At 40.0% G+C, this 126,163-nt stretch overlaps 3 protein-coding genes and 1 long non-coding RNA gene across 20 annotated transcripts; 2 read left to right on the forward strand and 2 right to left on the reverse strand.

Moving 5' to 3' along the window:
• The first annotated feature begins 3,167 nt into the window (after window positions 1-3,167).
• On the forward strand, window positions 3,168-78,103 carry PPP4R4 (protein phosphatase 4 regulatory subunit 4). Of its 3 annotated transcripts, XM_075426307.1 has the most exons (25): window positions 3,168-3,349; window positions 3,856-3,929; window positions 28,739-28,841; window positions 37,830-37,977; window positions 38,673-38,746; window positions 40,881-40,987; window positions 43,510-43,617; window positions 46,350-46,471; window positions 48,960-49,082; window positions 50,394-50,563; window positions 51,630-51,749; window positions 53,557-53,634; window positions 55,115-55,198; window positions 56,509-56,691; window positions 57,458-57,563; window positions 58,352-58,499; window positions 62,777-62,921; window positions 63,796-63,837; window positions 63,929-64,003; window positions 66,642-66,717; window positions 67,113-67,193; window positions 67,543-67,636; window positions 68,062-68,132; window positions 68,930-69,068; window positions 74,577-78,103. In XM_075426307.1, exons 1-25 carry the CDS (start codon window positions 3,260-3,262, stop codon window positions 74,599-74,601), a joined length of 2,586 nt encoding a protein of 861 aa, XP_075282422.1. In that variant the 5' UTR covers window positions 3,168-3,259; the 3' UTR covers window positions 74,602-78,103. The 3 variants fall into 3 exon arrangements, with proteins under 3 accessions (XP_075282422.1, XP_075282423.1, XP_075282424.1); XM_075426308.1 differs by lacking the exon at window positions 63,929-64,003; XM_075426309.1 differs by lacking the exons at window positions 3,168-3,349; window positions 28,739-28,841 and having other exon boundaries at window positions 3,854-3,929.
• SERPINA10 (serpin family A member 10) lies at window positions 78,103-91,194 on the reverse strand. 8 transcript variants are annotated; one of them, XM_075426314.1, is made up of 6 exons: window positions 91,109-91,194; window positions 87,070-87,158; window positions 85,688-86,427; window positions 83,919-84,192; window positions 82,594-82,741; window positions 78,103-78,384 (listed from the first exon to the last, which is right to left on the reverse strand). In XM_075426314.1, the coding sequence occupies exons 3-6, from the start codon at window positions 86,394-86,396 to the stop codon at window positions 78,193-78,195; spliced, it is 1,323 nt and encodes a 440-aa protein (XP_075282429.1). In that variant the 5' UTR covers window positions 86,397-86,427; window positions 87,070-87,158; window positions 91,109-91,194; the 3' UTR covers window positions 78,103-78,192. The 8 variants fall into 8 exon arrangements, with proteins under 8 accessions (XP_075282429.1, XP_075282430.1, XP_075282428.1 ...); XM_075426315.1 differs by lacking the exon at window positions 87,070-87,158 and adding an exon at window positions 90,229-90,370 and having other exon boundaries at window positions 91,109-91,188; XM_075426313.1 differs by lacking the exon at window positions 87,070-87,158 and adding an exon at window positions 90,229-90,388 and having other exon boundaries at window positions 91,109-91,181.
• An 11,404-nt stretch (window positions 91,195-102,598) lies between these two features.
• On the forward strand, window positions 102,599-105,666 carry LOC142362098 (uncharacterized). Its single transcript, XR_012764668.1, has 3 exons — window positions 102,599-102,692; window positions 103,774-103,889; window positions 105,580-105,666. It is a non-coding gene; the product is annotated as an uncharacterized LOC142362098 (long non-coding RNA).
• Window positions 105,667-107,546: 1,880 nt separating this feature from the next.
• Window positions 107,547-119,707, reverse strand: LOC104331501 (alpha-1-antiproteinase 2). 8 transcript variants are annotated; one of them, XM_075426319.1, is made up of 8 exons: window positions 119,631-119,705; window positions 118,713-118,812; window positions 116,793-116,862; window positions 114,727-114,855; window positions 113,265-113,930; window positions 111,643-111,913; window positions 109,609-109,756; window positions 107,547-108,992 (listed from the first exon to the last, which is right to left on the reverse strand). In XM_075426319.1, exons 5-8 carry the CDS (start codon window positions 113,911-113,913, stop codon window positions 108,798-108,800), a joined length of 1,263 nt encoding a protein of 420 aa, XP_075282434.1. In that variant the 5' UTR covers window positions 113,914-113,930; window positions 114,727-114,855; window positions 116,793-116,862; window positions 118,713-118,812; window positions 119,631-119,705; the 3' UTR covers window positions 107,547-108,797. The 8 variants fall into 8 exon arrangements, with proteins under 8 accessions (XP_075282434.1, XP_075282435.1, XP_075282432.1 ...); XM_075426320.1 differs by lacking the exon at window positions 114,727-114,855 and having other exon boundaries at window positions 116,821-116,862; XM_075426317.1 differs by lacking the exon at window positions 114,727-114,855.
• Between the last annotated feature and the right edge of the window lie 6,456 nt (window positions 119,708-126,163).

Raw genomic sequence — 126,163 nt, forward strand, 5'->3', positions numbered from 1 at the left:
AGGTACGAGTGCAATTTTCCCAGGTGCTCTGCAGTCGTCTCCAACTTACTTATTATTTAAAATCAGCCCTGTTCTCGCTTCGCAAGCTTACACAGCTTCTGTGTTAAAATGGAGGTTCCAATTCATTCTGGGTTTCACAAAAGCAGTATGAAATAGCTCTTCATTCCATTACAATAGCTATATCAAGGCTAGAATGAAGCTGAAAGTAGAGCTTTATTTGGGAGAGTAGTGGAAAAGGGAGGAGCTGAAAGCAGCAGCAGTGGAAGGGAAGTCATGCGTGACTCCCATCACAGATGAGAATGACAGACCACTTGGGGCGAATATGCCTGCAGATTTACTATCAGATGCAATTAATTTTTATATATGTGGGTTTGGAACAAAATACTCAAGATTTTATTTTCTATCTGGCAAATGAATGGGTCAAAAGGAGGTATGTTTATTTTAAATCTGGGCAAGCTAGTTCCTTCTGTGATCTTTACTCTAATCTAGTATTCAATTTACAGAAAAAAGAAAATCTTATTTTTATTCTGCTTTTCGCATTTTCAGGGTATTTGTAGATCTCTTTGACATATCTACTGATTTTAAAATTAATGGGAGTCATGCCTGCACAGTGTTTTCCTGGACTAAGTTACAAGGACAGACTTTTAAAGGCATTAAGGGAGCTGTTTACATGTTTATAAAAAACCCTCTTCTTTAGTGGCTTACAACATTTTTGTAAAACATAATATGATAAATCAGCCTAATTGTATATCTAAACTCCACATTCTTCAGCCTTTAGAACTGGGTTATGAAATACCTGATTTGAAACTGCAATGAGTTCCCAATTCAAGGCACGCAAAAGAAAATGTCTTTGGTCTTGCAACATCTTGACGATTCATGAGAGCTATCTGAAAGGTGAAATAACACAATTTGGCTGTGAAAGCACTTGTGAAAGGATTTTCCTAACTAATTGAGGCTGGGATTTCAGTATGTTTTCCTAATACTTATCATTGTCAGAAGCCTGAATGTCAGGATTCTGAATATGAGACCATTTTATGAAACTCTTCCGCCCTCCACCCCTTGTGGAGCTAGTTAGTGAACTGCTCTGAGAGGACTTAGGGTCAGTTAGAACTATTATATTTGCTGTCTGATGATGTTCCCTGGTTAAAAGGATAATGCAAAGGCGATGTTCAAAATAGTGGTTCTCAATTTAATTCATCATCACGCCTTGAAAACTCCAAATGGTTTTGGTTTTGTGTTACATGCAGTTTAATTATTTATACATACTTTGGATTAGATTTTTCTGCTAGTAATTCTGTTGCACATTTGAAATGAATGGAGATGCTTTAATTTTTTGCTGCTTGGATGGCTTAACTGAGCACAAGATTTGGCCTAACTAGTACACAGAGAAGTAACAAAGGACTGTGCTTATTTTTTGCTAAATAAAAGCTGAGGTACTTACTTAGCAATCATAAAATACAAGTCAATCACATTCTGGCCAATATACTACATAGTATTCTCTAATCCTTACAATTTCTGGAATTATTTTTATACTTTATCAACAAAACTTACTGGGTCATGCAGGCATTTCCCAGCAGTAGTGAAACGCTGCACCATTTAAATAGGCCCTTGTAAAATATTTGCAGGGTTTTTCTAACTCCTGGTCCAAGAGTGTGATTGTCTAGTTGTGTTCCATGTAATTGCAAAGGCCACTGCCTTGCGGCCTGGAGAATTACTTAGCTCAGTAAATGCTGAGCGTAACTCCGTGTGTTGATTCTTGTCCCGCACGCATTTTGCATCACTAACCCACCTCGAAAGAAGGTGTCCTACTAGGTTTTTAAAAAAGATAGCATTTTCCATGGCTATTTGTCCATCAGTCAGGGGTAGAAATGGCATATCTTTATGTTGAAATAAGTATTCTCCCTTGTACCCCCAATGTACTCTGAGGCAGAAGGAGAAATCCCGCAGCATCCGAGGCCTGTCGGGAGGAATATCAGCGCCGAGGCCTGCGCTCGGTGTGAGCGGTGTGCGGCCCGAGCCGGGGAAAGGACTGCAAAGGTGAAGAAAAAGAAGATATAAAGAGTGGAAGCGATGCCTTCATTGCAGATTCACAATTCACTGCCAAGGACACCAAAGGTTTTTCTTTGCTTCTCCCCCCCCCCCCCCCCCCCCCCCCCCCCCTTTTGATCAGTATAAAAGCATTAATTGGGATAGGAACCTGCTTTGGACATTTCATTAAAATCCGCCCGTTTACTACAGGTTTCCCCTGTGTAATTCTGCTACGGAATCGCGGTGACAGCGGGGCAGGGCGCTGGCCGGGTGCCCTCGCACCGCTGGAACGGGGGCGGCCCGCAGGGGGGGGGCCGCAGCAGTGGCAGGGGAGCTTCGGGGAGGCTCCAGCGGCGGAGGGGAAGCCCACGGAGGCCCCAGCGGCGGAAGAGGAGCCCGGCGGGCAGCCACAGCCGGCCGGGGGAGCCCGGCGGGGAGGCGGCGGGCTGGGGGGAGGGCGGCTGGCAGCGCCCCGGGGGCGAGGCGAGGCGCGGCGCCCGGGTAACGGCCGCTGAGGGGGCGTGACGGCCGCTGAGGGGGCGGTGCCCCCCGCGCGTTCGGATATTGCCGCGCTCGGGAGCTGCTCCGCCCCGCCGAGGCCGCCGCAGCGCCGCGTTGCCCCGGCGACCGGCTCGGCGGTGCTGGGGCGGCCCCACCGCGGGGGCCGGGGAGGGCGCCTGGAGGGGGCCGCGCCGCGGGAGCGGGACGGGGGCGTCACTGCACCACCGCGGCCGTCACGCCTCCCGGGGCGGGGGGCAGAGGCGGCTCCGCTCCGTGCCCTGCCCCGGCGGTGAGGGGCGAGCCCCGCAGCCCGGGCGCTGCGCTGAGAAGCCCGCCGTCCCCTCCCCGCGCCCGGAGGCAGCCTGTTCCCCTCGCTCCCCCCCAACCCAGGCCACGAAGAGGGGAAACTTAGCTCGAAACTGCCCCCCCCGCGCCGAATTGCTCAGCGGCTGCCGGGGGCTGCAGGCGCCGGCCCCGCTCCCCGCCCGCCCGGGCCAGGCGGAGAAAGTTTCCCGTCAGGAGGGCGGGCGGGGGCGGCGGGCGGCGCGGGCCGCTGCCGCAGTGTGTGCGCTGAGGCGCGGCCGGCGGCGGGAGCCCGCCCGCCCGCGCGCGGGGGGGGTGTCGTTGCGCGGCGCCGGTCCGGCCCCCGCCCGCCCGATGTGAGAGCCGGGGGCGCGGCGGCCGCCGGGGGCTGTGGTTGGTACGGGCGGCCGGCAGTCCGCGGCTCGAAATGGAGTTCAGTCAAAGCAATCTGTTCGGATACATAGAAGACCTGCAGGAACTAACTATTATAGAGAGGCCGGTGCGCAGGAGCCTGAAGGTACATGCTTCGAGACAGAACGGTGCTTTAAAATCCACGGGAAATTATGTCTGTTCTATGTATGCACAGCTAACGAAACGGGCAGTTTGTTATTATTTTTCTTTTTTTTAACGGCACTGGGATGCTAAAAATTGTTTTTAGTCATTTTGGAAGAAGCAATCTCGAATTCTATGTAGCAGGGACTTCCTATTTTCAGTATAAGAATGTTAAGCTGGAAGAAAATAGACTAACTTAGGTCTTTAATTTATATGTGACTTGTTTATACTTGCAGCGATGGATAGTGGTAGTGTCTTACGTGGAGCTGTGCTTCTGTTGCATCCCGTCTTTTCCTGGTGGAAGATTTATTTGAGTGAATTTGCAACGTTGGCTAGAGATGTCAAGGATTAAATTCACATTGCTCATGGAACTGTCCCTGGATGTGGGGAGGAAGGGGTTGTTTTAAGAAGATTAAAATGAGGAAATAGTAAGGCGTTGTAAACTCATAATCTCTATTTCATGCTTGACAGACACCAGAAGAAATAGAAAGATTGACAGTTGATGAAGAACTCAGTGATATTGAAAGGGCTGTTTATCTACTCAGGTATTTCTTAAAATAGTACTGTGAAACTTTGCTGACAATCATGCTTGCATACAGCTTTTTTAGTGCTTTGATCCTTTTATTTTCTTTCAGTAGTAGTTTTTTAGTTTCTGCTACGTTAAATGTATAGACAAGATAAAAATAAGTACTGTTAATTTTTTTCTTAAAAATGTATAACATAGGATGCCTGTGTACATGTTTAAATACTTATTTTCTGAGTTTCTAATATGACCCTCACCAACACTGAGTTGTACTTCATCTTCTTTTCCCCTGCAGTTGCTTTTGCAAGATTCCCTGAGTGTTAACATTAATAACACCAATCATTCAGTGACTGCATATTCACTCCAAGGCATGAGCAGTTACATGGACTGATAACAGAGCTGTTCGAGCATATTGTATAAGCCTGGGCTTTCAGTAGAGAAAGCTTGAGAGATTAGTTTTATAGTCCTGAGGAAATACTGTAGAAGATGCTACGTTAATATGTCCCTGTGTTCTGGTGTTTCATTTTTACCTCCTCATTCTTGTTCTTTAAAGTATTTGCAGCTACTTGAATAACTTAAATTTTGATAGTTTAAAATGCAGATCTTTCAACTACTAAGTCGTCTTTCAGAGTATAAATGTTCTGAGGGATTTTGATTTGCAAATGCATTTTTAAACAATACCTAGTAATTGGAGAACCAGCTGCAGCTCCCTCTTGGTTTGCTTATTCTGCTATTTTAAGTGCTTTTCTAGTCTATGCCTGTCCTCAGTGTTTAAAATACATATTATCAGTGCCTTAATTTTCTCTTTTTTTGGGCACGTGGCAATGTTTGTAGGTAAGCATTTTTGTCTACTGATACTACTTTTGATACTGAATTTTGCTTTTTAATGCTGAACTTTATTAAATAGTGGACTTAAAAACTTGTGTTGCGAACAGTTCCTGTAATCAAAGCAGTCGGTTGACTCTAGGGACATTCAGAGGCAGCAGTTTGCATGTGGTGCATCTCAGTGCAAAGGATGCATATTGGTTTTGGTTTTTACCTCACAGCAGTCAGCATAGTAGAGTTTTTTCTTCTTTCCCTTTGTGGCAGAAAATTTCTTTGCTCTTTTCCCAGTTAAAGATCATGTTTCCTGCAATGTGTCTTTACTAGATCATTGCTTTGTTAAAGGGTAAAGGTTCCACTTCATATCTTTCATCTTACTAATTGCTTTTCAACCCGGCCTTGGACTTCTGGCATCTTCATCTGCTTTCTCTCTACTGAGCAGCTCTTCTGGGGACATAATATTTTTTCTATGTGATGAAGTTTTCAGTTTTGTCTCTGCATTGCTCTCATTGCTGAAAGGTAGCTTCATCTCCGCTTCATAAGCTTTTTGTAAGGCAATCACTTGCTGTGATTGTCCAGGTATGTTAATAGAATAATCCAGTGGAAGCTTTTGCTGTTCAGTAGTATATTGCCTTCCCTGTACCGAGGGGAGTATAAGCAGACTTGAAAAGCTGCCTGTAACCGTGGTAGTATCCTTTATGGAATATACAAAAGTATATATTTTTGGCTTGTCTGGAGTTTTTTAATCTATTATAATACGGTAGCCCTGCCTGTTCCTGTTTGACAACAATGTCAGTCAGGTCTTTTCATTCCTCACTTTCTCACACAGGTGCATTATTTGCTGTCCTTCAGGTTGTCCGTTATGTGGGACTCTCCTTGATGTCTTCCATAAAGACACTGCCTTTTCTGAAAATCCCACTACAAAAATTGCTTTGCTGAAATTGAAATGAATTGTTAACGATGTCTGTGTTGTGCTCCATTTGGAAAGGATGATGCTGTCTCCATATACACTAAGAAAATATGCAAGAACAATAATATAAAGCAAATCTCTTAGCTTAAATATCTACAAATAGTATCAAAATACTTAATGTTGTGTCACGTTGTCTTTTATATCGTCACTTATTTATGTAACCCTAATCTGCAAGTTGGAGATTTTTAATTTTCTGAGGGGGGTATCTTTAGTGATGCTTGTACAGTACAATGGAGCTGACTAATACTGAGTGAAACCTTTGTATGATACAGCAAAGCTAAAGTTTAGTAATTGATTTTTGTGAGAGTACAAAAAGAGGACTTACATTTTAACGGCTTTCATTCTGAACAAAAAAGCCCAACCACTTTCTTCTCCTTTTTGCATTCTACTTTTCTTCCCAAACCTGCCCCCAACTCTTCTCCCCACCTTTGAACTTGGATACTCTGGTCAGCTTGCATGCGGAGTTGCTGTACGTTTAGTAGATACTTGCTTTTTCTGGATTTCTGCTTCTGAAGTCTTTTGTAGTCTGAAAACAGGTATCCTGTGACATTGACATCCTAGTTGGAGAGAACAGGACAGCCTTTTACTGTCTGACATTTATGGTACCTGAATAGTGTTTTTTGTTTGTTTTGGGTTTGTTTTGGTTTTGTGGGTTTTATCCTTTTTTTTTTTTTTTTTTTTTTCTGTGATTCTTGCTATATTGTGTATATGAGGAGGTATTAATTTCTCAGCTTTCATCAGTTCATTCTTCTTTTTTCACCTCTTGTATTATTTCTCATTTGCCAGTAGTACTATGGGGCTTCTGGCATGCTTTTTTACTTCTTGATATTTTAAATTTATTTGTTTTGCTCATCTAGCATGTATTTCTACCCATCTAATAATTATTTTGTATTTCCACAATATCTTGTCTGTCTGTATCTTGCTGTTATGTATTGTCATAGATTTCGTAAATTTCTGTTTATTGTTGTCTTGTAAGTATGACATAAATGTATGTCTGCAAATGTTCTTAGCACAGGGTGAGTACATTGACACATATGTCCTATTTGAAACCTCACTTTCACAGGAATATGTCTTCATTTTAATTGGTTTTCTGTTGTTACCTATCATAGTTTGGATTTACATTCTAAAGTGCTAATTGTAATTTTGATAATCCTAACAAGGTCTTATATATATTTAATTGTTGTATAAAAATATGTATATTCAATTGTTATAGATACTAAAATTGTTATTTTAATTTATATATGTATGTATCTATCTCAAGGGCATCACTTGGCTTTCAGTCTCCCCTTTTCTGCCAGTGCTATTCTTCAAATAACTATGTAACAAGGTAGATTGACAAGATGATCTAGCTAAAGCTGATCATTTTTAGTCAGATTAGTTTTCAGCTAAATCAACTCCTTGACTTGGCTCATTGTGTGGATATCAAAACAGTTGTGCAAGCAAAAGGAAGGGACTCAGTTGCTCTGCTGGTGGCCAGAGTCTCTTTAATATGACATAAGCATGAGTGAACTTCAGCTTTAGATCATTGTTCTGCAGAGTACTCAGTTTTAATTAGGTAAGATTCTGCAATTAGACTGAGCAAGTTCTAATTTAATAAGAATGCAGTGGCAAATTGGACTGTCATTTGTTGTAATCTCAGTTAACCTCGATTGTGGTTGAGGAACTGGGCTTCCTTAGACCAGGTCAGGGATTTTTATGAACTTGCCATGGAAATCAAATAGATTTAGGTACCTGAAAAGGGAGAGGCATCTGAGTGCCTAGGGTCTATGTTTTAGAGCTTCAGCCTCAGTGCTTAGGGGTTTCTGGAGGGTCTAACTGGAATCACTGAAGAGTTGTATTCTGACTCTGTTTTGGATGTTGCTGGCCAAACAGAAGAACAAGGAGAGCAAAACAGCTATGTGCACATCAACCATGTTGGTGTCAGGATTGGTGGCTTGTCTTAATCTGCTGATGGTTTTACGACAAGCTTCCTGACCTTGTGCCAAAGTGACCGAATAGTTTGCATTCGGCTTCAGGGCATGATGACCTCTACCAGGACAGTGGCAATAAGCAGCTCAGGGACAGTAATTTTTATTCCTGCTATGGAGTTTTGTCTGTAGTCTTAGTTTCCACGTTTGCTGATGTTTGATTATGTTATTACTTATTTTTATTTGTCTTATTGTAGCTCACCCTTTTGGTTTGTTTTCTGAGGACTTTCTGATAGATTTCCTTAGGGGTTTTACATTGTTGTGTGTACTGTATTATTTTGTATTCAGCTACTTTTTGTTTATTTGTGCCTGCTTAGTGTTAAAGCTTCCAGGCCTTGACATTTCTGTCATACTCAAAATAACAGGGTAATAATGAGTTATCAAGGTGGAAGACTGAATTATTCACCCTTTTGGGAACATACTGTACTTTGGTTTTGGAGTGATCCTATCTCAGTTTAGCGAACAACACAACCCCCTTCCAAAACATCTAGCACAGTTTTTGAAGACACAATAGATACTTCATCTAGATTGGAAAGAATTCAATGCCTGTAAACTTAGCATGTTTAAAAAAAAAAAAGTTGTACTTGATTGTAGCCATCTTTGATTAGCTATTCTCAAATTCTGAACATCTTTTTATACAGTATATGTTAATTGTATTGAAATCAGTACTATTTAAAATATTTTATATTTTATTTTCCTTTTAGTTTTTAGTCTTCATCATGTTAGTTGTGGAGATTTTCTTTTCTCTTAGGTGCAGGCAACTGACCTTTGAATTTAAATGAAAGCTTTCATTTAAATGAAACTTTAGGAGCTTATTTTCTAATATGAACATTGTGTCTTTTTTCTTTGTTACACAATCATGAGACCTAGCTACTCTATTCAGACTATACAGCTTCTGAATTTGTGATGCTGATGCATACAGAGTATACTGAAAGATCCAGCTGTCATGCTAAGCATGTTGGAAAGTAATTCTTCCAACTGTACTGGCAAGCTGTAAATACTAACATAAGAAGTATTTCTTCAGTCTTTTTTTCTTTTTTTTCCTGGGCATAATTTATTAGTGTCTTGATGGATAAATTAGTTGCTTGACCTTGACTCTTGTGCAAATAAATTAATGATATGAAATTGATTCTTTCACCTTAAATTGAAAGGTGTACCTGTAATCTTCTGAAATAATGCCAAGCCACATAGTTTTATTAAAATTTAGATTTGTGCAAATACTTCTGTTAATTATATTTGCTGAGTTGAAACTACAACTGAGGAACCAGCTGTAAATATGCAGAGCAGAGTTAATGTAGTGCTCCCAGAAACCTCAACAAAAAAAAAAGAGAGAAGAACCTTGATTTTCATTCTTTCTCAGGCCACAGTCAGCACTTGAAGATGGCGGTGACAGTCCTCTCCCTGTTCTAGCGTTTGTGCTACGTTTGTCCTTGGGCCTGCACAGCACATTGGGGAATTTATCTGAGGCAAACCATGAAAATAACGTTCAGTTGTTAAACAGATTAACGGTGTGATCCACGACTTTGTGCACCTGAAAAAAGCCCTGCGCCAGCAGGAGAGAAGTGTGCTGCAGCATGGGAACAGGGCTTGGGGGTGGGCCAAATGGCTCTGAGATTTAGCACTACGTCTGGCTGGCTCACGGTATTCATGAAGCTGAGGTTTCCTGCTGTATAGTTTCACAGTCAAATTAAGCTGAATGAAGCTCTTCCTATATCAGAAAGAGTAGCTCTTCTCTCCTTTCCTAATGTATCTGCCTGTTTCTTACATGTTTTGTGCGCCAGCACTAATGCTGTTGCAGCCATGTAGTCTCGGTCAGATTAGGGAACTGAAACTAATTCTAACAAAGTTTTCAGGTACTTGCTTCCACCAAAATGTGCAACTGCATGACTCCTTGTATTGCTGCAAGCAGGAGCATGAGCAGAGATGATGTCACAGCTGGTAGATCACTCTCCCATCAATAGCAGAACAGATTTAGTTCAGTTATGCTGATCTTGAATCTATACTTTGAATCTGTGAAGTCAAGTACTGATTGAAATGATGAGAGAGTACAAAGTATCAGCTGTAGCGTATTTAATGAGCCCTGTGGCATTAAGGGGACTTCTGGAAGTCTATGTGAGAGCTGCAGTGAGTGAGATCAGTGGTAGCTCTTGCTTCTGCATTGTCAAATTCTTCTCTGGAGATATCAATTACATTTATGTTTCAGAGCATCTTTGTCCATGACATAAAAAGTAGAAACTAGGTAGCTGTGTGAATGCCTTTTAAATAGTAAACACAGTTGAAGTAACTGTGGGCTTTCTTAACTTCTAAAAATTGTTCTGTTGCCCTGGGAAAACCTCATCTTGCTTTCCTGGAAAAGATCCACAAAGGAATATCCAGCTAAATATTTACAATGTTTCTTTCTTTCTACATGACAAATCCCATACAGGAGTAGCATGTTGCCCAGCAGGAGACTGGGTTTGTTTTGTTTTTGTTTAGATGAATGTTGGCATTTAATAAATAACTTTAACAGCTGCATGGTTCATTTTGAGATGGCTCATAATTAATGTGTAAGTATAATAATTCTCCTTTGTATCACCTTCCTTAGAAAGCTCAAAGTGTTTATAACAACATTTTGTGCTTGTAAGGAGCTTTTATCCTCATGCTTGCTCAATATTAGTAATTTATGTTTGTATCCTTTGCCTGATTTGGCAAGATATAATAGTATTGCACTAGTTTACATCAGGACCTAGAGAAGCATCCAGTGGAAACTGCTCGAGGATGTAGATGGGAAAATGCAATGGGAAAATGTGATGTTTTGTATTACAATATATCGAAACTACAAACTCCTCAAAGAGTAGGTCGAGCTGTCCATTTATGGCAGGTCTGAGAACACTTTCACATGATGGTGCCCTGTAATATAATGACTGTCATACACTAGTGACTGAAACAGGTATGTAGCGGATTTTCTTGCAAACTCCTGGTGTTTTGAGAACTTCATGTGTCAGGTGTGATGCTTCCATGGCGCTGTGCTCTGACTCTACTTCATTTGTTGCTGACACAGAAGCAGCAGCAGCAGTTAGTACTGTTCCAGCTGCTCTTCCCCAAAAAGCAGCAGCAGACGTTTCAGTTCTGTGAGTATCAGGATGCACCATTACCTGTCCTAAAAATCTGACTACTCTGAGACTATTCAGAATAATGATTCTTAGTGCTGATATACCATATATTTTTACATTCAGAGCTCTTTAAGATACTCCTTTGAATCTCCACAAAGTGAAGCGGATAACACTCCATTGTATATTGGTTCACGTTGCTGCACTTTGTAAAACACGTGTGAAGAGAAGTTTTACTGAGGTGAAATTCTGATTATAATTTAGGGACTTCAGGAACTAGGACTGTAGGCTTGGGCCTGTGTCTGTGCTTTGGCTGATATGCCATGACAGGAATAATTTGGACTAGAAATAGCTTCACTGAGATGGAATGTTAATCCTGATCTCTGGGGTATACTTGTAGAACTGTTTTATTTAGCTATTTTTAGAGTTAACTTTAGTAATATTAATGTTTTTGTCTTTATTCCACCAGCTGGTAGTCTAAATACCAGCCAACACTGTGCTGAAGTTACGCTGGATCTTTGTCAAGCCTCAGAGCCCCAAGCTTTGTGTCACAGGAAAGAAATCAGAATTATTTCAGCCCTTTAACAGAAATTTTTACACCAGAAAAACTGAATGGGAATGTAGACAGTTCTTGAGACTGAGCAATTCAAGGAGGTCTCCATTATTCACAGAATCACAGAATAGTAGGGGTTGGAAGGGACCTCTGTGGGTCATCTAGTCCAACCCCCCTGCCGAAGCAGGGTCACCTACAGCAGGCTGCACAGGACCTTGTCCAGGCGGGTCTTGAATATCTCCAGAGAAGGAGACTCCACAACCTCCCTGGGCAGCCTGTTCCAGTGCTCCGTCACCCTCAGAGGGAAGAAGTTCTTCCTCATGTTCAGATGGAACTTCCTGTGCCTCAGTTTGTGCCCATTGCCCCTTGTCCTGTCACTGGGCACCACTGAAAAGAGCTTGGCCCCATCCTCCTGACACCCACCCTTCAGATATTTGTAAGTATATATTAGGTCCCCTCTCAGCCTTCTCTTCTTCAGGCTGAACAAGCCCAGCTCCCTCAGCCTCTCCTCATAGGGGAGATGTTCCTGTCCCCTCACCATCCTCGTAGCCCTCCGCTGGACTCTCTCCAGTAGCTCTTCATCTTTCTTGAACTGGGGAGCCCAGAACTGGACAGAGTACTCCAGATGGGGCCTCACCAGGGCAGTGTAGAGGGGAAGGAGAACCTGCCTCGTCCTGCTGGCCACACTCTTCTTGATGCACCCCAGGATCCCATTGGCCTTCTTGGCAGCCAGGGCACACTGCTGGCTCATGGTTAACCTGTCATCCACCAGGACACCCAGGTCCCTCTCCACAGAGCTGCTCTCCAGCAGGTCTGTCCCAAGCCTGTACTGGTGCATGGGGTTGTTCCTCCCCAGGTGCAGGACCCTGCCTTTGCCTTTATTGAACCTCATCAGGTTCCTCTCTGCCCAGCTTTCCAGCCTATCCAGGTCACGCTGAATGGCAGCACAGCCTTCCGGTGTGTCTACCACTCCTCCCAGTTTGGTGTCATCAGCAAACTTGCTGAGGGTACATTCTAACTCTTCATCCAGGTCGTTGATGAAGTTAAACAAGACTGGGCCCAGTACTGACCCCTGAGGGACACCACTAGTTACCAGCCTCCAAGTAGACTCAGCGCCGCTGATGACAACCCTCTGAGTTCTGCCATTCAGCCAGTTCTCTATCCACTTCACTGACCACTCATCCAGCCCACACTTCCTGAGCTTCCCTAGGAGGATATCATGGGAGACTGTGTCGAAAGCTTTGCTGAAGTCGAGGTAGACAACGTCCACAGCTCTCCCTTCGTCTACCCAGCCAGTCATGTCATCGTAGAAAGCTATCAGATTGGTCAGGCATGATTTCCCCTTGGTGAATCCATGCTGACTACTCCTGATAACCTTCTTTTCTTCCACTTGCTTCATGATGGCCTCCAGGATGAGCTCCTCCATCACCTTTCCCGGGATGGAGGTGAGGGTGACCGGCCTGTAGATCCCTGGGTCCTCCTTCTTGCCCTTTTTGAAGATTGGAGTGTCATTGGCCTTTCTCCAGTCCTTGGGCACCTCTCCTGTCCTCCAGGACCTCTCAAAGATGATGGAGAGTGGCTCAGCGATGACATCCGCCAGCTCTCTCAGCACTCGTGGGTGCATTCCATCGGGGTCCATGGAGTTGTGGACGTCCAGATCGCTTAAGCGATCCCTCACACAGTCCTCCTCGACCAAGGGAAAGTCATCCTCTCTGTAGGCTTCTTCTCTTACCTCTGGGGCCTGGGATTCCTGAGGGCCAGTCTTAGCACTGAAGACTGAAGCAAAGAAGGCATTCAGTAGCTCTGCCTTCTCTGTATCCTTCGTCACCAGGACACCCGCCTCATTCAGCAGCGGCCCCACATTGTCCCTAGCCTTCCTTTTGCTGCTGATGTAGTTGAAGAAGCCCTTCATGTTGTTTTTGACATCCCTTGCCAGCTTCAATTCCAGGTGGGCCTTGGCCTTCCTCGTCGCATCCCTGCACGCTCTGACCACGTTCCTGTACTCTTCCCAAGTGGCCTGCCCCTCTTTCCACATTCCATGGACCTTTCTCCAGGTTGTGTGTGGGTCTGTCCGGTCTGAACAGTAACAGTATCCTTTGCAGGCTTTGAAAATAAGGGCTCTCTAACTCTTACACCTCAGTCTGTTAAAACTAGTTTTACATGGCTGTCATATTCACTGCAGTGCTTGAAGTCACTCCTCTCTCCGTGAATAACCTTGCTGGTCTCGTGGAGACACTTTTTGACAAGATGGAGTCTTTCCCATTGAATGTTAATTCCGTATAGCCTATCAGATGAACACCCTTGTCTATGGAAGAAAAATGCCTTTCTGCTTTGAGTCATAATAAAACAAAATGAGAAAAGACACAAAGAACCACTTGGAAACTTCTGCTAAATCTCTTGGATGCATCTGTGTCAGGCATGTTTATTGCCTCTGGCTGATAGTTTTATACAAGCAGGAAAATGGACCAGACATTTCATATCCATGTTATTCTTTGAATGGACTCTTGGTGGTGCAGGTATTCTGGTTTAAAATCTACCTTTTACCTTCTTTTGCATTCAGAGAAATGTTTCTATGTTTGTTTTTGCAAAGCATTACCTTATGAGGGGTTAATGTTAAGGAATAAAAATACCAGGCTCTGGATATATTCCTCCGTATCTTGGTAGCATTTTTTTTTCAGGAGCAGTTTTCTTTATTCCATGTTGTTGCGTGGCTGTGGGTTCTGCTAATGTGTACAACTCCCATGTGCAGATTTGCCGAGTCATTCCTTGTCAGTCCCATCAATTCACAGCAGGATGAAGGGGAATTGTGATGCTTTCTTGAACTTGGTTAACTACTGTGGGAAATGTCTTGCCCATCTACCCCTTGCATACTAATGAATTTTAGATATCTACCTGTTTCCGAACAGGCTCTACGGATAGACAATGCTTCTTAGTCTTTGTATAATTCCAAAATTACACACTCTTTGTCTACAGAAACATGCTACAGTGTGATTTTTAGTCCCAGTGTTTCTTCATAATTCCTACTTTCCTGTTCTTCCACTGTTCTTGAATTTACTATAGCATAAGGCTGTGTGTAAGCAGGGATAGATGAACTGATATGAATGGAATTGCATCACTTTAGGTGTGTACGAATCCAAGCTGAGCCTAGTAACTAGGGGTCTTTCTTTATTGATTATATGTACTTACAGTAGCCAGGAAGGTATTTGTAGATCTTCAGACATTTTTTAAAGCTTACATTTTCTGTAATATTCACCAAATAATGTACAATGATGAGGAAAGACTGAAGCCTCAAAGAACAGTCTTAGATTCTTTCTAATGGGCAAAAGAAGATCATTTATCCATTCTTCTTATCCATTTTTCAATGATCATCCAGTTTTAAGAGAATTCTCCTGGCTTTGCAAAGAGATAAATAAAGATGTTTTTTCCTAAGCATTTTTCTCACAGGTTTTTAAATGTTCCACTTGATTGTGAAAACCCATAGGATATTTTTTTTTTCTTTTCCCAGCATAGCTTAAATCAGAATGATATTGTTTTTGGTTTTTTTTAATGGCAATGCACTGTAACTGAAGAAAATTACAAAAGTTGCCACAGGGTCTTCTGTGGCAGTCCAGAAGCATGGCGAAGGGTATGAAAGTGTTGGAGCCCCCGTTTTTTTTTGCTTCTGAGAATAACTTTGCGTACAAATTGTCAATTATGTCCTTATTTTTTTGCTTATGAGAATAGCTTTGCGTAAAAGTTGTCAATTATGCCCCTAGTGAAAAGCTTTGAGTCCACAGTTCTTGAAGTTAAAAGAGTGAATTAATTTCAGTAGATGTCAGTTAGCTCTCCCCCCCATGACTATGGCTGAACAGCATTAAGCCATGGAGCATCAGTTTATGCTAAGAATAAATAGTTGTTCAAAGTTGCCTGCATAACTCCAGCATGCTTCTCTTTACCTGTTGGAGAAGAGCAAGAAAGCTCTGGATTCAAGCTGGGTCAAAGCATTGATAGCTCCATTGATGTAAACAGAGCTGCGCGATAGGAGAAGCACTGCTACACTCAGTAATACCAATACATTTTGCTTGCAAGGGGTTATGTCTGCAAAGTGGGATGATTTACTGTTTGCCTGTGCTGCATGAGAAGTGCACCTGACCAGCCTGTGGTCTGACTTTCCAAAGTAGTATATACTCTCTTTTATTTCTTTCTGTTTTTTTCTTTTTTTTTCCCCCTGGTGAAATTGCTTGGTAACTTTGGTTACCACGAGTGTATTGAGAAGGCTAGACTAGAGACAGTAAAGAAATGCTTTAAAAATGCTAGCTATGTTTTTGTTGTGAACATGAACTGATTGTATTGCCTCTGACAGAATAAACATATGTAAAAGGAAATGTGAAGGGCATCTGCTTTAATGTACATATTTACATGGTAATATTACTTACATTGTTATGCAGGCCTAGAGATAAAAATGCTGGCTTTAAAGGGAGAAACAGAAAAGATGCCATTTTCACTGCTGAAATTGTAACTGAGCTCTTTGAGGAGGAGGATTTATGTTCATATTAAATAGCAAAACATGAGTCACAGCCTCATTGCTGCTTGCACCAAAATTTTTCTGTTATAAACAGTTAATCTCCTTTATGTAGTTTCATTTAAAAGCTCAGGATTAGGACAATTTGGGAACTAGAAGTTATTTAGGGTATAGTCTTCAGGGCAAGGTTTATTTTTATTTTTGCTTTTTACAACTACATCAAGTGCTAATCTCTAAATCAGTGGAGAGAAGAATAACAACTACTTAAAATTAACCTGCTTCATTACTACAGGTTTTAACCCAAGAGTATGTCTATTTTCTCTTATTCTTATCTCCATGTAAGGCCAACTGTAAGTGCTTTTTAAGGGTTACTTGTAACTTCTTTTGAACCTTGCATGCCTGTTGTATTACACATGAAGAAAATACTTGTATCAATGAGTTTGTAATAAATGATTAGGTGCATACTGGTATGGAAAAATCAGTTATTAACGGCACATAAATACACTTGTGCTTTGATCTCTTAAACTGTCCCAGCTATTTGAAAGTGGTGTTGTAGAGTAGATAGATCAATAAAGTGAATTTCCATGTCTTTGTATCTTATTTATTGCCAGTTCTGAAGCCTTTAAGTACTTACTTTCAATGTTCTGATTAAATGGAGAGAATGAATTTTTTTTTTTTTTTTTAAATTAAAGTAACAGTTGGAAAGTGGCAGCTTTTGGGTCTGTTGTGTGTCATGCCTCACACTTATAAGACCCATGAGTGGAAGAAGATTCTACATGTTAGGTCATTTGAGGTGTTCGTGACTTGCCTTGCATGTTTTTTGGTGAAGGATGCAAGTACTAGGTTTTTTATTTTGTTCTGTTGCTCGCCCTTTTTCAGTCCAACATAGAAGACTGATTTTATTTTTCCCCAAATGCTATTCCTTCCCTTTTAAGTGTATATATCTTATTTTCCTTTTCTTTGCCATCATCCCTATGACTGAAGGCTTGCCTTAAGCTCATTATCTTCAGGAGACTACACACTGAATACCATTTGAGATGGTTTGTGTGACACCTGTAACGACTATGTTGGCTCTGTGATATTCGTACAGAACGTTGGAGTTCTAGGTGCACTGAAATAACGTTGATACTGTAAGCACTGTGTGCTGTTTTTAAGGCACATTCTACCTATAGATATCCAGTTGCATGGATGCCATATCAGATACGTAATGTAAGTATTGTTAATGAAAATAATACCTTGTGTTAATACTCCACAGTGAGTTTAGACTAAAAATTTACTGTCCCACACCTTCTAGTGGTCAGTTAATTCTGTTCATTTTCAGTGACAAACCAACCAAAGTGTAGGGGGGGGGAGGCGGTGTGCACATGTTATTGTATCAATGGTTGCCTTTTACTGTAGTTTTTCTTTTTCCATATTACCTTTTTTCCATAGAAGGATATTAATACTAACATAGTAAATAGATAAGCCATATATTCTGGTGGTTAACATTGGTATGCTGTGAAGGATCTATGCAGTTGAGCATATTTGACACGCATTCAAAGGAAAGAGATATTCTTTTCTTCCAGAGATGATTCTGGACTAATTTTAGGAAGTGTGGGTGGAATTACTGGTAAATGCTTTATTTATTCTTTCCATTGCAGAATGTCAGACTCTTTTTGGGATAATTGTACCATTAGAAATAAGTTAAAATATGAGTATGCGAGGGAGAAAATAGTCTTAACAAAAGGCTGTTTAAGATCATTGTAGTGGTTCTGAAGGTAGGGAATGTTGTGTGGTTTATAATTACCTAAACCTAGTTGGGTAGGCGGGAGAATTCTGATGGTGTGCTGGTAATGATTTTAACAGGAATGTAAATACAGATGAATTATCTGTGTATATATAATACTAATTTTTATCTACTGTTTGAAATCATTCTGCCAGAGAGCTAGAAATTTGCAAGACTTGTCATCACTTCAGTTTGCTTATTATGTTAATTGTATCATCTGGTTTGATTATCTGTCCACTCCAAGCTGTGTGCCATCAATGGAACAAATATCGTGTATTTCTGAGAGACATGACTCTGACTATTTATTTATTTTAATTAAGTAGCTGAATTTCATCCTACTTTCCAAAGTGAACATGAATCAAGTAAATCACTTTTTTGTTTGACAGCATGTGAATCAGCAACAGCTTGGAATTGAAGTAATTTTTAGTTATTTGCATGTTTACCTCAGAAAGCTGCCTTTGATCAATGGTTGCATCTGATGGATGAGAAAACAACACCAGAGTTAGCTGTTTGACACTGTACTGCTGATGCACGTAACTCCATCAGTCTGAAGTAGATGTCCAATACTACTTGAATATATTTGAATAATGAACGGAGGTTGAGAAAGCAAAGCTTTCCTCTTCTGAGCTGTCTAAAAGCTAGCTTGCATGAGGAGTAAGTTCAGTTTTGTGTTCGTTTCCTAATTACTTTTTTCTTGTGAGTCACCAAGCCCTTTGAGTATGACAGCAATGATTTCATAGAAATGTACTGTTAACTGTTTGAAGTAGTTCTGAGGTCACAGTCAGGTTTCCTTGGTTGGGGAACTGCTTCTACAGCTGAAGCTTGAAAAGAGCTTCTAAAATTTCAGACATATTTTTCAGTGCTTACAATTTTACTCCCGTATTTTTCAATTTGAAAAGTGAGTTTAGCATATATATGATATCTGTCTAATTAGAATATGTCTATAGATATATTTCTGTTGCATGTGGGGGAAAATGTTGTGCTAAATAGCTTCAAACTGTTGGGTTCAGTCTCTTTACCCTTTTTTGTTTCTCTCTTCCTGTGGCTTTTCATTCATTCACTCTCATTCTGTACTCAGCGTTCTTTACAATGTCTCTACTCATCTTCTGCATTTGCATTTTCTTTTGATCCAATCCGTGTGATTTTGAAAATGGTCAACTCATGTACAAAGTGTTTTATGTACTATTTGTCCATGTTATAGTGGTTGATGCAGCAACTTAGATTTTGTTGTTCTGGATCTTCTAAGCCTATTCTAAAAAGTTTTAATTTTTTTGAAGATTGCTCAGAAGTCCTGCTTGTGTTTTTAATCTTAGAAGGTTATGGTTATTTGAGGCTTTTACCATGGTCTTCAATATGAAACAAACTCTTGCTCATACAGAAAAAGGTTTTTTTTGTGAAGCAGTGCAGATATAGACAAAAAGACCAGTAATAGTTGCTTTCCTAACCTTTGATGTGCTTTTCCTAGTAGTAAGCAGAGGAATTACTAATGAAATTAGTATACCATAGTTCAGTTTTAAATGATTTAAGAGACTCAAAGCAAGGGTTGAGGTGAAGGGAAGTGTTATCTTCTGTTAGAGCAGTCAATAAATCTTGAAAAAGCAGATTTTTATTTAGACTTGTGAGCCCATTTTCTAAAGGAGAGATTGAAATGTATGAATACTGCTTTCTAGATCAAGAACCTCTAAGTATTTCTGAGAAGATTCTCATCAACTTCCACAACTATTAGATTAGAGTTGCTATGAAAAAAATATAGAATTGATACAAGGTGGAATATGTTATGATCAGAAAGGATGAGAATGAATGCATGATTCAAAGACACAGATAAGTAATAAAGTGAGAGCTTTTGGATGTATTGTGTATAATGCCCCACTCTTACAAGACCCATGAGTTAAGTAAGACCCTTAAGTAGATTTTAGTACTTGTTAGGTAATTTGAAGCGTTCATCTCTTCCATGCCACAAATGAACTAACTCTGTGGATGAAATATACTGATACAAAAAATAAGACTGAAGAATAAAAAGAGATTTTGTGTCTAAATTGCCCTATAAGATAAATTTAGGTCAGCAGAAGTAATTTACCCTTCTAGAATTTGGTTAACATCTGTGATTGATTTTTTTTTTTTCCTGTCACTTTCTGTGTAGAAAAATTACAGGTCTTGTACTTTTTCAGAAGACTTCTTATATCATATAATGCATGCTGTGAAATGACAAGTCTTGTTGAAAGTGAAAATTATAAATTCTGAGTCAGTGAATGAGGACAGGGCAGAGGGAAAAATAATATGAGCTACTGGCTCATTTTTGTTCTGTTGCTTAGGAAATTGCATTATCTTGATCTTGGAGTGAAAAGACTAGTTTCACTTTTCAAATTTAGACTCAAAATAAAAAACACCAAGATGAATTATACCCAGAGACCATACAAAATGCAATATGTGTTGGAATTCATCTGAGGAGGAGGGAACGCTTATCTTCTGGAAGATAGTAGTGTAGATACTAGGGTGATATTTGAGAGGAAAAATGCGTTCCTTTTGAGGCACATTTATATTCCTGAAACTTTTCTTAAAATACAAGGGAGAAAAGCTTAGTATTTCCTCATGGTAATTAGTGTCTAAACTTACAGAAACTGCTGGTACTAGGAAGAATGAAGTTATTCTGTCATTATAGTATATTTGTTTTGGCTCAGGAACAGAAAGGAGTATTTGTATAAATTAGAAATCCTTTGTCTCTTTGACAATTGTTCAGCAAGCAAACAGAAATAAGAGACTTCAGTTGACCTGACTGATCCTGGTAAACAAGGTTACTATGAATACAAACCTACTGTGTGGCTAAATCTGGGTTTTCCATTCTTATTTTAATTGCACTAGAAGTTTCATGTGTAGTGGCGCATGTTCAGATATGTACTAATATCAGATTAATTTCTTCTTTGTTTAGTGTATAGGTCATGTAGTTTATTCAGATGTGCTGTAAAATGGCTGTGGGCACGTGTATCTAAAGGAGAAGGTCAGGATGACAAAGTGGTTTGAAAATGAGATTTCAATATAAAAGGGTTACAATGTCAATTGCAAGAAGATGTTCATATTGTCACATTATCAGGACTTCTGACTTCTTGAAAATGGATATTAATCAGATGTGACATTTTCAAATTCTTTTTATTCTATTTTCAGAAAAATTATAGAAGCCTGAAAATAAAGTTTCTTCTTTTTATTTGCTCCAGCTAGATGGGTGATGGAGGGAGAGAGAGAGGGAAGGGTTAAAGGACAAAACTGCTTAATTCTTCTTTGGCCCCATCACAGTTTTGGACTTATTTACAGTCTGGTTTATATCTGTGTTCTAGAATCTTGGAAATTATCATAATTTCATGTCTATGAAAGCTTGCATATATAAATGTTACAGTGTATTAGTACCTACAGAAAAAGGCCACTGGCTTCTAGGACAATTTAAATTTAGTTTTGAGGTAGTTACATATGGTGCCCAGCTAACTGTGGTCTTCAGAAGGTGTTCTGACAGTGAACAATGTGCAGCATACAGCTTAGGAGCCCCAGTATTGTATTTTAATAAGAAGATGGGGTTATAACATACAAAATAGTTAATATGACTAGTTAATATAACCGTACAGTGCTAGAAATGTAAGCAGTTTGAGACATCAGCTGTCTGATTTTAAAAAATATATCCCAAATATCTCGTGTGTCTTTGCAGTTTCAAATCCTCAGGAAAATTACCAGATAAAACATAATTTTGACTCCAGATAGTTTTATTTGACATTTGCAACATGGTAGAGATAATGTACAAACAATTTTGTACAGCATTTATGGTTTATAAAATCTCCCTTGTAATACATAGTTTCAAGACTGTTAATATTTGTACAGCTCATATATCTCAGTCTTTGTTCAACTGAGGCTCTTAAAGGAGGAAGTTATTTTAATGAAAGGATAGATCCTCCTATGGGGCTGGATCTGTTTATAATATGCTTGTTACAATATGTGTCAAATAGATGTTCAGACATTCCTGTTGTATAATTTATGTTTACAGAAGTATACTTAACACGTGAGCATACATAACATGAAATAAAAGGAAAGTTACTGCTTTACACCAGTGTTAAGAAAGGATTGTACTTTTACAGATAATACCAGATTGTGTTTTATCGAAGTTGTATGCACCTTGAAATAAAATTAAAATTAGTCTTAAAACTGGTCATCAATATTTGTGATTTCAAGACATTTTACTACTTTCTAGAATTTCTTCCCCTTTTTGTTACCAAAACCCTGACATTATACAATCAAAGACAAAATTAAAAATAAAACTTGTAAAAGTGTTACATTTTACTTGCAAGAGTGGTATGTAGAAAGCAGTTTAATAAATTTTAACTCTGTGTCTCCTTGTCTGCATAGGAAAGATTGCTATATAAAAATATTCACAATAAAATTAAAACAGATTCTCTAAAGAAATCTTATGGGACAAGCACTTTAATGTATTGACAGAAATATTTATCTGGATTTCTGCCTTGGGAACCAGTATATTGTACAGAGAACAGAAATCCTGGAAACAGAATTGATATTGAATCATTCTGAACAGGCTAAATCCTGTCAGATACTGAGCTTTAGTATAAATAGGAAATTAGGTTTAGAATTTACAAATCACAGTCACGGAATAGTTTAGGTGGTTGGGGACCTCTGGAGGTCATTTGGTCCAGTGCCCTGCTCAAAGCAGGGCCAACTGCCAAGTCTAATGTAATTTGTTGCTAGATCAGGTTGCTCAAGACATTGTCCAGATGAGTTTTGAATGTCTCTAAGGATCCCCCAAGCTGTGGGCACCATTTTTCAATGTTTGTCAATGTTCTTTGTTAATTTCTTCTTCCTGATACCTAATCTAGTTATTGAATACTTTATTCACTTTTTTTATCATGTTATTCTAATCCCTCATGTGTTGCAGTTGGTAAATTTTTACTTCTGTTTTCAAGAAATACAGATTAAGGTCAACACAAAGCCTTTTGGAATCTTGCACTGAAAATAGTGTCACTTATGGGGTGTTAACACTCTTAATTTCCTGGAGCCATCCATCAGAGCTTCTAGCTTTGTAAAACAAAGTTACACAAAGCACAGACTTGAGTGGTTGATTCAACAATGACTAGCAAATCATTTTTGCTGAACTGATACAATTAGTCACAGTGTTAAAGAGAAGTCAGTTAATAAACAGAGTGCTTTAGTTAGAGCATGGGTAAACATTGCACTTCCATCTTCTTTACAATGCTGTATTCTGCTCCTGTCATTGTGTTTGGCAGGCTAGTGCAAATGAAGGAGAGAGAGAGATATATGTAAATCTATCTTCTCTTTTTCAAACTCCTTTGTGGTAATACTCTCTTGGGAACATTCAGTGACTAATCTTCTTCATGCTGTAGAAGGAGCTGTAGTCCTTCATTCCATTTACAGATACAGATGTTCCTAATTGAGTACCCAGGGACTTTTTAAACTTTTTTGTTATTCTATTGCAGAATCTGTTTTTAAAAATGCTTTTAAAATTAAATTAAAATTGATTTTTTTAAGCATCCATTTTAAGTGGTTCATTATTTTAAATGCAAGAGTTCTTATTGTCTGCCCTGAGCTTGCTGAAATTCTGTGAACCTGGAAACACCTATTCTTTATATAATCATAGAATCATAGTATAGTTGTGGTTGGAAGGGACCTTGGAGATCATCTAGTCCAGCTCTGTGCTCAGAGCAGTGTAAATTAGAACTATATAGTCAAGGTCTTATCCTGAACTCTGGATTCTGAATCCTAAGGATGAAGACTGTACCACCTGTCTGGGAAATTCATTCCAGTGTTTGAGTGCCCTGACACAGAATAACATTTTTAAGATTTAAGTGCAATTTCCTGTGTATTGAATTTTTCCCCGTTGCCTCTCATGCTGTCACGGGGCAGCAGTGGGAAGAATCTGTCTCAGTCTTCTCTACTGCCTCACATCAGATTTTATACATGTTAAATAAGGACCCCAAACCTTCTCTTCTTGAGACTAAAAATTCCTGTTGTCTGAGGTTCTGCTCAAATACTAGATGCTGTGATCCCTTAATCATTTTATTGGCCCTTCAGTGGACTTGCCACCATCTGTCTATGAGTTTCTTGTGCTGAATAGAAAAGAGCAATCACCTCACCAGAGCTGCTGGTGATGCTTTTCCCAGTGCAGCCCAGGGTGCTGTCAGCTGCCTGTGCCACAAGGATCCATTGCTGACTCCTGGTCAGCTTGGTGTCCACTGGAACCTCCAGGTCTTTTCCTGCCAAGTTACTTTCCAGCTGGCTGGCCCCCAGCCTGTACTGGTGCACAGTGTGGAGGTTATTCCTCCATAGCTGCAGGGCTTGCAGTTCCCGTTGCTGAACATCCTGAGATCCCTGGTGGTTCAACCCCTCCTCCCGGTTTTGTGTCAGCTGCATGCTAGCCGAGGGTGTGCTCTGTCCCATCATCCACCTCATTACTGACGAAGTTAAACAGTGCACATGACTTGTGGCTGGCTTCCAGCTGGCTGCCTTGCCACTGATCACAACCCTTTAAGCTCAGCCAGTTTTCAGGCCATGTCACTCTCCATTTATCTAGCTCGTACTTCATCAATTTATCTATGAGGATATTGATGTAAAAAGCCTTGCTAAAATAAGATAAACAGCTTCCACCATCCAACCAGTCATCTCGTTGTAGAAGGCTGTCAGGTTCTTTGGTCAGGCATGATTTCACCTTCAGAAATCCAGGCAGCCCCAGATGTAATGTAGACTTAGATTTATGAGCGTAGAAAAAAACAATTAAAATATGCAGGGGCTAGAGGGAGAGGGTTAGTGCTACGCTTGTGCTGGAGAAGTACCAGCTCTTCCGTGAGCCTTGTAGCTAGACCAGCCCTGGTACCGCTGGCTGGCAGGGAGCAGCTGGTGTTGCCGAGGCAGGGAGTATTAGGACAGAAGTGTTTAGATGTGAGAGGGTTGAGGATTCCCAGTATTGTAAAGTCTCTGGGAACTCCTGTAGGACGAACTCAGAAGACGAGTCGTGAAATTTTATATTTAAATGATGTTATCTATGTGGATTTTGCTAGCACAAAAGAGGTTGAGCTGAATCGCTTCTAAGTATAGGGCTCGGTTGAGTTCTTCTATAGTTAGCACTGTTAACAATGGAGTAGCGCCCTTGACTTGTGTGGTTATACTGAAACATTGAGCTTACTGTGACTCTGAAGAAATGATTTAGCAATTATTTTAATGTATTTATTAGTACAAAAAGTCTAAATCTGAGCATTTAGCAATAATTCACTGTAAACCTGAAGGCTTTAATATTTAAAGAGAATCTATTGTGCAGCTTCGTTGGTAGAAATAGAAGAAAAATCATCTGCAGTTGGAAAATTACAGGCTGTGTAGGTGTTGAAATGCCTCCTGCTTCACATTCTTAACTGGCAGCAAGCCAGATACTAAGCATTTCTGGTTTAAAGGGGAATAGTCCCCTTTTCTTTAAATTTCTGATGGATAAAGGTTGTGTTTGGGTTGCATCTTTTAGCAGTTAGGATTTCTCCCATCTTGGTACAACATGAATAAAATTTTCAGTTAAATCTTCAAGTTACCTTGAGGTTTTGCATTATTGCTGGATAATGCAAAGGTATGCATCTTTCATTGCAAGTTGTACTGTAAGAAGTTGTGGGCCTCATGCACCCTGTGACTCTTTTCCACTCTGGGAGCTCTAGATGTCTCGGTTCTGCTTTAAAGCTTTGTTGGAATTAGTATATGATACTCAGAGAAACCTGCCATAAACATGAAAGGCTTTAATATTCATAGCTTTAAATTAGGTAAAGAATGGTTTTGAATAATGCAAAAATATTGGAAGCTGTAAATAGATCAGTTACTAATCATTAATTAAAGTCAATTTTCAGCACTTGACAGAATACTGTCCTTTCATTGAGCTTAGATGTTACTGGGAGGCGTGTTTTTATTGAGAGACCTCATACACGTTTACCAAATAAGATTGCACGGATGCTAATATTCAGATCAGTCTGAAAATCTGTACTCATCCATTCTTGCTGGTTTGGGATGGCATTAAAAAGGTGTAGCTTTGCCCTGTCAAAACTTGTCAACATTCTTGTGTTTACAGACAACAGTTAAAAATACAGTGGTGTATATGGTAACTAGCCAGAGAATTGGTTCCTAATACTTTTTAAGAAAATCACATTAGCTTAATTTTACATCAGTAGTAGTCTTAACAGAGGATTAAAAAAGCACAAAAATACTGATACATTTTCTCAGTTGGAATACACACTGTATTTAAAAAAAAATATGCAATATTGGATTAGTAATTTCCCGTATTCCTAAAGTAAGGTAGATACCAAGAGAGAAAGATAACCCATATTAAAAGAATAGGGGAAATGGTGATTGTTTTACACTCTGTCAAGCCTTTTCTTCTTGACCTTAGAATTATGTATCTTAAGTTTGTCCTGTTTTCAGCTTGTTTAAATTCTGTTTATAAATATTTTTGTTATTACACTCCAGTATTCTGAATTTCAGTGTTTGGGGTTTTTTTTTTCATCTGTGTTGACCTCCATCCCCAGCTGTGATTTTTGTTCACTCTTTATTATTGTAAATGTATAGGTGCAATGAAGCTGAAGTCTCGCTCTGGGAATGATTCCCAAATTTTGCTCATTGGGTCTGAACGTTGCAGCCCTGATGGCAGCAATGTGTGATAACCTCAGTACAGTGCTCACAGCTTTCTGCTCACTTCTTACTCATCTTAGAATTTATGATAACTCTTCTATTTAGGTCCTTATCTTTGTAGCGTGTAAGGTCTATATGGTCCATTTAAATAAAAGACAAAAATACTGTTTCCTGACATTCATGGTGTGTAGCACCTATTTAGAACAGTTATTGCCATGTCTAAGTTTGTGATGGATCCTTCTTGATTGCCCCGGAACTCAGGGAAGATGGAATTTTTTATTTTGTCCCAAATTAGTTATATTAGTTAGGTGCTATAATCACACGAGCATTTCTAAAGATGTTAGTATGTTACTAGATGAGAGATCAATGGGATTACTTGCAATGGTGAAGTTCTGCATAAACATGAATACCTTTAGGACTAAGACTCATGGTATGTTTCTGTGGGCAGGAGCTATCGCTTAATTACAGCACAGGTACATGCAGGAGAGCTGGTCGTTGCGTCTGCCTGTATAGGCGGTAAAGGGAAACAGACACTTCAATGGCACTGCTCATCTCAACTGTTTAAGCTGAGATAAATTGCTCTTCATTGAGTCCAGTTTCTCTCCATTGATTTTTAAAGGGAAGTTTTCTTAGAGGCAGACACACGCAATCTAAGATTAGATTAATTCCGTCATATATGCTTTAGACACATGCTTTCAAAGTACAGGCACTTTGTGTTATACTGTACAAAAAATGAGACATATATGCCGTAGCAAGATTTACACTTTCTGGAAGGGGAAGGTTTTGTTGTGGCAGAGGTTTCCCATGGTAAGACCTTTATAGAGAGTGATAGTTTGTAGTTGGTGAATTAGGTAGCTACACCCGTCTGCAGAATGGAAACCTAGCACAGAAGTGAACTGGGGTGTGGGTGACTCTCCACCTTGCAAAGAGGATTTGGATGCCTGAATTCCTGCCTGCCAGCCTGTACTTAATCTTTGAGAATGCACTTCCTGCTAACATGGACAATTATCTTTGCAAGGATGGTGAAGAATATTTTATTTCAAAAAATACACTGAAATTGCAGTTTGCTAAACGTGTTTCAGTTGATGTCGGTGACACCTAATTGTTGTTTGAATATTTTCACTAGGAAATTATAGAATGCAAAGAAAAAAAAAATCTTTCCAGTAGGATATTACAGTATTTGTGTTGGGGTAGTTCACTCTCTGATTTTATCCAAAGCTTTTACTTTTGCTTCTTGCTTATTATATGAACATGTCCTTGTTTTTGAAAGCATGTATGAATTTAACAAAATAGATCTAAATTGGCCTGCTTGACTGTACCTATAATTTCATTTGATCTTTTGAAAGACACGAATGTTGAAGATGATACAGAGGACTAATGGAATATGTAAAGATCTTTCCTGCTCTAAATGCAGGAAGGCTTTGCATCTTAACTGTGAATTCCCTAATGTACTTCAGAGGCAGAACAAAACTGCAAGGTGGTTGTGCAAATTAACTCTCCTATGATCAGTTCATGTACCTAGTCCCCTTTCTGAGCTCATGTGTTTCACCAAGAAAACTTGGAATGATAATGGGATAGGGAGTGGCATATGGAAGCATTTAAAAGTAGCTTTACCATGAATTTCTTTTAAAATTATGTTTATAATCGTAATGTACATTTAATTGTAATGCCACACTAAGAAAAATGGTTGCATGTGTACAGTTGAGCTTTGTGTGCTTATTTGAAAATGAGCTGCTTAGCTGTTGGAACAAATCTGAATTTGTTTGCCAAAATCAATTTTATGCATTTAAACAGGAAAAACGTGTTGATGTTTAGTTTTATTTTTAATTTTGGCATCCAGACCCTTTCTAATTCTGTTCTAAAAGTTGATCAACTTAGGTAGCTTTGTTTTCATGTCATACCTTTTCTTCATTGCTGCCTACTCTTTCCCTCCATCATGCTATTTTTTTTTTTCTTTTTCAATTGTACGATACCATTGAGAGATGAGGAGAAAGGTACAAGATCTGTAATCTGACCAAGTTTTTGCTTCTGTCTTTAATCGTGTTTGTCAATATACATCTGATTATCCATCTGACTGTTTTCCCTATAAAAAGGAAAAAAAATTAGATTTCTGTTTAAATATTGTATGTTGAGTGTAATTTTAATTTGTGTCTTCTGCTTGTCCCCATCCTGTGCTTTTAAAAGCTTCCACAAAACCACTGCCTTGATCATCCAGCTGTAAAGATCTTTCGAACACTTTATATTTTTTTCCAAAGCTACACTAAAAATTAGAACATTCCGTACTAGAAATGGTACATAACAGCTTTTATGGTTGAAATTGTTTTAATGTTATTTTCTCCTACATGTTGTATAAAAGAAGTAATGCTTCTTTTGACTTATATAAATAACCTAGATAGCCTGGGTTTGTTGTGGTGTTTGTTTTTGTTTTTTTTTTTTTCTTTTATGAAAGATATGAGCTTGTAACCATTGTAGAGTGTAATGTATTGTATGTATATATTTTTGTAAGTTCTGGCCAGGATATCCAAGGAACAAGTGTGGTGGCAAATCTTCCAGTTCTGATGCGACAGAATCCTGCAGAAACACTTCGTCGAGTTTTACCAAAAATCAGAGTAAGTTGTGTGTAATGAGGTTTGAATGTACTTTTTTTCTGCCAGTATAAGTATTTTAACAAAGGTAAAAAGATTCCACTTTTATTGCAAACTCACTCTCTTGGAGAAGTATGTTCAGTAGATCTTCCACATTAATTCACTGAATTTACGGAAGTGTTGCAGGTATTGTATTTTTTGAAAAATGTTACAGCAGAAAAGAAAGCAGAATTAACACTGTTTACATATTCTAAATATTTACCAGTGTTTTGACAGCTCTTTGAGAACTCTTTTTGAGGACCAGCCAGTCATAATGGTTCATTTTGGTGTTCTCAATCTCCTTCTATCCAAACACTAAGATTTTCATGCTGCTATCCAGAAAAGTGTACTTTGCTCTTAGCTGTCTGAAGTTTCATGCACTGCCCTCCGCACTTTTAGTAAGCCACTGCTAACTCTGGTAGATGCATGCTGACCACATAATGTTACATAGTAATTTTATATATAGATATGTTTGTATAAAGGATATTTGAGTTGTTCAGCCTGGAGAAGAGAAGGCTCTGGGGAGACCTTATTGTGGCCTTTCAATACTTAACAGGCACTTATTAAGAAGGATGGGAACAGACTTTTTTGTAGGGCTAGACTAGATATAAGGAGGAAATGTTTTACAATGAGGGTGGTGAAACACTGGCACAGGTTGCCCAGAGAGGTGGTGGGTGCTCCATCCCTGGAAACATTCCGGGCCGGGTTGGACGAGGCTCTGAGCCACCTGATCTAGTTGAAGATGTCCCATTGAAGATGTCCCTGCTCATTGCAGGGGGGTTGGGCTAATGACTTCTAAAGATCCCTTCCAACCCAAACTGTTATGATTCTATGATTTTGAGGAAGATAAATATCCCCATATTTCCACTCTGGCCCAGGCATGACCCCTTGCCTAGAAGAAATTAAGAAGTTCATTTGAGGTATGGTTCAAGCAGCAGCTTCAGCCAAATAGACGCAAATGCAAAGCCTAATAACTCTAAAGCTAAAGAACTGTAAATAACTCTAATAGCTGCAACAGGAATTAAGACTTTGTTAGCCTTCTTGTTAGAGTGATTTTCAGTGATTTTAAGGCTACCAGCTGAGTGGAAAAATACATTGGTTTTGGCTATCAAAAGTATCTGAAAGTTTATTTTGATAACAGCAAATTTCTGAGTGTGGGTTTTTATTTTTTCGTTGAATCAGTTTATTGTCAGTCTTCTACTGATACTATTGACAATTTTTATGTGATTGAATAAAGGTGTTGATTTAGAAGAGTCTCTGACCTGTTCGCATGCAATTGTTCACTTTGATATAAAGCTGGTTCTTATTTATACAATTATCAGCTAAAGGAACATTGTGTTTGTTAGTAGCAGTTTGGCTGTAGTAGTTGTTCGATTGTGTATGCTCTCTATGGGAAAAGAGGTAAAAATGACAAGGATTGCTTGTAGAAATTTTATTTTCAAAGCATTGAGTTGTGTTCGTGATTTTATGGAGAGACTCAGTTTCCCCATACACTTTTAGTGATACATTTGATAGTTTCAGTAATGTGATTCAGTCATGATTTTATCAGGACATTTTGTGGAATTTAGGGTTTTTTTCCCCCATATAATTTAAAATTATTTTCCTTTTTAACACAATGTGTGGGAATGTTATTTCCTTGTTGCAAACAACTAATGCTTAAGAAAAGTATTTACATCACTTCAGAAAGACGGAAAGAGTTTAACTAGTTACTGATTCAGGCTAAATATGAATTTGATGATCTAAAATACATTGAACTGCAAGTTTCGGTTATGTTAAGAATCTCCTCAGCTGCCTTGTCCTCTATATCTCAAGGACTTTAGGGACAAGAAGAAGTAGTCTTCTGTAGCAGCTGCTGTGAGTTTTCTTGCTATTTCTGTATTGGATTCTCATTGCCAGGTCTATGAAAGTATATAATGATATTAGTAACAAAGGTGAGATGCCTGCGTCGCATGCTTACATTGTACAGTTTTCTATTTACTGAGGAGATTATTATTAAATAGCAAAGTGGGACCAGGTGAAAATTATACTTGCTTGTTCCAGTAAATTCTCATTTGTATTTCATTGTTTTCCTTTGCTGAAGTTTTGAAGAAATTTCTTCTTTTATTGAAAAGCTATGTGGATATATACCTCTCAGCTTTTTTTTTTTTTAATGACCACTACCTTACCATTATATTAATAAAGGAATTTGAGAAAAAATATCATTATGAAAAATTACTTGGTGTATTTCTTACTGCCTGTGCAATTGGTCTTAAATTGATGCTCTCTCTGTCTCCTAATCCTAAGAAAGAGGCTGCTCAAGGGAAAATTCAATGTTTGTTGAAAACTAATTTAATGAGTTATATACTGCTCATTTATTATGAATCGATTGACTGAAAGCTGAGGAACAAATATGTATGTAGTCCTCAACATCATTACTTAAGAAATGTTCTTCTGTAGGATAAGTAAGTGTAAGCTGTACTGCAGAGGAGTCTTAGATTCTGTGTGGTAGATGTGCTCAGTAATGTTCCATGCACCAGTAAATGCTGGGGGCCACCCAGCTGGAAAGCAGCTTGGCGGAAGAAAGGACGTGGAGGACCCGGTGGACACCAGCTTGAGCAGGAGCCAGTGGTGTGCACCTGCCGCAGAGCGTCCTGCACTGTTTGACAAAACACTGCCAGCATTTTGAGGAAGGTGATCCTTCCCCTTTACTCTACCCTCTGCTCTGCTCCACCCGTAGCACTGTGTCCAGTTCTGGGCTCCCACATACAAGAAAGGGACAGAGTGAAGAGTGTACAGTGGAGGGCCAGGAAGAGGATTAAGGGACTGGAGCATCTCATAGAATCATAGAAAGTTTTGGGTCAGAAGGGACCCCTAGAGGTCATCTAGTCCACCCCCGCCCCGCAGCGAGCAGGGACACCACTAACTAGATCAGGTTGCTCAGAGCCCTGTCCAACCTGGTCTTGAATGTTTCCAGGGATGGGGCCTCCACTGCCTCTCTGGGCAACCTGTGCCAGTGTTTCACCACCCTCATTGTAAAGAATTTCTTCCTTATATCTAGCCTAAACCTACCCTGTTTTAGTTTAAAACCGTTACCCCTCATCTTGTCACTGCTGTCCCTACTAGCAGTAGAGATAAAATATTTTGTTTTCCTCCACTTGGAGGAAAGACTGAGAGGGCTGAGACTGTTCAGTCTGGAGAAGAGAAAGCTTGGAGCGGGATCTTACCAATGTATGTAAATACCTGAAGGAGGATGCAAAGAGGACAGAGCCAGGCTCTTTTCAGTGGTGTGCAGTGACAGGGCAAGAGGCAGTGGCACAAACCAAAACACAGGAGGTTCCCTCTGAACATCAGGAAACACTTTTTCACTGTGAGGGTGAAGGAGCATTGGCACAGGTTGCCCAGAGAGGTTGTGGTCTCCCTCCTTGGAGGCCTTCAGAAGCCATCTGGACGCGTTCTGGCTCTAGGTGACCCTGCTTGAGCAGGGGGATTGGACAAATTGACCTTCAGAGGACCCTTCCAGCCTCAATCATTCTGTGATTATGTGAATATCAGACATCATGTTTCAACTCATGTTATCTCCTGAAACTTCTGTGATGCCGGGAGACTCCTGTTTCTTAAGAAGAGCTGTTCCAACTTTTGTCTGATTTTAAAATTCAGCAAATGGCCAAGAAATAGCTGTCCTCAGAACTGAGGACTAGTATAGACTGACAGATTGTTTAGAAAACATTTAAGTGGTTCTAGTTATCATGTTCTGTGCTGTAAGATGCAGGTCAGTAGGCATTTTGTTTATATATATATGTGTGTGCGTATAAAAAACAAGCTTTGAGAAAAAGAATGACTTGAAGTTGCAAAGTAATTGAAAACCCTTTAACTTACACCAAGTTTCTGCACTTACTACCACGTGTTGGTAATGAGTTCTTTCCTAAACCAACCTACTGGCTTCAAGAAAAGGTGTTGTTGTTTTGTTTTTATTTTATTTTATTTTCCATTTAACATACTGGATCCTTTTTTGTCTCTGATGGTTGTGCTTTGAGAGCAGAGTTCTTCCTGAAATGCAGGAGTAATAAGAAGCGCTGGGGTTTTTTTACCCTTAGTTGTCAGATTGTGGATAGACTTTGCCTCTCTGTCTTTAATAAAAAGTCTTATATTAGGAATACAGTTTTTTATTCTAGTCTTAGCTTTTTATATAGGGATGGAGAAAAAAAGTAAAAGTATGATCATTAGCATGATCAGGGCCTAGGGCCTGGAAAATACTTGTACGGTGGGAGCTGGAGCTCAATGTGTATAGATCAGGCGGTACTTAATTACTTTGTAAAAGTATCTTCCTGCATAATGTTAAAGGACATTCAACTGAAGACAATATATGAAGAAAGAAGAGTTAGGAATTGAAGGCAGAAATATTAGAAATTAAGCAGACAATTTTAATAATAAACCTAATTAATTTTTGAGCAAGTAACTGAGAAAAGTAGTGTCTTTTTAATCTTGCAGTGTCATTTAAATCCAAACTGAAAGCCTTCCTAGATTATAAATTAAATGAAACTTAAGTTCATGGGCTCAAGGCAGAGGTAAGAGTGAAATATAATGAAGTCAGTCTAAATCTTTGTGTTCCTTTCAGATTTAAGCCTTATAAATTAAAGTTTTCTGGAGTGTATGAGGGTTAAAATTCTTTCTGTGGCTATATTCTTATAAAGCAGGCTCTTCAATGGTGCTCTGATATCTAATATTTATTTAATCTGCAATAGAATAACAGTTCTGTTGTACCCATGTTCATTGCACTTTTAACTGCAAAACAGTATTTGGCATCATTAACCACTTGACCTTTTTTTTTTCCCCCTTATCCTTGTTTTTGTTAGAGGAGTAGTCCTGACCATTAAGTGGAAACTGTCATACTCTATAATGACGTAATCGAACTCAACTGCAATTAGAGTTTTGCAAATGTAGTCTGGCATTTAGTGCAGGGAAATAAACTGACTTAAATTGCTGCAGTTCGTTTCAATTCTGTAGAATGGGAAAAATCTTTTGTGAATTCAAATTTGCACATGAAAAAGGAGTTAAATAGTAGTTTCAGGGTGCTATTTGTCTGAAAGTATTGCCGCTGTATAACTGGGTAGGGAAACCAGTGCACTTATTTAGCATACTTGCAGAAAGCAAAAATAAATACTGTTTTTATTACAGCTGAGGATAAAACAGATACAGGAAGAAATAAATGCAAGGAATATTCAGCTGGATACATTACAAATTATTATTTCCCTTGTGAGAAATTGGTAAACCTGGTTACTTTTATAAATAAATGTAGAAATTGATAGATGCAAATTGCTTATAAATCATTACTGCCTAATTAAATTAAAAATATATCAAAGACTTTTTATGTATTTAACATACGTGTTTTAGGTCTGAGATGAGCAAAATCAAACATACAATGCTACAATAAATATGCCATATCTAAATAATGATTGGATTGGGTGTCAGTATTTTTGTTATGCTGATAAAACAAATACGTTGTATATCGTTTGGAAGTTAATGTAGGCGTGAAATTATGAAATATTTTTTAAAAATTCTACAGTTAAAATGAAGTGATACGCTTGCATAGGTTCTTCTGCATAGAGATCACCTGTCTGGATTTCTGCATGCACCTCCTCGTGAACCATGAAAGACACTGAAGTACAGTTTTATGGAAAGCTTAGATACTCTTCACGGCGTTTCTTGTTGTGCACCCAAATGGCTCCTTTCACATGGTGTTAGCAGTATTTTCCCTCTTTTCCATCCTTGGGCACTGCCACCAGAAGCAGTGGAGGGGGATTGCAGGTGTCTATCTGATTGACTAATAAGAGATTTTTCCAGATGCTGTGATTGCAGAATACTATGGATACTCTTGTTGAAGTGTATGCATCAGGCCTTACTCGGTGCTGTCTGATCAGTTCCAAACTCATTTTCAGTTACTTATTTTCCTAAAATATCAGTCTCCGCTTCAAAGCTTTTCTTTATTTCCTAGTTGATTTTATAGTTTAAGAAGAGGTGGGGTGACTTTCACCCTGTCTTTTACCTAGCATTGATTTTAAGGTCTGTCCTTACTGTATCTTTGAACTTCTATAATCTCCATTATTTCTGTGTCTTTCTAGTCCCGAGTGAAGATTTCCGTTGCATCAATGCAGTTACTAAAATGATTGACTATGTTTCTGCTTGCAGCATTCTTTCAAAAGAATGCTGTCGCTGCAGGACAAGAAGTTCATTAAACTAGAGGTGTTTTTTCTGTTTTCCAATTAATGGAATGAGCCAGGCTTTTAAAATTTTGAAGGTTTTCATGCCTGAGTTTAACTTGTAGACATTAGGATAGTTCAAGAACGTGCTTATACTCCCAAATTCCAGTAAATACGTTTGCCTGAATAAGATGGGCAGGAAAAGCTGAGAACCTGCGGAGGATCCATGTATAGAAAAATGCATTACTTTCTAAATAAAGAATTTTATATGAAGTAAATTTAAGTCACTCATCTTGAGTTCAGTGAAATTGGAATGAGAAGGAGAGACCCATACATTTTCATATGTGGAACTTTACACTTTTGAGTGCAAACATCAGTACAGGCAGGTGTTTAAGCAACCTAGAAATTTACGTTTCAGTGTCTCCCGAGGTCCGTGAGGAGGCACATCCAGAGAATCTGTTTTCACACATGATTGTCCAGAGCTGTATGGATCTGTGGAGGAGACTATTTGGAAAATTTTTTTGGTGGTAAATAACCCTGTTTGCATTGCTTACAAAGTGAATACGTAGATAAAATGGAGTTCAGCTCCATGATGTTCTGGTCTGCAGTGGCGTCTTAGCATCTACAGTGTGTAGATAGTTCTTTTGATGCTTTTGGGGATGTTGTTTTGAACAAGTGTAAGCTAAAATCCCAGAATGGTATCCACAGGTATTCTGACCCCGGAAACATTCAAATCACAAAATTGGTAGGTGTCCTTATTCTTGGCTGTGGCTGTTGTAAGACCAGTGGAGGAACAAGGATAGAGGTGGAGATAACAAGAGGGTAGTTTCCATGGCTGTTGAATGCAAATATTTTATCACACTTGGATTGGTAAAGTACGCAATGCTGTTTCTTTTCTTCATTTGGGGGAGCCAGGGGCACAGAGAATGTCTTTACAAATATAAAGGGCTGTAAACGGAGACAGTTGTTGAGAGATAAGTAATGGTTATCTTTGAAATCACATAAACTGAAAACATTTGCACACACAAACTGCTTGACATTTGTGTAATGAAAACTTCTTGTTGTTTTCCTTTGAAGTAAGCAAAGTCTACTGAATAATTTCTCAGACGTTCTCTGCAAACTGAATTTTCTCGGCAAAATTCCTCGGCTGTATAATACTTAGGTGCATAATGGACATTTTCTTAATCTGATCTAGGCTGATTTTTTAAAATAGTTCAAATACCATCTTATTGTTGATTTTTGATACGTGATCTGAGAAAACACTGTTCATCTCAAGCACTTTAAAAAAAGGAGCAAAATCACATATTAAAAGGTTGTGTAGGAAGTATGAGCTTTAAACTCTTACTGAGCTTGGAATCACTTGTAAAATGAGTATAATGCTTTAGTAGTAATGCATTTTATTTTTTCGTGAGATAGATATGTTTAGAGAAGTAAATGAATGGAATGTTCACTGAGCTGATAGGTATGTACTTACAGTGAATGCTATATCATAGATTGAATCCTGCAAGCTCTTAGTCATGTGCATAAATCTCTGAAATTTAAATTTCTTTTTTGTTTCATTCAAAAACCTTAGTAATTATTCCTGTATTATCATTTCTTAACTTTTGAAATGATGCTTTTGAAGACAGCCTAATTAATTATATTCTTATATGTTAAAGCTGAGCACTAGTAAGTGCTGAGTTACCTAGATAAATATTCTAGTACAAGTTGCTTTATTGTTAAGACTCTTTCTACAGTTATACATATATATATATATATATATACATTTTTGTTTGTGTTCTGTGTCAGTTGGCAGGGGATGACATTTAAATTACCTTTTGTTACTTTAGCGTCTCTTACTGCATGAATGAAAGACTTCTTTTTAATTCATGTGCATAAACAGCAGAAGTGCACTTGTTGGCTGGTCTGGTTTTACCTCTTATTTTGTAAAGTAGGAAAATCCACACATATGTGATATTGGGCAGAAATATTTAGGACATAGTAATGCATAGGTCATGCTGATATAGGGCAGAAATGCTTAGGTTGTAGTGACATTTTTTAATTTAGGCCTGTCTACTTTGTATAAGCAATGCGTGCCTAACTAACAATTATGCCTTTGAAGAGGAGCTAAAAGACTGATAAAAAGGGGAACATCCAGCCCAGAAGACGCAGAAAGCTGGGTGACAGCTGACAAAGCATGAAGTTAAAAAAAATCTAGGGTAACTAGGAAAAAGGTAGAGGCAGCAAGGGCAGACCGCGACCACCGACTCAATTGAGAACGGGAAAGACTGCACCCCCAGGTGCGAGCATGCATAGTTAAGTGAGGAAGGAGTATACCTTGAAGATAAGTGTATAATGCGATGAACCAGTCGGAATGTAATGTGTAATTTCTTTGTTTTTACAAGAGTGTATAGTCCTTGTAACTCTGCTAAGTGGGATGCTAGCTTTGTGGAATTATCACCTAGCACCCATATCTGTGCAAATACCCAATAAAGACAATACTTCTGCTCTGTGTGTATATTGGCATACTGCACACGGGGTAAACAATCCCACTTTTGGGACAACAGATGTATCGATGAAACTGAAAGTCACAAAAAATATTATAATGAACTTTATTTATCTTAAAAGTTTCATGACATAATATGAGACTTGAATATCTCCAAGTAATTGCTGTTGAGAGGAAATAATTTTACAGCCAATTTCGTAGTTTACCCAGGTTGGTGCATATTCACTCTTAAAAGTGAATGTAAAAGTTTGAATGCTCCTTCAGTACATTTCTGGCCCATGCTCTAAATGGATATAATTTGTAATTATACAGGAGGTGCTGCATGTAGCCGGAGTGGAAATGCAGTTAACAGCTGCTGTTTCGTTTTTGACTGTTCTGCAAGAGGAGTCTGTGTCCATTCATACGTACTCCCACTCTTTCCTACACATCATTCTCCAGAACCTGGAACACAGAGATGCAGGTCAGGGCTGTACAACTATGCTGATGACTGGTTACTTCTATGTGTTTTGTTTCCTTAGTGATGGTACAGTACTGTGTAAAGCAGTGAGTGCAATCACTGTGACTTTGTATCTAGACTTGCATGAATGAAAAGATTCTTGCATGCTGACCAGTTGCATACCGATATTTAAATGTAATTCTGATTGAAGCAAACAAAACCACTGTGTCTGAAGGACGAAATCCCGAAGTTGTTACTGAGTCTGAGCTTCTGCTGAAATACCAGAATTCTGTGGCTGACAAAATGGAGGGAGGATGGTTGATGTTTCTTCTGTGACGATTAGTTTTTCTCAACCGATTTAACACTGTTTTTAGGGTACAAAGAAATAAAAAAAGACTTCATGTAAGACTAGAAAGTTTCAGTGGGCATAAGAAAAGAATGTGTTTCTAAATAAGAGAAACTTGTCTTTTCAAAACAAACAGGATCATTAATGTTTTTGTGCAGAAATTAAAAAGGTAAAAGAAATGGGGACAGAATTTGCATCTCACCTATCCTACTTCTTAGGTTAAAGTCTTGGATGTTAATTTAGTGGCTTTTAGATACATAGCTTCTTGGAGAGGTGCATGTAAAAAGTGAGAACAAATTTTGTAAAACTGACGTGTGTTGCATTATACTTGTTGTATGTACAACATAATGTATAACCCATTTCTTTCTAACAGGTGTCAGCAACGCGTGGCTAGAAACTCTTCTTGCTGTAATAGAAGCTTTACCAAAAGAGACTATCAGACATGAGGTAATAATATTCTCCCACTTAGGCTAGCGACAAATTAACAATAGTTTGTCAGATTTTATTTCCCTGCAAGTCTCATTCACTTCAGTAAGATTTGTGGCAGTTACTGTGAAAGTGGTAATGGTTGTGGAACATACTGTAAGAGAGGAATGCGCTAAAAGGCAAGACAGGAAGATCACCTTAAAAAAATTTAGTGTTCTTCAGCAAATAAAGGGTATTTACTGTAACACTTCTACTACACTTAGTATTCTCAGTAACATGTTTACATGTACCCTGTTTTGGTTTACAGGATACTATCTCATTCTGTGTCTTCATGAAGAAACTACACTTTGTTTGCTACTGGACTAAAATTCTGATTTCCGCTAAATGCGACTGAATGCTAGAGATCTATTCATTCTGTTCTGGATGTGCCAGAAACTTAACACCCTGCAAACACTCCTGATTTTTCACTGTGTAGCTCAAGAAAGAGGAAGGAAATCTGTCACTAAGTCATAATGTCACTCCTCTTTACTCAGCTAGTGTATTCAGTTTCGTTTTGAGTGTTCATATTTCACTGTTAAGTGTAAAAGCTTTGCAACAGGCATATTTTACTGTGTTTATAATTTAAAACAATACAGAGATTTAAATATATGCTTGTGTAGTATAAAAATACACATTAAAATTAGTGGGTAATTGAAATCCAGCACTGTTTAAAAAAATAAACTTATAAAGGGTGAAAGGTTGGGAAAAAAACCAGAAATTATTCTAGTCGCCTCCAAAATCTAATTGTTGTGTAATTTTAAAGATGCCATTTAAACAAGATGGAGTTTCTCCCCTGATTTTTCTCTAGGAACACATTTGTTTCCACAAAAAGTTGCTTTGGTGAGATCACAGCTGATAAAGCAGTGTTGATTCAGCAGCTATACAGAAACCTGACTCTGAAAACGGGCCTTTTGTGTTACTTGAAGGATCTTTGTATTGGAAAACTTGGAATATTCTAGTTGTTATGATTTTTACATACAAAAACAAATTAAATAATCATAGATTCCAAGGACATGAGGAAAGGTGTGTGTATCAGACCAAAGGTCAGCCTAACCCAGTATCCTGTCTCTGACAGTGGCCACTTCATGGGAGAGACTGTGTCTAGGACAGTAACTGGAGTTAGTATTACTAGACATGGTGTGTTTGCTGTCATAGTTCAAAGACCAAATAAGGTAACTTAATGGTAGATTTCTTTATGCAGTGTTGTAGTTAGAAGCATACTTCATATGCTAATTCTAGTCTGGGTGATCTGTGTGTCCTTAGAGTGGTAAAATTCTCTCACCTCAGAGTTTTAGGATATTGTTGAACTCTCCTGCCCTGTATGTTATCCTTTGGTGGAGCTCTGTGAAAGAGATTGAGTGAGGAACTGTGGCAGACCACAGCATGGCAGATTACAGATACCTCTCTGTAATGTTCCTCTTGGCCTGGCACTTGGATTTCTGGGATTATTTCTCGTTAAAAAATAATATATTTAAAGATGGTGTTCTGCAGGCCTTTCTTAGTTTGTTTCTGGCACCATAGAGGTGATCCAACAAATGGCAGCGGAGCTCCGATAAAGATGTAGGTTTTCTGCATCTGTATGGAAATGAAACCTCTTCCCCACAGATCCCCAACTGTGCATAACTGAGAGGGATCATTGCCTCAAAACTTTACATCAAAAGTGCTGTTTCGTGGGAAAACTTATGGGAAAGAACCTCAGAGAGGCTTCCTTCTCCTTTCTCTGCATTTTTATTTTTTTGTCTCGTGCAGGAACATACTTAACAACTTTTGTGAAAATTACCAGCTAATAGCTATAAATATGCATATACAACTTAGTCTCAAAATAAAGTCACAAGTAGACAGATGTAAAACTGTGGCTGTGATTTGAATCATAAACTGCTATTTGGGCTAAGATACGGGTTTGATATGCTATAATTAGCACTGAATATCAAATACGGGTTTCCAATAGAATATTAATAATGTACAAAGACATCGTTGTTGTTAGTACTGATTAATTCCTTGAAATGTGTAGATGACATTTGGGATATGTTTTCTAGATTTTTCTTTTTTAAGAAGGGGAGAACATTATTTACTGCTCACATTTTATCTGTTCATATTTCTTTTTTCTTTCATGTAGATCCTGAATCCACTTGTTTCCAAAGCACAGCTTTCTCAAACGCTTCAGTCCCGCTTAGTTAGTTGTAAAATCATGGGAAAATTAGCTAACAAATTTGAAGCTCATATGTAAGTAGACTGTACATGTATTTTCATTCCACAGTATATACCAGTATTTCTTTATTAGTGGGCAAAAATTACTACAAGAAAAGTAGACTTTATTGCAAAAATTACATGCTTTGTTTTTACAGATCCCTTTATCTGGATATTAGTAATTAAAAAATGTTCATTATGTAACTAGCATATTCAGACTTGCTAATATTCATCAGTTTATAACTTTAGTTTGTATGTTCTTCCGTAGGTTTGAGTGGGTATGATTTTCATGCCATTTTTCCATATTGTTTTTCTTACTGGGAAATAAGCCAAACAGTGTGTTTCTGTGCAACTTAGAGACAAAACACAATTTCATCACCTTAGAGTTTGTTGTCATAAAGAGAAGAATCCTGTTCTTAATTTTTTATTTGTCTAACCAAGTTTAATGTGTAGATATAATTTTTTTTTCTGTCTCTAATTGTATGGAAATGTGTCGGGAGCCACTATTGTTGCCTGACATTGTCCAGCATTTAGATTCAGTGTCTGTGGGTTTGGACAGGGGTGTAGAAGAGGAACGCAATGATGAAAGTAAATCTGAACAACTTATCTGCCCAAAGCAGTTGGTACAGTACATTCTTTGGACAGTTTATCCAGTCTTATGATGGTAGGACCATTTCACCAGGTGTGTTTCCTATCCAGGCAATTAACCATGTGTGATTTTGCATTACAAAATGAATCCACTGCGGGCTACTAAATGCACGGAAAGCATGTCTAGCTGAGGAAGTCCGCTCTAATAATGGTTTTGATCTGCCCCAAAATGCAAGAATTTAGCATAGCAAAAAAGATGACCAACAGGACCATATGACAAGACATTTAGGAATAAATTTCTTTAAATTATTATTTTTTTCTTCAATAAAAAAGAATTAGAAGCAACCGTAAGGAAGCTCTCTATACAATTGTTGGCTAAGTAGACTACACTTGTTGGGCATACAAAAGTTAATGAGTGTGGTAAAGTAGGTTTTTTTGAGAATGTTACCAAAGCCTTAAAATCTTCAAAATCTGTAGAATTGTGGCAGAATCACAATTGCTTTTATTTATTTGAGGTTACATTCTCATGAAAATAAAGTGAATTTCCAGATTACTTTGAGTCATATAGAGTTAGCTATAATAAGTTAAAATAATCATACCTTCTTTTGCTGGGTTTCTTTAATATGATTCCTTGCTGTTCGGAAGTGGGAAGACCCTCATTTCAGTGAACAGATAGTGGCACCATTTCTGTATAGAAGCTACATGTTAAGAAGACGGCTGAGAATTTTCTGGCATGTACTGATCCTCTGGTAGAGAGCTCTGAATGCATTTCAGAGGGCTGAAAACAGACCTGGATCCACAGGTTTAGGATGTGTCAGGCTGGGTAAGATTCGTGACACACCCTCATTCGCTTTGCAAGAGGGGTCTTGGTATAGGCTCTGGAGACGTGTCTGGCTTCAGGAGCAGGTAGTACATAAGCATATCTTCACATTCTTCTTCACAATGGCACCGTTTTTCCTCATAAAATTTCTGCTATGATTAAAAAACTTTCTTTCATATTTCACATGACTCCCAGGTTATTTTATAGAGTATTGAAAAAATCTTGAGCTTGTAATAGAACATTAATTTTTCTACCCTCTGTTCCAACAGCTAGTTAAAAACAAGTCTTTTTTTTTTTAAGTAGTCTCTACTTCAGAGTATTCTAAAATGCCAAACTCCCAAGATTTTGTACAATTGTTGAAACTTAAGGCCAAATTTTGCTGTAAGAAGTAAGTTTTCAGTAGGATGCATGGAGGCTGTGCAAGCTGGCTTGAAAATTTGCTTGTCTGTGGCTCCATATTATTTCTTTTGAATTTTGCAACAACATAAGGATTTGGATAGAGATATTTTATGAATATTCATGACAGAATCTTGGGCAGTGAAAGGAAACACAACGGCTGATTCTGCCAAGATGTAGTATGTGTTTTTATTTAAATAGAATTCAGAGTAGTTATTTCGTGTCTGCTTTTGATTTAACATGAATACTTGGGTCTACAAGCTACAGTACTGCAATGCCTTTATGCAAGTAATCTAAAATTATTTTTCTGCTTTCTTCCCAAATATCTCTTTGGTGCTACATGCATACCAGAGATGTAATATTAGAGACAACTAAATGGGATTTGCACTTCCATTTATGTAATTCTTTGTGTTCTTACAGTGGCTGTTCAAGAAGTGTACTGAAGATGGTTATTAAATTAGGACAGCATCTCTAAGCCTACCTACTATTTTCATGGTTAAAAACCAAATAGATTAAATCTGAGCAAATTATAATGACCGTAAATAGTTATTTTTCTGTTTCTATATCAAATATATCTCTGTCTGATGTACAGTATTCTTTTATAATTGCAAATTTTCAGAAAAATCATTTGCCATGTGATAAATTAGTTTAAAAAAATTGCCATTAGAAGTAATATATGGTTAAAATTTGGTACTACAGAATGGTTTTTATATGTTCTTGTTCTTTATATTAATAAAAATATTTACATTTTTAGTATTAAAAGAGAGATTCTTCCATTGGTAAAATCACTGTGCCAGGATGTGGAATATGAGGTGAGAACTTGCATGTGTCGGCAACTGGAACATATAGCTCAAGGAACAGGGTGAGTACAGTTTGCATAACTGCTTCTAAATGCAAAATCTTTCTCTAAAATATTTAATGGTAACCTAAAAACTGCTTCTAAGATTTCTGACTTAATTCATGTGTACTCAATAATGAATATGGAGTGTACAGATGTGTTCTTCGTCTCTTTTCCTTTTCCAGATTTTTGTTTCTCTCTGATAATAAAATTGCTGAACCATGCAAACAACTGTTTTGTGTAAATCATGAGTTCATCTATAGCTTCTTGAAATCATTTCCATTATCCACTGATGTCATTAGGCTTATTTAAAAATGGGAGAGGATTATGGCAAATATTAGCAGTTTCTAATGATTACTGTGTAGTTTTTTGTGAAAGGATGCTAAACGTGTTTTGTAAGCAAATTTCAGTTCAGTATCGACTTTTAAGCTTGAAGACCTTCAATTTTGCACATATAGGAATAGAAGAAGCCTGAAATTTATATTTTAATAACTAGAACATGTTAACTACCCATACAGGATTGGTTTCTGAGTGAACAAATATTCTAAAATTCCAGGTCTGTCCACCTGTTATAGTGTCAGGAAGAAAAAAAAGGCAGTAACTTCTCTTAGAGACTTTAAGAAGTTTTCAAGTAAGGTTCCCTGCCCTCTATTGTCTCCATTGAGAACAAAAAAATGGTTTTAGTGCTAGCTTTTAGGAGCACTCACAGTTTGTGGAATCTGATTTCACTGGTTTTGTTAACTAAATGGAACGCGTTGTACCTGGAAGCTGAAAGTCTGAAAGCAAGATATGCAGTGTCAAATGACAATAGTACTAGCAATTTGCCCAGACTTAGAATACTGGTTTAATAGGGCTAAATACACAGTTGTCAATTAATGGTCCATTCTGTGTATTCTCCCGAATGTTTATGTTCAGCATTTATGTATTCATATACATTGCTCTCTCTCTCAGGTTTTTGTCTAGTCCTTTCCCAATGATTTAGATACTTTAATCTCATAACAAATGGTGAGCTGTCAGTATATTTCATGTGTAAACTGAAATGTGTAAATTTCATGTGGTGTTTTGTTGCCTTAGTCAATAGGTAGTAGGAAAATAAAGATAATTAAATAAACAGAAATAAGCACATTTTTAGGTAAATGTTGAAGGCATAAAGTGACAACAGTCCCAATGCTTATTTTTACTATTTAGTGATGTTACCATATCATGTCATTTTCTCATAATTTTATATGAGTGATTGATCATCTGTTTGGAAGAACACTAAGTTGCTTGTGATTTGCTGGTAACAATAATGAACTCTGTAAGCTGCAAATCCCTTTGCAGATTATAAACATTTGAAAGTCTTATTTTTCATACTGACTTACAAAAGGGACAGCTGTTAGTTGCTAGCCGTATTGAAGGGGGTAGTTTTGGGCATTTTTCTTTCAGTAAGAATCTGTCATCCTGGAGGTTGTGATCAGTTCTGTATTAAAAACTGTGGTTGAAAGGACAGAGTCCAAACTCTTCATACACAGTTGCTCGGAGCGTCGAATGTAGTTTTGATTTTTGTCACCTTCATTAACGCTCATATAGTGTAATTTTATCAGAGTGTTTCCCTGCAGTTTTATGTTCTGAGCAGGGTAAATGCTGAGGGCCAGATCTCTGGTTACTATAAATGTTGAGGTTCCATTCTCGAGATGCGGTGCTCACACCAGTTTTTACTAATTGATGGGCAGACCAAGAGCTCATTCATGAGAATGGGACAAAATGGGCTGCTTAACTCAGATGCAGACAAATTCAAACGCTAGAAATTTTGACTACTACAAACAAAATAATGAGCGTGACGGGGAAAAAAAAGGTGGAAATATTTGGTGTGTCTTCCCAGTTCTTGCTGATAGTAGGGCTGCACAGAAGATCTTTCTAATCTCTTAAAGCAGTCAAGAATCAGTTATACACTGGGATATGGGAAATTGGGCTGGTTGGTAGCTTCTGCAGAAGCTATACTTTTGCTCCAAGAAACGAATCTCTTTTCATCTTACTTATGCCCGTCATCTTACTGTGCAAGTGTTTCTGTGTCAAGAATACTTCACTCCTCCTTAGTCACATCTCTGATTAAACTCTGCTTTACAAGTCAGTCCCTAATGCAGCGATCTGCTGCCAGTGTGTAGATTCGAGTTACCAGGACCGTCACGTTTGCAGACAGTGCTAGTAATTACCACAGCAAGAAGAGAGAAGCAGAACCCTTTGTTTACTACTTTAAAACAAACCTAAAAGCTAGTGTTTGGACTAGTTGGGAAACCGAGTTTTCTCTGAGCAGTAGTTACTTATCCTTTGTAAGTCATCTTTGAAGCCTAAGATTTCCAGACACTTCAATACAACATGACTCATATTTAATAATTTTTGGCTCTGGACCGTCTCATTGAGCAGTTTCTGTGTATTTGATCATAAGAATTTTCGTAGTGACACAGTGTGGTAGCTGGACTCCTTTGAGTTTCTTCAGACTGCATTTTCTCTGATTGATTTCGAGCTAATTTGAACACTTTCTTTAGTGATAAATTTTTGCATTTTAAACTTGCATGTTTCTTTGGCTGACAAAGATAGAAGTCTTGAGATTCACTGGAGGTTTTTATCTAATTTTCATTTCCTTACAACTTTGTCAATTTATCCTTCTTGACTACTGCAAAAGTACCTAAATGACTATTTCAAGGAAGAATTCTGCTTTGCTGTGGCAATATCATTTCATTATATGTTTTCTCTTGACTACTTGCCTCACTTTGCAGGACAGAACTAACAAAAACTGTGGTGCTTCCTGAGTTGGTTGAACTGGCAAGAGATGAGGGCAGCAGTGTACGCCTCGCAGCTTTTGAGACATTAGTGAATCTGCTCGATATGTTTGATGCAGGTAAGGATTTAATTTAGGCTTACTAGCCCAGTTCTTAACGCTTTAATGCATCTTATTTAAATGCTTTTTGTTCTGTCTGCATTCTTCAGACATTTCTGATTTGATTTTGTTTGTTTAATAATTTATGTATTTCATGTCTTGCAGTGCTTTATACACAGTAAGTTTTAAGGAAGGTGAACCACTTGTCCATGAAATCAGTTATCTTATTCCAAGTTCATAATGTAATGTGGTTGAGTGAATTGAGTAAAATTACTGTAATAAATGATAGGAATATTGGGTTGTTAGTATTTACTTCATGCTGTCAATGCACAGAATACAAAATGTTAGCTCAGCAGATACCATTGTTTGTGCTTTTTTGGCTGTTAGTTTTTGCCTCTTAACTGAAATAAAGTTGGTCCTAGCTACAGACTGCAGCCTGCCTTCTGAGCTGAAGCACCCAGCCTGGGGCAATGATATGGTATTAGTGTGTATATCAGTAAACCTTGCAGGCTTTCACATCTAGTGGTATGTTTCAAATACATTTGTAAATTTTGGAACAGAAAATATTCCTTCATGTCCCATAAACTACAGTGTGCACAATGGATCGGTTTTGGAGGTACTAAGCATCAGCAATTACTATTTAAATCCCTTTTAAAAAGTGTATTTTTATAAAGCTTTTCTGTATCTGAAACAGAAGATGTAAATGCTTGTATTTTTCTCAGCGCTCTGTATCTTTCCTCTGATCAGCACGCATATTTCATGCTCTTCCAGGTGTAGGGGTGAGTGTCTGTGTCTTTGGGTGAGGAAGGAGAAATTCTCTGTTTTTTCTGGTTCTTTTGGCATGGTGGTGGTGGGTTATCTACGCGCATGGCTCCGGGTTCTCATCACAAGTTCAGTTCAGTATTGATCGGGGCAAACTTTAAGGAGAGCTACTGTGACTGCTCCAGTATAGGGGAGCATTCCGGGTAACTGCTGTGCCTTGTCCTCCAGTTAGCTGCTCTGTCTGGATTTTTTCAGAGAGATGCAGAAGACAGTAACAGCCAGCTTTTCTGGCTATCAGTTGGACTCTCTGCTGGGTTTCTTTCACACCTAGAAATGTACAAAGCAGCAAAGCACATGATAGATCATTGCTATAGTGCATATGAAAAGAATATTTTATATTGTTGATCACTACTCATTATTTGCCACTTTGCTCTTTATACTGTCATTTCACAAGCTCTTCAGTTGTTTGTCTTCATTAGCAACTCTATTTTGCACCACATTTCCCACTCCCACTCCCATCTTACTGACTCTACTATTCCTTCCTGATACAGAAGTGAGGAGCAAATATTTACTGTACAGGAACTTGGTGATGAATTACTAAAGTACATGATTGCATATAAGCCATATGGAGGAGTACATAAAGAAATAAGAGTTTTGGGGAGAATACCATGAACGCACTTTTTAGCAGTTAGTGCTTATATCAGTAACTGTCGTAGTAGGTTATTTTTCAAATTATTGAGCCTCTTCATTGATGGTCTTAAATCTGTGCTTCTTTTTGCACCTCCTAGTCTTCACTCCTCCCCCCCGCCCCGATTGCTGTAACCACTGCTTTTAGCTATTGAAAAAACCTTTGATAAAGCAATCGGGGATTATTTACAGGCTTGTAATGAATGTGTTTCTAGAAACTTGGTTCGTGTAGTTTTTGGTTTCATGACTGAAGTAGAAAATGAACATTCTGAAGGTAGGTGACCCAAAATTATATCCTGGAGTTTTTCCCACAATATCAAAATATTTCTTCAGGTCAACCTAAATATTTCGTTCAATCACAATTATTTGCTGAATTTTGGTGTTGATTTGCCATTAACAAATCCTAATTCCTTTAAAACATGAACATTTTAAAATACAATGAATTTATTTAAAACAAGTCAAAACATAAATTTATTTGAACATTTACTCCTTTACTTTATAAGGAGGCAAAGTGCTTGGAGTTGACTTTAATTTCTAAATTTCTGTCCGCTGCCAGTAATAATTTTGTTTCTCTGTGAATTTATTGTTTACCAGAAGACTTTCAACCTCCTCTTCTCAACAGGTTGAAAATATTCACTTCCAGCGTCCTCAGATTTTTCTTTTTACTGTCATGGTCATGTTCAGTCTTGATCTCCCTGTATTCCTACTACTGTAGGAAACTTACTGTAGGGGTATTGCAGTATTCTCTCTCTCCCTGTATTCTTGGTGAATGGAGAAGTTAATGACTGTTCCTTTATTCGTTGTCTCATCCTTTACTGGGGGATGCTTCTCCCTAAAAGCAAACAAAACAGGTAAGATGCTAAAATTTAGGACCTGTATTATGGTAATATGTTTGTCATTCTCTGTACCTCTTGCTTTCTACTTCCAGTGAGTGCCTGCCAAAAATACTCCTGAGCATGTTAAATTATATTTTTCGTAATTTATTATGGAAGTCCCCTCTCTGTGCTCTTTTTTAGATGTTGACAAATGGCTAACTTCAAAAATTTATTTTGTTTTTCAGATGATAGGAGTCAAACTGTGCTCCCCTTAGTGAAGTCATTCTGTGAAAAATCTTTCAAAGCAGATGAATCTATCCTAGTTTCTTTATCTTTCCATTTAGGGAAACTGTGTAATGGATTGTATGGTATGTTTTAATGTTCTTTTAAAAACAAGTCTTAAAAATGAGGGAAAGTTGGAGAATTTGAGGCCCTTGGAAAATATCCAGATTTGAATGTATCAAATGAAATGATAGTTAGGAAAGGAAATATGGAAGTAAAAGTCTGAAATAATTTATTGCATAAATATTGGATTTTGTGAATTTCCTCTTTGGGTGTCCATCTGTTTATTGGGTTTTTTTATGTTTAGACAGGGACAGAGTTGTTTAGACAGGGTCAGAGATGCAAATGTAGTGATTTGTGTTTATTGGTTTGAGTGATTTATTTTGATTCCTTCTTTGAATATTCTGCAGCTTGTGAATTGGATGACTGAATTTTTGGGACTGGAAACTTCTGAAAAAACAATATGATGTTAACTCTGTATGTTCACTTCTGTGCTTGATATCCTTTTTGAGGCACAGTACAGAGCGTGGACCGTAAGGAACTTAGGGGAGAAAGGAAATCTAATGGCATGTGGATTCCCAGCTGCAGCTAAGGCCAAATCTGTACCCCTAACTTTTGTGGTTTTCACTTGAGCACAACAGATATTTCCTTGATTATTCTGCCCTACATATATGTGCTACACAGAGCTTACCTGGGGAGGGACAGCACAGAGTCACAGTTTGATGTTATAGAAAATTTCCCACTAGACTCTTAAACCCTTTGATCTTTCTTACAGATCTTTAAAAAGATCCTTGATGATTGTGTTGGAGACTATCGAAGTGCCCGTTGCTTCAACACAAATAACTTGAAAGGGCTGTTCCACAGTGTCAAATTGTTATTTACAAAAAGATAGAGCTAGGACAGTTCATCCTGTTTTTATCATGTCTTCCCAGTTGTCTTTTCTCTAGGTTGAATGACTTTAATTGCTGATCTCTCTTTACCTCTGAACTCTGGGAAGTTCATATTTTTCTTGAAGTGTTAGGCCTTAGGAGAGCTGAACAAAGTGAAAGGAGAAATTCGTGTGTCTTGCAAGCTATTGCTGTTTACATTTTCCAGTGTGAATAACTGCCTTTTTTTTTTTTTTGTGCAACAGTTTGCAGTAGTTTGTCATTATTTGTTCAAGTGCAGCCTGTGTAGCCCCCCCCCTTTTCTTTTTTAAATAAATCTGACAGCTAGTTAGTCTTTCTCTTTCCTGGCCTTGTGCAGGTGATGTGGATCTGACTAATGATGCTAGACTCAAGGTGAGGGGGGAGAAGGGATAAAAATCAACATATTTGATGGATATGTAAATGAGATTTGTTTTGGGACATTATTAATAGAATTTGTAATGAAGAAAGTAAACTTTTTTTTTTTTTGAGGCATTTTTACTCCTGAACAGCACTTACGGTTTTTGGAATTTTATAAGAAGCTTTCCACGCTGGGTTTACAGCAGGAAAATGGACACAATGATAATCAACTACAACTTCAAACTCTGGAACAGGAGAAGAAGTACACTTCAGTGCGGAAGAACTGTGCTTACAATTTTCCAGTAAGTAACATTAATTTAAGGTTAAATAATTTGTGTCATGCATATAGTTCACTAAATAGCACTGCATGAGTGATAGAGAAATTATTCCCAAATTGTGCATTGTTAGCTAGATTCTAGTTCTCTCCTGGAAAGGTCAAGTTAATGGCTTGAAGTAGAGGTTGTCCAAAGGAGTTACAAGGAAAAATTCCTCTTTGCAGGGCCTCAGAAAACTATTGGCAAGTTTTGACTGAAAGTGCTGTTCTAAGATGTTATTGGTCATACTCTTTCCTGCTGATTTTTTCTAAACCCTTAGCACAAAGGCATTGGGAAAATGATTGTGAAACAGAGTCCCCAGTTTCAAAACACTCAAAGCTAGGTTTTTGCCTTTGCTGTGTGTCGTGGCATTCTGGGGAGTTGAAGATTGAATCTGAATGGTCAGATTCACGCTTTAGTCATGTTCCTGCCAGAATACAGAAAGTCTTTTCAAGTTTACATGAGGTCTTTAAACTTAACACTCATGTTTCTGTAAATATGCTTCATTTTTCGACACTCTGCATTTATATTTAAAGAAAACATGTTTGTACCATAAGCCAGTAGACAGTTATTTTTATTCTACCTTTAAAAGACAGGCACCCTGTATGTAGGTAGACATCTGTTAGTTTATTTGAGCAAAACCAAGGTACATACACACACAGTTATGTTGAAATTCAGATACTTGCTTTGCTGCTTGCTAAAATATTCTTTGTTTTTGAAGTCTACAGTTGCAGCTTCCACTAGTGTACAGAAACATGAACAGTATTTATAAAACTAAGGTTTTAGATCTTGTGGTTTTAATCTATATCTACAGAAAAAAAAGCCTGCAGCATGTCTGGAGGATATGTAAATCCAGTTTAGTTCTCAACTCTAGAATTTGTCTGGTGCATGTGTTTTGACATTGCCATCATCATGACCACACTGCCTCTTTAAAATCAAAACCAGTTATCTTCCAAGTATCTTGCTTGTTGTAACTCAATATTTTAATCTGATAATCTCTGATAGTGTGGTTCTTTTAGCTGTACCGTTAATAAAAGACTTTATCTTTCCACAGGCCATGATTGTTTTTGTGGATCCAAAGAACTTCCATTTAGAACTATATTCTATATTCTTCTGCCTTTGTCATGACCCTGAAATTCCTGTCAGATATACTATGGCCATAAGCTTCTATGAAGTAAGTCTACAACGGTTCTTTGTCAGTACCTCCATGTTTTTATTTTATGCTGTTTTCTTAAAGCTTACATCTGTGACTGTTCAACCAAAATAAAAAGACTTCAGAAAACTTGTTGAAATTACTTAATTTGTCAAAGTTGTTCAATCACTTCTGACCTGTAAATGTAGGCTATATACACACATTAGTTTATGTAAGTTATGTGACATTTGGCTACGAGAGCCTGCTGCTAGGGGAGCTTTTAAAGAGCAAAGGCTAGAAGAAACTTATAATGGTCTAGTACCACAAACATAAGCAATTGTAGTCATTGCAATATTTGAAGGCTTTGAATGCTATGAGAAAATGAGACAAATGTGAGAAAGGAAAGTGCCACTTCTGGTCCTGAAAATTTTCTTTGGAACTGTACGGTTTGCTACTATGCTGGCATTCTGACAAGAGTATTTGTAAGGATTAAATCTAAGTCAAATGCTCAATTTAATATGAAACTGCTTGGAAATTAATGCAAATGTGAAAGCATATGTATTCTTATCATTCCGTTTAGTTTACAGAAGTTCCAATGTGTTGTTTTCAGAAAAATTAAAAAATGTACAACTGCGTAGATATCATTAGCTATATGAAGTGAATTCCAGAAATTAAAATATACTCTCTCCTGATTTTAGTAGCCCATGTAGGGAGATCTTAAAGGTTTTCATAATGTTTTACTGAGAATCCTTCTGTTTCAGTCCTCGAGCTAGCCTTTTATCCCGTTTTGTTGCCGGGGAAACTGGTAAGCTAAGCAGCTTGCTGAAAGCATTTAAGTCACTAGTAGAGGCATAAATGAAGCTAAGGTGGCTTTATTTCCGTTGCAACAAAGATGGACAGATTTCCAGTTCTCGTTACCTATTGATGCCTTGTCTTAACAGGTGATAATCTAACACAGTTAGATTTCAACGCATTGTTGAAATTGTTAAAATGGCATCTGATTCTACATAGTATTTTGTGTTAGATGTGTAACACTTTTAAGATACTGCCTGAATATAGGGAACAGCATAACTAGGCAACCATGTGACAACCAAAAATGAGTAATTTATGGCATTCACTGCTAGGTGGATTATATATTTTTTTAAAAATAAGCTCCCTGTAGCCATTTCCTTAAAGCTTCATCTTGATTGGAAGTAAGTTCTTATTTTCACTTGGTTTATATAAACAAAGCAAGCCATTAAAAAGCATCATCTGAACATTCTGTATGGCAAAAATCCGATTCCTCAAGTTTTCTCATATTTGCTATAAAATCTTTTTAACAGTGTGGAGATGGACTTCTGGTGTTCTTTAGAAATTTATATGTGACTTACGAATCACAGTAAAAAGCGCTGAAGTAGTAGGGAGTGAAAAATTCAGATGGAAAGGTTGGGTTAACTTAAAATCCAGCACAGGCTAAGCCAATTTTTATAATTTGTCTTCTGTAAAATATATAGCAGACTGACTGTTAACTCTCCTAAGGAGCATGAAGTGCAACATTTGAATATTCCAGAAGGATTTTTTCTAGCCTTGCAGTGCAGTCTTAAAAATTTTTGGTAAGTGTGAAGTAGAGTTAATTCTAAAAGCATGTTTCACAGTTAGGTAATAGGCCTGTTTCTTGACTCATATTCTTTATGTAAGCCTATTTTTAATGTGATCAAAGGGAAGGTCCACAACTTTAGAAGGCTGATATTAAACAATTGTTCTGCATCCCTTCTTCATGCTTACTGTAAAGTAAGCACGTGTAGTATAGCTGTTGTAGTGCCATGGAACTAAGGAATGTTTCACCTTGCTGTCTTACTGTCATTTTTAGGTTGCTAAGCTTTTAAATTCTGGTGTGTATACAATACATAAAGAACTGGTTACACTATTACAGGATGAGTCACTGGAGGTAATATACTTTTACTGGAACTTTCTTTTGCTTGTTACATTGAGGCAGATTATCTTGATGTTTAATAACTCTGCAATAAGACAGTACAGTAACTGTTTGAAAAGATCAACAGCTTTCACTTCTGTTTCACAGATGCTTCATAAAGATGCCAGCCTTCTGTGAATAAAAAGGAGAAAAATAGGAAGATGTTTGAATTTAGTAAACCCACACTGAATTTATTAACTTTTAAAAATATCCATTCTAAATTGTTTTAATTGCTGTATTATTTATTACCTTACAAATTCTGTGGAAAGATTTGGTTTTGATACTGTATTAAAATACTTATTGATAGTGTTCAGAGTTCTTGCTTTGTTTTATTTGAATTTCTCCATTTGAAGAGGAGATGAAGAGGTGGTGTGTGGCTCAAAGATCAAGATTTATAGAAAGAGTTTCAGTCCAAAATCTGGTACAGGATATGCAAGTGTTTATGAGATAGTTCAGTGTACCTCAGTTTCAGCCTGTGTAAAACATGAATCACTTAGCTATATTACAGACAATATAGTGAAAATTTTTGATTGAAAAAAGGCAAATGCTTATTTTTGAGACAAAATTACCATTTCCTCTGATACCAGTTATTCCAGTAGTTGATCTTTTTTGTTTTCTGTGTAGGATCTTTGGATATAGGGTGGAAAAATGAGTTACTCTTTCAGGTGTTCCTTTTTGGTTTGGTACACTTTGTTAGGCATTATCAAGGAAATGTAAGGTGTTCATAAAACTTCTGCTTATAGTTTATGAAATTCTGACCTGAACTAAAAGATTTTTCCAGTTGAACGCCTGAAAGATGAGACTCAGAAGCAGCTGGTGATTTTAAAAAATTCCTTGGTTTGATCACTATACATTTTTCTAAATCAAGCACCAAATATTTTTTATGATCTTATGTACCACCAGAATTGGTGCCAAAAAAATATCTATTATGTACTTTTCTAGTCCAGTTTGAAGTATTACAGCATTTGAAAGTAGGGTTATTCTGTTAATATAGGCTATATATTCTATTTTAATTTATCAACTACAGTTCTTCTTAAAGTAGGAAAAATTGCTTTTAAGATTCAGCTGACAAATATAAAAAAGCAGTCTTTTCAAGGCTCTTACTTAACTGCCTATGAAATACAGATCTTTCTTAAGAATGAATGTTAGTTTTCAAGTATTGTATGCTGTGAATAGTTTAGAATGCATGGACTGTAATATTCACATAAATCGGAACTGTAGTTTATTGTCCTAAACTGAAACCTGTAATACTTTAATCACTTACTACATTAAAACAACAATTTAAAATACCAGTCCTCATCAATACAAATATGTTGCATCTCATTCATCTTTTTCTTTTAACATGGATGTGAGAGAACAGTAACATAAGAGATGTTAGCAGGGGTACGTTGGCGAGAAATAAAAATTGAGTAAAGTTAATTTGCAGACTTCATTCATTCAGCCTTTCTTTAAATAGGTGTTAGATGCCCTAGTAGGTCACCTTCCTGAAATCCTCGAACTAATGACTAATGGAGGAGAAAACAGTGGATCAGAGAACAAGGTGGGTATTCTCATAGTTTTTTAATTTGCTTTCTAAATGAAGGTGGCAGCAGAATTTTTCAGACATATATTGTATGAAAAATCTTTCATGATTAGTTTCTGTTTTGGAGAGATACAAAGTTTTTGTGGTTTTTTGATTGTTGACTTTATAAACTTTTTTAAAAAAAAAGGTTTTGAAAGATTAGACTTAATCTAAAAATGAACAGTTTATCCATGTTCTTTTTCTAATCAACCACAGATTTGCTGAAATAAATAAAATTTTGAAATACAGTCATTAAGACAAAACTTGGTTTCATGCTAAAGGAGTGATAACTAATACCAAATTTATGGGTTTTTTTTTTATATTGATGTGGCAGCTGCCCATGTTTGCCATTTTCATACACAGTTTCTGCTAGAAGGAAGCCTATTTCCTGAAGTAATGGCACTGAATTAGCATTTAGGAGATCTGTATTCAGCTCCCAACTTTGCTAATTAGTTGTACATGGCTCTGTATGATGGTTTATTCAGTGACTCCTCACATGTAAAATGGAACATAGAAGATAATTTCATGCTTCAGGATGCTGTTTTGAGCATACTTGCTAAAAGTATAGAGAAATTGAGATATTCCAACAATAGAAGAACTGAATAAATTTATTTTCTTATATGGACAAAAGTGGAGAGTGTAATTTAAAATGTGAATTTGTCAGATGTTTACAGCTGTAAATGTATATAACATTTAACAAGTGCAATGTCAAATGTGGCTGTCTCTTTCATTTTACTAAGTTCTAAAGAGAATTTAGCTTGGCTACTGTAAAGTCTGTGGTTCCTTCTGAGAAAAGGTGTATAATCCCTACTAAAATGAATTATTGAGCAGAGAAGAATAACTGCAAAGATTAAGAGGCTATCAGGAAAATGGGATTTATTTGATTTGAGAAAGAGAAGATAGGGAAAGGTTGTTGTAATGGTATTCATATCTGTAAAAGGGTATTAGAAAGAGAACAGTAATTAGTTTGTCAGGAAGAGGGGTTGGAAATGAAAGTGTATTTAGTTAGGTACTGGAATAGCTTTTTGACTAGTTAAGTGGAATTTACTGCTGAGGGGAGATTGTTTAATCCCAATCATTTTTTATTTTTTGTTTTTTTAAGAACAAGTTAGAATACTGTCTACTGGAAATAGTCACAGTGTAGCTGATGCTGTCTGAGGAGAGGAATTAACTGACCCCTTAAAATCTCTTCCCTTCTTGCATTGTTGTGATATGCTTTTTAAGCATAGTAACATGACATACAGTTAGAAGATGTAAAATTATTTTAATGTTTATATTTTTATTTCTAGTTATTGTCTATTCCTGACTTGATTCCTGCATTAACAACAGCAGAACAAAGAGCAGCAACTTCTTTAAAATGGAGAACTCATGAGAAGTTACTACAAAAATATGCATGTCTCCCTCATATCATATCAAGTGATCAGATTTATTACCGTTTTCTTCACAGAATGTTGACAATCATTTTGACAAATGTGAGCCCACCTGTCTCTTTTCCGTTGGTTTTTATTTGTTTATGCTATTTAGAACAATGACCACCAGATATTTTCTATGTGTAGTCCTTTGATATAATATATAATCTTAAAGTACTATTTCTCATTGCATATGGTATATCAGGATGTGGGTATTTTAATGTAAGACTGAGAAATTGCTCTGAGAAACACCTCCCATTTGATGAGCAAAATTTGGGTTGACAGTTTGTCATATTTTTCCTCCCACCTAAGACTTCTTTCCGTTCCTTGTGCTCATCATCAGTTTGTTTCTAGGTAAATCGAAACTTTTTCCTTTGAGATATGCCTTCTTTTTCCTGATTCCATACATGACTTTGCATTGTGTTCCATTCTTCATGAAAGAACACTTTATTTTGAAAATGAATGATGTTTAGTACTACTAGTCTGAAACTTTATTGAATTAATTCAAGAGTAAAAATATCTGTTGTAGGAGAAGATAGTGTAAGTTTTATTTTCAAACACCTACGATATAGAAGGTGCCTTCCAAACATGGAATACTTCAAGGTGTTTATGGAATAGCTGAATAAACAAGTTAGGCAGAAGGGACAGGGAAGTAGGTGTCTCATGAATTGGCCAGACTTCCTTATTCTTCCTTATGTTATGCCATTTATTTCAAAATTTATAAAGTTTGGGTAATTTTTAGCTATTTTTTCTAATTCTAGAATTTTTAGACCTTTTTAGTCATATTCCTTCAGGTATGTTTAATTGTGTACCCTTTATTTCTTTCAAGAATGTCCTGCCAGTCCAAAAAGCAGCTGCTCGAACTCTCTGTGTTTATTTACGTTATAATCGCAAACAAGAACAGAGGCATGAGGTTATTCAGAAACTGATTGAACGTAAGATAATTTTTCCTTGATTACTTAGAGATGCAAGTTTGTTTTGACTGAAGAACTATGTATGGTTATATTTATTCAGTGTAACTTCCTACTGTCATTGGTGGGATTACACTTAGAAGTCATTCAGTTGCTCATGTTATTACCAGGCAAAACATATTGCGCTTATGTGAAGAATATATCTGAAGCTTATGCAGAGGAAGTGGGAAGGAGGCAATGTGTGTATTGATAAAATGCCAAGACCCCTCCAACCCTACTTTTTGAATCCAAAGTTGCTTAGCTGTAGGTGTTGCAACATACAAAGCAGGCTTCCTCTACAGAAGTAGAGGCTTCAGCATAAGAAATGCTGAATAAATCTTCTCAGAAATTGATTTATGAATTAGTCATCTAAGGTGACTTTCTGGTGTATGCTATGTGTTCTAAAGATAGGTTAGAAGTTTGACTAGTTCCCATTAGCAATCCTTAATGTTTACACAGTAATTTAGATACATGTGACATGGTTTGAAAGGCATAAGGGGCTTTGTTCAACACAATGGCTAGTTCACCGCTATTTTTGCGTTTTCAAGTGGTTGAAGGGACAGGGTGTGTTTCGGAAAAGAATGCCCACTGGCAGAAATGGTCATTGAATTCAGAAGATTAGATTTTCACTGAAAGAAAGAGTTGATGGGCTGAGAAGGTGTGCCTTATGATGAGCGTGATTATCATCTTTGAGGCAAAGGTTAACCTTTTACATGTTTTCTAGCTGACATTGAAAACTTAAAAGATAATATATGTGGATTGTTATTTTTCAGAACTGGGCCAAGGAAAAAGTTATTGGAACAGACTTCGGTTTTTAGATACTTGTGAATTCATTATGGAACTGTTTTCAAAATCATTCTTCTGTAAATACTTCTTTCTACCTGTTCTTGAACTTACACATGATCCAGTGGCAAATGTGAGGTACTGTATGAAGAGTATGTAGCAGTGTACATGAAATAAGCTTTGAATAATATATTAAGAAATACTGTTACAGGTGTTATGTCTAGTTTAAATAATGGGACTTGAGTAAAAAGGTACAGAGCCTTCAGGGTGACCAGTATTACAGGTGTACGGGACTGTGGGAATGTTAGAAAACCAAGGAAGCAGGTCAGTCTGAGTGTATGGGGGACTGATCAAAAGTGTCAGATTTTGGGAGTGAAAGGGACACTGGGGCAGAGGAGCCAACAATAGATGAGAAGAAAGTAATATGCCGTTTCATGGGTGTTGAGAGAGAAACATAACTTCACAGTCTGAAACTATTTTCATCCATTTCAATGTCACTATATGTAAAGTAAAACACACAAACAATTCTTTCAGTGGTCTGAGCTTAATAGGTTTTACCTTATGTAAAAGTTTTCTACTTCGTTGTTAAAGTAAATTGAAAATAGAAAAATATAAGGGAATTTGGTATGTTATTCATTTTTATACAGTGTTTTTTCTATTTTTTTGTAGCCAGTTTTTTTTCTTCACTAAACAGATAGGGACCAGGCAGTTATTACCAATAAGAAAATAGTTCCTTTTTTTTTGTCATGTATTTTGTGTGATTTTATACCATTTTATTTTATGTCATCTTATTTCCGATGTGTGTAATTCATGTTGTCATCATTAACGTCTGGACATCTAATACTAATGCTGCATAGAGATGGACATAAGCATAATTTGCACATACATGTGTTTATTACCAAGTGAAACTGTTTAAATAGACCTTATGTTTAGTATAACTCCAGCATCTTGATTCAGCAGGATCCCAAACCTAATAACTGAGCAATTTTGTGCGTATAGGTTAACATTCATGTCTCATGTCCTTATGCTAAGAGGATTTTATTAAAACAATAAACTAAATTTGTATATAATTTCAAGTAGCTTATTGCTTTTAACAAACATTTTAATTAAAAGCTCTATTGATATTCCATTAACATTTAATGGAAACTTGAAATAACTTGCAATGCCTTAACTGACATAAAAATTAGTTTTGTCATATTTCTTTTTTGGATTGTTCCCTAACACAGTGCTGGAATGCACTGTCTGTAGTGGACTGAAGTTTAGGAGTCAGACATAGCTGTTAGCTCATGCTTTTAAAACAAGTCTAGGGAGATATTATTCTAGATTTTTAAAGAGTGGTGTAACTCTTTCTAATGGCAAGTTGTGAAGATTAAAATGTTTTGCAGGTATAAAAACAGTAGGTGAATTCATATAAGAAAATTTTTTTGAATGTTATTAATAACAAAGTTGCCATCTCTGGCACAGGATTATCTCTAATCACAAGCCAGTGGATTCTGAGAACAGCAGAGAATATCACCATGTATTGTTCTTGAGGTTTTTTTAATCTATTCCGGCAGATTAAAACCATTCACTATTATATGCTATTACAGTCTGATCAAATGCAGTAATTTTAAATTTTTTTACATGTATGAAATATTTTTCATTTACTCTGCAGAGTATTTTGGTGTTAATATAAATAGCAGTGAACAAATTTTTAGTATAACCAGTTTAGAAACAATATCTAGGAATCAAGGCAAATCAATTATTACAGAATCATAGAATCATCTAGGTTGGAAAAGACCTTTAAAGTCAATGAGAAGGACCATGAACCTGACATTACAAAGTCCATCACTAAGTCATGTCCATGAGCGCCCCATCTACACATCTTTTAAATACCTCCAGGGATGATGACTTAGTCGCTTCCCTGGGGCAGCCTGTTCCGATGCTTGATAACCCTTTCAGTGAAGACATTTTTCCTGATATCCAATCCAGACCTCCCCTGATGCAACTTGAGGCCATTGCCTCTCATCCCATCACTAGTTTCTTGGGAGAAGAGACCAACACCCACCTCACTACAGCCTCCTTTCAGGTAGTTGTGGAGAGTGATAAGGTCTCCCCTCAGCCTCCTCTTCCCCAGACTAAACAAGCCCAATTCCCTCAGCTGCTCCTCATAAGTTTTGCTCTCTAGACCCTTCACCAGCTTCATTGCCCTGCTCTGAACATGCTCCAGCACCTCAGTGTCTTTCTTGGAGCGAGAGGCCCAAAACTGAAGTATTTGAGGCGCGGCCTCACCGATATTGAGTACAGGGGCACGATCACTTCCCTACTCCTGCTGGCCACACTATTCCTGCTGCAGCCAGGATGCCGTTGGCCGCCTTGGCCAGCTGGGCACACTGCTGGCTCATGTTCAACCGGCTGTTGACCAGCACCCCCAGGTCCTTTTCTGTCAGGCAGCTTTCCAGCCACTCTTGCCCAAGCCTGTAGCGTTGCATGGGGTTGTTGTGACCCAAGTGCAGGACCCAGCACGCAGCCATGTGGAATCTCCTACAGTTGACCTCAGCTCTTTGATCCAGTCCGTCCATATCCCTCTGCAGAGCCTTCTTGCCCTCAAGCACATCAACACTCCTGCCCAACTTGGTGTCGTCTGTGAACTAACTGAGTGTGCACTCATCCAGAGCACTCAACTGAGTGTGCACTCATCCAGAGCATTGATAAAGACATTAAACATAACTGCCCCCAACACTGAGCCCTGTGGAGCATCACCTGTGACAGGCCACCAACTGGATTTAACTCCATTCACCACCACTCTGGGCTCGGTCATCCAGCTGGTTTTTTACCCCGCAGAGAATACACCCGTCCAAGCCATGAGCAGCCAGTTTCTCCAGGAGAATGCTGTGGGAAACAGTGTCAAAGGCTTTACTGAAGTCTAGGTAAACAACATCCGCAGCCTTTCTTTCATCCACTAAGCAGGTCATCTTGTCATAGAAGGAGATCGGGTTAGTCAAGCAGGACCTGCCTTTCATAAACCCATGCTGATTTGGCCTGATCACCCGTGCTGCGAGATGTCGCTCAGGAAGATCTGCTCCATAACCTTCCCCAGCACTGAGGCCAGGCTGATAGGCCTGTAGTTCCTGTGATCCTCCTTCTGGCCCTTCTTGTAGATTGGCATCATGTTTGCTAACCTCCAGTCAACTGGGACCTCCCCACTTAGCCAGGACTGCTGGTAGGTGATTGATAGTGGCTTGGTGAGCACTTCTGCCTCATTAGTCTTGAGTGGATCCTATCCATCCCCATAGACTTGTGTCTATCTAAGTGGTGTAGCAGGTCACTGACCATTTCCACTTGGGTTATGGGGGCTTCGTTCTGCTCCCTGTCTCTGTATTCCAGCTCAGTGAGCTGGGGATCCCACGAACAATTTCAATCTTTAGTACAGAGAAGACATGGTTAAGTTCAGAGAAGTACTTTATGCCATTCAGTTTGAAAGCAGGCAAAGTTGAGCTTCACAGGGGCAATCTAGTAGCAAATAAAAATGTATCCACACAGTGTCTGAGCAGAAGGGTATTAAGTTTGAAGTTTCTGTTCTTGGTTATTGTATATGAATAATTTTTCTCCCTGAATTTACTACATTTAAAATTGCATCCTCAGTCAATAGAGTGGCTCACAAGTTCTGAAAGCGCATTAGCCTGGTACTACTTTTCTTTCATGCTGATTCATAATCATGCTGGCTTCCCCTTCCGTTGCCTTGAGAAGTGCTTGATGGACCTTTGGCTAGGCTGGTTAAACTCACTAAGGCATCAGAAAACTGTCCACTTTTTTTCTTCCCTCCCACTCTCAAATAAGTGGGTTTTCTGCTATGTTACTCAGCTGAGGGTTGGGCTGACTGAGCTGATGACAGGTCCAGGTAGCAGCAGAGACAGCACAAGCAGGGGGAGCCTCCCGACAGAAGCAGGGAGGTAGGATAGGGGGAAGAAGGGCTTTATTTTTTTAGGAGCCAGTAAATAGTTAAATCCTTGTAGTCTGTCTGATGCACCTTCAGCCTTGGAATTGTATGGAACTACAGTCACATGATTTTTGCTGAGGCTTAGGCTCCTTTGTACTGATGGACCCTATTTCCAGGGTATGTAGGCACCTGACAAGAGTTAGGTGTGTAGATCCCTTTGAAAATCTAGCGGTCTCCTTATCTTTTTGGGTTAAAAACCCCCACAAAACCAAAGAAATCTTTATTGACTTTCAGATACAGGACTGTAGTCCTGTTCTGTGGAGAAGTTTTTGAAAATGTTACTGTGTGTCGGGAAACAACACATAAGGAACAGTCATTTCTGAAGAATAAGACCTCACTTGACTACTTTATGTCAAATGCTAGTATGCAATACAAAAATTAATAATGTTTGTTAAGCTTCTACATCAAAAGGTAAATATTTACTTATTTTTTGTAGAATGAAGCTATGCTATTTGTTGCCAAAAGTTAAATCTACTCTGAAGATTCCCACTGATAAACACTTACTTCAGCAGTTGGAATTATGTATAAGGAAACTTTTGTGTCAAGAGAAAGACAAAGATGTCCTGACTATTGTAAAAAGAGTAAGCATTTTTCATTTCCAGCAGCATTTTGTCTTGGGGTAATCATTAAAAAAGTTAAGGTGATCAAAGTTATGCTTTCTGTTGATTCTCTTAATGTAAGGAGAGAAAACTAAAGAATTGTGTTGCCTATCGTGTAATTTTGAACAATTAAGAAGTAGTATAGGGCATTCTTTGCCAAATCTTAAAAGCATTGGTAACTGTTTGTTGCAGTTATTTTCTAGTGACTGGAATTCAGGATTTTGGCTCAATAACCATTTGTGAAAAAATAGGAGATGACTGCAGATAGGATTAAAGGTTGACCCTATTAAAAACGGTCAAGTCTTTATTTTACAAGGTACAGATAAAGGATTTTCAGGATTTTGAAGTGTTACAAATGTCTCTGTAATGTGAGTATTCACAAAAAAGTGCATCTTTAAGGGATGCCCATGCTTTGTCTCAAAGAAGCCATGAAGTGAAGTAGCGAAAGTAGGTGGCTTTCTTATAGAGCAAGCCTGCAGGAGAGATTGGATGAACACCTGCCTGGAGCATCCTGGTTTATTCACAGATTCCTGAGTTGTTTTTTCAGTCTTGGTTCCCAGGTCCGTACTCCAGCCTTTCATGCTTCCGTGCTTTCCTTGAGTGTATTTTGAGTTCCGTATAGATAGTCTTATTAGTCCTTCATTGTCAGTCTCAGCAGGGCTCTGAGAATACTCTCTGACAGGTTTTAACTGTATTTGTGGCACAAAAATAAAAGCATAGGCGTGAAATCTTTAGGAAGAAAAGGCATGTTTAATTTTGAATACTACTATTCTAAGTTTCTTACCCGGACAGTTTTTTAGTTAAAAGCATGGCATGCTGCTAGGTGAGGATAAATAATGTTTTATTTTCTTTATAGACAGTGTTAGAATTGGATAGAATGGAGATCTCTGTAGATGCTGTAAGTACTTACTAACTTTAATACTTACCAAATACTTCTAATTCCCATTTACATGTAGTGATTTTTTATTTTTATTGATTTTATTTTGAAGTTTCAGAAAAGATTTTACGAAAATGATTTATTGGATCAAGAAAAAGAGAGACAAGAACATCTCCTTTTGGAAATGGTATATTTTATCAGTACAATCTGTCCTTTTTTTAATAGTTTGTAACTAGATATTAATGAGGCAATAATTTTAAGGTAGGAGAAGTGCATATTATAGAGAGACCTGATGGGTTCATAATCTGTGTGTGGCTTCAATTTACATTACAACAGGATTTAGTCCTTCAAAGTAACATATAACTTCCTTTTCTTTACTACCTGAATTTAGCTGTATCAATTAGAAAGGCAAACTGGAATTTCTTGAAAAATACTTATTCTTGATGGTTCTGTAGTTCTAAAGTCCCAAGTCCTTCAGTACACCTTTATGAAATCTTTTTGAGGAAGCTTAGCAATTTCAGGCATGTATAACATAATGAATTGAATAATGAAACACCTCAGAATTCAAATACAGCTTCCATAGGCAAAGAAATGAAAGTCGTAACTTCTTTTGTGCCAAGGAAGCTGAAGGAGGCTCTGTTTGTTACAAACTTTCCTGTTAGTCAGGAAAAAATGAAAGAAAGACCATTGACATGCAGTCTGTCAGGAAGGAGACAGTGCAGGCTGTAGAGAACGAAAGGAACTACAGGTTATTTAGGGTTTGGAAGAGAAGTCTTCAGAATACGTTTTCAACTTATAAAACTGTTTGTCTTCAGTCATAGCTGTAAGGAAAAGCTGCAACAGGCGCTTCACCACGTAGCCGACTACATCTTCACAAAGCCTGGATTAGATTACTGCAGTCCTCTGTTCTGCTGCCTCCTCTCCAGCCTGAGGTGTGAGAAGCCAAGAAGCTGATAGGATTTAGAAAAGGCTGAATTTCATTAGCGTGGTTCCTCTGACTGTAGGAATTGAACTCTGAGAAGCAGAACAGGTTCAAGACTGTCCAAAAATGTCACGTTTTCCTCTTTGGGTTTGCTACAGAGCCTACACTTGTGGCCCACTTATGTCAATAGGTACTGCAGGCCTTCTGTTGGGCAGCTGATTTTCTCAGTTCATAATACCTGTCTCATGTACTTCCTGCCACCTCCCATTGACTCAAGCCAAAGGTTCAAGCTTTATTCTCTGGACCTGCATAGACATATTCAAAGACTTAAACTTAGCTTCAGCGGTTTTTGGGTAGACGCAGTTTGGGGCTGTGGTAAAATAGCCTCCAGTGTGCTCTGTATTATCGTGTATTACAGAATCACAGAATGGTAGGGGTTGGAAGGGACCTCTGTGGGTCATCTAGTCCAACCCCTCTGCCAAAACAGGGTCATCTACAGCAGGCTGCACAGGACTGCATCCGGGTGGGTTTTGAGTATCTCCAGAGAAGGAGATTCCACAACCCCTCTGGGCAGCCTGTTCCTGGGCTTCATCACCCGCAAAGTAAAGAAGTTCTTCCTCGTGTTCAGACGGAACTTCCTATGCTTCAGTTTGTGCCCGTTGTCCCTTGTCCTGTCACTGGGCATCACTGAAAAGAGTCTGGCTCCATCCACTTGACACCCACCCTTAACATAACAAGTATTGTATGATAACATTAACTTTTACCCTGTTTCTACTGCTAGTCTTTAGAAAAGCACCTGTGTTTTTATGATATATCCCGCTGATATGGGCATACCTTCTGTATCACAAAGGTCTCGTTAAGCATTGTCTGAGAGGCATGCTTTTGAGGAACTGGAGATGTACACAGTAAATTGTGACATGTTGCAGTCCTGAATAGATGAGGAGCCACTGGACCCAGTTAAATGTATCTGACTGCTACAAAGTTTGATACTGAATGTGTTAACACATTTCCTTAATTTTAGTAATTAACTTAGTAGAAACTATAGTCCATCAACCTTGACCTGAATTAATTACCTCTTTTCTTTTTTTTTTTTTTTCTTTTTTTAACTTGGGTAGTAATAAGAATGACATGAAAAAATAGAGTAGAAGAATCGTGGTTCACTTGACACTTTTTCTTATGAACATAGTATAGAAAATAAGCTAATATTATATAGCTTTTTGAAGTTGGAGTGATTTCTGTTCACCAGGAATCCTGAAGCAAGTATTGGCCTTTGAAATGATTGATGTAGCTGTATTAAAACTGTCTTCTTTCTATGGGTGTCTTCTCAAAAAGTATTCTAAGGCTAGCTGACGTTACAGAAAGGCAAATAAATTCCTTAAACTTGAAGAATTGTAATACATGGTTTTGTTTTGCATAAAGGCATATCAACTTTAGATGTTAATTTTAGACCTTTGGAAAGTTTGATCATGTGACACACCTTACCACTTGAGAACGTTTTCATTGAATCCTATGTTTGAATTAAAAATATTCCCAGTTCTTTTATCAGAATATCTGTTGAGCACAAAAATTTTACATTGTCACCTGCCAGTTTCTGTATCTTTTTAATTAAAAAAAAAGAGACTAGACATAATTTTAATAAAAAGTTGTAAATGCAGACTTCAACTGTGAGATACCTTGGTAATTGAAGTCAGCATTTTTTGGTCTGGTTTTTATATAGGATATGTACCCTGATTTCATTCTGTACTGTATAATTGGTTCTCTGAATATTCACTGGAGTTGTATTAGTAGCAAGAAAGACTAGAAACTAGCTGTTATTTTGGTCATTTGGAAGTAGTCTCTGGTTGAAACATGATTTATTTCTTTTCTTCTGAGTAATACCTAAGAAAATTATTCATTTTTTTAGGAACAGTTAGAAAAAGAGAAGCAGCAAAATGAAGGAAGATCTACAAATATTAATGATAAAATGTTTGAAAAGAAGCGTAAGTTTATTTGTGTACATATTGTTTGTGCATGCATTACTCTTCTACAAAGGCAGAAGAGAACAGAAAAGAGACACTGTACAGTAAATAGCAGAGTTTTAGAAAGTGGCAATAAAACTTTTTTTTCTATATATTTCTAAAGACATTTATGAAAACTGGCCTCGTTGTATTACAAGGAAGACTTTTGGCTTTATTAATAAAATACATGACAGGTTTAGTTCTCTGGTGTTTTTCATGTTGGGATGTAATGTACTTGCTTGTGTCTGATATTTCTGAAGTGTTAGTTGCACTGGATTAGATATTATTCCTGTTTACCCAGGATTGTGGTATGTTCTCTTTCTTTAAATGAAGTTAAGCTTTAAGAGACAAGTATTTATATGAAACTGTTTTTTTAGGTAGAGACAGTAAAACATCATCAGTGTTGGCAAAAAGTGTCACACTCTCTGTTCCTGGAAGCTCTTCTGGTACATCAGCAGGTAAGAACTCTTTAAAAAAAACTCTTCTGAAATGCTTTAATGCTTTAATCTCACATCAGCAGGTTAAAACCCAGCAAAGCTCCTGTTGGCACGTGTGGGCCAGAGTTTCACCTACTGCACATAGGAAATCATTCCACTCCTAGAACTGGGTGTGTTTCCTATGATTTTTAGTTTTATTTTATTCTTTAGTATATAAATGTGACATTAGGTTTTTTATTGTTATTGAAGTATTTAAATCAGTTCCTTCAGCTAGTATAGGTTGATAGAAAATTGTATTAGAAAGTGTTCTTAATTACTGAGGAAATGGAATGATGTCCATGTTAAAAATTTTTGCAACTTCTAACTTTAGGCAAAGAAGACAAGAAATCCAAGTTGGTTCGAAGCCAGTCCTTCAGTACTCAAGCACTACATCCAAAATACAACAACATAGACAAGTGTCCTAAGTATCTTTATTATCTTCATTCCTTACCTCATAGGCAACTGTTTACCTAGTAGACAACTGTTAGGAAATTATATGCACATGAAAGTAGTCATGTGCTCGCTGAATTATGTTTAATCGGTTAAGGTACGCAGTTTTAAACCGAGGGAAGAAATACCATTTTAAGGCAATGCGAGGCCTACAAATTGTTACAAATTCCTTTTAAGTTAATATTGCACCTTTTATCGTGTATTAAAAATATTTTTCAATAAGAACTACTAAATCTGAATTCATACATTTCTTAAAGAAATTGCAGCATAACTTTCTCATTTAATTTTTTCATATAAACTCAGAAATAACCTCCAATGTTATTAAATAACAGGAGGATACAATTGAGAAGAACATTTTTCTGTAATAAGCAATTTGGTTTTGTTTTGTTTGTTTTGTAAGTAAAAGCTCTGCTACAGGATATACATCTTCAGTATCAGGAATGGGAAAGAGTTGTATGTTATCCTTTAGTGGTAAGTAAGTTGTTATATTTTATATGAGTTTTTGTGTAGGTGCTGAATATGTGGGCCCCATTAAACAGGCATACTGTAAGATACCGTTCTCCTGAAGAACATAGAATAATAGATATCCAATATGTTTGAGCACTATAGTGCTAGTCTAGTTAGTCTATTTCTCAGATTTCATTTTTTTTTTGTTACGTGTTTGTTTAAAGTTACATTTAAAAGTAATAAAAGTAAATGAGTTTTGCATTTCTTGATTGGCATTTTGGATGTCATAAAAAGATTGGTTATGCAATTTGCCTCCACCCGTTTTGTGTGAGGAAAAGAATATTATGTATAACTCCAACTGAATTAAGGGAGTGAAACTGCAGTCTGGAAATGCCTATCTCTCCATTTGCTGTTGAAGAGTTTAGGTGGTTAAAGATTAGAGTAAGATGAATTTCTTCCTAGAGGAACCTGTCTTTTTCCATTCACTACTATTAGACACTAGACAATTAGCTTAGATGAAATAGGTGAATTTTAAGCAGCTCAAGATTGACCAATTAAATCCCACTATTTTCATATATTAAATGTATTAATCTTCTCTTCCCAAATGTGTCATCTAACTATTTTTATTGAGCATTTTTTCATAAAAATACTTGAAGAAATGTTACGTTGAAACCATTCCCTTACAGAAGGTTAAATGTTTGGGTTATTGCCATAGGAAATATGCCACTATTGTTACAGGATAAACAACTCATTCTGTTTACTCTCTGTGTATTTTACTCAGAAAAAAAATTATTTGTCTAAACTGAAGCTCTGTATTTCAGATGATTCATTCCGGACTCATGCAACTGGTAATAGTGGGAATGCTGCCTTCCCTTCCAGTTCTTGTTCTCGCAACTTATTTAACTCGGGTGACCAAAAGAACAGTGGAAATAAGGAGAGTCAGTCCCGAAAGATGAGCATGTAAGTAGTCGACAAGAGGGTAAATCAAGCTTATGGGTGACATTTTCAAAGGGAACTCAAAGGAGCCATGTAAAATTAAGCCTATATTTATGATACTTCTGCACCCAGGTTTTGAAATACTAAAATAGCAGGGGAGAAATGTGATGTATGCAATTACAAGTGTTTTTAAGATTGTGTTCCCTTTTAATTCGTCTTTCGCGTTGTTTCTCCTGCACATGTTAGCATTCAGCTGGTATATTACAGAGAGGGTGAAATGGGACAAAGTGAAGATTAGTGCGTTTGATGTATAATGACTACAGTCACAGTGATTTAACTGCCTCTAGTTGGAGAAATAGAATTTAAGTATTGTTACATGATTTAATTTTTCCTTTTCCTTCTTTTTTATGTGCTTATATATGTTTATGTGTTATTATGTAATAATTTTGTGACAAATTTTGAGACTTATGATGAACTGGTACTGCTGCTGGTTATTAAGGCTGCCTTGATTGCCTTACCTTAACCATCTAGATAAAAGATTTTGATGCTAGGCATCTCCCTCAGTCTGGTTTGCTTTAAACATAAGCCTAAACTGTTCAACATTTTACAAGAACAAAATGAAAGATGAATTTGTTTGCTTCTGTGATAGAAGTGTAACAGTCTTAGAAAATCGCTGTGATGTGTGCTTAGTCAAATCTCTGTAGACTCAAGCAACTAATTCCCTGCAGGTTGGTTTTACACCATAAATTGTAGTTCTAAATTACTGTCATTGGAGTAGCTGTAAGTTTGGGTGCTCAGATTTTTCTTTGCTATCAGAGATTTGCTTTCTTAGCCAAGGCAGGATGGAGAAAGGAAAGGAGTCAGCTATAGCAAGAAATGGAAGTTGTTTGGGAAAATAGACTTAAGTGTAATAGAAACTAGAACCAGAAGCTGATAAGTATGGGGAAATGCAAGCTGGGCCTTGGAAGTCTGAACAGGTATGAGAGACAAGAATGAAAGGAGAGTCCAAAATGTAACACTGGTCAATGGTAATGGACCTGAGATAAAGAGCCTGCACCAGATAGGAAAGAGAAAACACTGGTTTGCCAGGTATAAAGAGGAAACAATAGTGATAGTGCTATCTCTTGAGTGGTCCTTTCTGATGAATTAAGTATCTGTATGAACTCATAGTTTTCCACTTCAGTATTTTCAGGTTCCTTTAAAAAACAAACCAAAACAACCCCCTCCAACTTCACTCACAGATAGAAGTTAATAAAATTCCTGAATTGTAAAATAAAACACTCAAAAGTTTAATGAATGTAAGTTCTCTGAACAGTTTGCATTCAGCTACTTGTATACATTATATTATGATACAGCCTCTCACTGTGTGATCACATAGGATTTTTTCTGCTGGAAGTTTACCACCTTCACTGTACAAGATGAATTTGTTGTGGAATGAAATCAAGCTTGCGTATGCCCTGTTGTTTTTAAAACTGCATTTTCTTTGTAGAAAAGGTTGGAAGACAAGTAGTGAATGAAGGTGGAGTCAGTGGTTTCATAGCAGAAGTACCTTAAGGTGCCAAGTCAAATTGCGCTCTATCCTTCTCTTTGCCAGAGTTGAATGCCTGCTCTTAAACTTACCCACGGTACTTTGGACTTTTTGTAGGTGATCATTAGGTGGTCACTTACTGCAAAGTGCTTGATTCCAAACTTAACAGTTAGGTTAGTAGACATGTTGACATTTTCAGCGATCTATGAAGTAAATGGGACATATATCTTGAGTACATAAAATGACATACAGTGCTACATACTTTCAAAAATTAGATGTGCTCAAAACCCCATGTGCTTTCACCCTAATCCCTGTATACCTCTGTTCCCTCTCTTTAAAACCAGAAAATTATTTCAAATATTGTGAATTTTTTTACAGCCATTGTAGAAACTCTGTCTCACAAGGATTTGAGGAAAATAAATGGATTAGTATTCATGAAGCAGTTAGATGGGAAGATTAGTTAGATGTAGTTGTTACATCACAGAAAACTTTTCCAAATTTCAAAGGTTTTTCTGTCTGTCACTTAGTTTGAATACAAAAGGGACAGAAAAAGACTCACAGAAAGCAGTTTATACCTTGTCTTCAGGCGGGAAAGTGGAATGTAAGAGGCTCGGCTTCAGGTCTCACAGTACCATTCCCGGCTGGATACCTTAAGAGCAGACTGTTTGAAAGTAGGTATCTGATCAATGATCAGGATGCTCACTCTGGTTCAGAATGTCCCTAAACTGCATAGTGTCAGAAGCCAAGAGGATATACTAGGGGAAGAAAAAAAATTTTTTTGAGAAAGAAAAGGAGGCTTAGGATGACCTACATTTAGCTCTGAATAAGAGTTTTAATGTTCTGTATTCTTATGGGAAAACACATCTCTCAAGTTGCTATAATATCTGCTGCACTGTCCATTGAATTTGTCTATTGTGATCTAGCCCAATACTTAATTGTTTTAATAAAAAAAATGGAGCGGCTCTGTAAGAGTCCAGCGGAGGGCTACGAGGATGGTGAGGGGACTGGAGCATCTCCCGTACGAGGAGAGGTTGAGGGAACTGGGCTTGTTCAGCCTGAAGAAGAGAAGGCTGAGAGGGGACCTTATAAATGCCTACAAATATCTGAAGGGTGGGTGTCAGGAGGATGGGGCCAAGCTCTTTTCAGTGGTGCCCAGTGACAGGACAAGGTGCAATGGGCACAAACCGAAGCAGAGGAAGTTCCGTCTGAACATGAGGAAGAACTTCTTCCCTCTGAGGGTGACGGAGCACTAGAACAGGTTGCCCAGGGAGGTTGTGGAGTCTCCTTCTCTGGAGATATTCAAAACCTGCCTGGATGCGGTCCTGTGCAGCCTGCTGTAGGTGACCCTGCTTCGGCAGGGGGGTTGGACTAGATGACCCACAGAGGTCCCTTCCAACCCCTACTATTCTGTGATTCTGTGATTCTGTGATTAAGAGATACAGGAATGGTTGGTGGTAAATGCGTTTGTCTGCATAACCTTGTTGATCACAGAGAGGTTTAGGTGTACCTCTTTTATCTTTCTTTTGTTCAGAAAGTCAGTTCTGATGCTGAATATACACATACTAAAATACAAAAAAAGTCGGTTTCAAGGAAGTATTATTTTCTGACTTGAATGGTGGAAAAATTGAATATCCAAGTGTATAAGCGGTTGACAGAAATGACTCTTCCTGAGAGAACAATCTGAAAATTGTACAATGAGAGTTGTAACTGAATAGGTGCTCATGAATGTGTGTCACCATCCATGCACTCACTAATGCAGGATACTTGTGAGAAAATAGTAATTGAGTATATGTTCAGATTATATCCTCAGGTAAATTTACAGATGTGCTGGTTAAGTACTGCACTGGCCATCTTAATTCTGGCACGTCCTAGCTTTTAGTTTACTAGCTCTGAAATATGAGTAAGGTAACTTCTAATATGTTTCTTTTTCTAAGTGATGATGTGTGTTTGTGAAGAATGGAAGATTGGGCAGTAATACGTTAATAATTAAAATATCAACACATTTAAGCAATGAATCTTAGTTTAAGGTGATTTATGTTTGGACACAGTATTACCTCATTGTTTAAGTGTAATCTTTTCCATAAAACTGCTCTACTGAATTTTGGCAAATGTTCAGTTTTGACAATATAGTGCAGTTTGCAGGGATGAAGAACTTCTGATTTCACATATTCATGTTCCAGGAGCTTTTCAAAACCCGAAGTTACTTTGGTGCAGAACCGAGGTCTTTACTTACTGTACTCATGAATTCAAACGGTTTGTTTGTCCCATTTCAGAGATGCATGTGCCAGTTAAAATATTCCCTCTTTTTAAAAGTAATGTCAGTGCAAGAAATTCTCAGTAAATACTGAACCAGTGCTCACAAGCAGGTGACAAGAAAATGACCATTAGCTTCGGTGTCATTTGCTAGACCTTAGGTAATACTCAGTCAATAGAAAATGCAAGAATTATGCTGAAGATGCTCCTGTATAACTTAAGGGTGGAATCACAAGAGAGATGAGTACCTGATTTTAAGGACCTTACAGAATAGGAAGGAATCGCAAAGAGCACTGGTTGGGTATTTCATCCCACAGAAGACTTTACTTAAGTCAATCTGCAGAGCACACGTGCTTTTCTGACTTTCTGTTGAAGAGTTGCCGGTTAGATCATGAATCATCCTAGTGCAGGAATTGATGAGATTCATACACACTGTGTTCCATCAAGTAGTCCAGTCTTGTATTATTATGCTGTGTAGCTTTATTATCTTCTTTTAAATGTTTTTGGTTTTGTGAGGTTAAGATACTTTCTTTTGGGACAGGAATTGCTGTTTTGCTTGAGTTTACATTGCTGCAGTTGTTCAAACTGTTTTCCAGAACTTTATAGATTCATCAATAAAAATATCCAACTTTATAGACAGCATTGAAGAGTTTTGCATTGTGCCTGTAGACATGTAGATAGTGTCTGATTTTATTTCACTTTCAATTAAAATTTCAAGAATGACGAGTACAGGTTTTCCATCTTGTAAAAAATGGGAGTAGATTTATTGTTGCATAGATATCAATTTCTTAAAAATAAATTGATGTCAGTATTTTGTAAGATGCCCACAACTGACCTTTTAGACATCCACATTGGTGTGTGACCACGCTGTAACAATTATATGTATAAATATTGTAGTTTATGTCATCCAATCATATAATTGCTTAGGAAGTTGAGCACAATGTGAAGTAGTTCTGCTACTGACGTACTACACTTGGAGTTGATTACTTACAGCTTCTAACCATGTTGTCATACTGCTGTTTTAAGATGGTAAGAGTTCTGAGGTTCATTGGGAGAGATTTGGGTCCCATTTCTAAAATGAAGCTAGTAGGTATCCTGACACTGATATATTGTCATGTTAGGTTCCATCAGCAATTTTAAGAGTGAAACAGAACAGTATCTTGCATTGTTCGTAAATGATATTGTAAAATATTGATGCAAATTAATATTTCCACAGAACACTAAAAGTTAAGCCCTGTTCTTCAAAGTATTTCTGATTATTGCAAACAGTTGGTAATTGGCATAGCTACAACTCTGAAACTGAAGAACAGTATATTTAAAGATTGAAAAATTAAGGCTATGAAAAATGCAGAATTTGCCCAAATGACATTGTTGTCAACAGAAGACCTAGAAAGAACACTGTAAAGAGCTCTAAGTTTCTCCCTCTTCCCCATCTCCACTTTCCCCATATTTTATCATGGCATTATTTGTAGCCAGGAGTAGACTGCTTGTGCTACCTTAGCTGTCTCACTTAAAGGGAACTCTACATGACCTTCTGTAGAAAACTTAGGGCAGAAATACACCCTTCTTGTGAAGAATGTCCTCAGAAAGTGTCCATTTGGCTTTTTCAGTGAGTACGGTAGAGCAGGTAGTAATTCTTTGAAGTACATCAACTAAGAATTATATTAAAATATTGCACACAATAGCAGTTTGTTATGTTATTTAATAATATAGCGACAATGTATTATGTGTGTTTGTTCTTTTGTATGAAGAAAAAACAGAAAATCAAACTCCTAGATCTTCTGACAGAAAAAGAAGGGAACCAGAGACTGATGGAAGCAACCTTCTGGTGCAATAAGGTGGGAGCAGGAGATGGGACTCTCTAATGCCTGGAATGAATAAAATGCATCTTGCAATGTTAAAACCTTTCATCTTTTAAATAAAATCCCAAGCTGTAAAATATGTTCTGATAAGTAACGTAATGGTTGCAGAATTCTAACGTCGTAGTGAAATGTTATGAAATACAACTTCAGCTATGTGCTCTTAACTGCTGCAGCTAAAGGGAAGATTTTGTTTTCTTCAGTTATGCCTTTGGAGTTTAAATTCTTGGGTTCTGAATGCACATATCCATTACTTAATTGGCTTATTTACAATTTAGCAGTTATTAGTACCCATATTTTATGTATAGAAATAGAAGGAATTGTTATGAATATGAAAAAGTAATCCCACATTTTAAAAAACCTTCGAACCTAATTTAAGACCAAAGTACAGAACCGTTGATCAGTTTATAAAAAACAAACTTCAGTAGCATTGTGCTGTGAATTTGGAGGTAATGTTTTTACAAGTACTAAGTTTGTAAAAAAATCCTGTGTAAGTTTCAAAGCATTCTAAAAATGTATGTCTCCAGATGATATTAAAAAAGGTTTTATTTCAGAAGTATTGTTGTATAAATACTTGTTTTAATTTTTAGTATTTCAGAGTGTATTTTCACTTGAATAATTTATAACAATGAATCTAGTTTTTAATCAGCTGCTATTGCAAGCTATCATGCTTCAGTGATGTCATCTGCATTTCTTTGTATTAATGCTAATGTTTCTATCAAAATTTGTCTGTGGAAAATCATGCAATTCTATTTTAAAAAGTTCTATTTATGCCAATACTTGAGAGAGCCTATGAAGCTATTGTCAGCTTCTCTAATTCAAAATGGAAGCAGCATAAGCATATTGATATCAGAAATACATGGGTTTTAAAATCTATTGATGTATGATAAAGATGATCTGATTTGTGAATGCATATGCGTGTGTGGTTACTTTTTATAATGTAAAAATATGAATGATGATTTACTCAGAATAAAACCTAGGACAATGCTGTACATGCATGTTCTTGAAAAAATTTCTCAGGGCATCTTTTATAATTTAAATAAATAAAAGCATTTACCTATAGAAGGTATTTAAATAGTAATAATGCTAGATGTATGCTCTCTTGTGTGAAGTACGAAGTGTATCTTTGGATTTAACAGCGTTTTACTGTCTGGATTCTGAAGCTTCTTACACTGCGGTTGGACTGAGGTGTATTCTCTGTCTCTAGTCACAGACATTGAATTCTGTGCAAACACTGAAGTTTTCAGTTTGTTCTGCAGCTTGGCATAGGATCTTGTAAATCACATTAAAAACTTCTTCAAGCATTATGATAATTAACATGCAATACTGATACAGATATACAGATGACCTATACTGGCTCCTCCTAGGTTCTGCTTTTGTCTCTCTAATGAAAGCAGATAGTTGCAGTTCCCCAGCGACAGCTATTTCCACGTGCCAGCTACAGCTGCTCACCTGTGGGCCGCAGGAGACTGCTGCGTCTGTTCTCAGTCTGACTTCTGCCAGGGACCAAATTCGGATCAGCAGTACCCAGCTGCAGAACAGGACTCAAAACTGTGTTTGACCCTCAGATGCCTTTACTAGAGCAGTGCAGAACAGCGAGTAAGTTCAAAAACTCGAATCCAAGCTATTTCTCCCCTTAATAAGCATGTAATGAGTTCTGTATACAGTCTGTCATTTGTTTCTTATTGGCTGTCATTTGTCGGTCATTTTCAACTGATTAATTTATTTAATGCTGATAACACATGCTCCACTCAATAACCCTACTATGTATTAAATTCCTCCTATGAAATCTTTAAATATTCTATTTAGCTGTTTTTTGGACTGCACATCTTCCATGTACAATACTCCTGGTGTCTCATGTATGCTTCATCAGTCCTTCGCGCTACAGACATCCATCCCAGCAGTCTTTTGTGGGGCTGCTTACTTCTGCGTTACTTCTGTTGAACAGCACCAATACTTTAGAACCCTTCATAGAATTGTTTTTACCTGCAACTTGGAATAACAGCTGGAGGTCAGCTCTACAGTAATAATTGGGTGGTTCTCTGTAGCAACATTCCTCCTATTAATCATTTGGAGGCAGGGACAAGTGATTCTCTTTCTTTCTGGGTTCATTCATACTGCATGAGGTTAGATGCACCTTTGTAGTTTAGTCAGATAGCAGAGTCTGCCTGCTAAACCCTTTTGTGAGAGGCTTATACCGGTGTGTGGGCTGCTGTGGATGGACATTGAATGGTAACTTAGGTGATTTTTAGAGGTGTTTACCAGCTTTACCCTGTAATGTATCTTTTGTATCTTCTCTTGTGGATGCACCTGTCTCTGTGCATTTCCCGATAGACACCTTTGAAGCTTCTGTGCCGAAGGATTTTGAAAACTCTTCTGCCCCCTTTTGGGAAGCTGTTTTGTGAAGGCTGTATGAGCAAGTAGAGTAGTGCTTAGATGTGTCAGTTATATGTAGTTAGAAGTAGCTTTTTGCATTGTTTCATGCTTTAAAATTTAATTAGCAGTGGAGTCCTATATATACTGAATGTTAAAGATCTTGCTGTTCTGTTGGAATCACTGCAGTACTTGAATAAAGTGAATTGTATTTAGATCATGGAAATATTTTTCTGAAACATTTTGGCAACATCTTTTAGATTTTAGTATCAGCTCTGTGAGTAGATTTATTCCAATTTTATGGAGGTAAGTTTTTTCCCTAACAAAGTCTGTCTTAATTCAGGCATAGAGTCCTGTTACGTAGTTTACTCTGATATCTAGATGATAATACATGCAGAAATTCTGTTTTTTTAGGAGAGCCCAGCTTGGTGCTATGAAGTAATACAGATTCAGATTTTCCAGGTTCAGAATACCTAAGTTAGTTTTCAGAATTATTTTGTCATTAATATAAATAATATTTTAAAAGCAGACACATCATGTACCCTGAGAAAATGAGGTGATTTGATGCTCTGAATAAACACTTTGAAAGAGGTCATACTCCCAGACAGTGCAGACTTCATAATAGACTCAGCTCAATATCTGCAGTCATAAAATAAAGCTCTCTAGACAGAGGCTGTAAATTCTCTTTCAGGGCTTGATCCTGCTGCTTTTTCTAAGTGGACAAATTTTGCTAACACTGAGGTCAGTATGCTCTTAAGTCTCGTCACAACAGAAGATAACATTGAGGAACATCAAGCTACAGTATTTGGGAGTGAGCTTTCTGAATATTTTGGCGTATGAGTCTCTGGTTTTCATTCAAACTGATCACTAAAATGTTGAATTTTGAAAATTCAGTTCTGTGGGGTTTTTTAACTTGCATAGTAGGTTTTACAAGACATGTTTTTGTCACTTTGTGCCTTAGTGAATTTAGCTTGTTACTTGGGCATTAATAAAATTGTAATAGGATGACTTACTGCTAGCTGGAGAGACAAAACAGGTGTTCACATTTTCATATTTCACTTTTTATTCTAATGTATATTAATAAAATAGAAATAAAACCTATTAAATACACCAGAATATAAACTGTTACCTTTATTCACATTTCTGTTGGATCAACCACCCTCCCAATGAAGAGTAATGTTTTAAAAGTTTCTTCAAAAATCATAAAAAGGAATGGTCGATCCACTTTGATGACAGGAGGCACTGTGAATGCAGTTATTTCTGACCCACTAGCTGCTGTGGCCTCAGTTCCTTCTTCATCCACTTCAATTACCGCCTTTTGGACAACCTGGAATGCAATGTAATAGTAAAATACATGACAGGAAAAAAAAAGAATTCTGAGCATAGGGCTCATCTATAGATTTTGTTCCTGCAGCTGGTAGCATGAAGCAACTGTTGCATTTGTATAGTGCTCCTCTGTGACACCTAACTGTGCAAGGGAGTGTTTCTCAAAAGCAGGAGATCTGTTTTCATCAGTTACAAACACTGACTGGATAGGGCACCCACAGTTGATTTTTGTGACAGCTTAGGCAAATGGACCAATCTGTGGATTTTTTCTGTATATTTCTAATTTGTACATTTGGTAGCAAAGAGTAAATACGTACAGCGATGAAGTCTTGGATTAGTCTGAGGACCTTCCCTTCCCACTGAAACTGCAAACCTGGCAGAATCTGATCCCTTCTTGTTCTTTCAGCCTGTGTGTACCTCGGAGTACTTTTCCTATATTTAGGTCTGTATTGGTCAACTGCCTAGTCAGCTAGTGCATTCCCAACTCCCAGATTCCTAATTCTAGGAATGACTTATGTAAAGATGGTTGAAGGACTTCACCAGTATTGAGCTCTCTGCTAAATGTACCTAAATTTAAACTGGCTATCATTATTCAACAGTTACAGCATTGGTGGGTAAAGGAAGAGCAATTGATGTTATCTACTTGGACTTGTGCAAAGCATTTGGCACTGTTCTGCATGACATCCTTGTCTCTAAATTGGAGAGACATGGATTTGATGGGTGGACCACTCAGTGGGTAAGAAATGGGCTGGATGGTCACACTCAAATAGTTGTGGTCAACAGCTCGATGTGGAGACCAGTGACGAGTGGTGTTCCTCAAGGGTTGGCATTGGGACCAGCACTGTTTAACATATTTGTTGGTGAGTTGGACAGCAGGACTGAGTGCACCCTCGCAAGTTTGCTGACAACACCAAGCTGTGTGGTGTGGTGGACACACTGGAGGGAAGGGATGCCATCCAGAGCAGGCTTATTTAATGCTGGCTTGAGTGATGGGCCCCTGTGAACCTCATGAAGTTCAGCAAAGCCAAGTGCAGGTATGGGTCGGGTCAATCCCAAGCACAAATGCAGCCTGGGCAGAGAATGGATTGAAAGCAGCCTTGAGGAGAAGGACTTGGGGATGCTGGTTGATCAGAACCACAATATGACTTGCCAATGTGCACTCGCAGCCCAGAAGGCTAACCGTATCCTGGGCCAAATCAAAAGCAGCATGGTCAGCAGGTCCAGGGAGCTGATTCTGCCCCTGTGCTGTGCTCTGGTGAGATGTAACCTGGAGTCCTGCATCCAGCTCTGGATCCCTCAGCACAGGAAAGACATGGACCTGTTGGAGCGGGTCCAGAGAAGGCCACAAAAATGATCAGGGTGATAGAGCACCTCTTATATGAAGACAGCTTGAAAGAGTTGGTGTTCAGCCTGGAGAAGAGAACGCTGCAGGGAGACTTCATAGCAGTCGTCCAGTACTTGAAGAGGACCTATAAGAAAGCTGGGGAGGGACTTTTTACAAGGGTATGGAGTGATAGGACAAGGGGTAATAGCTTCAAGCTGAAAGAGGATCGATTTAGGTTAGATACAAGGACCAAATTCTTCACTCTGAGGATGGTGAGGCACCAGCACAGGTTGCCCAGAGAATCACAGAATCGCAGAATGGTAGGGGTTGGAAGGGACCTCTGTGGTTCTTCTAGTCCAACCCCCCTGCCGAAGCAGGGTCACCTACAGCAGGCTGAACAGGACCGCATCCAGGCAGGTTTTGAATATCTCCAGAGAAGGAGACTCCACAACCTCCCTGGGCAACCTGTTCTAGTGCTCCGTCACCCTCAGAGTGAAGAAGTTCTTCCTTATGTTCAGACGGAACTTCCTCTGCTTCAGTTTGTGCCCATTGCACCTTGTCCTGTCACTGGGCACCACTGAAAAGAGTCTGGCCCCATCCTCCTGACACCCACCCTTAAGATATTTATTAGGTCCCCTCTCAGCCTTCTCTTCTTCAGGCTGAACAAGCCCAGCTCTCTCAGCCTCTCCTCATAGGTCAGATGCTCCAGTCCCCTCATCATCCTCGTAGCCCTCTGCTGGACTCTCTCCAGTAGCTTCTCATCTTTCTTGAACTGGGGATGCCCCTCCCTGGAAGTGTTCAAGGCCAGGTTGGTTGGGGCTTTGAGCAACCTGGTATGGTGGAAGGTGTCCCCGCTCATGGCAGGGGGGTTGGAATTAGATGATCTCTAAGGCCCCTTCCAACCCAAACTATTCTATGATTCACAGGGACAGGGTGCTCTTCTGGCGCTTTGTAGCTGATGCACATATTGCTTCTAATATCAGCAGCTACTATTCAAGTGTAATTTTTTTGTAACGCAATGATGTTAACTGCTGTGAATCAGCGTGGAATAGTTATATGATCAAGACGATGGGACGAAAGTACAAATTCCCATAAGTGAAATAGTTTATACCAAACTGAAAATCACTGCAATTTTATCCATTAAATATTTATTCTTAGGATGTTACATTTCCCTGAAAGGTTATTTTGTTAAGCCAGCATAATTTTGAAAAACTAGTTCAGGGCCTAGAGTTTTTTAAACTTGTATAGAAGTGTTTGTCATGCCACTAATTAACAGTTTTGGCAAATCACAAAGGCTTGTGGAAGGATTTGGTGTAGGGAGACTTGTAACAGCGGCACCAATAGCTTAGAAGAATTCTTTCTGATCGAGTACAAATACCTGAAGGGAGAGTGCAAATAAGGTGGAATCAGGCTGTTATCACTGATGCCTGGTGGCATAACAAGAGGCAGTGGGCACAAACCGAAGGACAGGAGGTTCCCTCTGAACATCAGGAAACGCCTTTTCATTGTGAGGGTGACTGAGCACTAGCACAGGTTGCCCAGAGAGGCTGTGAAGTCTCCCTCCTTGGAGATATTCAAAAGCCATCTGGACATGGACCTCGGCAACTGGCTCTAGGTGACCCTGCTTGAGCAGGTGGTTGGACCACTTGACCTCCAGAGGTCCTTTCCAACCTAAACTAATCTGTGATTCTGTGAAGTCTCTCCCAGACTTATGGTCCTACATTATGAACGTGATACAACCCTATATGACCACAAGCAATTGCATTATGTGAATTCCTTACATAGGTTTATAAAGGTATATTTTTAAATCCTGTGTCAATCCCATTTGAGTCTTGTTTTCCTCAACTGTTCATAAATGCAGCTTGTTGCAGACATTTTTTTACTTTAATGTATGAATTTACACTTAACATTAATTTCATTTCATCTTGTTCCACACACTCCAGTCCTGGTATCTCTTTTATCTTCTTTCTTTGACCATCACTCTTAATTTCCTGTCACCAGGAAATTGTCTTTTATGTAGTCTAGCTGTTTCTTCTTCCTGGGATGTCTCTGGTCACATGGACTGGTTCCTTTCTGATATTGGTGTGGCTGTAAAGTCCTTTCTCTTCCGTTCTTTTCTGCTTCTCATTCTGCTTCTGTTTTCTGTCAGTCTTCTGAAATTCATCTTTGTTCTTCCTTAAATAGTGGTACTGAGTTGTCTTCTCTTCCTCCTCTTTTTCCGTGGGGCTGCGTTCCTCTCTCTTGGCCATTCACCACCCTTGCCTTTTCCTGTTTAAGTGCTGATCTTTAAAAGTTTTGGTGTATGAAGTAGAACATCCGTATGGGCTGGAACGCAACTGTGTTGTGCTAATGCTTTGCTGTGAGATTGTTTTTTCTCTGCCAAGTTACACAGAAGAAAAGACAAGACTACTTCAACTTCTCTTTTTCATTGTTACTTTCTGAGGTTTCATTATCTGAGCATTCTAAAGTTCTTTATTTGTTAAGAATACCTGTTTCTGGACTGTGTGTGAAGGATTCCCTCTCTGGGTTTCCTTCCTTGCTCCAGCTTTTGCCACTTGACTGTCATTTACAGTATTTTTCTTGTTCATGGTTTTTGTTTGATTTTCGTCCTTCCCCCCCCCAACTGTATTCTTCTTGAGGCAGAGCTTTCCTCCTGGGATGGGATAGCTTTGGAAGGTGTTAAGCACGTGTGAAATGTAACCGCACCTTCTACACACCTCGCACTTGAAGTGGGATCTAAACTGATTAAGGTGTGCAGATTCCATGTACTTGGCAGAGGAGGTCCTTTGCTATTAGTGTCCCTGTAAGTGTATATGATACAGTCTCTTGGCTGGGCCCTTTATATACTATTACAATTGAAATAGCAAATAATTTTAGGAAGCTTACCTGTGAAACTGCTACATATGTTTGATCTGTGAGATGACCAAGATCTGCTGTACGTGTAAAGAGGTTTTTAATTCCAAGAGCATGAAGCAATTTCTTCATTTTGTATTTTTGTTCTAGTTTGAACTTTGGAAATGAAATATCCACTTTTCTGTTTGGGGGAAAAAAAAAGTTCAGTGCAAACTTGGACTGTGTGGTAGATCACTTGGCTGCTGAAATGCATGCTACTGGGGAATTAAGCTTTATACGGTAAAAAGAAGAGGCAAAAACTAGAGTCTGCTGGAATTTAAGTTGGCAGAATATTGTCTCTGACGTGCTGACTGCCAAAGATGATTGATAGAAATAATTTCCTTTTCTCTATAAAATACTGCCACCAGCACTTCCAGTGAGTGCCCTGATACCAGGGTGACACACTGATTTATTGACTAGTGCGAAGAATTATCACTTCAGGAATCACACTTCATAGAATCGTACAATCATAGAGCAGTTTGGGTTGGAAGGCACCTTAGAGATAATCTAGTTCCAAGCCCCCTGCCATGGGCGGGGACACCTTCCACTAGACCAGGTTGCTCAAAGCCCCGTCCAACCTGGCCTTGAACACTCCCAGAGAGGGGCATCCGCAGCAATCCTCTGGGCAACCTGTGCCAGTGCCTCAGCACCCTCAGAGTAAAGAACTTCTTCCTTATATCTAATCTAAAGCTAACCTCTTTCAGCTTGAAGCTGTTACCTGTTGTCCTGTCACTCCATGCCCTTGTAAAAAGTCCCTCCCTAGCTTTCCTGTAGGCCTCCATTGGGCACTGGAAGGCTGCTATGAGGTCTCCCTGCAGCGTTCTCTTCTCCAGGCTGAACAGCCCCAGCTCATTCAGCCTTTCCTCATAGGAGAGGTGTTCCATTCCATTTCACTGGAATAATTTGGGTTAACAGTTTCATATTCAAATTTATCCATTACTCTGAGTTTCCACTGGTAGGAAATGTTTCGTAAATATACTGCATATCTAGATTTACTGTGCACTTTGCCTGGCAGTGCTAAATTTACGGAGAGAGAAGGGAAGGCCTAAGGAAGAATTTGGGAAATCTAGGTTGCCTGTGCCCTCAGAGAAACATTTGTATCTGAGATGAGCCACAGACTTGTCACTCAGAGTAGAAGCTTTCACATGCCACTTGGGCTGCAAGTAGGCCATTAAAGGACCCCTACTTTGTAGATACCTAATGCTGCAGAGACACCAGCATGTTTAAGGGCTTAGGAAGACCAGCTAATCTTTGTTATGCTTTATTGCTTTGCTGCAAGACATAAAAGACATTAAGGACAATGGATGTCAAAGCAATACCTGGTTTTCATGTTTCCAAGCCAGGAGTCCACAAGCTCTGTAGTCAAATGGTCTTCAAGTGAAATGTAATCTCCCTCCTTTTCTGGGATGACAATCAGCAGGTGGGCTTTCCCTTTGTAGGGTAGCTTTATCACAGTGCATCTTAAGTTCTCGTCAAAAGTTGAATTAACTTTGTCTGACTTGAACATCATGGGTACCTGTACGCTTCTGTATTTGTTGATGTGGAAGGTCTCCGTTTCTGTGAATTTGGAATTGAATGGATAGACCCACTTACCTGAGGAAGGAAAGAAATTAAATAATTATATGCATTCAGATTTGTTCAGAAAAATATTCAGAAAATCCTTAAAGAAAGTATAGGATATTTCCTGTATGTAGTTGAAGTGGATGTCAGGTGTGTCTGGGATAAGTGGATGACAATTGCTGTATATGTAGTATACGTGCTTTAAATTTTTTACAGCAGGAAAAGGAAGCAATACACAAAATAAACTCCTTCATTTGCAGGGAAAGGAGGGAAATTGTTTTTCTAAGGTTGATTAGTTGCCAGTCAGTTTGAGAACTAATATCATTTTTGGTTTTTGAATGCCATGTAAGCATTCATCTTTTATAAACATATCACCTTCTCTGGAATTCTCTACCAGCTGTTCAATGTCGTGTTTTCAAATCAATTACAGAGCCTTTTGGATGGGAATTCAGCAGTGCGCTGACTTGTAAGGTGCACTGGAATGTGTCCTCTTCTGTGCTAATGATTCTGATCTCTACCATTGCTTTCAAATGTAGCTACAGCCATTTATCTATTTTCTCTGATTTTCTGCCAGGGAGAGTAACCTTGGCATTGGATAAACTGCACTTTTGTAAATATGAAAGAATAAACTTAGTCCATAGGGAGACTGTATGGCTGGGGGGTAATTTTCTTTGTTCTCAAGTTTGCATTTATTTTAGTGGGGTTTCCATGGATGGCACCTGCTGGGTGTCTTGGCCTGGAGTAGTGGCTGTGACTGCGGGTTCTCTGCACAGCAGGCCTCTTGTCCCCTGTGTCGCCCTAGCTCTTTGTCTGTGCTGTTTACCTAACCAGGTGTCTCTGGCCTCCGTATGGCGGCTTCAGAGTAAAGGGTGGGCTGTGGCTCCCTGTCATTGCCACGACCTCCTCTTGGAGTCCCTTATCTATCTTCTAAGCCAGCGGTCAGAAAGACCTCAACAGCAGGAGAAGGAGCATAAGATGTTTGGCAGTAGAGGACCTCTCCACAGAACAGTCTGTCTATCACAGCTGTTTCTTTCCCTCGCCTTTTAAGGTGATATATTGGGGTACTTTGTCACTTTGATTCCTCTAGGGAAAAAATTTCTTGACTGAAATAGAGAAATTATTCTTGTTTTCATGATTTTATGTACTGTGTAAAGACATTCAATGCTTTTATGCCCAGTATTCAGCATTCAAAAAGTATCATGATTAAGGCTTTTTCATTTTAATTGGTGAGTGAAAATTAAACATCTTTTTTAGTCATAAAGAGGGATCGCTTGCAGATGGATTGAGATAGTTTGATGCAGGGCTGTTGTTCCCTTTGAGGCTCTGTTGTGTGGAAGAAAACATAGAAGAATTCCCTAGCATGAAAAATAATTTCCTGTGAAATGAACCTGATAGAAGAAAGAAAATCTAGACAAAGATTTAGAGGTCAGGACATCTGAATTCATTTAAACTTCTCCTAAGGCAGATGAAGCCAGAGTCCTGTTTCTTCTAATATATAATTGTTTGGAAAAACAAAAACAACAGTTACCTTTAAAGAAAATGTAGTCTACAAGTAGCAGTTTATTATGGCGCTCAAGCTCTTCAAAAAGCTCAGGGATTTTTCCTTTGGTCCTTTTGTTAATATTTTGATTTATGACGAATTTTGCCTTTGTGAAGTTTGTAAAGTCCACTCTCAGGAATTCCATATCAAAGTACTGCTTAGATAAATTGAAGAAAGACTCCTTGAGTCTGAAGTCCTTTTGGATAAAAGAAAGAGTACCTTGCACAAGGAGAAGTTCTTCATTCATCGTGATGTTATCTTTCAGTTGTTTAAACAAAGCTGGTAAATGATGGCGATCCACTCTGTCCTTCAGAGCCTGGAGGTTTAGAGCTTTTTCTATTTGTCTGTGTGTTTCCCCTCTGGCTGCCAGCATATATGCGGTCATGAGAGCTGATACGGAAAGGGGAGAGATGATTATGTTGTTATCATGTGTCACTGCGATTTTTCTGTAGAGGTTAAATCCAAAATTTGCAGTCTTTTCAGTGAAATTGTAAAGAGTGAACTCTTCAAGACCTCGCTCCTCAAAAGGTTTAGAGATGTTTTTATGATGATGCCACGCTTCAGAAATGTTGACATTTTTATTTCTTTCCAAGAAATTACTCTCTTTTTCCTTCTTTGGAGTTTTAGGTTTGATGCCAGCCTTGCTGATTTCAACACATATTTCACTTAATAGAAGTAGGTAAATTCCTGTTTTCATGTTGACATCCAGTAATGAAGTCTTTTTTTTTCTAGTAAAGAAAATGGAGAAAGGAAAAAAAAAAAAAAGGCAACACAATGACTTTCTAGTTTGTTCTTCTATTCACAGTGCAAAAGGTCGTAGATGTAGTGAGGTGGTCTTTCTGTGTCTTCAGTGTATACACTCTAAATCTAAGATTTGGTTCCTATCTGAAAGGTCTAATTTAGATAAGTGAAAGAGAGACATTTCCAGCATTATTAAATGAATCCAGAAGAAATGTCATGATCTTCTCATATTAATGGTTCGTGTCAGAAATGTTTCACTGATTTGCCCTTGCTAACGTGTAATTCCTTTACGAAATCAAACCTGGATTTGAAGTACAATATATGGCTCAAAGATGAAAAATTGGCTTGTTGGATTTGTATGGCCGCTTTCACTCCTGTGAAACCGATGTCATCTGTAAGCACAAGAACGTGTGGTGGAAATGACAGTTTCCCTGGAGAGCTCTGACACAGACTAATCCTAGAAAATTCGGATGGCGACCTATTGAGAGCTGAGAGACCTGTAGCTCCCTTTCTGCACTTCCTTGGCACTGGCAAGGGGATTGTGTTCTCTATGGTATGCTACTTAATCATGGCTTCCATTCTTATGGGATCCGTCTTTTCCCGGATAACAGTAGTGGCCTGACAGTTACCATCCCTTCTGTAGAAATGTTGACTCTTAATATTTGTTACGTTATGTGTTCTGTATTAGTGGCATGCTGTATCAAGAAGATTCAACTCCCTAGGGAAAAAAACACACTTGAGAAGCACAAAAAGTCTGATTTTCTGGGATCATAAATGCAAACCCAGAAAACAACCTGGTTTTGAGAGTTAGAGAACAATATTAAATTTATTTTTAAAACAGAACCTTAAATACCTGTATGTTATACACAAAAATCAAACTACAACCACTAAGTTTTGTTCCAGAAATGGTAACTTCTGAGAACCACACAGGAAAATATTTATCGATGTGAATATTTTCAAAGTGTTTCAGACGTGACTCAGAGAATGCTGGAGTTCTCCGCTACAAATTACTTTTACAAACTTTGAAAAGCAGAGTTTTGCCGTGTAACTTAAACCTTGTTAAAATTTTTGAAAAGGATGTATTTGTCTGGTTACGTGGAAAATTAAGATTAGACAAAACCAGTCTGTCTTTAAGAGATTGCCTTAAGCCAAACTTGTCAGAATAAATCAGAATCAACTCCACTGACATATGGACTGCACAAAGCTGGTCTAAGGCAAGGCAGAATCTGTGCCTATGGGACTTTTACCCATTCATTCATCTAACCAAGTGAAAAACAAAGTCTTGACGTAGGTAGCCATAGCATAACAGTGAATTACGCCAGTAATGACACTTAGTCAAGATGAGCTGTTTTCACATATGTAAAGGAAAACAGAGATCCTGATGTTCATGTGGCATCAGTAGCGCTTTGTAAAGAAAATATTCTTTCAGGGATACTGACTAGTACTGAAAGATTAATGTGCTCGAAGAAACCCAGAGGTAAGTGCTTTTTTTACTTTCTGTTGAGCTTTGGTTCGCTTACTTACAGAAAAGTTCATTCGGGGAAAAAATGGGACACATTGCAGATTTTAATGGTGTCTGTAATCGTACCTCTTGCCTGGTCAACTCTTCCCTTGTTACTTTGTGTTCATAGATTGGTGGAGAGCTGGGCTGCAGATACTCTCATGACAAGTGTAAAAATACTTCTATCTAGTTCATTTTTAGTACCGATAAAACATCTGGAGCTTAGTATAGAAGCAAGAGGTGAAGTGTTTCTACAAATGTGAAGTGTACTGATGTGGCCCTGGAGAAACAGGAATGATTTAGACAGAGGAAATTTTTGCCAGTGAACCTGATCAACACTCCACTGCCAAAAGTAACCTCAAAAAGAAGGTCAAAGTTCTGTGAAAACCTAGATAAATATTGTTAAAACATACCAGGTTTTGTATGCAACATACACAGCAGTGATGAAGGAGACAGTAGGGCTACTGTGTTTGAATCCCTAGGGCTAACATCCTAATATATGGCTGCACTGGGAGGGTCAGCCTCTAGCTCAGCAAGAGAACAAGGTTGAAGTTCTAACCTCGATATCTGTACAGAGCAAGGTGTTGCAGCTGCTGATGTGCTTGTATTGAGAGCCTGGTGTGTACTGTTGTTTCTAGTAAGTTGATGTGAAATTTCTGTGTTACTGCCCATACTTACAAAGCCCTGAAAAGATTATGGGGCGCAGGACTGAAAATACAATGTCATTGTGAGGAATGCTTGCCTTTCATCATTTCATTTTACTTTTTGTCCTTCTGCTATAGGTTGTTCATTACTCCATTCAGGACATTCTCCTGATTACGTATCATAGAATTCCCTGTTCTTTTATACTTCACTGTCCAGCAAATGCTGAAGCAGGTTTGTCAGTGCTATCTCATCCCTGAAAATACCATGTTTAAATGTCAAATAGCACAAATATGAAACAGTTGTTCTGTGCTTAAAAATACAGTATTTTACACAAGTTGTGATTTCTGAGCAAAGTTAATACAGGGTCTCTCATCTGTCCAACAAAATGGAGAGAACTGGACACATCTTACAGAAGGCCTCAGGCAAACCTTAGCATCAGACATTGCTTCTGTAAATTTGCGCTTTTCAAGCATAAAATGCAAGTATGCTTATCATTCATCTTTCCATCAAAGCATTATATGAATTTCTTTCCCATGTAGTGGTGATGGAAAAATCTTCAATGGCCATAATCTGGAGACACGTTTTCCCATTGTAAAATAAACAGGATGTTCAAAACCACCAAGCCTGCACAAAATCCTTTTCTGTTGTACTGACATGCAAATGACAAATGAGATGAAAAGATGGATTGTATGGCCCATCATTAAAGTAGTAAGTGATTCAGCAATCTAGAAAACACATGGCAGCTATTAACTATTCCTTTTAAGCTAAGGATCTGTAACAGCAAATTACGGTCATTGTATAATTTGTGATTTGGCATATGGGAAGGCTGATTTTGTTTGATTGCTGTTTATTCAGAGTTCAGCTGAATTTTACAGTTGCCTGATTCAGGCTGTGGGAGTTAGTCCTGAAAAGGTATGTTGATGTGAGTACTGAGACATTTGGGTGCCAAGTCACAGGGTGCTTTTGGCAGTCAGGTGGTGTGCTATTTTCTTTTGAGATAATAGGTCACGTTCTGTACTTGGTGCAACGCAGATGGGCTGTAATGACTTAATCGGGAGGCAGTGAAATCCCTGAATGTTACGCTTTCTCTCGAGTGCCTGGCAGGCAGGGAACAGAGTAAAATATGCAGCTTACTGTGGTTGTGAATATTTTTCTTTATTTTCTTTCCCATTAACTCTTGCTTTATTTTTAGTGAGATTCCCAGTGTCTGGATTCTGCAGGACTGGAATAGGGAAGGGGGTGGCTTGACTTCAGCTGCTGCCTTGCTGACCAAATTGTGCATGCGACTTCTGCAGGGTTGGGATACTTGCTCTCCCCTGGACGGACTGCAAGCAGTGCTGTAGAGAGCTATTACAGAGACTGCAAGGCATTTCTGCTCCTTATGTAGTGACCCACTTCTGTGGGAAATAACATGGGCACTGAGGTTCTGTTCCTGCTACAGTGCTCTTCCTGCCCTGGCAGCGAAGAAGGATGTCCTTTCCCCTGGGGGTCTTCCCTGCTTCAAAGAGGTGTCCTTGAACACTGCAGAGTCCGCTCTAGCATAGAGGCAAGGATTGGAAAATTTTGGATTTGATCATATTCAGTCACAGAGAAAGAGCTTTCTGCAACAGCAGTGGTCCCTCTAAAAGAGCATCAGGCCTACCTGCTCAGTAGATATTGCAGAGCACCAGCTCTTCCCCATCTGTCCTGGGGATGGTGCAATTCTTGTGCAATGTCTGCCCTTGTGGCATTTGGTAGACGTCACTGTTGTGTCTCTCTGAGGTCTGGAGGGCCACCAGATCGCCCTGGGAGATGTGAAGGGACTGAACGGGGAAAGCAGTGAGCTGCCTTCCAGAGGGCTCTGCCTTCCTAATACAAATGGGTTTCAGACTGAAAGTATGGAGCAGATGCAGAAGCCCTTGGTTACAGGCACATCCCAGAACATTCAGCACTCAAGAGTCCTGCATCTCCAGGCATACACAGATGCTACTGATTTGGGTGTTAACAAACATCACAGGAAGAAGAACCTCACAATTGTGCTAAGCATTCACTGCAAGTTTGAGATTGCAAAAATTTAAAGTTAACATTACAGCAGCTTTATCACTCACTTTTAGTAGCAGAAATAAAGCATGTCCTCTTGGACTAGGAAAAACAGTTCAGGAAGCAATAAAGTGACATTTTTGCACATTGTAGGCTTGTATTTTTAGACCTGAGTGAAGCTTATGGCAAATTTTAGAGAACTCACTTTATGCATTAATAAACATATAAGTGTTAGGGCAAAGTTAATATTCTTTCCATTTTAAGAAACACTTGTTTCTAGTAGTCTCAGATAGTAAAGAAAGAAGTTTCTTGCTCAAATGCGTTTTTCTTCTGAGGCCATTAAAGCAAGAGAAAAATAGATTAGAATGCTGATTAAGATCTAGAATCATTTAAAACATCATATATAGAGAATAGCTGATAAATATATAAAATTATGCCTACATATAAAAGTACTATAATCCTTTCCTTTACAATCTGAATGCTTCATATAAATCTTGTCTTACCTATTAAGTAGCTCCTCTTTTCTCAACCAACTACATTTAAAAATGAGATGAAGATGTCTGTCCCATATAGAAGCTTTTCAACAAATATTTACTCTTCCAAAGACTGATAATCTGGTTTTGTCTGTTATAAATTAACTGCTTTATAAACACCGAGTATTGTGTTTCCCATAAATGGCATAATAAGGGAGGGTTATATTCTGGTAAATATGTTATCTCTTTCATGAGAAACAAGAGAACAGTAAACTCTTTGGCTCCAGGCCTTCCGCACCCCAGCAGGGTTTGGCTCTGCACATCCAGTCGCCTGTGACAATTATTGTACAGGCAGGCTCTGAGCTTCTCAGTGGTGGAAGCAGTACCCAATCTTGTTTAAAATACCCGCTTTCGTAAAAGAATAGGTCACGATTCACCAAGGCAGGGAGAAAGAAAAGAGAGGGAGGGAGAAGGTACAGAACATTTGTTGGGGTGTTGTCAGCTCCCTCCCCCTGCAGTTCAGCCATTTCTTTTAGAGGAGAGACCAGGGCTCCACTCCCTGTTCCAAGAGCATGCCAGCTGTTCAGCAACATATCAGGATGCCAGAATTAACCAACTGATAAGCACTGAGTGATGTTTCTCCTACAGAAGGCAAAATAAGGGAAGCTGATATTCCTGCAAAAGTTGTGCAGAGCTATGACAAATAAGAATAAACTTTTTGTATTTTCAGTTGGTCTTGATCGGACAGATTTGGCAGGCCAGCTTTGGGTCTTGAGAGTTATTAGTTAGGCAAAGCACATACTTTAAGACAGACAGTTTACTCAGCAATTTCTGTAGTGTGGGCATGATCTAAATTCTCCACTATTTTGATCATGGGCCTAATTCCAAAGAAAATATAAATATGAAACTCCCTATCTTCCCTTCATGCTCCTAAGTTACTTTTTAAAATACTCCTGAATGAAACAGAACCTTTCATTCTGATTTGAATTGTAAAAGAAAAAGAATTTGGCCTTCAAACTTAAGATGAGGGAGCTAGTCTCTATTTTTCAACTGAACTAAAAACATTATTATATGCAGTCTAAGTGGAAGCATTGTCAGAGAAAAGGATGACATTTTAGAAAGTCCGTAAAGGACTTGGTTCTCCAGGACTCAGTGCAGAAAGGCTTTTGTTTGTTGCTGATGAGTATTACTTCTATAAAAGTGACAACAGCGTTTGCTTACAAAGTGCAAGATTTGCTTAGGAGGTGTGTAAGACCTGAATATAGCCCTTCCGTGGTCTGACCAGGTTTGTACCCACACTGCAAGGACATGTTAGACACGTTACTGGAGGGCAATTGTGGGAGTTATGTGCTTGAGAAGTTCAGCAAAGGGGTCATGAAGGGTCACAGGCTGTAGGTACCTAAATTCTTCTTTGGTTTAAATTCTATAAAAATGCTATTCTTTTTAGAAACAATCCTGGTCATAATAGGTCCCGAGTGTAGGCATTGTGTTAAAGAACAGGGGAGCGTAAGACAGGGTTACTGATTGAAGGCCCTGCCCGAACATCATGCAGCCTGTTCCCTAAACGTGAAAAGCTCTGCTGTGAATGCCCCAGCGACTCCAGAACTTCAGTTCTGTGTCCAGATGACTGTACTTTTTTTTCCTGCTTCCTAGTCAATGTTTGTTTGTGGGTAATTCGGTTGGATTTGAAATTTAAATGTCTTCTCATTGCATGGAAGAAATTCGCATCTGATATGGTTGAACAAAGCTGCATTACTGTGATGTGCTTCTGAATCTGTGCATCTTATGGAGACTGCTCTACTGTGATTGAGGCTCAAGAAGACCATACGAGGAAAACCTGATGTATACAAAACCATACCTAGCTTTTGTGCTCGGCAAAATTAGCATTGTTGTTAGCAATGATAAGAGCAACCAAGCATATTCCTGGCCCTCGCACCAGGACCCTGACATATGTGGTCACCACTGGAAGCCCTGCTGGAGGGAAGGTGCAACACTACTGATGATGAGTATTCAAAAGCAGAAGTCTTGCATTTAGACAGTAGTGAAAAGAAAGGTTTGAAGAAATACTAGACTTTGAATCTCTCAGGTAAATCTTTTCTGGACCACAAAACCCCATGTCAGTCCTATTTTATCTGGAAGAAAAAGAAGGCTGCTATGAGATGTATTGACTGTGTACAGAGATCTGAGGGGGTTGTCTTCCTCTATAGTTACTAGCGAAGCCCTTGCTAGTTTTTCATGCTGGGTAATACCTTGCTGAGAGTATCCTCCACATGCTATTGGGAGTAACGTATTCCTCCCACCCACTACTATTTATATTGCCAGTCACCCCTTGGATTCAACAGAGCTTTCTGAGCAGTACACCACCACACAGCATATGGGTAACACCCTGCAAAACTGTACATATTCACAGAGTGATTTACTGGGAGAGGATTGCTGGTGTGTCACGCTGGCAAAGTTGCACTTTTCTGCACTTTAAGACAAAACTGCCCGTGAGACCAGAACAAGCTAGGGCAGTACACGTGTATTGCTGCCCAGCTGCGTCTCTGCTGGGAGCTTGTGCCAGCACAGTGCTGAGCTGGGCAACAGGCAACTGGTAGGTCAGCAGTTGAGCTAAAGACAGACTGTTTTCCAATAAAGTGTGTCAGGATGCATATAGAACTCTGCAAAACCTGTAGTGATGATGTAGTCCAGGTTCTCACCAATCTGTTTGTCAAAGGCCCTGTGACTCTTGGGTACCTGGCGGTAGATACTGCAGAGGCAGGCTCAGCTGCTTGTTCCAAATATTCAGAGGATTTCTGTTACAAGCCCCTTTCATCTTCTGCAGTTCTTCTTGTAAGACTGGCAACAGTTCTGCTTCAGTGGCTGCTTTTCCTCTTTCTTACTTTCCCAAGTCTGGTTTAGGAAACCTTCAGTGACTGCGGAGCAGCCAGTCACCTTAATGTTTGGTTTGTTTTGGGCTTAGGTTCCCTGTGCTAACTAAGGTTCCTTCCAATTACAAGCTGGTGGTTTAGAAAAGCGTATCTACCAGGTTCCCAGTAAGAGGTTTTTTGGAACGAAGTTTCTTGCCTAGTTCAAGTAAGGTAGTAACCAAATAGATACGTTTAACTCAAGGCCCTGCGAATTTCTGCCCCCAGCTAGTGGCTACCCATTTGACTTCTTGAGGGCAGACGCAGGATATTTACACCTGTCTTGACGGTGTTGAGCTCAGTCAGAAATACTGTCCAGGCTGGAGTTTGATGAGAAGAATTAAGGTTAAAAGGGTTAATTTAGGAAATTATTTGGGCTGAATGTGATCCAAGCTCTGCCACATTTCTTAGACTAAACCAAATACCAGCCTACCAGGAGTAGTGCAGGAGATTCACAGAGATGATTTTCAGGGATCTATATTTCTTCTGAAGTCTCACTGTGAAATTACTCATAACATATACACTAACATGCTCTAAGAGTTATAAACCAGCCCTTTATACAGTCTCTTGAACATACTTAGTTTGTCAACGAGATGATTCATCAAGGTGGCTGCTGCTTCTCCCACTCTAAGAGAGCACATTATAATTGAAATCAGCTGGATGCAAACACCCTGATGGCTGCATACCTACACTGCTTATAAGCCCAAACCTTTCTGCAGAGAACTGGGCCTATGAATTTTTCAAATGGGAGGATTCCTGTAGTGAAAGCATTCTTGAAATGTGTATATTCCTCCATCTCACCTGGGGCGGGTTTGATGCGGTACTGTACTGGACGGACACAGCAGTAAAGCTGTAGGATTTTGTAACACAGGGCCGAAGTATCTCCTTGATATTTTCAACTTCACAGTCAAGTGCTCTCTAATTGTCCTTGAACACACAAATGAAATTATTATTGTCTGTTAATAGGAAATCTTACTGTGGAAGCTTTTTTATGGAATGCAAAAATTGTGAAACACTGGAATGGCATGTCCAGGGAAGCACTGTCAGTTTGCAGTAACAGGTAAAACAATTGTCCATGAGGTATGGTGGAAGTAGCACAAATCCAGCTTTATTCCAGGGGATGTAGTAAATGACCTTTAAACGTCACTCCCTGCCTTGTTTCCTGTGATTCTCTGACTCAGCAAAGCAACATTTTCATTCTTGATAATTTATTTGACCCGCGTTTTTACATACAAGGCTTCGAGGGCTGCGCAGGGGTGGCTGGCGTTTGCCTCGTCCCTAGGGGCCAGCAGGTGTCATCAGAACCCTGATCTCTCCCATGGGAAGGAGGACAGTTCTGTGTGTTTGGACGTCTGCCCTGCTCGGTGCCGTGCTGGGTTTGTGTCGTGAGGCAGGATGCAAGCAGGCGGGAGGGACAAACTTAAAAAACCGGTGCTGGACTATCATTCTGTTCTCTTGGGAGGGCATCGCAAAGTTTCTTCGGTAGATGTGAAGTGCAAGTGCATTTCTATTTTAAATTCCTGAAACTAATCAACTTTAAAGGCAGGAATTACAAAGTGTCTAAGAGATTGGTATGTCTAAAGGGAAAAAAGTTATTATTGCATCTTCAAAGTGGCAGAAAATACTGACATCAATGACTTCTGATCACCTGAACTTGGAATATGATGTATTTTCCCACTATTCCTTATCCAAATTCCATGTTTACATGCACTGTGCATGCATCTCCTTACTGCTACGGTAATCAAGTTGACTTCCAGCGACTTGCAATCTTTGACTGTCTGGCCTGCAGCAATTACCTGATGTAATGAAGAAATCTCTGCCCTTTGGCCTCTGTAAAAGACAAGCTAAAGATGCCTGCCTGCACTTCTGTAATGTGCTGAAGTTTACTGTGTACCAAATGAGTGCAAGTTAGCATTAGCCACATTGCCCAGAGTTGCTGGCAGAGAGCTCTGCATTGCAGGATTGGGGTTTTTTGTTTGTTCAGGTTTTCCTTTTAAACATGGATATCCGTACAGTAACCTGCTATAGGTCTGGTACTTGTTCTCTTGGCTGGAGCGTGGGCTTCCTGCAGGCTGCATGTGGCGGGTGTTCAAAAGCAACTTTGCTTCCTAGAGAAAGTATTTATCAACCTGGCTGTGCTGCCACGAAGTATATAAGCAGGGGTTAGTTTTCACAAAGGACTTCGTGTCTTTGTTTAAACTGCTTCAGCGCTTCACTCCACCTGGTCTGCAACGAGCGAAGTCAATATCCTGTGCTTCTCTTCATTCCTGTCTGCTGGTTTTAGGACCAGCCCCTGCTTGAGGTTTTTAAAGACAGTATCAGAATTTGGCTGAAAATAATAAAACTGAAGTGTGGAAGGAAGGGCAAATAAACAAATCTTTAAGAAGACATGAACATTTTCCTCAAATACTATATGAAGCTGTCATGTGGCAATGGCATAGTTCTTGTGAGTTTGAATTCAAAGGATAATAAATTACACGCTGCTACATACAGGAGACATCCATAATGATCAGTCTCAAATGCAAGGCCAGAGACATTGGGTACTTGTGTGTATCACTCGATCATATATATATTTATAATATTAATTTTCAAGAAACAGACTAAAGATCCATTATCAGTTGAAAATTTGTAACCAATATTTCCATTGTTTCCTTCCCATAAGGAAAAATATTTAGACAGTGAAACAGTTAAATGGACAACAACCCCTGGCTACGAGCTGTGTGGGGACTCAGATATGGTTTTCTTTATGTTTCATAAGAATATTGCGTTTAATACGTGGGCAGTGCCAGATGTGAGGTGTTAATTATTCATTTCCTTGATTTAAGCGTTAATGTCACTTAGCAACCTTGCTCCTCTTTGAGATGGAACTTTTTAAGGATGCACATACATTGCTAGTGAGAATATTAGGAAAAATTATTTGGGAAAAGGATCAAATGCATGAATCTCTTTCACTCCTGATGGCAACCAGGTGAAAAGTTTATAGTTCTTTTGAGGGACTTCCTTAGAGCACTACCGCACTTGGTTGCTCTTCCCATTTCCTGAGATTTCCTGGCTAACCTGCAATCCAACTTTGCAACTGTCACTCAGTGAATTTTCAGATTTTTTTTTTAAGGAATTTCAGGTTATACTTGCTTTGTCTCATTCTCTCTCTCTTGCCTTCTTCCCATTCCATTTTTTGTATTTTGAAAGTATTCTCTTTTTGCATCCAGTCTGACAAAATGAAAAAGCTCTGAAACATACCAAATTCATACAAATTTCGTGAAGCTGAATGACCTGATCTAGGACAGAGGCACTTTCATAGCCTGCACTGGGGGGGGTGGCTGATCAGCTTGTCTTTGCTAGACATCAGAGAATGCACACCAGAGCAGCTGTGGAAGCCAGGTCTCACTGATTCTGTAGGCCTGATAACTGTTTATATACAAAAAAAGTAGTCCATGGGTTTGCTTTTGGATATTTATTTTTATGTTGGTAAGTTAGGCCCATCAGTGTGTTGGAGGTAAACGCAACCATAATATGCACTTGCTGGATAAAATGCGTTAGTGAGATATGCTGAGCAGTTTTTATACAAGTATCCACACCAGAGGGTGATAGGACAGCTGGAAAGAGGGGCGAAGAAAAGGAAGACAGTAAAGGTAGCAGGAAGCTGAGACTTTATTGAACAGTGCTCAGAAATAGCAACTCTCCTTGGAGACACTCCAAACCTGGCCCAAGATTTCATCAGTCTGTGGAGCAGAACTGGCCATTCAAGGCCCGTTCCTTGGCTAGTGACAGTGCGTTGCCACATGGTTGGCGCTGGCAATGCAGTCGCTTTGGATGCTGACTCACTTGGAACAGAGTTGTGTTCCCATAGGACGTGGACCATGGCCCGGCTTAAAGCACCTTCACCCTCAGGGCCTCTGTGAAGATTCAGCTGTAGGTTAAACTTGCTTTTCTGTACTACAGCTATAAGCTCAATATCAGCACTGCTCTGTATGCCTGTTCTTGGAAAGATTCCTGGTCTCCTTCAGTCAGGATTTTGTGCCAAACTGAAGCATTTAAAAGCCTGTAATACACTGTATTATATATTCCTTTAGAGAGAGTGGTGTCTCCAGCGTGGGAGCAGTCTTACTTCAGACACTTCCTGGGTCTGTGGCCAGATCAGAGTAAGTCACTGAACACAGCCAAGACATCCTTCTTACCTCCCAGAAGGCCTCATCTGCCATCTTCAGTTGTTTCTTCTTAGTCATTTTTGATTGAAAGCACCTATTTTCCTCCCTGTATAATGAGACAATTTTTGGATCCCACTGAAGTCACTCCATACTGAATGATAGTAACCTTGGTCAGCGGGTGATTATAGAATGAATGTGAAATTTCTGCATCGTATAATTTGCCTTTGATAGGGGTATTCATTTTTCTTTTTGGCATTATAATAAACATGGAAGCATTTGCATTGACAGGAGCTTTAAATTACAATTCACCACCCATTCTTCTTCAGTGAGCAGTGGTGTCTTCAAGTTCCAGTCATTGTCCTTCTAAAGGACAGCCAGTCCTGTGGTCAGACTTATTGTCAGCCTACGTTTCTATTTAGTAGAAGAGAAACGTAGGGTGAATATGATATTTCAGCTGCATTTTATTGAGCAAGTGGCTATATTTAACAAGACTGCTCCCTCTGACCAACAGGAAAACAAGTGCTCTTGTGAACAGCAGTGCAGTAATAGCATGAAATTGAGGACTATATCAAGAAAGCACTGGAGAACAGACTTTAGTCTTTAGCATCATAGTTCGTATACTTGCTACCCAAACTCATCTTCAGCTTGACCTTAGTTATTTTGTAGCTTCGGCATATCATATCCATAATATGCATTGGAAGATCTAAGCTTGGACACAAAGATGTTCTGCAGTCCCTTTCTATAGAAAGAATATAGTCATTGGACCTACTTTGGTACTTGTGGTAGGTCAGACCCAGTGATGATCCACCTTGTCTCTACTCCATGCAGGCTGGTCTGTGTAGGCAAACGTCTTTGCTTCTAACATGCTCCAGACATCAGGTCTCAACTCCATCTTAGACTTGTATATGAGTGAAGTGGACCATATGTGGCAATGTGTGCAGATGCTCAGACTCCTGCTATTGTGTACCAGCTCAAATTGTTCTTCCCAAGTAATGTGTAACATGATGTGCTACAGAAGCGGGATGTCTGCTAATAGACACATTGGAAGCAGTAAAGAGAACATGAAAAATCGAGAGCAGATGTTTTTTATCTGAAGAAAGAAACGTATAAGATACAAATCATTACAATAATAGAGGAAAACAGTCTTTTCAGTGTGCATATGTTTTATTGTATCAGTAAAATTTAGCTGATATAGGGCTTTCTACATGAGGAAATAATGCAGTGAAACTGTGATGGGAAAATGTTACTACCCTAAATCCTTGTGTGGACTTTCATTCCAGCACAAGAGTGACTTCTTGGTTGAGCTTAAATTCTTTGCCAGGTGACAAATTCAAAAGGATGCCATATACCAGAATGAAGGTTTCCATACAGAACATTTTTGCTTCAAACTAATCCTTTAGACTGTAGCAGAACCTTGTTCTTGTGTACATACAATTTTAATGTGAAGGTCAAATTATTCATCAAATACAGTTTTCGGAAATCAATGCAGCTCTTTTGGACTTTTTGACCAAAATTCAACATGTGAAACCTTGCAAAACTCACAGCTTCCACTGCTACCTAGTACCTCACAAGCAGATACATTACCCATCCTGTGTCTGTGTGACTTCCATACTCACCTGACTTACAGAGCAGCTCTCGCCCTAGGCATGCCCAGACCGGCCATGGTGAGGTGGATTTTGAGTTCTCACTGAGAGCTGAGACAGCAAGAGACTCGCCGTAGGGGCAATAACACTGGTACAACTGTGCTCATACCAGTACAGCTCGTGCTGCTCAGGGGAAGTAGCATAAACAGGCTCTGTGTGAAGCAGTTGCATAATGACATAACTGTGTTACTTCAGTGAGCAGGCTGTGGGTTTAACTGTCCTTGCTCAGGCAAGGACCAGTTTAGTAGTTAGTTATGCACATGCTGCAGTCTATGTTGGTAACAGCACATGTAGTTCAAGTAGATGTGATAGATGCAGGTGTTGAGGCCAGTCTGCAACATGATACCAAAAGCCTGGGAGCAAACAAACAGATGAGGCTGCAAAAGCAAAAGGTGAAGCCAGGCTGGGAATTCGGTCCTAAGCTCTCACGAAATCTAAATGCCTCTTCTCTTTTTCAGTTCTGCTGGAAAGAAAAATAAGCTGTGCAATGGAGTCTTTGCCCAGAGTTTTATCTCCTAGCTGAAAATCAAGCGATAGGGCATGAGGGTAGAAGAAGTATGCAAAGCCAGTACTGCATGCTCGCTGCAAAGCAAACATGATGGTTATCTTAAATTTACCCTGAGAGGCTGGACAACAAAGATAGAAGCTAGCGAAGAATTTTCTCATAGAATCTCCACTGTGGCTTGAGAGTGTCTTAGCCACAATCTCGTACGGAGTCACCTGGTTTAGTTATAATAACAGTGGTTAACACTTTTGTGACCCCAAAACATACAACAAAGACGAGTGTGTGTGTGTGTGCACATGTGTGTGCATATTTGTGTGTGCATGCATCTGTAGGAAAAAAATACAATGACACTGGACATAGCTTTGCCCATTAGCCAGGGCGTGCTCAGGAACGGTAGCAAATCACAGTCACCGGAGAGCAGATCTGGGAAAGGGAGCTGAGAAGACCTCCTGCCTTGGCGGAACACTCCCCACGCAGGGAGGCCCTGCTGGCCTCTCAAGCAGCACCAGCACTGCTCAGCGGTGCAGGGGAGCAGGCACGAGGGAGTCCTACACCCCAACATTCCTTCTGTAATCTCATCAGTGATGCATTTAAGCTAGGGGGAAACCTCTGTTACAAAGCTCCGTCATCACAGTCTCCCAGTAATCTCAAAAAAGTCCAGATTTTTTGCTACCTTTTTGTATGATCTTGATCACTTCCCCGTCTACATGGGGTGTGGGACTCACCTTTTCTTGAAGCACTTGATGAGCCATCGAGATATGCCCTGTGTTGGTAGATGTAACCTGCATTGGTTACGCTATGATGTACAGGGTAGGCAGAACTAAGCTGAAACAAGATGTGCTGGCTGTCTTGAGTATCTGGTTTTGGTTCTACAATACCATGATGATCCCCATTGTCATATCCTAAAAATGTGAGGTTTGCTCGTATCAGGTTAAAGGGGGCATTTGGAAGTTGGTATTTCTTCTGCAGGGGTGATCGCGCCTCCGAATGTGGCAACAAACCCACTTACGCTCCTGACTGCAGACTTCCAGCTTCATGGAAGCCTCTCCTCTCCCCTGCCGTCCCCACCTGTGCTACCTGGGGAAGGACAGCACGGGCAGGGTCATGGGGCAGGCGGTGCTGGGGCTCTGGCATCACGGTAAGTGGCTCTCCGCTTGGCAGAGAGGCTGGGAGCCGCACCCCGTGGCTCCTTCCACCCGAGCTCCTGTTTATCCTCAGCCCTCACTGCAGGAATACCCTTGGTTTCTCAGCCCAAGTGGCCTCACACGTAGCCAGGCTTGGCCACAACACCGCCAGTCCTGGTGGCCATGGGCAGAAGCAGACAGAGATACCCGCCCGTGCTAACCAGGGAGGCTGAGCTTTTCTGCAGGTGCCAGATTAAACACACCCTTTGTTTCCTGAAACTTGCATTTGTATTTCACTAAAAGCTGGAATCATTAGCAAGTTTTTCCTCTGTAAGCAGAGGAAGCCAACTTCATGAAGAAAAATGCGTACGAGCTCTGCCTGCTTGGGCAGACTGCAGAGTCAGCCAGACTTCCCTGAGCGATGCCGGAGGGCGACGTGGGACGGCATCACCCCCGCTGCCCTGCGCAACAGACTGAGCTCATTTCCACTGCAAAGCCACTCCAGGAGGAACTCAGGATATATTTTGAGAATATATGAAAAATAAATCCCTCTAATATATATTCCTAAAGATTTTGTTAAAGTTTTGGATTTTACACAAATATTAAGTCATGCTAGACTTTTACCTGTGGCCAAACACATTACATTAGTTAAACAGTTATCTCTCTCGCTCTGAAGCCAACTATTTCAACACACTAGGTAGTCCAATAATCTCTCGGCTGCGTCATTTAGCAGGCAAATAGCTTCTCTGTGTAAAAAACTGTAGCAAACTCAGGGATATAAAATCAAATAGCTTCTCTGTGTGAAAAACAGTAGCAAACTCAGGAATAAAAAATCATGGGTAGAACTAGATCAAGCTGCAACACAAGTACTTCAAACTCGTATCTTCAGGTTGCCTGGAGAGCCATCACAAACATTACCAGATTCTCACTCCGTTCTCCTGCAACCATTAACCCCCACAACCACATTCGCACCGGGCCTGCAAGAAGCTGTCCTTAAAAATGCTGGCTGTTGTCAGTGCCCCAACACCAGCAAAACCGCCTGTTCCAGTGTCGATTCTGGTTAGACACTGGGCACTCTGGGAGTGGTGAGGTTGACACACGTGAATGAGCACACAGGGGTTTTGCCACAGCAGCTTCTGTGGATTTGTCACAGAAGGACAGTTGCAGTCATTTACAGCTGGGAAGATTGGTTTTTAAATAGTTTTTCCATGTAACCGTGAAGAAAGCAACCTACTAGAGTTTTCAGCTCTGGTTTCACCTCCTCTCGGTGAGCTGCTGTCCTGTGTCGGTGAGTAGAGGCATGCTGACACCTTCCACTGATCTGTGGCTGACTGGCTTAGTTACTGAAGATAAGACAGAATAAATAATGATGAAATCTTGTTTCTTATGGCTATCCAGGTAAAAAAAGAGGTGCTTTTGGTCAAGTTGCTAAATACCTAGTGACTGAATAACAAGATATCAGTATATCAGATAAGATAAAAGAAAAAGGAGTTGTACTGATGTCTGTTGCACCGCCTTCGCCGGTTTCCAGACTGATGCAGTGGTCTGAAATACTGTTCATGGCACAGGTCTCCTCTGACCACCTCAGCAGAGTGGAGGAGAGCCTGCTAGCCCCAGGATGGTCACCCAGAAGGTTCCTGGGCTGCGGGTCACAGCCTCCTGCCTGAGGGTGTCCCCTGGCACCCAGAGGCAGTCGGGACGGTCAGGATCTCCTCCTCGCAGCCATCCAGACCTTGCGCCTCAGTGAAGTGGCCAGCCCTATGCCAGCCTTCCCCTGTGGCCTTGCCTTCCAGCTGCGGGGAAGAGCTGGAAGTCCTGTTGTCCGACACGCGGCATGGACCGGAGGCCAGGCAAAGGTCCTTGGAGGAGGATGGGGACCTGGCTGCCACCCAGGGCTGTCTCCTTGCCTTGATTCCTTCTTCCTCCTCTTGCAACAGCTTTTGCCTTTTGTTCCATATTGGTCCACAATGTTTTAGGCACTCGGCAGCTGACAGAGCTTGCTGACTGGCTTCAGACGGGTGGTTTTTGGGGGGGATCTTTTCTTTTCAAAACATCAGTTCTTTATGTGCCGTCACCTAGGCACTTGGGGAAGGGACCTCTGGAACACGTACCACTCTGTGAAGCTGATCTTGTTCTGAAACACTGCCTTTTGGGTAAACCCATGATGTACTCCTGCTCCTGCTCCAAATACCACAAAAGCTGCCATCCAGGACAGCTTTACCATTCCCTTTCTGGACCCAACATGTGGTCACATGTGAGTCTCTTGCATATTTCATGGGCTTCTGTCCCCCTTGCCTTCTCGGTAACCTCCAGGATCATCCTCCCAAGGCCGAGGCACTGCGTGCACCATGTTCTCTGCTCCCCCACAGGTGCTGACGTCCTCCGACTCACTGCTGAAATGGGGATTTTGGGGCCACAGCCTTGGTGCGCCCTGGGGCTGCCCGCCTGCTACCTTCACCTTTTGCCAAAGAGAAAAGCTGGACAGGTCAGTTGTCATGGATACATCATTGCAAGTGGTATGTCAGCCTTCAGGTGTCGCTTGGCAAAGGGAAGAGAAGTTGTAGACAGTTATGGGGTAGCGGGTGCTAATGCCTCTGTGTTGAAACCTCCCATTTTGCCCAGCGCTGGGGTCTTGCTCAGTACCTCTGACATCCTGCAGTAATTATGACAACAGAGAGCAAGTGAGATTATTAGTTATGCTTGTTCACATCTGTGGCTGGCAACAGTCCCCAACTTGAGTCTCAGTCAGGGAGCACTAGGTTTTCTGGCAGCACTGCCTCTTTTTGAAAGGCTGGGGCTCTGATCATGCTCCTCATCCAGAGCCCCTCATTTCAGAGATTACCTTGCACTGTATAGGGTGTTTTCATATTGTATATAGGAAGCAAGAAAACAGTAGGGCTGGTCTGTCTATTTGGCTCTACTCAGGTGTGCAGGGGACTTGCTGATGTTACCAATTTTTTTGGGTCCAAGTAACAGAGTAGGTGGCTTGAACTCCCACCAATTTCTTGTACACAAAATCCTGTTAATGTAAAAAAACCCCCCATGCCTTGTATGCAAAGATGAGAATTTATCAGTAGTGTATTTGAAATCTGAAGAGTCTCACCCAAGAACTTAGTCTGTTTATAGTACTAAGATTTACAGTTCAGATTATGTGTAATTGAAATTAATATACACAAACCTTTTAGTATTGTCCCCATTCTCAGTTGTTACGATCACCTTTTCTATGCCCCCCTGATTCCTCAGGTCGACGGCTTCAGACCTAAGGGAAGGGGATGGCAGGACGGCCGCATCCTGCATCCTTTCCAGGAGGAGTACAAGGGTGGTGGGTGTAGCCTCTGTGCTCTGGGATCTGCTTGGGGTCATTTTTATCCATTTGCTCGCATGCTTTATACCCCTTGCTCTTCCTTCACTGGTTCACGGGTCCACACTGCACCTGATTTTATACCTGTGCTGTGTTTTACATACACTGGGTACTCAGCCTCAGTTCTCCTTGTTATGCCTCAAACTGGTTTTATCCAGCTTCCAAGGCTGCAATCCTTTGACGACCAGTAGCTGAGCACTGGTGAGCTGTTCACAGCTCTGAGGCCTCCATTATCATCCTGTGCCTGTATTCTCAAGTGCTGTGCTATCATGCCGCCATGCCTATACCCCTTCGTTTTTCATTCTAGGGTCAGAGACACTTCACTCTATGCAAAATAACTTAGTATCTCCTAGTTATATAAAATATCTATGTTTGTGACAATATCTAAACATTATTCCATACAATCATGTAAAGCTAAAGAAAAATTTAAACAAATTAGGTAATAGCACCTGATTGCTGGATAATTACTGTTACTAACAGAGAAGTTAAAACAAAGCCCCTGGCAGACCAGGACAAGTCCAAGCAAAGCCTGACAAGTGCAGAGACCCGAGGCCTGCGCTGGCAGTTTAACACAAAACAGGTAGCGGCGTTACAAGCAACAATACTGCTGTATTTGCAAGGCTAAAGGTTATGCTGACCCGTGTCTACCTTCGTGCTGAACAATGCTTCATGTTGTTCTGTGAACAGTCAAACAAGCTATCAGTTTACACCTGCCTGGAGGGTAAATGGGGAGTTTCTCCTTTGACATGTCTTTGTAGCGGGGCTGAAGCATATGGGGTGGGAAGTGAGGGGGGTTTTTGTTCCCTTCCTCTAGGTACAGCCTTGGATGATGGTGAGAAAAGAGCAACACACCCCAAATGCCTGCTTCCAGAAGTGATGGCTGTTGCAGTCTTGGGACGTGGTACTTGGAGCCCTTGGGGGCTGTCTGGATGCAGCTGATGGCACGGCCCTGGTGCGGTCAGTGAAACGGGGCTTTTTTGTCCCCACGGTCATTAGCTGTTACAGCTGTGTCAATGGCTAATAAACCTGGTCGTTAATTGCTCCCGAGATGCACCTCTAGCTCATTTATATGCACACGTTGCCTATTGCACCGGATCGAAATAGCGCAGTGGCGTGAAGCCCTGCCTTGCTGCCCAGCCTTCCCCGCTCTGCCATGAGTGCCGGCGAGGTGGTCTGCGGAGGCAAGGACCCCCGCTGCCTCCTGCCCTCCAAGTGTTGGGAAGCAGGAGAGCAGGACCTGCTGGCGGAGCAGGTGCTGCAGCCGAGCCGGCTGCGTCCACCTCCCGCACGAGCGAACAGTGCTGGCAGGTGGGAGGGAGAAAATGTGAGCCTGCAGGAGGGAGGGTGGGAGGCTGTGAGAAAGATCTGGTGCAGAGAGGAAACACGAAGAGCGAGCGTAATAGGGAAAATCTGTTTGGTGTTGCTTGTGGCGACAAAAGCGGGATTGGGAGAGTGGGACTTGGTGGATGTGGGGGGAAGAGATGAGAACAGGCTGCGTAACAAATGGCGCGGCGCAGCATGGACGTGGGCAGGGAGCAAGCTGTCTGCTGCTCTTTTGTGCTAAGTGTGGTGCCTGCCTCTTCTTCAACACCGTCTCTGGCAAATCCTGCAGTGGAAAATCACAGCGTGATGTCAACATACCAGGAGCCATCGCCTGAGGAAGCAAGGCTGGCAGACGGGTCCTGGACGACGAGTGTGACATTGGGAGGAAATCCCCTGTGGGAACGGCAGACAGCCCTCGTCACCACTGCTCTGCCTTCCCATGGCCGGCACATAGGTACCGTGTCGCTCACTGTCCCTGCAACCTCTCCAACACATTCTACAGACACAGAGAGATCATACATTGGAAGCAGTGAGAGGGGAAGCACAATCTGTGGAGTGCCAGTTCTGCATGGCAGCATGTCTGTCCCTGCACCTCCCTTCTATGGCCCTGTGGGCTCATTTTCCTGAAATATGGGAGGAAAACAGAATTCCCACGTCCTGCTTCTGAAGGGGGCACATGTCTTTGAGAACACCAAGATGCTGAAGGTAGGAAAGAAAGGAGTCTCCTTCCTAAAATATGGATTAACAGCCTGCAAATGCTGATTTAGCTGATGTGAGGATTCTCTTGATCTTCAGATATCTCCCAGCATCTCGTGGGGACAACCTTCCTCCTCCTATGCTCTGTTTGTATCTCTATGTCTCCATCCACTCCAAAATGTTCTACGTGGTCTACATGTAGATCTACATGGTCTTCAAGAGAGAGAACAATATTTAGTCTTGCAGCTCCCACAGGTAACTGTGCATCTGAGACCTCTGTTTCTTCCACATTGCTTGATGTAAACTGAGGATCACTCTACTAAAATCAATTACATCGGTTTTTCAACTGGCGCAAATTGTTGCAATTCTAGGGAATTCAATACGTAGCTAAGGATCTCACCTCTTTGAGCTCTCTCATCCCTACAAGTTTTACTGTTGCTTTGCAGCTTTTTTGTGACTTTGTAGGAGTGATAATAGCTAAGACAGACCCGATCAATGGTGCACCATGCTGTCGTATTTCAGGAAGACAAGAAACCTGAAGAGGTGGATGGGATGCCTTATCAGTTATCACTGTGTGGATGTCGGGTCACAAAGCCACTCAAACAGATGGAGGTGAGTGCAGAAAGGAGCCAGGAAGATGATGTGGCACCCATGCATCTCTTTCACTGGGAGTCCTGCCATTGATGCTTATGAGTTGTGCATACACTTGTCTATACAGAGATTGTGCCTATTTAGTCAAAAAACACCATCAAGCACCATGCGGAGAGTTAACAGGAGCATTTTACTAAGAACACAGAGCAGACAGGAGGCTTTCCTTTTACCTGTGAAAGGACAGACAGTGTTATTCACCAGACTGATAAAATCACACTTGCTTTTAATTTCACAGAGGGCACACAAGACCTTGCTGAGGCTGTGTTAGCTTCCCAAGCCATTTGACTGCTCCCAGCGTGATTCCTGATGCTGTGACACCATTTCATATCCTTCCAAAATACACAAATGTAGGCAAGAAAGGGGCAACTGTGCTCTTTCTGGTACCTTTTGGCAAGGCAGGTTTGTTGAAAGCGGTTACCAGCCAGCCCTCAAGCTGCCCTGTGTTCTACCTGGGTGCCTGCCACCACCTCCTGGGTCAAGCGATCCACTTACTGGGTGCTCCCTACATACTTTTGTGTCTGTAAAAGGACAGCATTTGAAATAAGTATGATTTTCTAGATCTTTTTTATACATTTTCCACAAATCTCAGCTGACAGTATGCTTGTGCAACACCATCCAAATGGCTCACCTGCCCATACAGTTACATTCTCCTTCTGACCACTGATGGATACATGTGTGAGCAGTCAGCTACTTGCACAGGCTATCTAGGTCTGTTGAATTGACAACACATGGCTGAAAGTCTTCAGGTTCAAGAGCAGATTTGGTCCTCCTGCTCTATTTTGAGCTGAAAGAAGCTCAGGAAGGTTTGCTGCTAGATTATTTCTAAAAATGATAAAAGGTTTCTGGTGGAGAACGCAGATTTCTTTCTCTGTTAAAGACAGCTTTTCACATTCCCAGTGTTGTCTCCATTAGAAGCTTCAGTTTTCCATGACCCTGCATTGTTGATCCAGCTCTTCCCATCTCTTGTTTACTTACTTACGGTAAATTACAACCACTTTTGCTTTGTTTGCAAGAGTGTTAATCATTTTATCTGCTATTCTGGCTGACAACCACATATTAAGCAAGAGTCTTCCATTGTAATACAAATGTCTCTCTTTGAATGCTGGCAAATCTTAGGTCTTTTCTTGGCTTTTAGTCAAGTAAATAATGCATTCTTTGCTAGCTGAATTTAAAACAGTTTCCTTGCTTTCCTTGCTTAAGCAAATGTCATGGTCAATACCAATAATTTTTGATAATGACACAAAATGAAAATTCTTGCTAAAAAAGAACCATATACTAAGCTGGTACAAATGGAAATAAATCATGTCATGCAGTTTCACATCTTCTTTAATCAATAACAGCAAGCAGAATTCATATGTCACTTCAGCTAGCAATAGTCGGGTTAACTATTTTTCCGATGAAGAGTGTACTGTTTGTATCTTTATCAAAAATCAGCATGAGGAAGGGATGGTTGAATTCAACGGTTGTAGGAAGAGACACTGTCATTAGTTCAGCAGCAGTTGCTGCTGCTGCCTCAGTACCTCTCTCATCAACATCCAGCACAGCCTTATGTACAACCTAGGAAGAAAGAAAAGATACAGTCATTCTGGACAGACAACAGCCACCAGAGAGATGGATCAAACCCCTTTTAAAGCAGCCTTGCTTTGGAGGATTCATGGAGAAGTGAGTAGAGGCAGCAGAGATGTGAGCTGTGTTGTAGTCATGACTGCTTTAAATGAGGACTACAACAGAGCTACAGAAATCTCCTTAGAACAAAAAAACTAGACCATTTTTTCTTTGCCACAAAGACTGGATAAAGGATGGAGGCTCCACTTGTAAGAGTTTGTCTGCACCTCCGAAACTGAGTCTCCAGGGTAGGAGGACAGGTGTGCCTCGGAGCATTAGCAGTTCCCCTTGAGGAGCCAGAGGTTGATGTTCCTCACATGTTCCAGATACTGCCCAAGAAATCTTTGCTGATACCAGTCTTGGAAAAAAAATTGTGCAGTAAACTAATCTGATCTCCACTGTCACCGAAGGCCAAGCTGGTCTTGTAAGCTTGAAGGCTGAGGCCAGTGTGAGCCCAGCTGCAGGCAAGCTGGGAGCTGTGTGTAGCTGGTGTTTCTGGTTGCTACCACAGAGGGGTTTTCCTACATGTTCATGAAAGAAGGAATAGGGCCAACAACCACGGACTTACTTTAGAAACTTTCAGCTCTGGGGCGCCGGTGATGCCAGAGAGATCTGCCTGGTTGGTGAACACATCCACAATTCCCATCTTCCTAAGCGTGTTTGTTATTTCATAGGTCCCGGAAATAGAAAATTTGGGCAAGTAGAGGCTCACCGGGCTGTTAGTTGGAAGAGAAGGCAGTGAGAAGGATTTTTCACCAAGATAAATGATAGTAAGAAAGATGTAATTCCCATGAATATCAAACCCCAGGGGGTTAGACACTGAGTGTAAAATGAAAATGAACAGTAATTCAACTGCTGGTGGCTCTCATGGTGATACAGGCACTATCATTCTTAATAATAATAACAATAATTAGTTCAGCAAATCTGAGAGCACTCTGCAAAGGACAGTAACAACAGGCCCTCTTTACAGCCAGAGAAAATGAGTTACAGAGGTGACAGCCCATGTTACTCAAGCAGGTGGAGACCTGAAGTGGGGTACAGCCAGAGTCTGCTTGGGGAGAAGTGTGGCAAACCCCAGCACTTCAAAGCAAAGCAGTGTTTTTGGCATAACTGCAGCATTTGGACTGGCTCCAGGGAAGGTCTGTGCCTTGCTGCCTGCACCTTTGGACACCATATCTTCTAATTGTCTTCTTCCTGTGGGATGGCCACGATCGAGTTTGCCTTTGACTGTGAGCTATCTGCAGTAGCTCCTGCTTAGCGTGCTTTCTGTTGGATTTCTCTTCGCGTATTGTCTAGGGATTCTTGGAGCCTCCAAATCACCTACTGCAGTGACTACCCCTCAGTTAGCTCAAGTCTTTTGCTGTCTCGCCCAGAGACAGCTTGGGCTGAACAGCAAAACAGATGGGATCCAAACCCCACTGCAGTAGCCTTTATGAGACACTGCCCAGTGCACTAGAAGGTGATGGGATCAAGCGTATTAGCACTGGCATCAACATAATAGTAGAACTGAAATTGCCATTTGGTTCTCACAACTTCTCCCATAGAGCACTTATTCCTGTGTTGATCTTCAAGGAACTTGCACCAAGAATTCATTTAGACAAGGATTTTCCTGATTTTGCAGATGAGAATGATACATTTTTATTTTTCATATTTGAAGTATCACGTTATTAGCTCATATCCAGTTTGCTATCCAAGGATTTTCCTGATTTTGCAGATGAGAATGATACATTTTTATTTTTCATATTTGAAGTATCACGTTATTAGCTCATATCCAGTTTGCTATCCATTATGTTTTTATTAACTGTGCTGGCATTTCTATAACAATCCACTAAGAATCATGGGTGTGAACTGCACAGCCTTATTAGTTGTGAATCAGGGCAGAGCTTGGTAAAATAGGCACATATTAACCTGACATTACTCATCTGCTGGTGCTAAGATCTCTTCCCTCCCAGACAAACAACATTGTAAAATATGTTAGCTGATGTTAGTGTTGACGGTAGGAGCTAACAGAACCTCATCAGATTTTTATAGTTTCAAAAACAAAATGCCAGAAAATCAGGACACCCATGATTAATCACTAGCCTGTTCTAACAACCACTGTGTGCTGCAATGGTTCTTGTAAGGAAGATATTTGTGTAGGACATATTACGCATGTAATATGTTTGTAGTAATGCACTACAAACTGTTTAAGTTATGGTTTATTTAAGGTTTAGACAGAAGTCTGAGTCATCATGTGTCAGTGACATAGAAGAGGTAAAACACACTAGCTGAAAACTCAGGATAGGAGGGTTGCCTTAGAATTGCCACCTTCCCACTCAGTCAACGGACTATTTTAGAAATGCCAATCTAGGCTTGCTATTCGCTACTCCTGGGAGCCCATCAGGATGGTCTCCACTGTGGTGGGGGGAGCAGCATGTCACTCAGGCATCAACAAGCAAATAGTTAAATACCAACCAGCTGCAAGATTTTTACAGCTAGGGACACAAGCCAAAAATAACCCACTCAGTTCCCAGAATCAGCAAGTTCATAGTGTTTGCATTCCCAAAAAAGAAAAAAAGACTATAAATCTAGGTGCAGCTGCAGCTGACTGGCAGAAGATTACCTCTGGAAGAGATGATCTGACCATTTCTGGATGATTTCCTTGACCAGAGTTTGCTCTAACTGCTGCATTTTTGCTTTTGCTGGCAGAACCAGAAACGCAGTAGCACTCCCATTATAATGAAGCCGTACCACGGTGCATGACAGTTCCTCATCAAAATAGAAGTCGAATGTGCCCATTTGGTGCATCATAGGGACTTTCACAGTAGTTTCAGCGTCCACAAAGAACTCCCTTTCTTCAGTATATTCTGGTTTAAAAGACTTTTCCCAGATGCCTAATACAGAGAAGGAGAATGCAACTGAATATCCCATCCCATCATAAATTTATTTTTATAGAACTAATAGTAGTATTCACCTATTCCTCCATTTGTTAAAATCAGAATTTTCAAATATAATGTTCTAAAATGTGTATCACAGTAAGGCAAGCATCTTTTACCTGGTCAAAAGGGTTCTTTAGGCTCCAATTTCACTTTATTTTTCAGATGCTAGTAATGAACTAATTAGGCATTTTCTTTGTACCTACCACTACTATGCTGTTCAGGTGATCTAAGTGGCCTTTCTGTAAGTTGTCATTTAAGGGCTTACCTGACATCATCTGTGTACTCGTATACTGTATGCATTTCATTTCTATTGACTTTACTCACAAGCCTCAATTTGTAGATAAAATTGGTGTAGGAACTCATATCTGAGTGCTGTTACGTCAGGCTTAAGAGCACATCATCTAACCCACATCAGAAATGTACTGTTTCCACTTTGTTCCTTAAAATGTCCTACCTGGTTCATCACTAGCTTCTTCCATATACAAGTATGTTAGTGTGTATACATGAAGGACTCTGACAGAAATAAAAAAAAGGAGTATGTAGTAGTTTAGGCCACTGAATCTTGCATACCTTTAAAGAAAGGCATTAAAAGGATTAGGTCATGCATGCAGCTCAGCACCTTCACTGAAAGTTAGAAGAGCATGGGGCAACTGGAGTTAGGCTAAATCCATGAAAGCAAGCTCAGGCTGCACGGGAGCTTGGAGTAGAGCTCCTGTGGATACCACAGAGAGAACCAAACTTGAGTGGCCCCAGCTGCCTCTCCATGCTGGGTGGGGTCCTGCCACCTCTCCACCACCTCCAGGATGCCATTAGGGGCTCTTCTGGCCCAGCAAAGAGCATCTGAAATTTACCCCAGAGGGATTTCCAAATGAGTTAGCTTGTTTAGCCTGAAGAAGAGAAGGCTGAGAGGGGACCTGATAAATGCTTATAAATATCTCAAGGGTGGGTGTCAGGAGGATGGGGACAAACTCTTTTCAGTGGTTCCCAGTGACAGGACAAGGGGCAATGGGCACAAACTGAGGCACAGGAAGTTCCGTCTGAACATGAGGAAGAACTTCTTCCCTCTGAGGGTGACAGAGCACTGGAACAGGCTGCCCAGGGAGGTTGTGGAGTCTCCTTCTCTGGAGATATTCTAGACCTGCCTGGACAAGGTCCTGTGCAGCCTGCTGTAGGTGATCCTGCTTTGGCGGGGGGGTTGGACTAGATGACCCACAGAGGTCCCTTCCAACCCCTAACATTCTGTGATTCTATGATTAGATCTGTCAATAAGAATGAATAACGTGAATGCGAATCCTAGAGGACTTACCTTTAAAGAAAACGAATGTAGCCAGAAGCATTACAGTCTGTGGATCCACGTCCTTGACCAAATTAGTAATTTTCCCATGTGTTTTCCTCTCTGTATAATCATTGATCTGCTTCTCAGTCTCTGTGGGATTGCTAAAGTCAGTGGTAAAAGCCTCCAGCTGATACAGAGCTTTGGCATCATCTAAAAATGTTTTTAGAGGTTTCAGCTTCTCTGTTAGAAAGACGGCATTCGCCATGTTGAGCTGGACCCCGCCCTCGGGATGGCTCAGCATGTGGATGAGGTTGTGAAAACCTTCATGTATCTCTTTCTCCTGCATCTCTGTCAGATTGAAGGCGAGTCCTTCCAGAATCTGAGTCTGAGTGGTTGATCTAGCCCCTAGGGCCACCATCCCAAACGCAGTTGAAATGCTTACAGGAGAGAAGAAAATGTTCTTATTAGGTGCCTCCAGTGTAACCTCTTTAAAAAACTCAAATGCAAAGTCAGCATTGTTCGGCACTAGTTTGAGACAAGCTATTGCTTCACCTCCGTGATGCATATGGTGTTCAGGTTCATTTGGATCATGTCCGTTGTGGTGGTTGGGTAGGTGCTGACTGTGGGCAACAGCATGAAGCCCAGCCAGTAGCAAACTAACATAGAAGGTGGTCTCCATCTTCTTGTATTAAAATCCTATGGAAAAAAGGAGAAGCTATTACTATGGTAAGTAAATTAATTAAGTAGAAATCGTTATTCTGTCATTCCCACTGAATAAGAAATCTTATGTCTTTCTTTTGTCCTCAGTTTCCATGTTCTCCAGCCAGATTTTTGTTTTAATTTTCCCAGGCCTCCTGGCAAGCCTTCACCAACCCTTTCTGCCACCCTCACCCTAAATACCTGCAAAGGCAAAATTCAGCATGGATTAGCTGAATACACAGCACCCTCAGCAGGCCAGAGAATGGAGCACATCCCATTAGAAAACACACCTTGGCTAATCACTGGAGGGCTGCGATACCACTGTGCTTTCGACACTAGTGGTCTAAGTTAATTCCTGGAAAGCATGTCATTGAAGTTTGGATGTTTTGTAAGTTATGGAAGAAGGGAAATTCGTGCAAGTGGACAGCAATCAGTGGCTACATACACACAGAATTTGAGTAAACAGATATGAAGGTCATCTTTAAACAAACTTTCAGTCAGATTGATAAGGTGCCCTGTTTCAAGAAAGGACAAATCGTGGTGGCTGTTTTTCAGTAGCAAACCGAATATAAAGCCCTATGTCTCTAAGGAATAGGTGCTCTTTCTTTCTGAATAAAAATTATATAACGAATTAAATAAGAACCTGAAGTAATGTGTTGTCTCTTAATAGAGAAACCAAACCATTGGAGTGGGTTCATTTTCAGCACAGAGGAGGAGTGAATGTCATTAAATGAAAACAAGGCTCAATTTTTATCAGATGCTCTACTGGTCAAAGGGCGATACATTTATCAACCTGTTACGCTTGGCTATGGTCGCCACATTCCTTTGCAGGGCTGACACTCGGCACTGTATAAGCTCTTTCAAAGGGACCTTGGAACTGTGGATACGATTGTCCCAGCGGGCCTCATTTCTGAGGAGGTATCTAGGGCAAAGAAACAGTGAGAGAGTTGCAAAGGATTTGGGGAGATAATGAGCCAGATTTGCTAAAACTTGTGCAAGGAGAGGCATATTAAACAAATTGCACCTTTCTGCTCTGGCATGATTCAACTTGAGAGACTGTTATCAGAAACTGCTACGCTTACGGTCCTGCTTTCTCCATAACATCAGAGGGAGAAATTTGTATTAGTAATTAAATATCCAAGTACAGTTAGACCTGCACAAGAATAACAAAACATTTTTGAGCTATAATCAAATACTCAAGCATTTACCTGTGTGGTAGAAGTATTTCTAAGAAGCAGGCCTATTTGCAATAGCACCTACCGCGTTACTGACAAATGGAAGAACCATAAGTGTTCTTGGTAACTATATTTTCAATTACTGTGCACAGCAGTTTTAAATTACAGTTTGGTCTCCTTTGATTTTGACATTGAAATGATACTTCTCAATATATCTAGCTACTTGTAACTGAATATAAGAGCTCCAGTTCTGAATATTTGAAACTGCTATCAGTGAGCCAATGTATTAGTCAGACTTTGAAAAGAAATCACCTCCCAAACAAACCATCAGAGCTAAGCCTAATCTATTTCCACATATCCAGCAGGCCGACTCAGAAGCTGCCTCTGGATAAATTATCCACTGTGAACTATTTACTCAGCTGCAGTCATAATTTATTAAGAGTAACATGAATACCAAAGAATGCAACGTTTCATTTTAAACATAAGTCACCACCTGTTCCATATCTCATCACATTTATTATGTATTACAAAACACAGCAAATATATTCTCTTTGAACTACCAATTTCTGTTTATTTGGTATGCAAAGTAGACTTGGAATTTAACTCACCTGGCCTCAAAATTGTGGCTAATGGATATAGCAGGATTTTGCTGTAAGGGTAGGTTATTGTTTTCTGAAGGTTTTTTTTCCTGTCCTGATATTTTTGCTGTATGTAGTTATGACATGTTTACATTTTGTGGTTAATTTATGTACTTTCATGGAATTAATTTCATTTTATTACAGCTCTGAATTCACAGATAATTAAACACAATCTGAACCTTAATCATCCATCTGTTACTCAGTACTGGCCAATCACAAACAGTCAAGACTCATGAGTCAGCCCTCACAAAAATCTTGATAATGATTGATTTTAAAATCATAGGATTATAGAAGAGTAGACAGCTGCAGTTAGTAGAGGACTTTTTTTTCTGTTTAAACCTTGAACATAGAAGTGTCACACTCTGTTAGGCCTTTCTTTGCAATGTACGGGTACTTTTGTAATAGACTTTGCATCCTGTAAGCCTTTAGAATATGATTGGGGACTGTTGCTTCATACTTGATATTTACTAATCCATTTGATATTATTGTGGCTTCTAGGTTAGCAAGTGATCAGCCAGTGATAAACTGACAATAGAGACTCTTTCAGTACGAAGCAGAAGATAAGATTGTCATATGGTCTTAATGATTGAGAGATTTTGCTACCAAGCATACTTGCTAGCAATCTATTAAAAAGCAAAGAGCAGAGAACCCGTGCTAAAAAGCCCTTAGGGAATTCCTTATCCGAAGGGGCGAATTTTGCAGAAAGCTTCCTATTTTAAGACCTTTTCTTATATAATCTTCAGAAAACCCCTTTGTCTGTAAACATGAGAGTAGAAGTGAAAAGCTCTTCAGTTCTAGTTCCAAATCTACACTGACTTGTTGAATAGCCTGGAAGGAAACCCATTTACATCTTTGCCTCCTTTCTTCTCTTAGTCTATGTTAGGCGATGACTAGATATTTGAGGTATTCAAAAAAAGGTTGCTTTTATGAAGAGCTTTCAATCAAACCAGAAAATGGCACAAGAGCGTGCCAACACCTGAAGAACAGTGTCCTTTAAGTAATTTATCTGTAATAGAGTTGGTGATAACCCTTGTTGAATATGTTACCTCTTCCCTGTCACGCAATCTTCCCTACCATGCAATCCAGAATGGCAGTATTTATTTTGGACAGTGTATCCTAGAAAGAAAATGGAGAAAACTATGATTAGCTGAAGTTACCCTAGAACAATTCCACCAGAAGACCTGGAAGTAAGATAGACTAAGTTTTCTGACTGACAGAACCTGCTTCTTTGTGGATATAGCTATTTTGTCAACTTTAGGTCTTATTTTTATCTCTATGATTTGGAGAGACAATTCTGAAGACAGTTTTCTGCCTCTAGAGTCCCATGTAATTGTCTAGGAGAAAAATATTCATCCCATGCTACTCCTGTAAGGCGTCCTGACCAATAATCTCATTTCAGACAATTTGCACTGCTCAAAAATATATGCAGGCATGAAACAGAAAAGCTGTTTGCTCACCAGATGGTGCTGCTTGCCTCCTGATTGCTTCTAAATGAGGAAATCTGAGAAATCTGTTTCCTGAAAGCTGCACTGTGACGGCACCAGGCACATCAGGACATGGCCCCACCACCACTAGTGGTGTCTGCTGAACAAATCTCAGTTATTCAGGGCCATATAAAAAAAAAATCACCTAAGCACACAAAAAATCATGAAAGAAAGACTTGACTATTCACATCTGTGTTTGAGAAAATGACGTCAGAAGCCTACTGTCCGGGACTGCCTACTCACAGGAGCACCACACACTCAGATGTGCTTTCCTGACTGGCCAGAAAACTTTCTGCATACCTCATTGTATGTGCTTGGACATGCTCAGGGGCTTTTCCAGACTGATCAGTTAGACATTTACTTCCCTTGTGATTCAGAGTTTGGATGCTTCTGTGCCTGAGGCCTCTGAGAACATTTCAAGCACAAGCCAAGTGCATTGGATTCTGCAGAGAACCCAAACACTGTGACTTCTACATAGAAACATATAATGACAGAATGGTTTGGGTTGGAAGGCACCTTAGAGATCGTCCAGTTCCAACCCCTCTGCCGTGGGCAGGGACACCTTCCACTAGACCAGGTTTCTCAAAGACCAAACCAACCTGACCTTGAGCACTGCTAGGGAGGGGGCATCCACAGCTTCTCTGGGAAACCTTTTCCAGTGCCTCACCACCCTCATAGTAAAGAATTTCTTCCTTATATCTAATCTAAATCTACCCTCTTTCAGTTTAAAGCCATTACCCCTTGTCCTGTCACTCCATGCCCTTGTAAAAAGACCCTCTCCAACTTTCTTGTACCCCTTTCAGGTAGTGAAAGGCTTCTTTAAGATCTCCTTGGAGCTGAACAACCCCAACTCTCTCAACCTTTCCTCATAGGAGAGGTGCTCCAGCCCTCTGAGAATTTTTGTGGCCTCCTCTGGACCCACTCCAACAGGTCCATGTCTTTCCTGTGCTGAGGGCTCCAGAGCTGGATGCAGGGCTCCAGGTGGGGTCTCACCAGAGCAGAGCAGAGGGGCAGAATCCCGTCCCTTGACCTGCTGACCATGTTGCTTTTGATGTGGCCCAGGATAGAGTTGGCCTTCTGGACTTTGAGCGCACATTGCTGGCTCATATTGTGGTTCTCATCAACAAACACCCCCAAGTCCTTCTTCTCAGGGCTGCTCGTAATCCATTCTCCACCCTGTATTTGTGCTTGGGATTGCCCTGATCCATGTGCAGGCCCTTGCTCTTGGCCTTGTTGAACTTCATGAGGTTCACAGGGGCCCACCTCTCAAGCCTTTCAAAGATTTAATTTAATTAAAACTAGTTCATTTTGCAGCAGAAACATGGAAGCCAAGTTTACCCTGTCCTTTAGAAATGTATGTGACTCTCCACAGAGCTGTTCACAGTGTCATATATCTTCTGTAAGATAGCTTAGCATTGGAGAGCTCACCCTGGAAGCGCATCTTCCAAGAGTGGCACCATCCATTTCTAGGCCTCCTTTTACCTGGAAACAGGTGAACATGAGCTCTCCCTCTTCTACCAGGCCTTCATCAGTATTTGCTGTTGAACCAGAATTACTGCACATATTCAGGGACGAAGCATCACTGAGGCCAGAGGATAAAAAAAGGAGATAAAAAAGAACCAGTGCAGTGGTTAGGGCAGTCAGGTAGGACAGAGGATACTTTCTTCTCTCTGCAAAGCAGCAGCAGTCCCAAGAACAGATCAGACCAGGTTCCCAGTTTCTGCTTTCCAGTGTACACCTGACCACTGCCTGCTCTCTGGCTCTTTGAACCTGTTGGCCTCACAGTGATCTTAGTTCCCCTGGGCGTGTGGAGAACACCATTTTCTCTCCCTCCCTCGTAATCATCCTGTAATCTCATGATTAGAGAAATAAGGAGATGTCTCATGTAAAAGGGAAGCAGACCTTATATATCCCATCCCCTAAGCAAAGATATTTCTTGTAAATCTTGAATATAAATATCATCAGAATTACTTAAAAAGAATCACAAATACATTTTAGAAAAAGCTCTAAGCACCCATCCTCAGGCTTTTAATGGAGCAGAGCCTATTTCCTCTAGCAGGAGGTACGTCTAGGAAAGACACACTTTTAGGTGCCTAGGATTTTCTGGCTCCAGAGATCGCCTTGCTTCCCTGCAAGGCAACTAGACACCCCACTCTGGCTTTTAGATTCTTAGTCCTCCTGCCAGCCACCTAACAATGTGCAGGCAACTCCATGCCTAAATTGTGATGCCTATGTCCTTTATATCCAGCTGACCCAATAAAAGCCTCTTTATCACTGGAACAATTGCTAAGACAGATTTCAACATAAGATACAACACTAGGAAAGACTTAAAATCAATTACATGCAACAAGAGGATACACATTTGAAGTCTCTGTAGGAAACAAAAAAATCACAACTTACAGCAGCTTCCAAGGATCCTGCTGTCTTCACTAGGACTACCTTGCAGCTCTCTCTCTTATTTATACTGTTAAATAGCATTATGAAAGCAAAAGGTCCTCTAGAAAACATTAACCAGGGCACACAAGTGTAATTACTTTAGGAATGGTGCAGAGTAAACAGTGAAGACAATTTTTGGGGGGAGGCACATGATTTTTGCTGTATATGCATGGCCAAACCCTGCCTTTTCTTACAACAGTCATAAGAGTCCTCCTGCATTTCTGCAGATCCTTCTTCTGGGAATCCAGCCTCTTACTCTAACAAATCACAGAATCACAGAATCACAGAATGGCAGGGGTTGGAAGGGACCTCTGTGGGTCATCTAGTCCAACCCTCCTGCCGAAGCAGAATCACCTACAGCAGGCTGCACAGGACCTTGTCCAGGTGGGTCTTGAATATCTCCAGAGAAGGAGACTCCACAATCTCCCTGGGCAGCCTGTTCCAGTGCTCCGTCACCCTCAGAGGGAAGAAGTTCTTCCTCATGTTCAGATGGAACTTCCTGTGCCTCAGTTTGTGCCCATTGCCCCTTGTCCTGTCACTGGGCACCACTGAAAAGAGCTTGGCCCCATCCTCCTGACACCCACCCTGAAGATATTTGTAAGCATTTATTAGGTCCCCTCACAAACTTCTCTTCTTCAGGCTGAACAAGCCCAGCTCCCTCAGCCTCTCCTCATAGGGGAGATGTTCCTGTCCCCTCACCATCCTTGTAGCCCTCTGCTGGACTCTCTCCAGTAGCTCTTCATCTTTCTTGAACTGGGGAGCCCAGAAATGGACACAGTACTCTAGATGAGGCCTCACTAGGGCAGTGTAGAGGGGAAGGAGAACCTCCCTCGTCCTGCTGGCCACACTCTTCTTGATGCACCCCAGGATCCCATTGGCTTTCTTGGCTGGCTCATGGTTAACCTGTCGTCCACCAGGACGCCCAGGTCCCTCTCCACAGAGCTGCTCTCCAGCAGGTCCACCCCAAGCCTGTACTGGTGCATGAGGTTGTTCCTCCCCAGGTGCAGGACCCTGCATTTGCCTTTGTTGAACCTCATCAGGTTCCTCTCTGCCCAACTTTCCAGCCTATCCAGGTCTCGCTGAACGGCAGCACAGCCTTCCGGTGTGTCTACCACGCCTCCCAGTTTGGTGTCATCAGCAAACTTGCTGAGGGTACATTCTAACTCTTCATCAAGGTCGTTGATGAAGAAGTTAAACAAGACTGGGCCCAGTACTGACCCCTGAGGGACACCACTAGTTACCAGCCTCCAAGTAGACTCAGCGCCGCTGATGACAACCCTCTGAGTTCTGCCATTAAGCCAGTTCTCAACCCACTTCATCGACCACTCATCCAGCCCACACTTCCTGAGCCTTAAAATACTTCACATGCATCATTAACTTCTGTAAACTGTGTGAATTCATACAGTAGAAGTAATGAAATGACTAGAATTAAACACATGCATAATACTTGACAAGAGCCTAAGGAAAAGACAGCTGGATGCATGCTGCAGCCAGATCTCATCTTAGTATTTTGCACAGAGATATTTTGCTTCCTCTACGCCAGACTTATAATAACTTTTGTTTGGCATAATCATTTTAAATGATCCCATTTCTTAATTATCTACATTGCCATCAATAAGGGCCAGTTTCTGGAGACATCACTAGTAAACTTAAAACAATAGTACTGATGTTTGTACTAGCTGAAGGTTGCTGTAGGGATGTTGACATGATGGCAGAGATGGGCACTCAGGTGCCCATGGCACCCAGCATATCCCAGCCAGATTGGTGTCACCCAGTGCCTCATGCAGCAATGGATTGAAGGACAAATTGCTGCCCTGTGCTCCGTGAGTGTGGGCTGGCACAAGGTGCAGGCACTGCCAAAACGCAAGCAGGGAAGTGTCAGGCTGATACATCAGTGCATGCTTTCACAGAGAGGTGGACACATGTGGTCAGGCCATCTGTGTTTTACATGATCCCTCCTTAAAGCCAAACTCCAAGCAGGAGGCTGTGCTCCTGCAGCACCTATGGAGGGGCAACCACAGGGGCTGTGCTAATGTGGGTAAAATTGAGGGACTGGAAAAAGCTCACAGGTCAGTGCCTAGCTGAACATCTTCCACTCAGGAGTGACATCCCCCTGGGAGGTAGGATATTTCAGGAGAAAAGGTGCTATACTTCATTGAATCATAGAATCATAGAATTCTTTAGGTTGGAAAAGAAGCTTAAGATCGAGTCAAACTGTGAACTTAACACTGCCAAGTTCACCACTAAGCCCTGTCCCATGTCTACACACCTTTTAAATACCTCTGGGGATGGTGACTCTTCCCTGGGCAGCCTGTTCCAGTGCTTGACAACATTTTCTGTGAAGATGTTTTTCCTAATATCCAATCTAAACCTCCCCTGGTGCAACTTGAGGCTGTTTCCTCTTGTCCTGTCACTTGCTCCTTAGAAAAAGAGACAAACACCCCCCTTGCTACAACCTCCTTTCAGGTAGTTGTAGAGAGTGATAAGGTCTCCCCTTAGCCTCCTTTTCTCCAGACTAAACTACTCCAATTCCCTTATCCACTCCTGATAAGACTTCTTCTCCAGACTCTTCACCAGCTTTACTGCTCTTCTTTGGACACGGTCCAGCATCTCAGTGTCTTTCTTGTAGTGAAAATGTCTTTTCTTGCAGTGTGCTTTAAGGGAATAATCTTTCAGAAAGAAAATCTTTACAATAACGGGATAAATGGTTTGGTGGGTTTTTGCTCTGGGACGTTCCTCAGGGGTTAGGAGCAAATGGAAGCATTTATTTTCCTCTGTTTTCCAGCGTGTTTTTCTCCTTCTCTGGAGATATTCAAGACCTGCCTGGACAAGGTCCTGTGCAGCCTGCTGTAGGTGACCCTGCTTTGGCAAGGGGGTTAGACTAGATGACCCACAGAGGTCCATTCCAATCCTTACCACTCTGTGATTCTGTGATTCTGTGTATCCTTGCACATGTGAAACTACCAGTAGTTGCAGCATGAAGGGTTCCATGCATGCAGGGCCATTGAAGCTGCTGCAAATCCTTTCTTTCCTGGCTTCTCTCTTTCTCCTCTGCGGGTGCCTTTCACCCGTGCAAAAGTAAGCAGAGCAGTTCAGTATGAGTTTGATCCAGGCTGCTAGAACATGTGTTTGGATTGTTCACCAGCTGGTAAAACAGCAGCTGGACACATGCAGCCTGTTTCTCTTTAAAGTAACAAATGAAAACAGCCTCTGAAGTTACAAAGCCTTACCTAGAATATGTGCTGACTGAAGATGATTAATACATACACCAAGAGGCAAATGAGAACACAACTAAAGAAAAAAATTGCAGCTATGAGTCAAGTTTCAGAGAAAAGTGAAGAAAAAAACAATTGGCTTAACATGACTTTGTTTAAGAGCAGTTGAGTCTTGCAATTGAAAGTGGCCTTTACCTGCTGATGTTTCTGTGGGAGTGCAAGAGGGAAAATGAATGAAATAAAACTAATCCATAGCAATCTCCAATGTTATATGCATGGTACCTGATTTCTTTTCCCTTATGTATGCAACAGTTTCATCCAATCATGTAAATTATCCTTAAATTTGCAAAGACTCTGTTTCAATATGCGATAGCAGAATACGTTGCATATGAACTCTGTTTGTGCAGACAGCAGGTTCATGTAGGCATTTCTCTGATATTTGGAAAGACAGCTCGTTAGCAACAATGCTATTAGGAATCCTTCCATTTGCTCATCTTGGTCTGGAACATTAGGTATCTTATTACTCTGAACCCTAAGTTACTTTGTGGGTTTAAAAATCATTATTATTATTATTATTATGGAACCTGATGAGGTTCAACAAAGCCAAATGCAGGGTCCTGCACCTGGGGAGGAACAACCTCATGCACCAGTACAGGCTTGGGGTGGACCTGCTGGAGAGCAGCTCTGTGGAGAGGGACCTGGGCGTCCTGGTGGACGACAGGTTAACCATGAGCCAGCAGTGTGCCCTGGCTGCCAAGAAAGCCAATGGGATCCTGGGGTGCATCAAGAAGAGTGTGGCCAGCAGGACGAGGGAGGTTCTCCTTCCCCTCTACACTGCCCTAGTGAGGCCTCATCTAGAGTACTGTGTCCATTTCTGGGCTCCCCAGTTCAAGAAAGATGAAGAGCTACTGGAGAGAGTCCAGCGGAGGGCTACAAGGATGATGAGGGGACTGGAACATCTCCCCTATGAGGAGAGGCTGAGGGAGCTGGGCTTGTTCAGCCTGAAGAAGAGAAGGCTGAGAGGGGACCTTATAAATGCTTATAAATATCTGAAGGGTGGGTGTCAGGAGGATGGGGCCAAGCTCTTTTCAGTGGTGCCCAGTGACAGGACGAGGGGGAATGGGCACAAACTGAGGCACAGGAAGTTCCGTCTGAACATGAGGAAGAACTTCTTCCCTCTGAGGGTGACGGAGCACTGGAACAGGCTGCCCAGGGAGGTTGTCGAGTCTCCTTCTCTGGAGATATTCAAGACCCACCTGGACAAGGTCCTGTGCAGCTTGCTGTAGGTGACCTTGCTTCGGCAGGAGGGTTGGACTAGATGACCCACAGAGGTCCCTTCCAACCCCTACTATTCTGTGATTATGATCATAATAACACTATTTTCTTTTCAGTAAATTGGCAACATTGACAAGAGTCATCCAGCATGGATTCCCTTGGAAACAGGCTGGCTATAGTCCAAAAAGTATTAATTATTTAAATTAGAAGAACTGTATGCTTGCTTCTCTGGCAGAGAAACACTTTAATCTTTTTTAAATATTGAACTGATTACCCTGAAAGCCATTTTAAAACACGATGGGTTGTTGTTTTTCTGATGTTGCCCTCTGGAATACAGAGGGCACACGAGTCCTGCTGATGATCGTGCTGAGATTAGATCTTAGCGTGAGGCTGCTGAAGGCTGTATCTTTCTCTCCGCTGCCAGGCTATGTTTAGCTTGTGGAGCTGTCTCTCGCTGTGTTTCAAGGGGAAATGCACTCATGGTTACAGAAACAAATCGGCAGTGACCTGCTTGAACAAGTTACCCACAGTGCCAATGCAGATACAATTGTGTCAAGTGTCTGCTCCAGTCCTTCCAAGCAAAGATACAACAGGCCTCACCTTTAAGTTGCTTCTTCCTTGATTTCATGCTGTGCACTGGTGTTGCCTCCTGCCAGCCCCACACAGCAGGTTGGGGCTTACTCCAAGGGGGAGTTTCTTGCTTGGGCATAATTCCAGCCCCGATAAGGGAACGCACACATTGCACTATCCTGTGAGCCACCGCAGTGAGTCCTTACCCTTGCTTTCACTTGAGCATCAGTGTCTTTCTGCAATGCAGTAAAGAACCTCTGGGTCCAGAGGACACTTTTACTTTCCATCACTTCCAAAATCTGGCTTTGAGTCCGCTTCCTCCTCTTCTCAGGCTGTGGTTTCACAATTGCTTTAACCTGACCAAAGTTTAGGATGCTGCTGCCAGGGGTGTCTTGTCTTTCTGCATCCCTGCGATCTCGCTGGGATGGTCATGGGGCTGGAGTCCAGCACAAGTGGGGAGAGACTGGGCTTGTTCAGCCTGGAGAAGAGAAGGTGAATGGGGAGGCTGTACCTGCTGTCCTCCTCTACATAATGGGCTACATTAGAGAGAAGATGGAGCCAGAGATGCACAGTGGTTTTGTGCAAGACAGGGGACGCAAGCTGCGGCAAGGTAAATGCAAATGAGTTAAAAGGAAAGTAATATTCACAGGGAGGTGAAACACAAGGGTGGGTCACTGTGTGAGGCTGTGAAGTTGCTGTCCTTGGAGGCATCCAAAACCTAGCTGGACATGGCCCTGAGCAACCTGAGCTAGATTCCAGGCTGGAGCTGCTGCGAGCAGGTGGTGGTATTGGATGACCTCCACAGGTGACTTCCAATCTAATTTATTCTACTTTTCGAATAACAGTGACTATGAAACCATGCTCTTGGGAGTCCCTGTCTCCACTCATACTGCAGGTTTGCACCTCACCCTCCAGAGAAACCTCCTTCTGCTTCTCACCACGTGACTCAGAGGCTCTTCCCTGAGGCACTCAGCCCCTGGGAAGGTGTCCTGTCCCTCCTCTTGTGGCATGCCTCAGCAGAGCCAGCACAAGGCAAGCAGACAGCCTCCCCCCTGGCTGCCCAGACGCAGGCTCTGCCAGGGCGCAGCACACAAGATGCACACTGGGAACAAACAAATCTGGTGGCCCATCTGCCATGCTCCCAGAAGGCTACTGCCGCAGCAGGCAGCATGCACCCCCTCTGTGATGCCGCCTGGGCTTGGGCTCGTGGCAAGGCACAGGGCTGTGCATTTTTCCTCAGAGACTTTGAGAGTTTCCAGCACTGACCGTGGTCTCAGCAGGGATCCATGTAGCTGCCTCGATTTCTCAAAACCTGCCTGTAATTAAGATCTGCTAATGATATGCTTTTTAAAAGCCTGTGTGGGAGGGGAGAAGGAAAATGGTGAACCTTGGAACAGGCAAACTTGAATGGGCTATTGCAAAATTACAAGTTGCTGG

The sequence above is a fragment of the Opisthocomus hoazin genome, chromosome 7, assembly GCF_030867145.1.
Source record: "Opisthocomus hoazin isolate bOpiHoa1 chromosome 7, bOpiHoa1.hap1, whole genome shotgun sequence".
In the NCBI taxonomy this organism is placed as follows: domain Eukaryota; kingdom Metazoa; phylum Chordata; class Aves; order Opisthocomiformes; family Opisthocomidae; genus Opisthocomus; species Opisthocomus hoazin.

Excerpts from the sequence above, each read along its gene's own strand:
- LOC104331501 (XM_075426323.1), bottom strand. The coding sequence starts at position 113,913 with ATGGAGACCACCTTCTATGTTAGTTTGCTACTGGCTGGGCTTCATGCT. Across the intron at positions 111,914-113,264 it reads TACATTCGTTTTCTTTAAAG|GCATCTGGGAAAAGTCTTTT; the intron begins GTAAGTCCTCTA and ends TCTCTGTATTAG. Across the intron at positions 108,993-109,608 it reads CAGAGCTGAAAGTTTCTAAA|GTTGTACATAAGGCTGTGCT; the intron begins GTAAGTCCGTGG and ends CTTTCTTCCTAG.
- SERPINA10 (XM_009936811.2), bottom strand. The coding sequence starts at position 86,396 with ATGAAAACAGGAATTTACCTACTTCTATTAAGTGAAATATGTGTTGAA. Across the intron at positions 82,742-83,918 it reads CTTGGAAACATGAAAACCAG|AAAAGTGGATATTTCATTTC; the intron begins GTATTGCTTTGA and ends TCCCCCAAACAG. Across the intron at positions 78,385-82,593 it reads CATATGTAGCAGTTTCACAG|GTTGTCCAAAAGGCGGTAAT; the intron begins GTAAGCTTCCTA and ends ATTGCATTCCAG.
- PPP4R4 (XM_075426307.1), top strand. The coding sequence starts at position 3,260 with ATGGAGTTCAGTCAAAGCAATCTGTTCGGATACATAGAAGACCTGCAG. Across the intron at positions 46,472-48,959 it reads GCTCGATATGTTTGATGCAG|ATGATAGGAGTCAAACTGTG; the intron begins GTAAGGATTTAA and ends TTTGTTTTTCAG. Across the intron at positions 55,199-56,508 it reads ACAGTGGATCAGAGAACAAG|TTATTGTCTATTCCTGACTT; the intron begins GTGGGTATTCTC and ends TTTTATTTCTAG.